The following is a 144,179-nucleotide window of genomic DNA, read 5'->3' as shown; positions in this document are numbered from 1 at the left end:
AGAAACGAAACAGAGATAGAGTTAGAGCTGACGATAATGACATTTTACTAGATTTTTGAAGGAGCATAGGGATTGAGCATTGCGAATAGATACAGGAAGAGAGTTCCATAGACGGATAGCTGAAACTGTGAAGGATTTCTTGTAGTAGGATGTTGAGTGGAATGGAGTAAGGAGAGCATGGTTTTCGGTGGAGCGAAGGGATCGGTCATGGGACAGATGGAGAAACTGAAATCGCTGCTTGAGGTATGGAGGAGAAGTCGGATTAAATAGTACACAATATAGAAGAGATAAAATGTGAGCATTACGGCGAAGGCGAATTGGGAGCCACTTGAGCTTAGCACGATATTCTGAAACATGATCATATTTACGTAACCCAAATATGAACTGTATACATAAATTTTGAAGACGCTCAAGCTTATTTAGTTGCTCCTCAGTAATGTCAGGATAGCACACATCGGCATAGTCAAGTATAGGTAAAAGTAGTGACTGCGCAAGCGTAATTTTAGTGGGAATAGGTAGCACATTTTTCAATCTACGAAGAGAGACCACTGCAGCAAAGAGCTTCTTGCTGACTTCAGTGATCTGTGGTGTCCACGAAAGATGCTTGCTATGACGATACCTAAATTTCTGACCACGTTACTGTAAGGGATGACGTTGTTATCCAGTGTTATTGGAGGTACCTGGTGCCAGTCGATTCTTGAAACCAAACGCGGACTCCCTATGATAATGGCCTGAGATTTAGCAGCATTTAATTTCAATCCATAGGTTTTACTCCAAATTGAAATACAAGTCAGGTCGGAGTTGGTGTTCTTAATGGCATTCTGCAAGTTACTTAGACTAGCATGGTTGTAAATCTGCAAATCGTCTGCATATAGATGGTAGAGAGAAGTTAGGTGAAGACTAATAGAATTAATGAAAATAGTAAAAAGGAGGGGTGACAACACGCCACCTTGAGGTACTCCGGCAGTTGTACTCGACCAATTGGAAAAATTGTCATCAATTTGAATACGCTGCCGGCGCCCAAATAAGTAACTACGAAACCAATCAATTGCCGTCGGAAATATATAGAGAGAACGCAAAACCCCCAAGAGGACGTCAAAATCAACAGTGTTAAAGGCATTGCTAAAATCCAGCAGCGTTAGTACTGTCAACTGTTGATTATCCATCCCCATGCGTATGTCGTCGGTTATTTTTAGCAATGCAGTAGCCGTACTATGTCCTTGACGGAAACCGAATTGCAAAGGATTTAAAAGAGCATGAGTGGCAAGGAAGGAGCTAAGCTGTTGATAGATGAGGCGCTCTAGGACTTTAGACAGGAAAGGAAGTATGGATATGGGTCTGAAATCGGTAAAGTCGGATGGGTTGGATTTTTTGGGTAAAGGAATAACATTGGCGTCTTTCCAAGAAGAAGGGAATGTGTTATTATGGATGGAACTATTTACCATGAAGGTAATAGTAGGAAGGAGTATGTCGAGGAGTGGGATGATCATTTTACAGCTAATGCAATCGCTACCGACCGCATTTGAGGAAATAGAGAGTATCGCCCTCTCCACATCACGATCCGAAAATTGACTAAAAGAAAATAAAGGAGAATTTGGATTGGGAAAGTGTGATAAGTGATTTAGAGTATGATCTTTTGTTTTGCTATCGATGCAAGAAGTGGCAGAAAAATGACGATTTAAATCGTTTAAGTCTAAATTATTTGGATGATAATTTTTAGGTTTTTTCCCAATTCCTAATGTTTTGAGAAATTTCCAGACCCTACTAGGGTCTTCATTTTGTACGGATTTGTGAATATGGCGTCGTTGTAAATCTCTGCACATCATATTGCAGCGATTTCTTGCGGATTTGTACCGATCAAGATTACCATCACTAGCATCTAACTTGTATTTCGATTTGGCAGTATTTTTTTTATTTATTAATGTCTTCACCTCGTCAGTAAGCCATGGAGCAGGTAGATGCCGAATACGAACATGACGAACAGGGGCGTGCAAGTCATACAGTTGTACAAGCAAAGAATTAAAGAGTGCCACCTGCTCGTCCACAGTACTTAAACGTTCTATCATACCCCAATCAGTATTTGCAGCGTCATGTCGGAGTTTAACTAGATCCATTCCACTAAAATTACGCTGAAGGAGGATCCTTGACTTAGCCTTGGGAGGTCGGATTTTGTATGACAAATAGAGGAGGTCATGGTATGAAAAACCCTCAGCCGCACACTGGCCATACTTTGCAACATGATCCAATGATGAAATGATCATTAAATCAAGGAGAGATGGTTCGCAATTAGGGAAGAAATGTGTTGCACTGAGAGGAAGTATATGTAGATTAGCAGCATCGACTAGGGACAGTAGTTTGTGAGATCTGACATCTTGCTTGAGTAAACAAGTATTAAAATCACCCATAATAATAGTGTGGTCGAAAAGTGGACATAAATCTTCAAGCAGTTTGTCTAGGCAGAAGAAATAGTCAACGCTAAGTGAGGGGCTATAAAAAGCACCGAGAAGTACCTTGACATTGGAAAGATGGACTTCCAAAAATAGATGTTCAGATTCGTTCCCAGAAGTGTCCTGCTGTGACTTACTTATGACTGAAAAAGGGATATGGGAACGAAGGTATATTGCAACTCCCCCACCGCCCCGAGCAGTGCGATCGTTGCGGATAAGATGAAATCCGGGGATAGAATAAGCTGTTGATGGAAGACAAGGCTTAAGCCATGACTCTGAAACCAGAATAGCATGAATATGTGTGCTATCAAATGTTGACAACAAGTCGGGGTAATGTGCTGGAATGCTCTGTGCATTTATATGGACAACATTAAAATTTTTCAGTACATCTGAGAAATAAGAATCTAGGGTTATATTTAAGGGAGGGATACTTTCAAAACTATCGTTACTACTTAATCCGTCAGAGGCAGAAGAAAAGGAAAGTGGACACTCATTGCTATCATCAAATAACATCAAACTCAAGAAAACAATAATAATTGAAAGCTATATATAACAATAAATTAAATATATACAAATCAGTTAAATAAATAAGGGTCAAATAGATATATATTTTATTTGAATAAATAAATAAATAACTTTCTTTAACTCCTACCCACCAGCACACCATAAAAGCAATACAAAATCAATGATTACTAATTATTAACATAAATTTTAAAATAAGACAGCCAGACAACATAAAACTACATTAAAATTAAACAGTTACTATAACAAAACACAAAATAAAATCAAATAAAACAAAAATTAAAATCACGATAGTTTGATATATAACACAAAGAAACTTCAGTTATCGTACAAATTTTGTGCTAGGCAACAGCGATCCAAATATGGGGCTAAAATACTGTTATCCAAAACAATAGTTTGACAGTTGTCAGTTTGACCGCTGTCATTATTCGTTTATAAATAAAGTATAAATTATAATATTGTTATTATTGTAAATACAGTGTTGACATGACATGAATTAAGAGGTATACTGTTAGTGATCAGGAAATGTTAAATATCATACTACCGCGCTCAAAGTAGTAAGTAAACAATGCAACTAAAGATCTACCAACATTACAAGAATACAAGAAAGTAAAAGGAGAAATAAAAGCACGAAGAAACAGAACAATGACAGAAGTTACGTGGTTATGTGAAAAAAAACAAAGAAAAATTAGCCAAAAGAATTGAGCCGAAAGAATTGAAGTATCGAATATAAGTCAGAACAAACTTTAGCCCGGCTTACTTATTTCTATGAAGACGTCTAGTGCGAGTACCTTCTCTGTTGTCTTCGGGCCTTGTCGTACTTGGAACAGTCTGCACAGAAGAGGATTGGGCCGGCACATTAGGAATAGCATCAAGTTCCGCCAGGCATTCCACCTGGTGGTGTGAGCCATCCGGAGCCAGCACATTGATGACACCATCACGGGTCCAGCAGTTGGTGACGGCGAATAATTGCCTAGCCCGCATGAAAATATTGTGACGGCTCTTCGTCAGGAATTCAGACTGTGTGACGCCGGTGCCTTTTAGTTTGGTTTTAGCGAACCAAACTTTATCCCTCACTGAGACCTCTCTGAACTTCACTAATAAGGGTCTGGGTTTATTCTCCCTGGGACGTCCCAGTCGGTGACACCGGTTAATGCTGTTCGAAGAAAAATCGGCGACCTTCAGCTTACTTGCTATAAGAGTGGTGATGGTGACACTTGTAGTTTCATTTTTCTCTTCCGGCACACCGTGGAAAAGCAACATCTTGCGCCTACTCCTCATGTCCAGGCGCTCCATTTGGCGTGCCACAAATTCAATCTGCTTTTGCACGGTGTTCAAAGCAGATAAAACAAAGTGACGGAATGCAGCAAAATCTGTTGCAAGTGCAGATGCAGTTGGTGTTGTAGAGCTCTGCTGCAGCTGCTTCTGGAATTCCTCCATCTTACTGGTGAAGAGTTCGGACATAGCAGTCAAAGAGCCTTGGAGTGAATCCATATTGCAGTTTTTCTGTTTTAGTTGATTTATATATTGAAACTTGTGTGGAATTAGTGCTGGTTGGTAGGTGGTTTATCATATATATCTAAGTATTAAAAAAATGCTGGACGAACTCGTACGCGTACATTATCTACATGTAGTGGGTTTAAAGTTTGCTAAAGCTTAGTAACTCGTACTTATTAGCGATTCAAATATGACTTAATATTAGTATAACAAGATGTTGTACCGACTAACACTGTTCCAACTCAACGAGCGATTAAACGTTTTACGTCAAAAACAAATTAAACAGCAACGTGAACGCGCCTTACTTTTTAATAATTCAGGGGGCCTTAAACCCTTATTCATTTTTCGCTTTCGCTTATCCATTGTATGAAACCAACTCAAATTGTCATATTTTGCTTAAAAATTTTAATTTCCTGCAAAAGTCGTGGTATGAAATTTCAATGTAGGTATGATTAAAATAATATTGTTTTAAGAAATGGTAGTAACCCCCCAACTTTTGTTTATGCTTATCATTTGTATGCAATTGTGGGACAGACGAAGCACTTTGCTGCGCCTCTGTACTTAAGATATTTTGTTTCGATGTTGATAACATTTTTCGTACCTTGTTTTTTTTTTACGAGGGGGAAACCTTTGTAGAGTGTAACCTACAAACCTCCTTATATCTCTGTATAGAAAACCTAATATTTTAGAGGAAAAATAAGAAAAGACAGTTAGGATGTCATGTCAATTGGTAGATACGAAAATTAATATTTTATGTTTAAATCTTTCATTATTGTTCGCTTACTTTCGTTTTCTCTTTTTACTTTATCATGCAAATCCTCTAATGTGCTTGTTAATATGTTTATGATTTGTGACAATGTCTTGCCAGTAGTGCTTATTATTCTCTTCTTTTCAATGTGTTCAAAGAAAGTGGCATCAAAGTGATGAGTCCTTGAACCACTAAAACATGGAACAGTGACTACCTGGTTATATACTCCTGATAGTAGACCTGACTGATTTGCGCATGACATTTTGGAGTAATATTTTACTTTAGGTAATGTAATTTTGGTCTCTCTAGATGCTGATCCTTGTTGTCTGAAACACTGTCCCATATCTTCCCGAGTGTACCACGTACCTACATCAGTAATCTGTCCTAAAATAGCTAGATCCTCTTTAAATGTTCCGAAGATGCCATGGAAGACTATCTGTGACCCCATCTCCTCCTGCATTTGTCCACCAATGGTGAAATTTTTGGACAATTCACTAGCTATTTTATAGGTATACCAGCCGCCAGCCCCAGTTGTGTTGAAAAATCTACAGAATTGAGTCTTGTCTCTGTGTACGTTCCATACAGCAGCAAAAATGGCAATTGGAAAGTACATCCTTGTTGCTTGTCTAGCTGTTGTCACTAGTAAGATCTCTGCTACTAATGTGGTTAATGTTGATATTTCAGAGGCCTGTTTTGTATTCTTAGTAAGCTCTATGATATCATCTATACAGGGTACGTGTGCCATAGCTCTTTTAACTGCAGCTGCGTATTTCCTTCTGTACATCCCCTCGCTTCTTATCATACATAACCATGCTGTCATAGGTCCAATGCTCTGTACTATTGAAGACCTACGCTCTGGTGGGAAAGAGGCTCCTTCCAATAACACATGATGTGCGCCTGAGAGGCCATATTTAGACACCGGGAAACTTTTGTGCACCCCGTCTACTTTCGTTATGGGCATGTTATTATGACCTAATCTGAGTTCATTCACCCTCAACGCGTAGGCTGAGAACATATCCAGATAGGGGCCCATGGTACCGTACCAATTCTCAGGATCTACAATTTCAAAATCCTTATATTGTAATCCATTTCTTGTCAGTGTGTCCCTCCATGTGATTCTTATTGCATCATTAGCCAATATGTAGTCTTTTCCTCTAAAATGTATTTTGAAAGATGTTCTTTCAGTTTTTTGGATCATATTAGTTTCATTCGTCTTGACAGCCTGTCTGCAAACATTATGTATAGTAAAAATGATACTTATTATGTGATTACCCACTGTTATGCTGTTAATCGCCTGTGAATACAATTCTGATGCATGTTCATCTACGTCCATGGCTTGCGTAGTTTGCTGATCAGGGTTGAATACTAATACTAAAATTTTGTCATACATTTCCGCTATTGAGGACAAGCACTTGAATTTTTTGTCCTCATTCAAATCTATTTTAGGCTTTTTGGCATCTTCTATGGATTTCAGTGTGTCTGGGTCTACTATCAGGTCTTCATTTTTCCGTTTCATCGGGTTTGTTGCTGAAGTAGTAGCCATGATGGATGGGGCTTTTTTATTGTATTAGTCAGATTGCTTTTAAACGCTTAAAGGATCTGTTCATACTGTCTCACCGTCATCGACAGGTTCACGCGATGGCCTGAGGCTATCCCGCTTCTTTTCAATGTGTTCAAAGAAAGTGGCATCAAAGTGATGAGTCCTTGAACCACTAAAACATGGAACAGTGACTACCTGGTTATATACTCCTGATAGTAGACCTGACTGATTTGCGCATGACATTTTGGAGTAATATTTTACTTTAGGTAATGTAATTTTGGTCTCTCTAGATGCTGATCCTTGTTGTCTGAAACACTGTCCCATATCTTCCCGAGTGTACCACGTACCTACATCAGTAATCTGTCCTAAAATAGCTAGATCCTCCTTAAATGTTCCGAAGATGCCATGGAAGACTATCTGTGACCCCATCTCCTCCTGCATTTGTCCACCAATGGTGAAATTTTTGGACAATTCACTAGCTATTTTATAGGTATACCAGCCGCCAGCCCCAGTTGTGTTGAAAAATCTACAGAATTGAGTCTTGTCTCTGTGTACGTTCCATACAGCAGCAAAAATGGCAATTGGAAAGTACATCCTTGTTGCTTGTCTAGCTGTTGTCACTAGTAAGATCTCTGCTACTAATGTGGTTAATGTTGATATTTCAGAGGCCTGTTTTGTATTCTTAGTAAGCTCGATGATATCATCTATACAGGGTACGTGTGCCATAGCTCTTTTAACTGCAGCTGCGTATTTCCTTCTGTACATCCCCTCGCTTCTTATCATACATAACCATGCTGTCATAGGTCCAATGCTCTGTACTATTGAAGACCTACGCTCTGGTGGGAAAGAGGCTCCTTCCAATAACACATGATGTGCGCCTGAGAGGCCATATTTAGACACCGGGAAACTTTTGTGCACCCCGTCTACTTTCGTTATGGGCATGTTATTATGACCTAATCTGAGTTCATTCACCCTCAACGCGTAGGCTGAGAACATATCCAGATAGGGGCCCATGGTACCGTACCAATTCTCAGGATCTACAATTTCAAAATCCTTATATTGTAATCCATTTCTTGTCAGTGTGTCCCTCCATGTGATTCTTATTGCATCATTAGCCAATATGTAGTCTTTTCCTCTAAAATGTATTTTGAAAGATGTTCTTTCAGTTTTTTGGATCATATTAGTTTCATTCGTCTCGACAGCCTGTCTGCAAACATTATGTATAGTAAAAATGATACTTATTATGTGATTACCCACTGTTATGCTGTTAATCGCCTCTGAATACAATTCTGATGCATGTTCATCTACGTCCATGGCTTGCGTAGTTTGCTGATCAGGGTTGAATACTAATACTAAAATTTTGTCATACATTTCCGCTATTGAGGACAAGCACTTGAATTTTTTGTCCTCATTCAAATTTATTTTAGGCTTTTTGGCATCTTCTATGGGTTTCAGTGTGTCTGGGTCTACTATCAGGTCTTCATTTTTACGTTTCATCGGGTTTGTTGCTGAAGTAGTAGCCATGATGGATGGGGCTTTTTTATTGTATTAGTCAGATTGCTTTTAAACGCTTAAAGGATCTGTTCATACTGTCTCACCGTCATCGACAGGTTCACGCGATGGCCTGAGGCTATCCCGCTCAAAAACATTACCGCTGAGACCTGCGCATCCGCCCTTGTGTCTGGTTGGTTTGCCCGATTTGGATGTCCACTAAAAATCACCACAGACAGAGGTCGACAGTTCAAGTCCCCTCTATTCAATGCACTTTCATCCATGGTTGGAGCTAAACATTTCAGAACGACCGCATATCATCCATCAGCCAATGGTATGATCGACCGTCTGCATCGCCAATTAAAAGCTGCGATTATGTGCCACAACTCTTCCAACTGGACTGAGGTTCTTCCCTTCGTGTTACTCGGCATACGAAGTGCATGGAAGGAAGACCTACAGACATCTTCAGCAGAGCTGGTTTATGGCGAACCTCTTCGCCTTCCAGGTCAGTTCATAGCTCCATCCAATGACCACACCACTGGAGACATCACTATTCTAGTAACTCGTCTGCGCACTAGCCTAGCCAATCTCACACCAAAACCAGCATCTTGGCACAGGAATAGTCCGTTCTACATCCCACGTGACTTGAAAGACTCATCACACGTCTTCCTGCGGCAGGACCATGTTCGAAGACCGCTGGAACCGCCTTACTCAGGTCCTCATGAAGTCGTCGAGCGCAACCCTAAATATTTCAAAATTGTTATGTCAGGAAAGACAGTCACAGTCTCGATTGATCGACTGAAACCAGCCTATCTGATGCGTGCAGCAGATGTACTGCCTGCTGAACCTGCTCAACCAGCTCCAGAAGTCAAGAGAACAAGAAGCGGAAGAAAAGTTACATTCCCAGACTATTATCGATCGCAGTAGCGATCTCGGTGGGGGAGTACTGTAGAGTGTAACCTACAAACCTCCTTATATCTCTGTATAGAAAACCTAATATTTTAGAGGAAAAATAAGAAAAGACAGTTAGGATGTCATGTCAATTGGTAGATACGAAAATTAATATTTTATGTTTAAATCTTTCATTATTGTTCGCTTACTTTCGTTTCTTAATTGTATATATATAAATCTATAATATATATGAGTCGTGTAAATAGCTTCGGAGTATCATTTCCAACAACACCACTACACATCCTATACCTTCAAAAGGTACTCTATGCCTTTTATTATGTGGGAGCGACACGGGGTTATGTGGGATTCTTGCCGCACTAATGCGCGCCGAGGATGGCCACCCCCGGTGGCCATCCTCGGCGCTGCGTAGGGGACTCCGAGATCTCCAAAGGAACGCAACCGGAGTCCTCTTAGCGCGTTGCCCCGTCGGGCTCCGCCCAGGTGAGAGTGCTGCTCGCCACTCAGTCTGATGTGCACGACGGTATGCGACCACACATACCGCCGTCCTTCCCGGGGTCGCTGGTCGAGCTCCCACTCTCGCCACCCGCAACCCCGGAAGCCCCTTTTAATCGCCTCTTACGACAAGCAGGGGATACCGTAGCCCTATTCTGCTCCCGCAACTACAGGGACAACTTATCTATATCTAGTAAATCAATTAACTCATAAGTGTCACCAACTATTCTCACAGTTAAGTCCTAAAAAAGTACCTTATAATAAATGAAAATTTGTTGGTACACAACCGTAGGTATATGATTTCGTAATTGGCCAATTAATTGGCTCAACCACAACGCAGCTAAAACCAGGTGCAACGATGCAGTTCACACGTGATTACATTTTGTCGTCATGTTCTGGTACGAATGACTAGAAATTACTAGGTTAATTATACATACGGTCTAGCGGACTAATTGGGGTTGCAGAAGATGCGATCCGCCCCGGGCCTCCGGTCCTGCGGAACTCCTAATCACAGTGGCTAACTGTTCAAGTTGCTAACTAAAAAGCAGTAGTTGAAATGCTGTTATACTCGTACTAGTAGAAGAAGTATGTGTACGTAATATGTTCTTAGCAAAAAAGTTCGTTAGAACCAAACAATCTGTGAAATTTGTGAAAATTAGTGAAAAAAAGATCGCAGGAATCGTATTGGTCGGCGAATAAGACAATGATACATTTGTATTTTGATTATGAAACTTTATGGGATTAGGTGGAACTGATTTCTGGATCACGTATTTTTAAATACTAGGAACAGGCATACCTATTCCCAAATTTACCTAGTACAACTCATCTCTAGTATTTTGTAAAATCAAATCAACTTTTTAGACTGGAGACCCCATTCAACTTTCCACCCCGGGCCTCCATTCAACTTTTCGTATCTTGCAATGTTTACTTTCTGACCCGGGCCTCATTCAACATTTTAGACCCGGGATCTCTGAAGACCTTAGTCCGCCACTGCATGTGTGTCGTCGTCTACCCATTATCGTCCCATTGCTGGACATGGGTTTCTTCTCAGAATGAAGCTATAGGTAGGTCCATCTAGTTTAGCAACATTAATTAAATTTACAACAAGATCGTTGAAGGAAGGTCACTTAAGAAAAGTAAAATGAAAAAACCATCACGAATTGCTCGGAGCCGGGGAGGCAGCACGCGGAACGGTCGACGTTCCGTTCATGTAAGCTAAAGGATCACGATTTGTGACATTGTAAATGAATTGTTTTGAAGTACTTAAAACTTCTTTACGCACGCTTGACTTGGGGAGTTTTACTAGTGTAGATCACACTAAGTACTGAACTAAAACTCGCACTAAAACACTCGTATTTAATTATTTTCAATTTTACTTTAATGACGTGTTGTAAGTTGTAGAATAGTTTATACGCAAGCTTTACGAGCTAATGTTTAACCGTAGCTGACCTTCAAATATTGTAAATTAATTTTAAACCAGTCAACGTCAACTGATTGAGCTGAATTTTTTATACAAGTTATTCTAAGTCCAATATAACCCAAAATTGGAGACCAATTATTTTTATGCACCTCCATTATAGGGGTATTAAATGAAAGGGTTAATGAGAAGGATTAGGCCATAGTCCACCGCGCTGGCCAAGTGCGTATTGGTGGACTTCACATACCTTTGAGATTTTTTTTATTTTATAAATCTCTTAGGTATGCAAGTTTCCTCACGAGGTTTTCCTCACCGTTTAAGCAAGTGATAATGCATTTTTTAATACGCACGTAATTTTTGAAAAATCATTAGTGGGTGCCTGGGAGTTGAACCTCGGACCCCTCGATCGAGAGGCCGAGTTTCTTCACCACTAAGCTATCACTGCTTATATTTGCTTATATCATCCGTATCAATCGAATGAAGTTGATGACAAAGAAGCAGTCCACCTGTCGGCAAATGGTCATTGCTGCCCATGGACATCTGTCACCAACTCCTTATAAAACAGAAGTTCCACACGAAGCCGACAGAAGATGTGATACCACTTCTGAGATCAAAGACTTATCATGTAGTCATGTAGTAAATCTATTTGCAAAATAGCATATAAATATTTTGGATATTGATTTGTGAGGTACATTAGATAATAAATTCAGAAGAATGTAGTCAGTCTGAAATGTAAACACAGACACATCTCGTATTTTACACTAAGTATTTCTTGAAATTCGTGCCCCCGGTTTTTAGATTGGTAGATACAATTTTCTTCTAAATCTTGTAAGCACTTGCTTTGTTACGTCAACAAAAGAACCCAGCGGTTCCTTAGTCTTGGGTCGAGGACTGCAATTGCAACGAATTTCGTTCCTTTTGAATTCATGGCAGTGTGGCGTAGGTAAGTGGGGACATTTAGTGATGTCGAGTGCTGTCGACACGGTGTCGAGTTGCCTGAGCTTCACGCTATAAACACTTGAATAAGCACTAGGTTTCTGTTCCGCGAAATGACGGTCTCGGTAACATGCAATAAAACTCTGAGGGTCCGTTCAATCGGCTCGTTTGTTTTATCGTTCCTCGACTGATAAATCTTACTGTTTACATTAAAATAACAATTGAACTGTCGGCCTGACCTAATGTGTACAAAACCCACACATATATCTTAGTGTGAACAACAACATGGTCTTGTTCAGCAAATAACAGCAATAGTAAATCCGTCTAAGCAGCCTACTGTGGAGTAGCCCTAACTAGACATTACGGTAGTTATCATTGTACTAAGTACTTATACTTAGGACTTACTTAATTCGCTCAAGACTCAAACTCACGGAAGCAGTATGATGAAGTATGCTCCATCTGCTTTTCATCTGCCATTCTGCTTTCGTGAGTATTGAGTATGAGGTATGCCCCAAGTTCCTTATATGTAGCTAAGAATAGTTTAACAGACGTTGAAAATTGAAGTCTCATTAATTTTACGCTAAGCTACAAAAATATCGGAGAAATGAAGTCATTGTTACTGCTAGCTCTCGGCGATCATGTCCGACAACTCGCGGCTATAAATTATCAGAATATCCGGACTATGCCACAAATAGAATGGATTAGAACTACGGGCCTCAGTATAAGAGGAAATTCATAGAACGACTGTCACACATATCTTGTGCAATCTACAAATAATCCTCTCACAAAGTAAACCTCAAATAAAGTTAACTTAATGTATTTCCATAATATCTATATTTAGACTTATCTTCGCATACTTAACTAAGATTGCTACCCACTATAAATAAAATAAGCCACCTTATACCATGTGAGACATGGTTCCCAAGACGCTGGCGACGATTTTTTGTTGCACGGCAGGACTTAATGGACATTTTGGCCACCGGAAGCAATGACAAGTTTAGTCAATTGTAGGTACTAGATATTGTAGAAAAATAATAAACTACGGAAAATACCGCCTATACTTTTATCGATAATTGAGATGTCATGGGGCACTTCCCTATAATCGCTTCACGGGCAGTGGCGTCTAATATTTTGTATTTCTAAAGGCCGGCGAAAAATAATTTTAGAGCAACAATTTTTCTGAGGACCCTTTTTGCGCTGGCGAAAAAACTACATTTGAGCAATTAAAAATAATTGTGATAAAGTAACAGCAATTATTGTAAGCATAAAGATAATTAGAGGCTCTCAAACTGAGTTTGTTAATTATATACTAACAACGTTAGGCAAATTTTGCAATAAGTTAAGAGAATGTCACATTTCCTCGATTATTACAAGCTAATAGCTATAGGATTCATGGATAATTTTATAGCATAAGAATACAAAAAAATGCCTCACCATAGGTTTTACTGTTAAATATGACTACTGCCCGCAGCTCGCTACAAAAGGGAAATCATGCGTGCAATATAGCGTAAGAACGCGTGCATTCAATACAAATAATTAGGTGCGATAAAACGAGCCTTAGTATAGGGTTTTCAAGATCCATAAACCATGAACCTATTCAATGTCACCTGTGCCAAAGGTATTAAGGTAAGGTAAAACAAAGGTATTAACTTTAACAGATTTATTTTTGGGGTTCCGTACCCAAAGGGTAAAAACGGAACCCTACTGCTAAACCTCCGCTGTCTGTCCGTCAGTCACAGGGATTTATCACTAGAACCGTAATAGATAGACACTTGACATTTTTTTAGGTATAATGAAGGCCGCTTTATCAGAAAATACTTAAAATAAAAAAATCTTCAAAATAAATAGGGGTCGCCATACATGAAGCCGCTATTTTTTGGCGTTTTTTGCTTTCACCTTTATGGCTGCTATGATATTAAAAATAAAAAAGAACAAGATAAACAGTACTCCACTGCGGGCCAACTTGTTTTAAGGCTTGAAGTAGTGTGCGACAATACAAATTTAACGTGCAGAAATTCGCAAGGACCCAATGTTCTTCGATAAATTAGAACTTTGAATTTTTAAACGGTGGCAAGCATAGGCTTCTGTAGGCCCTTGTATGTTCTGGCAATTTTATGATTAAACGTTACCGGAAATAAAAATATAGTTTAAAAACTTAATACCACGCTAAAATGGTATAAGAAAAATCCTGGTGAACCTGAGGAGAATGGGAGAAAGTTATTGAAATGGTGTATTGTCATCGATTCTTAATAATTGTTCAAAATGTTGAATTCATCTGCCCGTTGAAGTGGGTAAGAATGGAGTTCAAAGATTCCGTTACCTGCCCAGGTACATAGGTAGATACATACATATTCATAGATATATTCATACATAGGTCAAGTTAATAAGAGCATGATAAAAAAATTACTAGTCTAATCTACAAGTTGTTAAATGTTGCTATTATTTCTGTTCCTTTGCTAGCTTTACAACGTTTGCATGTTCTGGCCAAAATCTGTTGACCCAATTTTTTGTTTGGCAGACGGAGAGGCCGACCTTGGCCCAAAACCTGATGTGGTGACTTCAACCTCCACGTTACGAGTTGTTTTTGTTTCATTCGAGTTGAATTCGATGCACAAACTCCGTCGCATACAATAATAAATGTAAACATTGTGATTTAAGGGTATTTGAATGTGACGTGGCAAAAATGAAGATTTATGTTTAAATTGGTTTGATTAAATTTTTAATAGATTACTTAAGTTAGCTTATTCTTTAATTATTTTAGTCGATATAGGGACCTAAGTGGCAAAAATAGAGAATAGCCGATAGAGCTTAATGAAATAAAGAAAATCGTTAATTGTTTTTATGGTATAAATATTAGTAGGTAACAGAAGAAAGAATATGGTTCTCTCTTTAAGGTCGTGTAAATAATAACATTTTTTAAACGGAAAGTTCTTACATATTAGTTTTGCGCGAATAGAACTCCCTATAGGCGGGTTAATAGAGTCGTGCGACTCATGATAAAGTTATTTATTTCTATTCTTTACAGTTATTCAAAAAGAAAACAATGGTTGATTTATTTCTGTTCACCGACCGTTTAATCAGTTAACCAGTGAGAAGCAACCAATGTTTGCTAAATTAAGTACCTATATACTTGTAAGTAGATTGCTTGTTTCGGCTTTCTCGTTAACATTATAATAAAACGGTAGTAAAACACGTTGTGGCGGCCATACTTGTTTCTTATAATACCAATGTCATTAGTCGCTATTATAAGGAACAACTTCAACCTTGTCTGGAGCTCTTTACATGTAGAGAAGTTGCTATTAAGTTAACTGCATGCCCGTTTGCTACTTGAATTTTTGAACTATTTTCTTAAGAAAGTTTTGACAGTCCTATTTTTTCTATATTTATGATTTCGTAATACGTCCAGACAGCTTAATGTGTTGGACGACACAAGGTTTCTTTTGATTTTTGTAAGTAATCACCGTGGATTACACCGATAGGGTATACGTTTAGTACGGTGGTAGGTACCAGCTATAGAAGCCCGAAGGGGCGACGCGTTCAGAGGACTCCGGTTACGTTCCGTAGGAGATCCCGGAGTCCTCTTGGCAACGTAGAGGACGGCCACCGGGGGGGTTTTAGTGTGGTAAAACTCCCACATAACCCTGTGTCGCTCCCACGGCACCGGGTACCTTTTGAAGGTTCCCCGCTCGTAAACAAAAAAAAAAGGTACCAGCTAACATCCATTTTGCTGAAATGATCGGACTCATTTGTCATTATTTGTAGACTTTCTTGTTCTAATATAATTAACACTGACAAAATCGTGAAATTTATAAATGGGGTTTATCTAATGGGGTATACATTACATACCTATAGATCTTGTCCACCTAAGCCTAAAGATGATTTCACTGAGGATAATTTCTTGCCCAAGTGACACGAAACAATATTTATAATATAGAACTACCGGGCAACATTGATTCCAACGAAGAGCTAAGTTTTGCTGAAATGATATGAGTCATCTGTCATGATTTCTATAGTATCGACACAGCTAGTCACTACAGAGTAGCGCCCTAGCGAACAGCAGATGGCACTAAACCACCACTATTACACAGGGATTCTGTAGCTTTGATTCTTGTGGTACACACGGAAATCAACGAAGCTCGAAATCCCAAGTGTTCGTGTTCGCGGTAACATATCAGCATAGTTTTGAAATACCCACTTCACACTATAACCAGCAATTAACTTCAGCAAGCCTTCAAAATTGAGAGCATTTTGGTATGTTTTAATCAAAAATACTGTACATATTTTCTAAATCATTTTCTTGTGCATTTTTATTGCACAAATATTCCTGAAATTTTCTATTGAATTACAAAAATATGATTATCTTGAAAGTAACGTATTTCTAAGGTGGTAGATTCCTTCAAAGTTCATAGTTTTTGTCCGAGGACACGCCACGTGGCTTGTAACAGTGCCTGTAACAGTGTTAAGTGGTGCTGAGGTCTGGTATTAGAGTGGGAAGGGGCAAGCACCTATATTATGTGTTTCAATATAGTCTTCAGGTAGACAGGCAGGACAACCTTATTTGGGCTGATTCGATTACCCTCAAATGTCCGTGTGGGCGGCACAAACCATTTACCATTAGCTGGTCTGCATGCTCGTTTGCTACTTATGTACTATAAAAATATACTTTTAACAATATGTATATTTTTATAGGCGTAGGGCCAAAAAGAATTAACTTCATCGGCACTACTTTTAGACACCCATTCCCCCTTTCCCCGCTCCTCAAAACCTCAAAACAAAACTATAGCAACGTCTTAAATAGTATGTTATTATAAATTGTGTTGTAAGTGCCGTTCTGTAGCCGGTGACGGAATGCAGGCACGAGGGAGGGTTCCTATCGATAGGAACGCTGACAGCCTGCGGCTATTAGGGACATGCAAGATAATAAATAAATAAATAAACGCTTTCTACACTCACAGCCCCACACTACGATTCCCTGTGTCGTGGGTGCCATGGACACACACATAGACAAATACACAAACACCCAGACCCAGAAACAGAAATCTAAATTCATCATTTAGATATCTGTCTGGCCGGGGATCGAACCCAGGACCCTTTGCGCGTCAGACCGGTATGGTGGCCGCACCGCCACGCGGGTCGTCAATTTGTACGTTTACGCATTGCACAAGAAGTCATTTTGAGGCTTCTAAGCCTACTAAAATAATGACGTTTAACGTGTAATGACATACGTGTGAATCACTACGCCGCGAGACTAACTGGAGTCGACGTACACCAATTGGTGTATTTTGTTTGATTCAAGTTTTGCCCGCTAATAACTCATCTTTAGTTTATATTAATGCTTGTATATATTTTAGCGCGCTCAAACGAATGAGCGAAATTTGGCAGCGCCGCTAAATGTGGTTGCATGAGTTTGCTTACTCTTTAGACTTTTAGAGTAAGCTCACTCCGGCAGCTTGGGACGAGCTTGGGTGCATTTTGTAGGTTTTACCGTCCTCAAAGGCCCTCAGAATATGCTTGGAGCTCAACGTGGCCCCGGGTGGACGTCGACTACACATATCTTTATGTGTTGTAATTGCTTTACGAAAAGTATTTATTTTTAAAATTGTGTATTTATGCTTAAGGAATAATATTTTTACATCGCTTACAATGCTCTTGTATCAACTTCCAATTTAATTGAATATTCATCCGTCGTCGTTGTCGCTAACATTTTGTCATTTTCTTAACGATGTACAAATTTCTTCTATGTGTTGATCGACTCAAGTTTTTTGGCCTTTATCTACCTATCTATTTAGGATGGTACCTAAACGATGTTGTCCAAGACGTACCACGCTCGTCCAGAAAACAACCTTATCTATTGAATATTGTTTAAAAAATTCCAAGTTGTATTTTTCAAAATGTGTCCATTCATTTGAAAGTCTCGTAACTACCGTCTAATCTATGCGTGGCGACACCGACCTTATTTTTTAAGAGCTTCCAACCTTAGATTGTTTTTAAACTTTACGTCACTTTAAAGCTCCCACTTACCTTCACGTGAACATGAAAATTGCACGTTATTTATCAAAAGAGTTCTTTTCATTTGTAGGGCGCTAAAAATATAATCCTTATGGCCCGCCCGAAGAGCCAAAGAGGTTAAGTAGGACTCCTGCTGAATAAAACTCGGCATTTCTCTGTACGCTCTATGCCGGATCATGAGACGCGTCAAGAAGGTGGTAGGCCGTAGAACTCTTAGTGGTCTGACTCCAGAAGAACCATCGCTATACCTATTTCTGCCTAATAGGTAACGACAGTGTTAAGCGCTGCTGCATTCTGGTTTGATGGATGTGGAACCTAAGGGGCCTGCTTATCCGAGGCGTTTCAATTTAGTCCTCAGGCGTAGCAATGCGCTCTCTTGTAGGAATATAATTGTATCTTGAAGGTGTTTTGAAGGTGGTAGAACCCTTTGTGGTTCGACTCCGGCGGCACCACCGCCACACCTATTTCTACCTAATAACAGCAGTGTTAGGCGCTGCTGTGTTCCGGTTTGAAGGGTGTGGTAAGGGTGACAGACTTTTCCGAGGCATTCCAGCTTAGTCCTCAGGGGTAGCGGCGCATCTGTGGCCGACCATAGGTGGGAATATCTAATCCTATCTGGGGTTGATTAAAGATGTCCATGGGCGGCAGTAGCCACTTACCATCAGGTGGACTGTATGCTCGTCTGCTACTCCTATATTATAAAAAAAAATCTAGGTTTGATTACAGATGTCCATGGGCGGCAATGCCGGTAAAGTAACGTTTAAGTTAATATTCAATATTTATTAAATGAAAATAATTTTACATATTAGATAATAAAGTTAACAATAAAATAATTGAAGCACCTAAATTATATCCAGACCCCCAGAATTCACAGAACAATGAGAAATCAATTTTAAATAAAATTGTCCGCCCACTTGAAGAAAAAATATTAATTAAATTACGTACCGACCTACATAAATTAAAAACGTTAGGTACCTACTATTTCACGCGCTTAATGTAAAAACCCGTTGGCATAATCGAGAACAAGAAACCGAGAACGCTAAATCACTTCTAAAAACGTTTCGTTTGAACAAACACTTAACACGTGGCTCGACGGACTGTGCAGCTTTGTTTGTTTTCAAAAAACTTTGTATGAGGTCGTCAAATGAGAGCTTTACGAACGTATAGTCTACGCCAAACTGCTAGTCCGCTCGGAAGATATTGCGAGCAGGTGTAGATACAATTTGCTATGGCGATGCGATTCATTTCTATATTCAGAGCGGACTAGCAGTTTTACGCGGACTATACGAGGGGTTACCGACTGAACCACTGGTCGCGGTGGTCATCCCATAATAAAAGCTATATTGACGCCCGCGAAAATATGATGAGTGGCCTAACTTTACCTACGAGGATGCGTAAGTGCGTACCCTAGCTATGCGACGTTGCCACACCTCACACCCCCGGCCACGTTAACAAGTGACAGCGGCGTTGCCAAATCGTAGACTCTACCACTCTACCAAACTTTGTAAACATCGTGAGTGGCTAGATTTGGGATTTTGAGTTCGACAGGGGTTCTTTTTTACCTGCTCGCTGTTTTGATCCCCACGACGAACTAACAAATTGGGAAAGATTTTTTTATAATAGAATTGGAAAACTACGATTTGATAAACTACTAGATATTGATAATTGGGTAGGTATACGAAATAACTACAGAAAATAAATAAAATTACATTTTTATACTTAACATTAAGTTAGAAGTAGAAATGTAGAGACATTAAAAATAAGTACAATGAATATAGTAAGTAGGTAGGTACATACTTTTTTAAAAAGTTACAAAATTAAATCATTAGTACCTACATGAAATTAGGTCCCTTAGTAGGGACTGAATAAATTAATTGACTTGCTAATACATGGATCTCAGAACTTTTTACGGTAGAAATACTAAGTTGTCAGACTTGCACGTTTTTTATATCGAGTTATGTTTTTGATGGCATCATTTTTAGTATTGAGATAAATAGTCTTGTAGGGTTGTAATTTCGGTGACGCAGAATATTTTTTTACATAGTAAAAACTTAACTTTGAAATACATAGAGGCTTTAGATTCTAAATAAAAAATCCAATAGGTTTTAACTTACATAGTTCTCAGATAAAGACACATACTAAGGAGGCACGTTACAAATAATGTCTTTTTTATGTGTATTGCTACGTATATATTGTATGCCTCTTCAAAATCTAGACTACAATACATCTAACTAACTACTCATCCAGTTATCCACTACGTGCATAACATGTGGTACCTGCCGACATTGTACGGAAGGTATCCAGTCGGACAGTCATGTAGGCAACGTAGACATGCAAGCGTAGGGAACAAAGATTAAAGCCACCCAATATCCTGTTAATCACAGCCCGTGCGCTGGACAAAGGCTCCTTTGAAGTACACGGATTGAATAGCCGTAAACGTTGTTGGGGTGTCGAGCAAATATGTAGCTACATATTCTGTGATTTCTGTCATGATGCGTTGTGCAAAGCTTCTAGCGTAACGTTGTCCAATGCGGGTTTTGATCTCCGAATACTGTCAAACTCTATAAGATGGTCGCAATGATTTAGTAAAAATAAACTTTAAGAACATAATATTCTAATTGTCGATTTTAGTATAAAATAAAAAATGTAATCTGCAGGTTAACAAAATTCAACAAACTACCTAATTATGTATTTAAACTAATTAATGACAAATTACAGGAAAAAGCTAATTTTATTAAAAATACACATGCAATGGGTTCGTGACGTCAAAAGGTTGAAAAACACTGTAGTGGAATAGGGTGCTGTGTATTTTAAGGCAGGCATTAAAAATAGGTCTCAATGTATTGAGGGTTAGACCATATGCCAAATGTTGCCCATGTTTTGCAGTTTCAAAATCTCAAAATATTAAAGTTGCGGAAAGGTGCGGAAACGGAATTCCCCGAGATTTATTTTTATGGTATATCTAATACCCGAATAAAATTACACAGTTTAAAAAATTACACGGTAAATTAATGAACAAAATTACAATCAGTAATAGCCTAACAGTTGAAACTGGCCGTCTCAATCGAGGGGTCCGAGGTTCGAATCCCAGGAACCTGTGATTTAAAAAATAATATTCGTGTAAGAAATTAAATTTACCACTTCCTATAACAGTGAAAGTAAACATCAAAATATAACTGAAGTACACTTCTTAGAATTCTTAAAAAAACAAATTCTTAAAATTGGGTGTACTTGGTGTACCTAATCGCAGTTGGTCAGCGCTTTGGATTAAGATCTAAACACCATTTTAGGAAACCCGTGCCCAACTATGGTACAGTAATACATTGTCGACGGAATACAAACCCTGTCGCCTGCTCTGTTGTAAACACAAAATATCAATAAGACGACGTCTGAAGCTATAATTGTAATATTTGTTAAAAAATTAAGAAATACGTCGTAACAATAATTCGCCAATTAGCATAACTCGCACAGGACGAGGTTCCGTACTACCAAATTTTTATTTATCTTTACCACGTTTTATTAGCTTGATCTGTATGTATATATGTAACGGAATCTTTGAACTCGATTATTACTCACTTTGAACTGTCCGATTAATTTAAACTTGTGAACACTCATGAAGAACCGATGACAATACACGATTTTAATAATTTTATCCCATTCATGTCATTACGATCGTCAGGAATCAGGATTAACGATTTTCTTTGTGCGATTTTAGCATTATTTTTAGTTTTCAAACTACAATTATTTATTTTTAGTATTACAGCAGTCATAATTGTAAATGCATTGTTAAAATTTGAACGGTATATTTATTATGGTTCAATAGATAAACCGAAAAACGTCGAAAAATAGCGGTTTCTTGTATGACGACTACGATTTATTTTTAGGTTTTTTTTATTTTTAGAAGTGGTAGTATTGTAAAAATTTCAAGTATCTACTATTACGGTTTAAGAGATAGAACTTTGTGACAGGCACCCGGACAGCGGAGGCTTAGCAATCGTTTTCAGTCTTTGAGTACGGGACCCTAAAACCCTAAACCAAGACAATCTAAGACAGAAAGCTTATCAATGTTCAATTTACGAGGTGTATAAATATCAACAATATCCAACGTATTCCCTGGCGTATGAGTGTAGTGTGTACCTAAGCGGAACGCTGAACTCTTAACCATACCTAGCGACTGGCGGCCCGTGTGCCAACCACAAACAACGCTAAGGTTGCTATCGATTAATCTGGACCTCGAGTAATGTATCCTCCACTAGGGGTGGCGATTCTTTCCGAATAAGATCGATTCTTGAATCGATTCAAATCGAAGAGTAATAAATCGATTCATCAGTTCATCAGGATCAAACAAGCACTGAAATCGTATCCGTCAGCAAAAAATGTCCATAACATTATATTCAATATTCAACCGAATATTCAACCGACTTCGAAAAGGTCGACTTTCGATTTTCTAGGATGAAAGATCGATTCACTAAATCGATCCATTACTGAAGGTCGCTTAAAATAATCGATTGTTTGGCTCAAAAGATCGATTCTTCGATTAATCGATCTCAGATCGCCAGTTTCTCTCGCACGTCCTTTTCGGAACACCTGACAACGTTGATAATTCGTTATGTAGTTAATGCGTAAAAAATTAGCAAACGACAAGCTCACATTCGTATTTATAATATTAGTTAGTATGAACGGTAAACATACATATTGGATTTATCATAAGTATTTTTACTCGTCTGCGAAGGGTAATGTTCGATCATATGTATGTAGGTATGTCTCATTCTTTGGCACACCCTACAGCTCGAACGACTTGACGATTTTTTAACGTGTGAGGTGTGAACGTAGACTACATTACTTCCTTTTCCATTAATTATTTTAACAAATCAACATTTTTGTATTTATGAACAAACGAGTAGTGAATGCAGTGTATGAGTAAGTAGCAACGCTACCCATGGACGTTTGTAAAGAAAGACTATAGGATCGGAGTTTACGCTGAGATAGGCCACGAATGCGTAGCTACTCCTGAGTACTACGATGAAACGCCTTATAATTTCATGGTCTTTCCCTTGCCTATAGTATTTATATAAACATAACACACTTTTATTGTTAGCCGGAAATACATAGGAAGGCGTAGATGTATGTCATTGTCATTGTATTTTATTTTCAAAATATATTTCCACATTGAACGGAAGGTTTTTGTGAAGTTGTTTCGCAATTCAATTCTGTTTATTTGCAAGAACATAATGGTAGAGGTTAACATAATTATAATATTTACAATTAGCATTTATATAACAGCAATAGAAAGAAAATAACGGTATTTTTTGTACCTACGACTTGCGGGAGCACTACCGTGCCCCCAGACAATCAAAGTCCAATAACTACTATGTTGTACTCCTAGTCTTCAAAACAATAGTTTGGAGTTTGGCCAGTAACCATCCAGTAAGATAATAAGTTCAAAATGTCAAATAATCGATTAATTCTTAATCAAACAAGTATTAAATCAATCTTAGCGGTAATGTGTAAAATAAAAAAATAAAAATGTATAAACATTGTCGTTAAGATCGATTTCAGAAAAGATCAACTTTACGGTACGGTTGCCCTTGAACTAGCAAATGGTCCGTTGGAAGCAAGTCCCCTTACCCTTGTTGCACCCCTTGTACAAAATCGATGCGGATACGAAAATACGGACCGTTAAACTCTCTCAGAGCGGGAGTTGTTGAGATTATCGGACTTGTTTATTCGAAAAAGCAAATTTAGATTAAGTACCGTTTAAATTTAAAATAAGCAACATTTATATTTTCTTAACTCGTAATTACCTACTTAAGTTCGTTTATTTCTGCGAATACCATATATGTATGTTTTTTTTTAATTATTATATATGCAGATGAGCACGCAGTCCATCTGATGGTAGTAGCTACTCCAGTAGCTGGAGCAAAGCTGAGCCTATGGACATGATTATCCGATGGGATTGATTATCCCAGATATGACAGTCATATGTGATGTCGGCCACAGATGTGTTGCTATGCCAAGACATGTGCTTAGTACCTAATTATACTGACCTATTATTTCTGTTTTGTATTTATGTTTACAAAGTCTTGAGTTCTTGACATAATCGGTTCAGCCCTTTCCAAAGGTTTAGGTTGATCTTATAAAAACCTAGTACACATCAGTACGCAGCCTCTCGGGTTATCAGTACCTAAGTATAATAACGGCCAATTTTTAGAAAGAAAAACAAAATAATAAGATTTCTGCCTGACCGGAAATCGAATTTGGGACTCTGTGGTGTCGACCGGCTTCATCGTATTCTGTTACAGAGAAAATAAATAATTCCATATTACTCTCACAAATAATTACCGTTACTTTACAAGGCTTCGCTTTGTGATCAATGAATTAGGGAATCTCCTGTACAAGGTTGAACGGTGAGACGAACTTTCAAAGTCGAAGTTCGGTCAATGTCCCCTTACGTCATTTTACGATTGTAACATATTCGTCTACGTAATCCGAAGGGTGGGTAGTGTGTTCCGAAAATCAGTTTCATCTGGACAGTCCTGTTATCTTCAGTTCTAGAACCGTTCTATAAACAGCGTTCTATAACCGTTCTAAAACAGCGACACATAGGACACTTAGCATCTAATATAATTACATCTTGTCCCCAAGGGCGGGTATAAAATCCGAAATACGGTAAAAAAAACCTTCAATCCGAAAGAAATTAGCATTAGATGGAGCATGTGGCGGATCGTTTAGATCAGTAACTGGGGCCCAGTTACAATCCGGCTGGCGAGTATCCATCGAAAATAGTAAAAATCTAAAATATAAAAATATCTCAACAAACTATACATTTAGTATACCATATTTTCGTTTCCTTTGAAGCCCAGTAAGGTTGTTAAGAATTTGTAATGTACACTGTTCTTAATGTTATATTTTGTTCAATTATTGTTAAGTATTTATTGTTATTAATGTCTATAGGAACATTCCTTGTTCGTCATTGTTTATGGCAACCCATAGACCACTAGTTTTTTCATAACAACACAAGTCCCGTAAAGAATTTAACACTGAAAACGGCTCTCATTTCTAAATCCCGTATTCTACGTTTTTAGTAACACTATGAGTTAAATTAACATGCCTACGATTTGTACTCCAAAAGCATTTCTTAACACATTTTATTAGTGAACACAAAACTCGATGATTTTCTTCGTACGTTTACAAATACTATAATAACGAAGCAAAAAATCATAATAGAAACGGTACCCAAACGTAATTACATAATATTTATCTTCCACTGTTTGTTTATTATCTACTAGCTGACCCGGCAAACTTTGTTCCGCCTCAAAATCTATTTATCAAATTATTTATTTGATATAAAATATAGCCCATGTTACTCGTGGATAATGTAGCTTTCGAATGGTGAAAGAATTTTTAAAATCGGTCCAGTAGTTTTTGAGCCTATTCATTACAACCAAACAAACAAAGTTTTCCTCTTTGTAATATTTGTGTAGATTAAAATACGAATACAAAATGTTTATGCCCATAAATCATTGCCTACTACTGCCATCTCTTCCAAATATTGAGAACTATCAGCGTTGAGTCCTGTCCGTCGTACAATGGTCATATGGGTGCTCCTATTGGAATGGTGGGGTGAGTCGAGGGTGCATCAAGGGTGCCGCCCGTCGATCGATCCAGCTTCGGCCCGGCCGGCACTGAAGATCGCAGTAGAAGCGCGTATCTCGCTCCGGACGAATATTCGCAATCAAATTGATATTGTCTAAATAATTAGGAGTGATGATCAGTATCTATTGAGAGATAATGATGGAGTGTTGTGAGCTTATAACGGATTAATGCTGTTTGGAAAACAGGTATGTAATGCCTATAAATAAATCCCAGCACCTCCATTTCATTCTACATACCTAATAATAGTATAAATACTTACTAATGTTTTTGATGTAGGTACGTAATTTTGTATTAAATTCAACTAGATATTCAGAAAAACGTTAATGTAATTACAAGATTAAATTTTAATATTATTATGAACCATGATTATAAATACCTAATAACATTATTTATTTATATATTTATAGAAAGGAACACTGACAACCCTACTTTTGAATATAATAATCTAATTATAACAAAAATAAAGTCTAGTCTTAATAATATTTAAAATTTATAATATATTTTTACTCCTACTCTCTAGAAACATTTCCGTTCGCGTGTCCACAATGATGTGAATAAAACGATAACAGTTATTATAAAGAAATGATACACATTACGAGGACTCCTACATTACCATTCCTGCATTTAGCAACCAGGAATTCTCGGGTGCATTACCTAACGCGACATGTTTCCGACAATTTCGAAGTGGTTTACACTACCGCAAATAATGTACTAGTATTATACAATACTAGATGATAATTGATGTAGTACTTAAATATCATTGTACAATACTATAATCTGTTCCTACTACTTCTAGTATTTACTGGCGGTCCCTCGACCCGACGAGGCTTAGATCTAAATATTCCTGGTGTTGTTGTCATTTATTATTATTTGCTTTTGAAATGATTCCTTATGAATTTTCTCCTTATTTCCGAGAGCCTTTTAATTTTCTTAATTTAAGTTTTATACACAATTTGTTGTCATCCCTCGGTACAATAGTCACTTTGAAAAGGTTAAGCAAAACATGGAACCTTAGAACTCTTTTTTGTTCGTGTTTTTTACAATTCGCAGGATAGATAAAGTTCATTTAGATCAGAGGTTCCCAAACTTATTTCATATCGATGTACAATATAGTGGGTGATCCCACTAAAATCAATTATTTTCCAGCGCCCGCTAATAGTTGGCAAAAAATATCGTGACCGTCAGAATGGCCGGTCACTACCCATATTTTATATCGAAATAATTACTAAAAGTTGCTACTAGTTGCTATTAGTTGCTACTAATTGCTACCTTCGATTAAAAAAATTAAACTGCTTTTTAAGGTGACCGGCCATTCTGACATCAGGATGGCCGGTCACCTATCCAGTAAGAAAAAACTGAGCAAGTGAATAGAGTTTTTTTTTAATCAATAGTTGCTACCAAATTGCTACCTTCATATGCATCGTATTGGACTTCATAGCTTTTAAGGATAAAAAATATTACGGATTTAATATAAGAGATCTAACTGAATAGGTGACCGGCCATCCTGATGTCAGAATGGCCGGTCACATTAAAAAGCAGTTTATTTTTTTTTATCGAAGGTAGCAATTAGTAGCAACTAATATCAACTAGTAGCAACTAGATAGCAAGTTTTAGTAATTATTTCGTTATAAAATATGGGTAGTGACCGGCCATTCTGAGGGTCACAAAATATCTCAACCAACGAGAAGTACCTAATATTAAACGATAAGGCTACTTCAGCTAAAAAGTTTACTTCCTTTTTGCTTCGTTAATTTTCATTAAGAAATGAATGATGAACTGAATCATAATTGAATAATTTGGAAAGTATAAAGCAAAATAGTAGAGGAATCCACTACAGGACAACCTCCACCTTCACTTCAGTTGGTTAATGGATGAAGCGTTTTTATAACAAATTAAATATGTCAAAGAGTATATTGCAAATGGGTTAACTAAAAAACTTCGGTACAGAAAATGATTATTTTTTTTTTCTTAAACGTTGCACTTAAAAAAATTACATACTAATCGAAAGTATGAAGCCAATATAATATTCAATATGCTTCATCCCTTCGATTGGTTTGTAATTTGTCCATAAACCAGACCAGTGAAATGTTTAAGAAAAAAATTATTTAATTGTAAAAAAATCATATGCTGGACTGAATTTTTTTAGACAACCCCTTTGCAATATAATTATCGATATAGCCCACGACGGAACGGAGACGGTATATGCGTTTGGGGTGTGAGGATGTTTGTATAAATCTATGTTAGCATTCATCTCAAAATCCTATGTTAGCATCTCCAATATCGAGTTTTTAAATGATTTTACCTTTTCAATTCAATTTTTGTCGATCAAACTAAGTTTCAAGTTTAATTAACTGAGAAGCTTCGCAAACTGTTGCTATCTTGTCACAACGTATACTTGTGTAAAGATATAAGTATCTACTCATATTGAGCGGTTTCGAGACGCGCCGAGCTACTCGTACATTGATTGCGCGACTCCTCTTCAGAGCCGTTCTTATATTGATTTAGGAGTTATTACTGTTTTCTCAGAAGATATAGAAACAGGGTTGAAAAAAATATTTTTCAATAATTCATCACACATGCCTTTAGGTTTCGGTTGATTGGTTGTATAAGATTTTAACTCTACCAAAATACATGATATACCTAGATGTTATCAGCGAAATCTTTGCGTTTTCAAGATGTAGACGTCAACATTCAAATTCATTTTTTTTAATTTAGTTTGAGAATTCCAGTCGTAACGAGTTAAAATGGGGTTTGGTGAAAGTTTATGACTCCATTTTATAATTTATGCGTACGAAATCACGAGCACGTACCAATAGCCTGCAACTATACAGGGTGAATTTTTAAAACGGGCCTTCAGGGCCAAATCCGAAACTATAAGGATTAGCGAAAAATGCTGAAAGGAGTTACGAGGCCGATTTTGATAAAAACTAAAACTGCATAATTACTTTTTTAAAATATTTTTTTCCTTAGCCGGGAATCGAACGAGTTCATTTTGAAAAAAAATGCACCCTCTATATTATTCCACTATTTGATAGTGTTGCTTATAAGGATCAAAATCTGGGAAGTAATGATAAATGACAAACTAAAAGAAAAGCTTCAATTTTAAGAAAATACATACTTTTTCATATTAATTTGGCAGTTAAGTTCCCGCCATTCATCAATTTAAACATTTCGTGTATTAACATTTTTTTGGCTCAATGTTTCTAATCATTCGAAATGGACGTTTTGTTTCCCAATAATTTATATTTTTATGTCCGACTTAGCTAAAATTATTTTTAGGACCATTAAAATAGATTTACTTGCTATGGGCGGAGTATCGTTTAATACAGATGTAAAGTTGACAATTTGCGAGAATTACTTTTAGAGTCAAATCCGAGTGATTACTAAAAAAAGAGATATAGAAAATCATATTTAACGTTGAAACGAAGTTGTAATCAAGAAACAATAAGAATTTACAATTTAATCAGTTATCTATTTTCATTAAAAAAACAATCCTAAAAACGGCGGTAACTTATTTGCCAAACTATTATTTTCTCATACTAAGCCGTATGTCATAGTCATAACATCGAATAATTAGTTGATTAACCAACAAATTCTTCAATGGTATGACTTATGTCTGTTTCTAAAGAATTATACATAAATCATTTGTTATGTATAATCCTTAAGGATTAGTATGCCAATGTATGGAAAAATACGTATTTTCTTCAAAATTTTCCTTTTCCTTTAATTTGTCACATAACATTACTTCCCAGAATTTGATCCTTATAAGCGACACTATCAGATAATGGAATAATATAGAGGTGTCATTTTTTTTCAAAATGAACTCGTTCGATTCCCGGCTAAGGAAAAAAATATTTTAAAAAACTAATGATGCAGTTTTAGTTTTTATCAAAATCGGCCTCGTAACTCCTTTCAGCATTTTTCGCTAATCCTTATAGTTTCGGATTTGGCCCTGAAGGCCCGTTTTAAAAATTCACCCTGTATAGTCTGATTCATAATTAGGTGTCCAAAATGTAAACAAAGAAATGTCATTGTCAAAATACGATTACAGGTATTTCAAACCCTAACAAATTAACAAGAAGCGAAAACTTTCACAAACTCAACGAAAACAAAAACTTAATAACTGCACACAATTAAAAAAAACGTGCTATGAAAACTAGAAATTAGAGTTCGACCACGATCACGAAAATTAATAATATCAACTACGAAACTTAAAAATGGCGGCACAAAAATGTTTTGGATCCCGATTGTGTTACCATTATCACAATTTAATTTTCTACCATAAATCTTATTTTTACTATTATTACTGTATGAAATATTGCGTTAGTTTAATTATTAGAAAATGTGAATTGATTTAAATTTATTTAGATTATTATTTTATTATCGTTGTATTAATTTAATATCGTCAAAAATAAGAAACTACCATTTGAAACATATTTTCTTGATAGGTCAACACCTTTGTTAACATTTTGGACACCTAATTATGAATCACACTATAGATGTTGTGTCTTAGGAGACGTCCTTCCAAATAAATTAGATCCCAAAAACAATTCTATATACTTATTCCAAACCTACGATATCTTTCAATATAGACCACGTTACACATATATGTAATTTTTTATATGGTACTTATACGGATTTCTTATCTTTTATTTAATTATCAAAATTTCTAGAAGTTACAAAAATATTGTTGTAGGCTATTCCACCACCAAGTCCGTGCCCAGCGCCCTCAACCTCAATCTTACCCGAAATGCCAATAAACTCGCTTACATGAGATGAGACTAATTTCAAAATTGAAATGACGATCATTAATTAAAAATACAAACTCAAATTTAGTGACACAGTTTATTTATATCTTGTATGCCTAAGTGTCCCCATATCCCTTAGACAGTAGAAATGTAACTTATTATGCTATTTTCCTTACTATAATGTAAAACAAATATCATGTGGTAATTTCAACTTCTTGCCAAACGGTATTTTGGCATTACCCACGTGTATTGTATGCATTTACTTCTCTATGTTAAAATCTATTGTAAAAAGTACCTACCTAATTCAGTTTTAGCCAATTATTTAAGCATTAAAAACGTGGTTGAAAACATATAAGAGACTGTTGTCAAAGACCTCTACCAGTAATTTATAAATTATAACTCGACACTTGAAATCGCTGACCACGCTTTAAAGTTTGCAGAACCGAGGCCTATTTTTTGGTTTGATTCCCGGAACGACTGACCCGGCATTCCTGGAATTTTGGTACTCACAGCAATATTAGTATACAATTCATGTTGATAGGTCTATTTTTCTTATATAGAACTAAGAAACGAGGATGCACATCGCTGGTGAAAGGTCACTACAGTCGATTGACATCTCGCATCTCTTATCAACCACACATAGGATTAGAGTACGAACGTAAGCATTTGACAAATGCGTTATTCTTGAGGACGATTTGAATGTCTTGTCTCTCTCTCCAGGCACAATCTTGAGGGCGACGTGTAAGTGCCTCGTATAAGTCTCTATCCCTAGCCATACTATTCAAACTCGTAAATGACAACACCAGAGAAGTGCGGCGATTTTGCCTTCAAAATCGAGTTATATGAAACCAACTACGATAAATGTACGGCAAATGTACCGTTTTGGGCGATTATTATTATGTCATCTTACGACCCTACCTGCCGAGAAGGGGCCAATGAGAGAAAAAAGATATAGCTCCGCTGGACCCGAAACAAAAAAGCTATACCGTTGTACCGTGCTTTAGCCTCACAAAAACAAAACTTTATATTTTTTGTAAAACATTAGCTGGATCACACTTTATGAATATGTAACTAATGAAGATTGACATTTACGTAGGTGTTATGTTATTTTTACTGAAAAAGTAGGAGGTGCTGCGGAGGTGGTTCGACTGTAACTATGTAGGATTTTTATAAAACAAATGCTTCGTGATTTTTTTACAAAAGTAGTCGATAACCAAATATGGTTTGGTAAATACACATAGAGAAGTTTTAAAAGTGATTCAGGCGCATAGTTTGAAAAAGCTCCAGTAGGAAGTACTCAGGACGACTTAGATTTATAAAGATCGTTGCAACACTTATTTTTCAACAATTTTAGATATCCTCGTCTTGCTACTTATACCACAGCGGAATAGAACATTTAATTTGTATTGGAATTTTAAAGTATTATTATACTTTTAAAAAATCCAGATACATGATTGAAAATTTACAGATAAAAAATAATAACGTTAATTGATTTTAATCGCAATTAATTATTCACATTGAGGCTTAAATTATCAATAATGTATTTTATGTTTATTTAAAGTAAAATAATAATTGTTTTTTTTTTGTTTGCAGATTAATGGAGAGCATTGTGCACTTTAACGAATCAATCATAATACGAAACGAGCGTTGCGCGGCAACGTCGTCATTTGTTCGTGATTGATTACTTGTCGATGCAACACATTTGCGCTTTCGTTTAACGCACTTAACTACGTTTTACACGTACATAATTAGCGAGTAATTAAAAAATCCACGACTTCTGAATGTAAGTAATTATCTATTACATATTAAAAAAATACACGTAGGTAAATATTGGATGATAATATCTACCTACATGATGTTGTAATTAATCTATTAACATGTGTATTTTTTGTGTGTTGTGATGTTTTTGTCGCAAAAAACGGAAATCTAGCGTCTAGCAGTCCGACGTTTGGATGTAAGGATGTTGATACCCGTAATATATATAAGAGGCGACCAGCTTAGTATTCAGGGCTGACAACGCTCTCAGACATATGCGGAGCGCCAGTGGCCATCATACTAGCCGAACTCGCGGTGGGTACCGGACATTGCCGGATTCGAATCCCGACCAGGGAGCACGAAAATCTACACGATGCATTAAGATTTCAGTTTTATGTTGTGTCTGGATGTTTGTAATGAATTGTAATGTTAATCTTGTGTGTCCGTAACACCCACGACACATAAACAATTCTACTGTAGGGCTCTGAGAATAAAAAACATCAAGTGTTATTTATTAGATTGGCCTAAAATCACATAAAACGTCTCATATCTCATTAATTTCATCCCTCCTGAAGGACCTCTTCTGTTCGTCAATTATAGTGCATAGCTGATTCACTCCAGGATTATTTGCTTATTAAAAAAAAACTAGTAAAAAGTTATAAAAAAAGTTTTTAGGGAAATGGCTATTCTGACGTTTTAATTTTTAAGGAATATTGGTTTCTGTAGGGATGGAAAAAACACTTTTTGAGAGCACTTAAAACATGGATGTAATTCATTAAATATTTTCAATTTGTTATAGTTTTACTGGAATCTCTTCCAAGTTTTCAAATCCATTCTCCAATATTTGTTGTGTGATAGGCACTTAGTAACTTCTTTACTTTCATACTCTCTTAGCTTTATTATGCAAATAATTACTGCCCGATATTTAACCGTCCTCTACCCGTTTTTTTATGGTAATTAACTGGTTGTTGCTATTTTATCTGTTGAACAATCTTTAACCCTGTTTCGGCTATTGATACAAAGTGAGAGATGGTAAGAGGTAAGCTATGAAATTAAAGTAGCACCTGAGTCCATGTGATGGTAAGTGGTCACTGCTACAATTCGACAGTCCTTAGGTCCTCCTAATTTTTTCATAGATTTATAGCATGATAGCTAGATAAAATCAAAATACATGCATCACAAACATATTTATGTCCATTAACGTACTTAACCTACCACTTCATATTGACTGACATCATTTATTTAATTGATCTCTCATGATTGCTATAATTACCAAATACAAATCAATAAGATTATACTTGAACACTCAGTTTTATTATTTTATACGTAATTATAGCTATGTTCCATACAACAATTTATTCTTTGACGAAAACAGCTGTTATCGGGTTCACTGGCCGATGGGCTCACACCCACGCTGGAGAGAGCAGGAAAGATATACGATAACCACTGGAGGGACAGAGACAGAGGAATAATGGATGAAGGAAGAACAGAAAAAATCTCCTGTTTGGTGCGGAATAATAATGAAAAGTAACACGTCGACGACATTGTATCCACAATTTAAGGCACTGAACCAACCGCTAATGATTATGCAAATTTCCTTTTACAACCTAAACCACATAGGTGAAACATTTTTTTAACATTGAATAAAATATTGAAGTAAGATATTCTAATAAGCAATGAATGCGCCTACAAATACACAATGGCTTATCGATTGCATGAATGAAATATTTAACATTCACGTCAATTTTTGATAAGAGTAAGCCAAGCACTTAATAGTGGGTTCTAGTTTCTTGGAAAATATCAAATAACTATGGCACTTTATTTATGTAGGTACGTGGGGGGTAGACTTGTGGTGATGAATAAATTAGCACTGCTTTTGTAGGTCAATCAATAGGTTAATAATTACCTCATTTAAAACTTTCAATTCTCAAGAAAGGGATATAATTCTATTTTTTTAGCAAGATTTGACGTTGCCTATCCTTGTCAGTAGTAGATAAGTAAGGTCTTGATTACACAAGGCCGTCAAGCATATTCGCTAGCCCGCAGAGAGCACCAATCGGCTTCCCATCCGAAGACGACCAGCACATTACGATTTATACTTACTTCAAATGCACTCACATAATTTCGGTAGATCACATATCGACGTAGCTGCGTAGGCTGAAGTCTTTTGCCTTAGATGGCAATCTACTCTATGTAAACAATGCCCGAAATCAGCCACCTTCGGCATGACCCAATTGCTTGCTAAAGATGACAGTGGCAGCCTACCCGGTATAAACGAACCCTAATTTCGCAAGAAAACGTTGTTCATGTCGTACATTTAATCCCCTAGTTACCCTTTTAAAACATCGATAGGAAAAGAGATAGATGCTAATGTAAGCTGTCAGTACACGGCAATTGAATTCGTCATGATCGGCAAAATCCTTGAATATTGCAAAGTGTCATGAGTAGCTTTTGCCGTTATTTTATCATACTACTAGGTGTTACATTAAGTTCATCGACATGACTGTTTATAAATATGTTGGGGGTATCTCCAATGAAAGACTTGAATTCAGCTTGTTATTTTTAATTAATTCCATGACCTCCACAAACATCGTCCTTGACATCTGCCGTTTCCCGCCATAATCCACTTTTGTTTTTTTAAATCACGAATACAGCGTTACAGCCAATTTAAATATGTGGCCAGCATTATTTTTCGAGTGAAAGGTTTTAAACTTATTTTAATTTTATTTATTTTTATAATGTTAAACTAAGGCAATAAGGTATAATAATAAATGTGACCTTACAAATAATATAGCTGTAAATAGGTAGAACCCTATTCGGATATGCAACTATTATTCTTTGAATCAACTGTATACCGATGTATGAATTAAAACGAACAATACAGTTATGCAAGCACTTCATATTAGATTTCTTATTAAAAGTACGCTTGTACGAGCTCGTAAGTTGGTCGGTGCCAAAACTATGGTAAAAGATTACTTTACTTAATGATTAATTTAATGATTTATGATCACTTATATTCTTTGATCTTATCATGTTCTAGTATAACGCTGGCTACACAAGACCATTTTTATCTCTGGAAGTACTTAATTATTTGTTTAACGTCCACTAAATGTTCACAATTGGTAACATAACATAACAATTCTATACTACCGACATACTTGATTTTGTTTGTTGTGCCTTTGCCGAGTATAGAGTATAGAGGAAGAGTACCTTACCAGGTCAAATAGTTCCTACGAACACTCGAAAATCAGTAGAGGGAGCATATTCCTTTGGGTAAACTTAGGGTTCGAACGGCGGCTTTGGGGTCGTTGACCATTGGGCCAGTGTGTCTTCTGCAAAGCAAATTGTCTGCACGTGCACTGATTTATAAATTGTCTGAAGTAGGAACCTATATTAATAGGGACGAACGTTGTGTGGCTACTTCAGACAACCCTACACAATTGACCAAACGATAAATGGAACCTAAACGATCCCCCACCAGCTTGAACTTAGGTATAACATCTATAGCTCTTTAAGTACAGCTCAATATTGTCAATAAAAAATGTGAGTCGTCACGGGACGCCTGGCAGATGTGAAACATCGACATTATTTTGTAAAAGTAATATGCAGAAATGAACATATTGTGATAGGAACTAAATACTACTACTAAACACTAACTAAACACTACTGCATATAGACTGTATATATATACCATCGTATAGCGTGGCGATGCGTCGCCACGGCATGCGTCGCCACGCCAGAAATCGGTTTTACGTGCGGCTATAGATGTTTCACATCAAAATAAATTCAATGGCACTAAATATTGTAAGAAAATAGGGCGCTTTCCTTCATATCTTTAGTCGACCATAAAGCAATTGAAGTTGTCAATATTGTCTTAAAGCTTACAAGTGTAATTTAATCCCTTACTATGAGAGACACTTATGAGCATGCACAAGATGCATATTACACGTTTTTTTTATTAAGTAGCCAAGTCCTGGTCGCCATGATTTGTTCCATATTTTTATAAAAGTGGATCAAATGTCTTCTTCATCGACAATCCATTACTGTCCCATTGCAGGACATGATTCCTACTCTCTGAGTGAGTAGGGTTAAGACCAGTTAGTCTCCTAAATATTTTTCTTTAATTTTAATTTAGGTTTCCTTCACCGTTAAAGGATGTGAGAATCAATGTCTTATACCTTCCTATGCACAGCTTGCTATGCTATGCTATGCTTCCTATCCTGGGAACTTCGGAACCCTTAATTGAGAGATCTTGTTTCATACCAATAAGCTGTAACTGCCTTTACTCTCTCTCGATATTTTTTATGTAGAACTTGCTATCTTTGTTTTTCTATACCTATGCATTTGTCTTAACTTTATAAAACGCTTTCAGTAAAGTAGGCTATGAGTTAATAAGTTGAAAGCGGAGTTCCTTAAAAGATGGAAAGGGGCATCTCACCCAGGTTAATAAGGCAGAGGTGGCAACCATACCTTGTCTTAGAATTGATTTTACCGACTTCGAAAACTGATCGGATTCGGATCTGTTTTCACCTCTATGTATTTTTATCTAAATTTTAATCATTGAATAAGATCATGATGACGTCACGTTTGTTTGGATCCCCGCCTCCCTTCCTGATTGTGTAGGCCATTACTCTTCTTTTCCCCTCAATACACTTCATGGACCGCCCCCGTTAAATCAAATTTCATCAAGGTTTCAGATAAAATCGATTAAAGTTTTAAAAAAGAAAATATTACTTTTCGAATTTGTTATTTGGTTCAGGTACTTTCCTATCCACTGAGCGTTTATTTCTGATTACAGAATAATTTAACATTCATTGAGAGATATGGGTAGGTTGTTTTCAATGCATTACTGTTTTGCTGCTGGGCATGGGTCTTCTTTCAAATTTAGAGGGGCTTATTCGCTGCATGGTCTAAGGCGGTAGCCGAGTGTGGATTGCAGACCCTTCAGATTTTTTTAATAACTTTCGGCGCGTATACTTCCTCGTGATATTTTTCTCCACTAGTTTAGCTAGTGATATTTATATCCCATCATGCAGAAAACTTCAAAAATCTGAGGTTCGTGCCTGGAATTGGAACCACGGAAACTCAAGATTGAGAAGACTAGTTTCTAGCTACTAGGCTGTCATTGCTATTTCATAGGTAGGTATGTACAGTTGTACACTTTAAAATATCTTAATTGCCGAGTTTATTGTTATTGCCAAATTTGGTTAATGTCGCATCCCCGTTCAGAGCTTCGCAGGTCAGCTATTTTAATACACGACCTAGGGTAAAAATAAAACCAGTTGAAGTTACACAATCGATACGAGAGATGCTGGGGGGGACGTCAAAAAGCATAATGCAATCATGATGGACCCACCCTTCATATGCGACTGTCCGACCGATTATCTCAACCCTCAACCCTCCCTATTACCAGCGATCGATACCGCCTGTCCTGCGAGGTGTACAGCAGCGCGCCGGCCCTGCTTTATTCATGTTGCATTGTTGCAATAAGTAATTGGACCCACCTACCATTAAACAAATTGGAGCTAGGTAGTGATGTAGGTACGTTTGTTTTTCAAAGCTTTTTTGGGAGTGGAACGGAGCTGACAATTTATCAAGTTTGGGTACTTAAGTAGGTAGGAACACAGTGTAAACTGCACTTACCACCTAAACTTAACTTTTAATTAAAATGAATAGCAATTTGAATAATTTTGAAAAATAAATATTAATTTTGAAATTCTCATACTTCAAGGTTTGCAAAAACACTGTTCACAATTGGTCCTTTGTACAATTAGTGGCAAATAATGAAGTACAGCTTCATAAATTTAAATTGATTGTTAAGATTATCTTAGTTGTTATATTTTGTTCTCCTGGGGTTTTAATAGGTGCTTACCTAATTCGGAATTCCTCACTTTATCCAACAAAGAACACAGTGATTCAAATTATGTACTCTTGCTATGCGGTGCAAATTCCGTTGTTGCAGCCTAGAGATCTTCTACAAAGGATTCCTCTAACTTCCTGTATACAATCGATAATGCACCTAAATACAGGAAGGAAGTATTGGGTATAGGTACATGTTTATCACATTAGTTTCATACGTACGGAACTACAAAGATCTAGCATGGCGTTGATTTTTAAATATGAATTGAATGGTATCTATTTCAATAAGCCCCATTTCAGTTATATTAATTACACATGGTTCTTGTGTAGACTGACGTACCATGTTTTAAAGTTTAAGTTATTTAAACAATACAATCCAACATATCGTTTGCCCTGGTTTGTACGCTTTAGTAAATCGATTAATCAAAAAGTTCGTCGCTTAATCTGTAGATGGCGCAATTTATGATTCTTCTCGAGCCGTTAATAGATGGCGTTACCTTTACTGTCCTGGGTTTCATCCACAGGTTTCACTTCTCTTCATTTATTATAATTAAAATAATATGATTATGGTATATGATGATGTAATAAATGAAGTAATAAATAAATACAATTTATACACTTGGCGGTCTTATAGCTCTTTTAGGATACAACGGAATTACAGAAATAAAAAATCTAATACATTAAAGTATTAGATTTTTAAGACTTAGACTTTAGACTAAGTAGAACAGCTGCTAGAATGTGAAATTTACAATCATTAGCCATTTATATTTAATATCATTTGGTCTTTATTAATTTGAAATTATGAGAATATATTTTAACTGCACTAATGTAATACATATTATAAATATTGTTGTATGTTTGATTTCTACTTTTGTAGATATGTGGCGTGTCTAAATAAAATCTAGATAGTGATCCAAATTCATTAACGCTTTTATCGTTCGTAAATTATTATATAAATATTCCTTTCGAAAGTACGTTCGAACGTCTTTTCGAAGTAGTACCTACAGAAAAAAAACTGTATAAATAGATACCTATCTCGTCTATTATTTTCTATGATTCTGATCTCGAGGGTTCCACAGAAAGTTGAGTAATAATCTTGTGAGCTCCGATACTTTCTCATTTATTATTATCGAAATTCACTGAACAGTATTGGTTGTGTCGTTACACGAAGGAACAGTATATTTCCACGGATATATTATACAACAGTGTCGGTGCTATATCGCGAATGTCGCCGAATCATGCATAGCCGCATACCTGACACTGGTAACAAACGAAACACTAAAAGGAAGGGCCTATTTCTGTCTCCCTCTCTCTCTTTTTGTATCTCTCTCTTTCTCGTAATTAAAAAAGGGTTCTTAACAGTGAAATATGAACACCCATCTACCTACCTGCTTTGTAATTTAAGTAGGTACAATAGGTTTATGGTTGGTGTGGTGATGTGAAAAAAGTTAAAAATCTACTTTAAGTACTTACGTACTGCGTTTACTTTTTCCACTGCAGGTAAAAAATGCAGGTATATTTTTTTCGATAAACGGTGATTAAAAAGTAACTAACCTCTGATCATGAATCAGATGTTTACGTTACTATTATTATTAACTTGTTACTCTGGTAGTAAAGTCTCCACCGTGGGTCTCCTCTTAGAAAGTTAAGGATACAGAAATATTGCCAACATCACAACATTTTTACAAGCCTCTGCAAATTCTGTCTCTAGAAGACGTTCCCCAGCGATCAAACAAGTTATAATTAACTTCATTCAACTTCAAAAATCTGAATTTTGGAACAAAGAGCACTGAAGTAGTAGGTACCTATTATAAATGTTGCAACGCTTTGAATAGATAGGTAGTCATCTATAATGATTTTAAGTGCAATTTTTACTTTTTTATTTAAAGCTTAACCAATGCGCCCGTCAATTTCAAATGGATGTGAACTTTTGCTTTCCTTTAGGCAGGTAAATTTATTTGACTGGTAACTGTGACTAACGACGTGATTATTATAAAGGTAGGCACATATTTTGTTTTCAAAAAAGGCTAAAGGCATAAATTAATTATTATAATTATCTATACTTAAGTTATTTATAAATATACTAGTAGGTACTTGCTGATACACTTAGGTATTCTACCTATCTACATTATATATTAAGAAGACGAGCATAACTCATATTATTATTAATATTTATCGCATTTTTTATTTTTGGAATAAGTATTTTGATACTTTATTATTTTTTAAACTTATTTTTATTACATTGTCTATACCGGTATTATTATTTAAAATTAATAAGGACTAGGTTAGTTATGTACCTATGTCGAGATATAGTTACATTTGGAGTTCTGTTAGGGAAAGGGTAGCTGCCACCCCAATGCTTGTGGTGTCTACGGATTATTAGGGTGGGATAGCGAAGCCATTGGGGTTACAAATTGAAGCTCTCTAACTGTTTTCCGACATACGTCGTTCATACTTTTTGATGTTAAAAGTGAAAAGTATAGTTAAACAGGTAACTAAATAGGTTGTACGTATTTTTACAAGCTGCCTTTAACCCATTGGTATTTAATTTATGCAAGGGGCAAAGCACCTTTTATATAATGGATTTGTAAAACCGGTTGAATTTAACATAAGTAATTATTTTATAGCTTATCGAAATACCTTAACAGGTCAGCATGTTTTTATTCATTGGCCACAGTCATATTTCATTATTTAATGTTTGTTTGTAAAACTACATTACAATGCAAAAGGAACTAATTAATTATGAAAGGTGCTTAATTACGTCATGTTTAAAAAATATGTCAGCATTATAGTACCACAAGAGTGGTCAAGTCCAAAGAGAAAGAAAAGTCACGGAATGGAGCAACACGACAAACCGATATTTTAGGTGTGCTATTTCAATTTAAACTGAGCGGGAGTGAGACAGAATGAACAGTATAGTAATAATAAAGCAGAAACGCTAATTTCGTCCCTCGCGCCCTTTCGCGCCGTTCTTGGCAACCGGTTTTGTTTGTGGAACGGTCGTAAAATGAACCAACCAATGGCAGGCCTAGGATCGTTTCGGGCGTACCATTGGCGACGGCCGATAGAGAGCGTTATATTATGAGGGGCGAGGGGAATGGGTGCGGTGCGACCACGGTAGCGAGCGCACACTGTACAGTCGTGTTTCGCTTCTCGAAAAGAAGGTTATTGTTACAATGAGACGGGCACCGGACAGTCGATAAAGTGTGTTTGTATGTCGTTTTCGTCGATAATAAGTGTTGTGTTTACTTTCACCCGTGCGAATGTCTCGATCCTTACCTTTTTGTTTGTTTTTTCTTTTAATCATTGCCGCATGGGTCGGCGCTTACGTTTCAGTTAACCTTTTATTTTGAAACGATGGAACGTTGTTCTTATGGTTTTTACACCAAAAGGTATTTTATGTTATTTTTTACTTTACGGTTGCGAATTGGTGTGGTTGAGTGCGTCGCGTGTGGCTATACATAGTGGGCATTCAGTCGACATCACAATGGACCGTGCATGTCGACTCGTCACTGGCGAAGCCAAGTTAAACTTGACTGGCATAACATGTTTTGGAGAAAGGATGCATTAATAGGATTTGCAAATTGTTACTACTGCATGGTCTTGTGATATTCAGCAACTGCTTCTTTACATTCATCGTGTACAATACTCACGGCGGGGCTTTATTGTATATGTTTTGAGGGGGGTTAGTATTATTATTGTCATGCTTTAGGGAAAAGTCCACAATGTGAGGCCCTAACACCCGAGGGTCGGCAAGTGAGGGGAGGGAGGGCACCGTCTGTCTGCACACATGCAGAACCGGTTTGGTCTCCATCTCCCCTAGTGCGCTTAACAAATCTCTTTCTTACGCCACACGCGTCCGCATAAAGCCCTCTCGCTCGCACATTTTCATTATTTTTTGCTTCCCCTTGTGAAATAATGCCAGACGGACCTTTTTTATTTAGGTGTCTGTCCCAAATAGGCCTTATACATAGTGGTAAGTATAAGTTAGTCAAAGAAATGTGTGGCATGAACCCATTGTATCTAATACTAGTGTTTTGTGGGAGTTACCTAATACATTTTAAATTAACTAAGGTGTTTCGATATGCATGATATGACCGATACTGATGTGTATAAGAACAGTTATACATTGAGATTTTTAAAATAGTAATAGTTATATATTAATAAAGAATGATAACACTATCTACTACATTACAAGTCTTTGCTTATATTTAAATATAAAGTAGTACATATTTAGAGTATCAAAATATTTCATCTATAAAAAAATAATTTAAAATAGAATACGATAATAATTTGATTGCCAAGTATCAAAACGAAAAATCGAACTCACAGCTTACAATAGAGAATGATGTACTTTCTCTATATTATCTATTGACAGACTATTGACAGGTCCAAGTCAAGATTTTCTTGTGTTGCCCTATGTACTTTAAAATGAATAATAAAGAATATAAACAACACTATGAACAAAAATCAACTTATAGACGGTTTTAATATTACAATTGCTGGTTATTGATTGCAGATAGGGGGCGATGTATCGCGCTACAATTTAAAATAAGTATTCAAAAGACACAAATCTAGTTATTGTATTTTGTACTAAGCCTATAATGAAAGGAAAATCAAATATCAATCAGTACCACATAATTCGCACTATAATTAATACGCGGCATTAGTTTTTCCAAATATTTTTAACATATTGACGCCATTTCAACGATTTATTGGATTATAATTTTGATTTTTTCAAGAAAATCAAAATTATTGATCTGATCTGCTTTTAAAACTATTCTAAGAACATTATTGTAAACACCGCCGTCCCGACACGGGAAACAATACTTCTCTTTGGGTAGGTTCCCAACAGTTCACACAAATTCATTTCATATTCATATTCCTACGCTTTCTACTTATTTAATTATTTTATTAGACATATTTCAGTAACATTTTTTTCTATAGAAATACGGTAGTTACACTGGTTACGAATATCACCATCATTGTTAAGCGTATATAGTTGTAAAATAAATTCAAATTGCGCATCGGCCATCGTAGTGCTTAACATTATTTGTGTAAGTTTGCGCGCGCTTGTAGCCTACCTTTTGATTCTTTCAAATCAAGTTAAATATTCGTAGAGGAGTGGAGTTTGCAGGAAGTGCCAAACTTGCGGACGCATCTTAAGAGTAAAACACTTTTGATAGCCGCAGTTTATATAAAGTCTGCCGGACATTATTACCTTCTGCCGACTGACAGATGTTTATGTTCACACTAAGCAATACAAGCTCATTTTGTTAACGTTACATTAGACCGGCAGAAAGATTGTCGTTATAATGTGAACAGAATCTGTCAGTCGAACTGTAAAACTGTCGGGCCGACTAATGTGGAAGATTGTGAAGTGGCCCATAGTATGTGTACTACTTAAAGTTTGACTTTGACATTGACACACAATAACAGACTATATTGCGTCACTGGTCAGTGATCACTATTTCCGGCTCAGCTTGTTGATGTTGATATTCGTTGTTATTATCGTTAAAGATGAATATTGTTCAGCTTTCTCTTAGACAATAGTGATTTATACCTTAACATTTTCGTATCTATTTCCGCAGTAAAGTAGTAGTCAAATTGTGTTTGTTCATAATAAAACTAGAATTACTTCACTACTCGCATTCTAGGTTATTCTAATTAAATAATGGAAGATTTTTACAGGTATAATGTGTGTAAAACATATCTGTACGTGTGTGTACTAGTGACGGTGTGTATTTATGTGTTGCTTACGTAAATTGGTGTTCTCTTACAGATCTGAAATATTAGATAGTATACAAAAGAAGAAAGAGCAAGAGAAAGATTCACCGCAGAGTCCCGGCTTCCAGCAACAGCTCGCGAAGCCTGGAGACAAACAGTTACTGGGTAACGAAGTCCAGAATGCCAATGTGTCTGTGAGCCAGCATGTGCCCTCACAGCTCCTGTCCCCTCCGCACGGCGCCGGTTCACCCGTCCAAAAAGAAGACGCCAAGGACAAGGCATTAAAGGTTGCCAACTCAACTACAATCACACTAATTGAGAACGGGAACCTTAACGGAGAGAAGGACAAGGAGGCTTATCCAAAAAATTATTTCACTTTAGAGCCAAAAAATGACAAGAAAGATGAGGCTAATAAAAATAGTATTACTATAACCCGAACTGTCCAAAAGCAGTCGCCTAGCGGGGGGCAGATTGAAAAAACCAAGGGCCCACCCAAACTTGCAAAGAGGCCCTTGCAGTGCTTGGAGACCCTAGCCGAGAAGGCTGGCATAACATTTGAGGACAAGTACGAAGCAGCAAATACTCTATTGGCATTAGATAAACAGAACAATAGCTTCCGAAGGCCTGATTTAAAACAGGCAAAGTCTGAGTCAGAGAATCAGTCAGAAGAATACAGATATAGGAGTCAGAAAGAAGAAGATGATAAACTTCAGGTGAGTATTTGTATATTCTTTCATACATACATCATTATAGTTTAACAATAAGTAGAATTGATATTTAGGTAACTTTTAAACGAATAATAAGTACAAATAAAATTTTGACTGTAGAAGCACAACATTGATTTTGCTTGTGTATTTAAAAATGTTTTTCTTATTGAGTGTTGATCAAGGAATTTTAAAGCAAGCCAACATTGATTTGTAATTAAAGTCTAAATATCAATACAGGCCTTACAAGTAGCCCAAACAGAACAAAAACAACTTTATATCCAGACAGGAAATTAGTTTGTATATAATATTGTTAATAGTCAATACATATACAATTTTATATAATACAACATATATACAGTATACATATATTTTATATAATTCTTCTGCCATTTAATTAATATCTTGTTACAGAGATTAATGAAATTGACAAGTATTTCAAAACAATTTCATGATCATAATTAAACAAATTACACAAAATAGAACAATAGTATTGTCTTGTATTTGAGCATTTTAATGATTATAATCCTCAATTCAACAGATACAGCAGCAGATAATCCAACACCAGCAACAGCAGCAGTATCAGCAACTGCAGCAACAGCAACTGCAACAGCAGCTCCAGCAACAGCAACTCCAGCAGTTGCAGCAGCAAGCGTTGCAGCGGCAGCACCACGCACTACAGCAGCATATAAAAAATCAACAAGACCAGCAGGAATTGGTATGTGCAATGATAATAGTATATTTTATATTCATATTGATTTTGAAAGGTGGAGTGGTGGAGTGGAGCTAATGTTTAGGAAAGAATCAACCACTTCTATTTCTAGTATCAAGTAGCACTCGCATTCCACTGGGAGAGTGTGCATGACAGCTGCCTCACAAATAAGGTGACCACCTTAGTTCTTGAGAGTGGCAACATAGCTATGATTGCCTTCGGGTGGAATCCCTTTTCTTTACGGAGTTTGTTACAAATGATATTTTGCATGAGCGGAAACAATCACTTACCATACATACTTGCTACTTCAATCTTATTAAAAAAAATATTCTCTTAACACAAACCAGAGTATTAGTAAATTAAACCAATGTTACATAGATGTTCAGTAGAGTTTGATAATGCCAATTCTACAAGATTTTTTTACACCAAGCAGTACATATTTTGACCGTCTAGTAATGTATAAATAAGTCGGGGTCTGTCAAAATTAATTGTTAAAACTACATATTACGTAAAAGAGACATAGATTGTGTTTGTTAATAATATAAAGCCTTTAGTTGCAGAAACAGTATCAGCAACAGCAACAACAACAGCAACAACAACAGCAACAGCAGCAACAACAACAACAACAACAACAACAGCAGCAGCAACATCAACAGCAACAGCAGACTCAGCAGCAGCAACAAACGCAGCAGCAACAACAACTACAAAAACCTGAAATACAGCAGTTGCCTCAACAGCAGGAGATACCACAGAAATTTGTCCAAGTAATGACTTTGTTTAATCTCTAAAATAAAATAAAAAAATAGTTTTTGCTTTAAAATAATTACAACTTTTTTAGAAACATAGCCTCACAGTAGTCACAATAAGTTTCTCAGTTTCTAGGTGCCGTGACCTACGCGAAGACCGTTTCTTGTGTCATGTCATTGAATCCCTAGAATCCCATACAACAAATTTCTATACTAACATATTAGTGATCAAATTATTAAAGGAAAAGGTGAACGTCATCAAAACCAGGAAAGTTTCTTTACCACAAATTACAATCTTTTGTTATAAAAATGTTACATTTTCATGGTTTTTAAAATTGCAACCCTTTTTTACAAAATGGCAATTATAGATTGCCCTGAAGCTAGGCGAAAGTCAAAATAAATATGTTCGAATGTTAGCGCCCTATGAAGACAATTGCGTGCTCATAATTTTTTTTGTGATAAAAATTTTCATAGTTCAGTAAAAACAGGTAAAACAAGTAAGTACAATTTTAATTGTATTCCTGGATATGGATAAAAAATATAATTTATAAATTTAACTTAAGGTTGAAATTAATAGAAAGGAAAAGCGTTTAATAGAAACGGGAAAGAGGTTATTAGAACAAGTCTTTAGTAGGGTTATCACGTGGCTTAATTCTTGTTAAATGAAGGTACCTGCTTAAATAATAATTATTCCTTAAGTTGCATAATTAATTTTTTGGTTGTTGTAGGGAACCTTGTTGTATAAATCGGACCAAAGAGGTAAAATATACAAAAATATGATGAAACTATAATACAAAAAGCACTTGAAGAATAAAGAAAATCACAAAAGTCGTCATAGCTGTAAAAAGTCATGAAAAAGATTATAGCTGAAAAGTATAATATGGATGAATCAGTTTTGTGTAGACATTGTCCAAGCACAGTAAAAAAAAAAGGTAAAATAATATTGTTGACGGATGATGAACAAATACATATAATGAAATATGTAAATATATGCATAGAGTGGGGCTACCCTATAAATGCTGTAGAATTGAGATATTTGGTGAAAGGTTATTTAGATGGACAAGACAGGTCTATAGAAGGGTTTAAAGACAATCTCCCGCCACCGTCTTTTGGCATAAAATTTCTCGAAAGATTCAAAGACGTACTCTCATATAGAAATCGTTTTAATTCACATAATAGAATCAGGGTAACGCTCACAGTAGACAACATAAAAGCCTATTTTAAACGAATGGAGGTTGCATTGGCAAATATTGAGCCATGTAATATTCTTCATTATGATGAGACTAACTTTTCTGAACATTTGGAACACAAAACAACTCTTACTAAACGGAAAGCAAAGTACCCTGAGAGAATGAAAAAACCTTCATATGCCTTAACTTCAGTGATGTTAGCTGGTACTGGCGCAGGGGAATTGTTGCCGCCATATGTTGTGCACCAGGCTAAACATCTTTATGATACTTGGACTGACAATGGGCCCCCAGGAACACGATATAATCGTTCAGCTACTGGATGGTTTGATGCACAAGTTTTTAAAGATTGGATACTATCAATCGTGTTGCCTTATTTTAGTAACAAAAAAGGAATGAAGTGTCTCATAGGTGATAACCTGTCATCTCACCTATCAATAGACGTAATAAAACTGTGTCATGATGCGGATATTAGGTTTTTTTTTATACCTGCACATACGAAACTTCTGAATCAACCTCTAGACGTAGCATTAAACCGACCGTTGAAGATAGCGTGGCAATCCGTCTTCTACAGATGGCATGAATCACAAAAATGGTTAAAAAAAACTATTCCAAAGACGGAATTTCCCAAACTTTTAAAACTAGTTATGTCATACGTCAGCCGAAATGCCAAAGAAAACATATTAAGAGGGTTTAAAGATACAGGCATATGCCCCGTTAACATGAATGAAATTCTAAAAAGAATACCTAAAGGAATTCCATTGGCTCAACAAGCTGTCATTCAACCGGAGTCCGTACCGATGTGCGCGGAATTGAGATTCGCAACAATAAAAAAGACACGACCAAGAAAGAAAAGAAAAATAAAAATTCCTCCCGGAAGAAGTTTTTGTATTGATGACAAGATTGAGAATACAAATAAATTAGAAACAAATGAAATTGAGAAAAACAATACAGTATCAGAAGCAGCACTTACTACACTTACAGAAGAAGTCAATAACAGCAGACTAGATTACGTTACGGGTACTCTGGCACATAAAGAAATGGAAAGATTCCCCAGTGGGTTTAGAATTATAATTGATGATAGGGAGATTCCTGATTTAAAAGAAAATGAAAAAAAAATTGACGATTTACATCCGGCATTGATAGAAAATTCACCAAAAATTGACGACGTAAATCCGGCATTAATAGAAAATTCACAACACATTGACAAAATACATCCGGCATTAGAAGAGAATTTCCAACAAATTGACTATGCACATCCGGCCTCAATAGAAAATTTACACCAAATTGACGATGTACATCCGGCCTCAATAGAAAATGTACACCAAATTGACGATGTACATCCGGCATTAATAGAAAATGGTCAACAAACTGAAGATGTATATTTTAGCGATTTATCGGATGAGGATGTGACCATAATTGAAGACCATGTTGAAGATCAGGGAGAGAAGGTAAAAATTATTGCAGACGAAAAATAGTCGTATATACAGTATATAACTGCTTCTACACATCGTCGGGGATAGTGCAAATGCGCGTAGCTATTATTGGTTAATACCGCGTACTTGATAAACGTATCCAAATTGAGATTTCGCGCCACTGCAGTCCTGAAGCCCTATCGCATCCGCAGAATTTCAGATTTTTTCAAAATGACTATTAAGAACGAATACTTTTCACTTTTACATTTATTTTTCTAAAACTGCGTGTCCATTGGTCGTCGATTATTCACAAATTAATGCGTTATAATCAAATGAATGTTTATTTTTAAAAAATCTGAAAGAAAAGCAAATATTGAATGAGGTTGGAAGGATTAGAAAACGGGAACCTGATAATAAATAGTAAATATTTGACCAACTTCGGGTCGCACAAGGAGCGTTTCGTTTCAGCAAATTTACATTTATTTTTTTATTTTTAGTATTTATTATCATAACTGCCACACGAGTAAATGCATTGTGAAAATTTGCACTGTCTCCCTATTACGGCTTATTGATAAAGGGAAAATAGCGGTTTCTTGAAAGGCGGCCTACATTTATTCATTCACTACCGTTTATACATACTCTGTAAAAATGTGTCTAATAAAATTTAATCTATTCAGTTTAAGACACGCCCTAGTAGAGCCCTATGACAGACGGACAGACAGTGGAGGCTTAGTTATAGCGTTCCGATTTTACCTTTTGGCTACGGAGCTGTAAACACGAAACGTAATAGCATAGGAAAACGTAGATTTAAAAAAAAACACTACTTCAAGCCCATTAAGATATAAATCAGATATATGTTATTAATATTTATTCGAAAAAATATATATTTGACATATCCAAAATTATTGTAGAGTCTCTCAAATGTAGTAATATCAAAAAACGACCTGCACCGAAATCCTAGAGCAGAAGGTAGCCGCGAGAGCCAGAAGTAGTGGTGCAGTTATTCAAAAATGGCTATTAAAGCCAGCTGAAAAATTGTAAACTAATTGCGCTTCTGAGACATATGTATATGCTCTTTCCGAGAGTCCTCACTAATCTTATTGTAAGCAGACCCTTGTAGTCTTATACAAGACGTTGTAACTTCCCGAACAAAAAGGTAATTGCCTAATAAACTTCAATATTATGGCCTATATTCACATGCTTCGGTAGATTACGCAGAAGACGGAAGAATCCTATTTGCCCTTGTGTGATGCCATGTGGGGGTTATGACAAAGTTTTGGCCTGGACGGTGCTGTGTCTCTTCAGCGATAGAGCGAATATAGTTATATCGAGTTGTAGAAATATTTATTCACAATTTCACAATTCGATGCCATGTCGCCGAAACTATGTTTATTAATGTTAATCCCATTCATACGAAAGTTTCGATGAATGTTTGTTACTCCATCACGCCAGAATGTCTGAACGGATCTGAGTAAAATTTGGCACAAAGACAGATTATAGTCTGGAATAACAAATAATCTGCTCCTATCCTGAAAAAAAATCAGTTCCCGCGAGCTCGATTTGTTTTTGTTTTGTATGTTTAAACTTGTCATTTTTTTCAACGAGGACGAAGTCTGTTTCCCCCGTAGGTTTTATAACGAAGCTATCGAGGCTGTTTCATAATTATAATCGGACAAGTTTAAATTATTTTTATATTTTAAACATAGTAATAGTACATTACGTATTATTCCTATAATGTAATAAAAAAATATATTATTAATATAAGAACTAATATTTACTGAGTATAACTAAGCATTATTATTATGTACACATTACTAATCAGCCTATGCGAGTTCAGAGTAAAGTTGAGTTATATATATTTTTTATTTTAATTTCATTCTCTTTTGTTACAGATTTTATTGAGATTGTTTTTTTTTATTTCAAAACATTACTTTGTGTTTCATTTAGGTAAATAACGCATAGTTTTAATTCCACTTCCACTTTCAACAATGCCAAAAGTGCGTAAAATTCGTACAAAGAAAACAAATAATAGCCAAAACAATAAAAACCATAATTAATTGCATCCTATTTAAATTTGATATAATTTAAAGTAATAAATAATTGAAAGTAATATTTTAAAGTAATAATTTAAAGTAATACGACAAAGTTAGAAGATTCCGACCTTCTGCTCTAAAATTAGGTTTATTTTAGGTACAACCGTTTACACATGGTATAAACGCGGATTTGCACTCTCCCCGTTGAAATACTCATTTAACAGCACTAGGGGCTGGAGCTGAAAAACCAAGTGGTTTGAAATCTCACGTCCAATCAACAAGAGGCTGATACGAATATGAATAAACGGATTTGATCCCCTGTGTAATTCTTTACCCACACCTTTGAAACCGGAATACAGTTCTGTTTCAACATTGTGTGTATTAGGTTAGGTTAGGACCCTTATATCATATGTGTTGTGTGTTTAATTATAGTAACTATTATCTAAATATGATTTTATTGATATCCCGCATGTTTCCACAGGTGGTCAATAATCAACCAGTGCATACACAGTTTAACGTACCGGGGATCGGGGAGATAAACCTGAGCTTCTTGGCGTCACCACAGAGTAACGTCAACTTACTCTTCGACAAGAACCAGAAGAGTGGTATGAGCGGAGAGATTAAGTCGCAACAAGTAAGAAACAGAAACCTTCAACAGACTGTTAAAAGACTAGAATACACTGCAGCTGTAGTCGAATACTCATTTTTATAATATAGGAGTAGCAGATGAGCATGCAGTCCAGCTGATGGTAAGTGGCTACTGCCGCACATGGACATCTGTAAATAACCCCAGATAGGTTTAGATTCCTTCCTGAAGTCGATCACAGATGTGCCGCTATCCCCTGGAGGAACTAAGCTGGACTGGCCAGGAAAACTGTGTCTCAGAATACACAACATATAATTGTAAAACCTGAGGGTAATGCCTGGAACTCTCTTTGGACTCACTGAAGACTATCACTCCCAACTCAAGTTTCAGTTACTAAAACTTACTATAAAATATACATTATGTACAATATAAAGTATATGTTATATATTGTAGCAGATTGTCGACGGTCAAAGCCAGGTAGTTCAACAGCAGATTAACATGTCTCAACACGAACCCACGCAGCATCACCAGACTGTCACCGTGGTCTCCTCTATGCCCAGCAGCTTGACCCAGCATCAGGTAATTTATATTTGTTACGTTTTGACGCGCAGACGGTTCCGAGTTCGATCCCCGGCCAGACTCAGAAATCTAAATGGTCTAAAATAGTCTAAATGATCAATTGAGATTTCTGTTCTGGGTCTGGGTGTTTTTGGATCCATCTTTGTGTGGTAGAAAGTAGAGCTGTGAGTAGAAAGGAACTATCTATATAGGTATTTTTTATAAAAATCGTGTACTACAGATGGGAGATGTGCTCTATAATTATACATCATTGATACGAATATGTACGTATGTAAATATCCCCAAGAAACAGGAAGTATCTACACGTATATCGGAACAACAGGAAATTACTGGTCATTACGTTAAATCCTAATGTAATGAATCTATACATTAATACCATATAGAAACATTAATTTATTAAAAAAAAATGCACATTACACAATAAAAAACTCGAACACGTAATTTTGATTTATTCGGAAATCTTTGGGATTAAAATGATATTGATATCGAATTGATATTCGAAATTAAAACATAAAATTAATTTCTATACTATTATACATCATCATCATCATCATCAACCCATTACTGTCCCACTGCCGGGCACGGGTCTCCTCTCATAGGAGAAGGATTAGGCCATAGTCCACCGCGCTGGCCAAGTGCGTATTGGTAGACTTCACATACCTTTGTGATTTTTTTTCGGCCCCCTCGATCGTGAGGACGAGTTTCTTAACCACTAGGCTATCCCTGCCGTATACTGTACTATCGTGCTGATACTATTATACATTGTAACAAAAATTATACGTAAACAATGATGTTTGAATATATATGAATATACGCACATTATCTCTGCGGACTGCACAATGTCAATTAAAATTAATTAAATCCATTATTCCCTATACTTATTTATAATCGGAGCTGAATTATCTATCGGTCGCAAATTGAATTATGAACATTGTTGTTAATGTCCAAGTATCTACAAGTATTCATACAATAATACGAGCAGACGACAAGGCGTCATGACTTGACGTGACACCACGCCTAGAGAAATGGAAACATTTGTGTTGATCAGTTTACTAAATGTGCATAAATTGAACAAAATTTAACTTTCTCTTGAATTAATGCAAACATTTCGGCGGGAGTGAGTGTACATGTGCTGCAATTGAGTCGTACACGATGCATGTAGCCGTCAGAGTATGTATTATCAAATAACTATATACGCTGTACCTTACAAGAATTCAATTCGCAGTCAATACGAGATTTCCTTCTACAAAGCTTGCGATGCTCGCTATTCAAAATCTTCAAAGCAAACACTAAACGTGGCAGACGTCCAGCGATTTTTTCAAGGATGGAATATTAAGCATCGTCTGATATTGTTTGTGCAACTCTTATCACAGATACAGCGAGGTTAACGATATCGTGTTTCACGCGCGAATCGGGTGTAATTGCATAGTCAATAATGTTAACGTGCAATGTTTTTTATGGTGATATCTAGTGGGAGTTATGGGAATTGCGAAATCGTAGGGGGCCCCCGGTGTGGGGGATTAGAATTGTAAAGTTTAGTCGGGACAGTTATATATCGGCGTGGTTATTTCAGGTGCAACAGCAGGGGGCAGCGGGCGGGATCCAACAGCAGGCGGGCGCGGGCATCAGCACCATGCCCTCATTACAGACCTTGCCGCCGAACACACAACACCCGCCGCAAATCAGGTATGTTGCATTATTACTACTATTTTATATTTATTCATTTAGGTTAACAAGTAATTCAAAAATCGTGACAAGACCTTTAACAGTCCCTTAAACGTATAATTATATGTATATTAATGTAATTCTGCACCCACTAAGTAATTACTTCCGCTTATTAATGTCAGTGTTACCATTTTCATATTTTAAAAAATGACAAAACGCAAAATATCTCACTGTTTTTAGGTATATAATATGGGCATAATCAATTTTAAGTTAATTTCTAATTTGCTATGGACTAGGTACTTAGTAGCAGTTAATACACAATCAATATCCTGAAAGTTTTTATTATAAATCAAATGCTCCTGTGAAATCGTTTAGTTAGAACATTTTTATTGTGAAATTATAATAACTTCAAATAAGCAAATATTTTTCGTGTCCGTGTTTTTATCGTATATTATATGAACATACTCATCGTTTCATGAAAATTATATTGATTAATTAAACCCTAAAACGCTATGGCTGTCCTAACATAATTTTTTGGTCATGTCATTGTGCCCTTTTAGAGATTCTTTCGGGGAACGCATTTGTGTTTTTTACAGGGGTATTCCATATATGATTGCACAAAAAAATGGCTATAAACAGCTTATACTAAATATAGGATGCTGTAACTTTTAGCAAAACCCGTCAAAATTCGCAAACCGTTTCTGTTACAGCCTTTTCGAATATATATACGAAACATAAAACACATGTACCTATACGGCTAAACGTAAATAACGGAAGTTAAATTATAGAATTTACAGAGCATCATGTTAATTATATACATTACCAGCTGACCCGGCAAACGTTGTGTTGCCATATAAATAAAAAAATGTTAAGGATTAAACCCTTATCACTTAGGGGTATGAAAAACACATTCTATGTATTTTTCGATTCTCGGACCTTCTGAATATGCATATAAAATTTGGTGAAAATCGATAAAGGCGTTTGGAGGAGTACGGTAACTAATATTGTGACACGAGAATTTTATATATAAGATTACGTGACCAATGTTTTTTAATTATTGTTGTTTTCTATGCACATACACGAGTAAGATCAAATTATACCAAATATGCAAGGAAACATAATGTCCATGTGGTTGATTGTAGTAAACCACTTAGTTACATATAATAAAAGCTTAGAGCTTTAGCGACTTACGCCTGCTAATAATCAATCTTTCTAATGTTTTCACTACCGAACGTCGACATTTGTAAACTATCGACTTTCCAGACTTCGATTATAATCAAACAAGTAACTCAACATATTGGAGCAGCAACGGCTTAAACAACTGTTCAGTATATTAAGCGACTTGTTTTTTATAATACAGGCGTAACAGGTGAGCATGCAGTGCACCAGATGGAAAGTGGTTCCTGCGGCCTCGGACATTGTATTCAACCCTAGATAAGATTACATTCCTACCTGAGATCGCCAACAGATGCGTCGCTACCCTCGAAGACTAAGCTGACTAAGTTTAAAACAAGAATACAGTTGTGCTTAACATTGTTGTAATTAGGCAGAAATAGGTGTGGTGGTGATGCCGCCGGAGTCGAACCACAGAGGGTTCTACCAACTTCATAATATGGTAATTTTAGCATCTATCACCCCAGCAATGGGTGGACAGCCTATTTGCTGTGAAGTATATAAGGTTCCATGCTTAAAAAATGAATCATACACGTGGATGGGGCCACGTTGGGAAGGTCTTGCCAAATATGTCAAATCTTCCGTTATTTTTTCTTCTAAAACGATGACCATCACATTTGAATAAATCAGTCGTCTAGACGACTATCAATTGAAAATAATCTTTTTTTTTATTCTTAGTTTTTATTGAATTTTTAGGCATTTTATAAATACTTAAAATGTTTTAAATTAAAACCATATTTGTAAAATTCTTGAAGCAACATGGTGCTTCAAGAATTTTGAAGCCATGAAGAGGCAGTAAGTGTTAATAAGTTACTATAATAATTTTGAGCATTATTTAACATGACAGTTTTCGAATATTATCACTAAGGGGTGTGCGGAAAGGCCAATATGTTCGCTTACATCATCTACTATGTTATGTTCAGCATTTCTAAGTTAAAGTTCTTGAACTGTTACCTCCGAATGGGGCCCCATTTTCTTGTGCGCCCAGAGGCCCAGCCATATTCTAAGACGGCCCTGTCTATATGTATATGTCTAAATCTGTGTATGATATTTGCCTTTGACTGTCTCATTCATATGCACACATATGTTCACACACACACACACACACATATAAACGGCTGACAGAATTGTTTAAGCCATTTAATGGCTTCCTTCAATTTCAAGGCGGTGAGATATCTATACTTATCTATGCTTCTAATGAACAAATGACGTGATCGTGTGTAGCGCGGACTGGGGCCACAGCCGCGTGCAGGTGATCCAGCAGCCCTTGCAGAACAACACATACCTGCAGCAGCTGTACAACGCCCAGGGCCCGCTGCTCATGCCCGGCAACATCGCGCTGCACCCCGGCATCAACTCGCAGCCGATACAGGTTAGTTTTCTTTTTTTATAATATTGGAGTAGCAGACGAGCATGCAGTCCACCTGATGGTCAGTGGCTACTGCCCATGGACATCTGTAATCAACCCCAGATAGGATTAGATATTCCTACCTGAGGTCGGCACAGATGCGCCGCTACCCCTGAGGACTAAGCTGGAACGCCTCGGAAAAGTCTGTCTCCCTTACCACACCCTTCAAACCGGAACACAGCACTGCCTAACACTGCTGTTATTAGGTAGAAATAGGTGCGGTGGTGGTGCCGCCGGAGTCGAACCACAGAGGGTTAGTGCCGGATATCGATAATCTATTATAATTGAGGCTGTTAGAACCAGAGTAGCCTAACTACAAAAAACTTTACTATATGGAGAAAAGTAAAAATGTACAGTCCGCTCTGAAGTTGTTGGGAGGTGTAGTCATACAATTTTCCATGGCGACGCGATACATTTCTATGCACATATTATTTCACAGCGGACTAGCAGTTTTACGCGGACCATACATCAGATAGGTCATTAAAATGCAGTTAGGCCACTCTGGTTCTAGCAGCCTCAATTGGCCTAGGACGAATGGATGGCTTTTCATATGGATGGACGTGCAACCAAATTTTAGAAATAATCAAATATCTATCTATTATAGTTCATATAGAGCCACATGACAGACGGACAGACAATGGAGTAATGTTCCATTTTTATTTTTGGAAAAAGAATATAGTTATATATATAGTAATGTATAAAAATAGTGATAGTCTAAGGATTTATAACTTATGGACAAATCAAAAACAAACATGAGCCCTCTCATAGATTAAATCTCACCGTCTTAAATAATCAAAACCCCTTGACCACACAGTAGCACAACAAAATTATGAAAGAAGATTTAAACATATATACGTACCAAATACAGACAATGGAATGTACCAACTTTCTGATGATCCTGTAGTAATACGTGCCTATCTTGTTAGGTGATCGCTGCGAGCAAGCCCTTCCAAGGTAGCCAACTAGCGCCCCACATGCTCACCGCGCAAGGAAAGCAAGTGCTGCAGGGGCAAGCTGGTAAGTTTCAACCCCGATTATCATTTAAACTCGAACTTTATGACCGCTCTGAACATTTGGCCAATTTTTTATGACGATAATTATATAAAAATAAACTATATTGAGAAAGAATAAGAGATCACGGAGCGTTTTTCAGCCACTTCCGCACGAATTTGCGCAAAAGCTATTTGTTATGAGAATTCACGAGACCGCTGCTTTGCGCCGTTACGAAATCAACGAATACTCAGCGGAACAATATCGTAAGTCAGACAGAAAGAAATATAAGTTGTACGCGTTTGCCGCAGAAATAGCAGGCAACCGCACACGCCGAGGAAATAAATTGCGCTGTGACAATGACAACTATCTTTATATATATTTTTATATTCAACACTTTTCGCAGTTTCGCCTGCGCGCGGAAGGCGCTTGAAAAGCGCTCCACAAGTTACCATAAGCAGCCATCTTCGAGCGACCATGAAGTTTAGCAATACCTATACTTCACAGCAACACATTCAATCTTAAAAAAGCTGTTCTTCCAGAAAAAACATGAAAAATAATATGTTTGAATTTTTTTATTCCAAAGTTGGCTGAAAAATTTGGTTACAAATTTACATTACCATTGTAAATTTTGTCCCATGTTTGTCATCATACATATGAAAACTTTTTATAGGAATGTGAACAATGTTTTTTCTAACAATTGTGGTTTTGGAAATAATATACTATATTAAATTTTGCTTACACACTTTAAATATTAAAAAATAGTTATTCCACGACATATTTCGACACCATAAGTGCTTTTCAGTTGATTTAGTTAACGCACCTACCGCCATATTCCAATCATAAGACATGCTCTCATACTAACATACTTATGCTACTACCCACAAAAGTTTACCTATGCTGCTAATTGAAATAAGAACTTCTACACTATTCAGGTTTGTAGTGAATTTTACAGGTCTCTCGTATCCGGAACAAGGTTTACAAATTTTTACAAATGAATTAATTAATTATATATTTGTTGTTTCGAATTATTCGTGATTGGTTAATGATGAGAATGTTACATGTGTATTTATTTTAAATGGGACTATATATTATTTTCGTTTATTTTGTAATGTGAAGTGTAAATTGTTTAATTGGCGATACAATTAGGCTTATTCTCGGAGGCATTCATTAGAAGAATTAGTTAAAGCTGAACGCCGGATCGCTTGCTAACCTATAATTTATCACTTACGCAACAGCAGCTTTTTAATTTTAGCTTATCACGCAACTTTACCACATGTTTCACTGTTATTGTTAAGATTTTGGCGGCTTACAACAATAGTATTTCGATTTTAATGATAAATAAATGTTTTAATAATAACTTTTGAATGTTACGATTATATAATAATATTATATAAAAGTTCAGAAAAGAGTTTCAAAGAAAGTTAAGCAATCAACTCTATCTACAACTTGCACCACAGTACATCAGAAAGTTTTAGGAAACTTAAAATTACTCAATCAATATTTAATGTTAAATTACTAAACATATAGCATATTTACTATCGTGATTTCTAATCTCTTGTGCCTTTTAAAATAAGTACAGTTGCCTATCAAAATAACGGTGCAAGTATATATTATTTATATGTATATTATATACATTCTTAGTATAAATATTGTGGATACAAAGCATAACATAGCATTACCGAAGCTTTAACACTACATTACATGAACGAACAAAGTTATTTTATATTCACCACTCTTGTAGGTATTCATATTCCATTTAAATTTTGGAACTACCCTTAAAAGGTCAGAAGGGTCAACTGTTTATAAAATTAATGTGAAATTTTAAATATTTTAAACTTATATAACGAGCTTAACGTTAGTCAAGATTAATATCGATAATAATTTAAGTCTGAATAAATAACCGTTTTCTTTTGGGAAGTCGTTTAAAATTATTAGCTCATACGATGCCACAGTGTTGCCAAAATGCATCGAGTATAAATGGCATATTGTTGAAACAAAACAACTTTGTCACTTTATCAAATGTATAATGATTCATCGTAAGCAAATTCAACTTAGACTAGGTAGTAATTTCGCAGAGTGGACTAAACTATCGAATTTGATAACGTGCGTTAAGGATTGACATTACAGCATTTTTGCACCCCCCCACACACACACACACATCATATTCGCAACGCTTTCTGTTTGTATAAGGTATATATGGCTTACGCATTATATTGATGTGCGCGTATAAAATGGTTTGTATGTGTTAGATGAGTAGTTAGTGTAGTGTTGTATGTATGTATGTCAGTATAGGTGTTGCGGCGGTGTGTTTGAGCTCTGTTTGTGTGTGTAGCGCCGTTTCCTGGGTACACGACGATACCGGCGATCCCGACCACGCAGAACCAGACGTTCGTGTTCAGTCCGCTCGGGGTGATCAACTCGCAGCCGAACATCCTGCCCGCGCACTCGCAGCCAACCGTCTCAGCTATCAGCCAACAGCAGAAAGCACAGGAAATGCATAAGGTATGAATATATACTATAAATAATATATTACTGTCTATAATTGTGTTATTTTTGCAACTTTGCGTATATATAGTGTATAGTCATATTCTAATGGCATCTTCGTGACCTGAAAATGGAACTATGAGATTGACAGGACATAAGTGGGACTCTGCAGCGGTCTGTAACCAACCCTGGATAGCATTGGAGTCCTAATGGTAGGTCGGAGACAGACGTTACCCTTGAGGATTAAGTTAAAACACGTCGTGTGTGTCACCCTTCAAACCAGAGCGCAGCGCTTAACACTGCTGTTATGAGTTAGCAATAGATTTGGCGGTGGTGCCTCCGGAATCGAATCACGAAGGATTCTACCACCAATATCGCGCGGCATCGTATGTTAGCGCCTTCCTTCTTTTCTTGCGACTCTCAGACCCTGAGGATCTTGACGTTTCCCTATAATTTGTATCCAGGGACAGCGTTTGCTAGCTCTCGCAATATTGGATACATATTAATTAAGGGCGCAAGACAAAACACGATTTTCTTTTTATTTTTTGTTATTTTTTATTTTTATTATTTTTTGTTTTTCTTTTTGTTTTCTGGGCAAACTGTTACCGAGCTGTAACAGTTCAATAAGCCTAATTTTTCACAACGCGTACGGTCCACCGAGCACTTGCCCGTGGTCGCTGTGGAAGGGTGGCGTGTTAACACCGTTTTGGTCCAGGTGTTGACCGGCAAGGTGTCCGCGAGCAAGGTGGGCGGTGCGACGGTGCCCGTGCAAGCGCAGTGCGTGCAGGTCTCGCAGGTGTCGCAGCCGGTGCTCGGCCAGCAGCCGCAGGCGCAGATCATCAGCCCGCTGCAGGTTCGTCGCACGAGGTGGTGGCACTGGGCACTAACATTGTCCACCGCGCCGTCGCCGTGCCGATACCGAGATTATTTTGCTTTTGACGTGTCGTGACGGCGACACTTTGTCCATCGCGACCGATTTATTTTGTTCGGCGGTATTTTGCTCCTGCTGTCACTCGTGTGACGGCTTATGGACAAGTTCCAATGTGTTTTATATTGCCGGCACATCGGGCCGTCAAAATCTCGACGCCGATCTAGCGGTCACGCCGATCTACTCGAAATATCGGCGGCCGGTGACGGTGCTCGGGTGACGGCCGTGCGGTGGACAAGTGGCTGTAGTAAATGTATGTACGCTACTTCGGCGCCGTCATTACTTATCGGTATCGACTCGGTGACGGTGGTGGTGGACAAACAGCGTAACGCTATATACGCTTATAACAGCAGTGTTCAGCTCTGCTGCCTTACGCTTTGAAGGGTGTGCTATGGGACACGTAGGTCTTAGGGGTAACAGCACGTCTGTGGCCGATCTCAGATTGGAGTCTACAGATGCAGCGGCAGTAGCCACTCACCTGGTGGACTGCATACTAACTTACTACCTCTGTATTATATTATATATAATATGTATATATGCTCATACAACTGACTTGTATGTATAACTTGTTATGAAAGGAACTCACCCTATTTAATCTTATAAAAGACTACCCCATAATACAAAACTCGATTCTAAAATAAGGACTCACTTGTTAGACTTTTACGTCGTGTAAGTCGTTTAAGCCAAAATATAACAAATATAGGTACATGTACATCTTTTGCTGGTTCCGTACATAGTTTTGATGGCTTGTCTCGATTACAAATAATTTCTATTAAACATGTCAACGAGTCCGTTAGAGTTTTATAGGTCTTTTTAAAAAACAATTTAGTTTTAAGGTTAAGACTACGATTTAAGCTTGAGTCTCATAAGATTAAGTCGTGAATCGGCAAAAATGAGTAGTCTTTTCTGTAGACTTAAAGACTGACGCTCTCTCATCACTGTATGAGATATATTTTGTATGTACACGGTATAAAGGTGGACATGTCTAATGTATATATCGATACCTTAATTCGCAAATAAGGCAACTCCTGACTCCTGACAGACTTTTTTCAAAATGTTTCGTTTTATTTATTTTGATTTCATTGAACGCCATTTATTATGAAAATTAATAAAAAAACATTTTGACATAAAGTGGAGTTGGCTTATTTGCGTATTACGGTATCGGTATGCTATCTATTACTTACCTGCGGGTATGGTGATTATTTAACTTTATATTTTTAGTATTATATTTATGTATTATATTAGTATTAATTTACTAATACTAGTACTAATTTACGAAATTGTGGCTTTCTAACAGTCACACTCTAGATTAAGCAGTTAATATCGAATTTATTTTTGAAATATTAAATTATGTAAGGCTAATATTGTGGAAATGCTATAAAAATTAATGTGTGCCAATGTAGGTATGTTTATATGTGCAATGGTCTATACAAGTAATATTAACATATTAACGTATGAACCCATCACTATTCCACATGTGGGGTACAGGTCTCAGATCCAAAAATATTTAGGTTTTCTACAACACTGGCCAAGCAACACCTTCGAGAATTATATAGTACTTTTGATCATTTAATGTTTTCCTAAATACCTTATATGGAATTTTACTATGTTTTTTTTTTTTAATCCGAACTATTACTTAAAAAACCATAGTTACATTCCTGAGATACGAAAATTCAAATATGAATTCCATGAATGAGGGGCGAATCATCATACTTCTATGCTATTACTGCATTTCTATTCCGTTCGTCTATTTCAATATTCTTAGTAATCAGTGGGACAAACTTCTAGTAATATAATTCAGTCAACATTACTGAATGCCCGTTGAATTACTACCCGTGAAGTAAAATCAGTTATTCCATTGTTTATTTTGTTTATGAATCTTATGTTATTATACTTGTTAGCATAATCTTTTCTTCGTAACTTTAAAATTAGTTATCATCAATAAAGTACTCGTATTATTTAGAGTATATTCTGATATACTTTTAAGTACATAAAAAGTCATTACTCCTCAGGAGTACATCCGTTTTAACATATTTAAACACCGCCGATTTTACCCCTCTTGTAACTTAAGTGTTATTCCGCGAAGCCTGTCAAAATTATGTATAACGATGAAAGAGAAAGTTCTCTCCAACTCGGTTGAAGGTCAAACTGTGGCCGGATCCCACAAAGCTCCGTAGAGACCTTTCACCTTGAGCCACATTCGCATAATGAAATAATACTGGTTCGAACACGTGCCCACCTACGTTAATAAATTTTCCATTGATTTATATAATATACATTGTAATATATACATATACATTGTAATATATATATTATTAACAGCGTCATATGGAATCTAACACTATGTACAATATTGTTTATATTCAGCATTCTGAATGGAATCACTTTCCGTTCACTCAGCTTACATTTTTATTCGATACTCAAACTTTGCTTATATTATAATATGCATTACTAATAATATATGTACAGTGTACACATTTATACATGATTAAATGTGTGCATTAATTTTGAATTTTATTGACACATTTTAATTGTATACTAAACATTGTTTGAGACTTGCGAGAAATTTTACATCATTTAATGTGTGCTTATGCGAGTATATTAACATTATTAAAACAATTTTGCAAAGCTAGCATTGCGATTTCAAGCAGCTTAAACTTTCCATATTAAATTTTACTGTTTGTGAATGAATAAGCTGGTATAGTCCGCGTAAAACTTCTAGTCCGCTCTGAATATAGAAACGAATCATGTCGCCATAGCAAATTGTATGACTACAGCTGGTCGCAACAACTTCAGAGCGGCGTGGCAGTTTGGCGCGGACTATACAAAACATTGGCTGTTTGCGTCATTTTGAATTGATCCTTTTTAGTTGCAAATGTATCTGGTCTTTAGTTTTCCAAATTTTTTTTGGATATTCTTAGACATAAGTACGTCGTAGGAAGATAAAAAGTTACTTAGGTAACCGGAGAAGGGAATTACGTAATAACATTGAGTATAAAATAAAATAAAAATACTTGGTATCATAAACAAAATATTGGTAGTTACTTACAGAACATTTTAATAAAGAAACGTAGCAGACATTTGCATTTATAATTGATAAATTAATTACAAAGTTATTAATTACATAAAAAGTTTCATATGTTTATATAAATACAATTTTCTAAGACAATATTTTATAACATCTGAGCGATTCAACCTAAGTTTGTTCGCAATGTTTGAAGCCACAGGAAGTCTATTTGGAGACGTCAGCGTAATGCTAAGAATGTTTTGAGTTACGATAAATGTCACTTAAAGAGACAAGAGTCTTGTTTTGTTCTGAGAAAGGTAAGCGCTACTCCTTATCAAGTTGCATTATACCTATTCAGCTATCGGACTTAGAGGTCAATAACGAACCTTTGATAAGTATAACTTCTACTAATAATTAACTACCAAGAAATATAAAATAAGACAATACACAGTCTTACAGTTTTTATTTTATTTCAGTAAGTTTATAATGTAAGTTTTAATTCAAGATAAATTGATATAGAATATATACAAGAGACATTCGTCGTACTTGCAATAATTTTAGGCTTTTGTGTGTGTATGTCTGTTTGTGTGTGAGTGTGTGAAGCGTGGTGGTCCCCTCGTGGGTGCTACGGTACTACTTTACATTGCATGACGCGTATCGATCTAACGTGAATACAATTAAGTAATGTACAGTGCAGGGTATAAAGTTCCCTTTACATCTACAGACTTTAAACGTGTCAGACACGTGTCGTGACAGACTCAAAGATATTTTCCTATGCAATTTATATTAATGTTTGAGTAATAAAATTTTGTCTAATATAGACACATCTTATGTGCAATGTTTGCACATATGAATGAACCATAGCGCGACTTTTCCGTCATGCGTTTGCGCCCGCACGCGCGTCCCACATGGATACATGAATAACTTGAAACGAGAGGTTGCAAGAGGTACGAGTGCGGATGGAACGCGCGCGCGGACCTAAACACGCGCGTCATACATGGCGCCCTAAATGCGTGTGCTCAGTATTACAATACTGCGTAGTACACTAAAATAAAACACTGAGTCCACCAAAACTTGGTACACCACAACTTTGAGTCCGTCACACGCGCGTGTACACGTCACAACGTGTCAAACATTACACAGTACTAGCGTGTGTGTGTCGCCGCAGGCCGGCGGGCAGGCGATGCAGTTCGCGCCGTGGCAGATATCGGGCGCGCTGCCGCAGGTGTGGGCGGCGGGCGGGCTGCAGGCCGGCACCATCCCCGCGGGCGGGCTGCTGGCGCCGAACCCGATATTCATCCGCGGCAGCCAACCGGACGCGCCGCCCTCAATGTTCATACAACACTCGCCGCAGAACAACGTGCAACATGCCAGTCAGTATTGTTCTTTTCTGTTTTTTTTTGTATGTATGTTTGAGTGTGTGTGTGTATGTATGTATGTATGGCGGTGTGTGCCATTTGGTTGTACACATTTTGTATTTTATCAATTTATCAGGTTTTATGCCAATTACTGTGTATTTATTGGCTTTTACGGCGATATTTATATCAGTTGATGCTTGTGAGAACCGATGTTCTATGTTTTGATTTGTCTATGTTGATTTATATTTTCTTTGATTTTTGTATACTGTTATTTCAAAATGTGTTGCTATAGCGATATGCTGTGTCATTTAGCAATGTTCATTTACAGTTCAAAGCGACGGACGTTTAGCATAGCAGCTGAGTGAACATCTATTTTAATATATACATAACACATATATTTATGACATTTTAGTGCATTGCTATAACAAATGCACAACGTTTGTAACGTTAAGGTGTTTTGTTAGGTGTGAGCGTCGCGTGTGCCACCGCGACTACATCGAAGCCCCGGGCCTCCACAGACGGCCTGGCGAAGGCTCCCCGACCGCTGACCAACATCTTGCCTTCCACCAGCATAAGACCTGCTTCCTCGGTCTCCACGCAGACTAATGCTAATGCACAGGTAATAACACTTCAGTACTTCATTCATTCATTCGTTCACGGCAACTGCCATTCATTCATGTAAATTTGAGTGAGTTTGATATTGATCTTTCAAATTGTAATTCTAAAGTAATGTACCTAATTATAAGTAGCAACTGCCGCCCTTGGACTTCAATAAATAATCAACCCCACATAGAAAAAAAGCTCTATCTAAGGTCCACCACAGATGCATTACTAACCCTGAGGACTAAGTTTGAAGACCTCTTTTAAGTGTACCTCCCTTCAAACGAAAACACAACAGCGCTGAACACTAGACAAATCTATTCAAAATAAAATTTAATTTCTCCTTCAATAGTGCATACAGAGTGAAATGATAAAGAGCTCTAGGGAACTTTTAAACTAAGTTAAGATAACTAACTTAGTAAAGATTACTCACTCCTAACAAGAAAATGTAACCAGTTTTGAAAATTAAATTGTCACTATCATCTATTTTCGTGTTTGTAAAATATTATAAAGGGGCGTTTTTAGATCATTTACGAATGAAACGAGATTTCTCCGCACTTTTTCTTCGATTTCGTGTTTTTGCACCACTTAACTGCGCATGCAGGCATTGTTCCGCGTAAATTACACCATGACAGCCATTAAATGGCTCCCTTCAATTACAAGGCGGTGAGATATCTATACTTATCTATGACTAAAATGTATATATTTTTGTCAATACAGAAACAACGCGGCAAGCCGGGAGTGCGCTCGCCGGCGCCGACCACGAAGCAAGATGCGGCCAACCAGACCAATAAAGTGCAGTTGAACCAACCGAAACAGCAGTGAGTACATCACCACAACATTAAAGCCCGCTCCACATTCTCGCGAGAATCACGCGAGAACGCGAGAAAACCCCGATTCGTATTGGCTCCACATTCTTGTTTCTCGTGCTTTTCTCGCAATCTTGCGAGATTCTCGCGGAAATTTGGAGCGGGCTTAACACCTCTACACACGTACCATTCTAAAATCGAACGATGTTATGCTTTCAGACTCCTGGTGATGAACTCGAGCGGCCAGATGACCCAGATAACGAGTGTGCAAGACAAACAGCCGATCACGAAGAATATACAGCAACAATCGATCCTGCAACAACAGGCTTTACAGGTAATTGTTTGACGTTGTATGATTTTTAGGGTTTCGTACCTAAAGGATAAAAACGGAACCCTATTACTAAGACTTCGCTGTCTGTCCGTCTGTCCGCCTATCACAGGGCTCTATCTCTGGAACCGTAATAGATAGACACTTGAATTTTTTACAAAAGATGCATAACGTTGGCCGCTTTAACGACAAATACTAAAAATGTAAAAAAAAATGATTGCATACAACAAACTGCTATTCCATATTTTTCCAACTAACTTTTGAACCGTTATAGGTAGACAGTTCAAATTTTAACAATGTGTGTACTTTAATGGCTGCTATAATAATAAATACTAGAAATAAAAAAAAATGAAAATTAGTTGTACGGGACTCTCCAGGTCTGACTTCCACTTGGCTAATAATTTTGGGCGGCTTCTATTGCGTTTTGGACATCTGTAATCCACAAATAAGATTAGCGCTAAACAAAGTTGGGATGCTTCGACATACCTTACAACCTTCTCCGAATTATTATTATTGTTAATGACATACTTTCCTTTCTATACGAAATTCTATAAATATATATTATTACTAGCTGACCCGGCAAACGTTGTGTTGCCATATAAATAAAAAAAATGTTAAGGGTGAACAACCCTTATCACTTACGGGTTTGAAAAATAAATAGAATATTTAAAACTGCGATGGTAGCGAAGTCTGTCGAATCCAATGTGAAACATTCCAAAATCAACAACTACTTACGAATTAAAAATTAATTAAAAAAACCTTTTCCCACGGACTGAATTGTGAATCTAAACCATTCTCAAGTACCCTTGAACACACAGAAACAAATTTCATCAAAGTCAATCCAGTCGTTTAGGAGGAGTTCAGTGACATACACACGCACATAAGAAATATGTATATAAAGATTACCTTACAACCTTCCTCCAATTATTTTTAATGACATACTTTCCTTTGTATAAGAAATTCTATGGATTAATTAATTGACATTAATATTTCCAGTTTTCATTGAACTACTAAATATTAAACAGACACGTTATAAAAAAGACAAATATTAAAGAAGAATTCAATTTTAAAAAGATAAGAATATTTTCATTAATTTAGCTGGAAAGGAAATATATTTTTTTGCTGTCTAGTAGTATTGTATGTCAGTCTACTTGAATTACTTGACTTCGATTTCAAGTATTCATCGCATTCAGCTGGAATGACTCGAGCGTCACTGAATACATTGTGCTCAATACATGGGTAGCCATTTCAAATTTTACTTCCTTACATTGACTCTATATCTATAACAATATACATATATTATCTTTAAATTTTCATGCAGTTATTGAGGTCGATAATTGGTTATCGAGGATTTTGTAAGATTAGTTATAGTCGATGCTAGTCCGCTTTGAATATAGAATTCAATCGCGTCGCCATAGCAAATTGTACGACTACACCTGCTCGCAACAACTTCAGAGCGGACTAGCAGTTTGGCGCGGACTATACCACTGCTTAATAAATTGTTTGCAATAAAATATATTGATATTATTATATCGAATTGTTTTAACATTGTAGTGTCCTGTTGTCACTTGTTTCATCTGTTTTACGTTTTTTTATTAACAGCAACAGCAAGCGCAACAGCAGCAACAGCATCAACAACAACTGCTGCAGCAACAACAGACTCAACAGCTACTCAACCAGCACTATCAATCACAAGGTAGAGTTTCTCTTAGTTTTTTTTATTTCAACTAATAGTTTTTCTTAACTTTGAATGACTTATTTTACTAAACAATATATATATGTATTCACTAGTAAAAAGTCCCACATAATTGTCCCACTGCTGGGGACAGGTCTCATAGTCCATCTCGCTAGCCAAGTATTATTTGGTAGTCATCATACAACTATAAGATGTTTTAAACTCGCTGACGTGTAGTTGCCTCACTTTTCCTGTATGTTTTCCTTTACCATTATAACAACTTGTTTATTAATTTGCGACACACACATAATATTTTACCATATTTTGACTTAAAATTTCAATGTTCATTCAAAAACTAAAAGCTATTGTATTGAAATAAGTAAGTTTATAATGTTTTCGAGTTTGTGCAATTCTAATAATATCAATATGTGTAGGAATGACCCTGGGGATGCAACAGGGGTCGAGCATGCCGCAAATCTCGATGGTGCAGCAAATTCACCCGGTGAGTATCCACTTTTATACAATACACTGAAGTAATGAATTATATAATAATGGAAAGAGAGCCATCTGGCGGGGATTTATAGAACCACCGTCGTTGAGTACAGGTATCCTAGATTTAGATAGCAAGTCTATAGGTACCGCGGTCACTTTTATATAATTTATACATTATGTGAAGTTCAAATGTTATTAGAAGGTCTACATGCTTTTCGACCGTTTTGTAAAGTAAAGCTAAAACGTACAGAGTAAATTATTGAATTATTGTGTATTGTCTAAGACGAAGCGGTAGTACACTTGAAAATAATGAACATATGTTCATACGAAAAGAAATAATGCAGCGATGAACGTAATGAAAATAACGAATGAACTTGGAATTGAAAAGACGGTTGATCTTAAAAATTTTATAATATAAACTGTCATTGTTTGTGAACATAATATGTGAACTTAAATATTATAAATGTATTATATTTTTACTATAACTTCAATTTAAGTAAATGGAGATTTAAGAAAATAGCTGGTGTTCAATTGAATTGTTTAATTAATTTAAAATAATTAATAAATATTAAATAGTGTGGGGAAGTGTGCATGTAGACTTCTAATGCAATCCATGCTTTATGTCCCCAAACCTTCCAAAATTGTATCCCCTTTTATTAATTTGCGTTGTGTAGTAATAGTAAAACTTCCACTTTTTATATCTATTTCATGATTTAGCGTCAATACATTGATTCATCAATCACTCATTGGATAAAGTGTACTCATTTGTTGTACTTTATTATTATTCGTTAAATTTTACTTACCAACACACACAACACACTCTTCAGTTACACCTTTTAAATACGTATTTTGTTTGCTTTTTTGGTTGTTTATTTTAATTTTGTCCCGTTATCCCCACCCAAGACGCTGGTAGGCGGTAATCTAGTGCAGACCTCGGTGGCTATGGCCGTGCAACCACAGTCTTTGAACCACACCACCCAGATGCAAACGGTAAGTTCGTGTATTGACGACGCTCTCACCAAACTAAGCTGTGTGATAAATATTTTATTACGTACCAAGTTCTCTCTTCGAACTCTTTGCGGTGAGACCGGTGGCTTCACTGTCACACCGATGTCCTGTTAATGCTATTGTTGAACGCTGTTTTGGAGGATGTGGTAATGGCACAGAGATATAGTATATGCGGTCACGTAGCATCAGGTGGACTGCATATGTTCCACACCTTCTAAAAACTACTTATATCATTATTTTCTTGAAAAGTAAATCAAAATATTTATCACATGGCTTACTCAATATTAACCGATGGATACATGTATATAGGTATAGGCAACTAACGCTTAGGTACATTGGAACCGCTAGAGCGAACGTCAATGTCGTTTGTGAACTAGATGAATTGTAACAACTTAGTACTTAACATGTCACGTGACTAGCAGACACTACTAACATAATAAGGTTTGACAGCTTAGTGTTATGGATGAACTAACTTATAGGTTATATTTAGTTGACAATTTTGGCTTGGCTTTTTAATTTAAACTAATTATACATGTATGTGTAATTTTTTCAAAATTCAAAATTTTTCCCAATTTGTTTGTGTACATAACAAAATTGTAATGCTAGTTAACTATATAACCTTGTTTAGTTAGGTTTATAAAGATTAAGTGAAAATATGTAAATATTAGGTGTTATTTACTTAGTTTAGGTGCAAACATGCTAGTTTACATAGACCTTGTCATGTAACCCATACTTTCATGTTAAGTAGCAAATTGAAAAAGTGAAGATTGACATGCATAGACTAGTAACCCGTAAATGAGTTCCATTATTGTAAAAAAAAGAATTATGGTACAAATTAAAAGTACTTAGAAAAAAAAATTGTTTATGTAGAAAATATTACGTGAGTACATAAACATATAAAATGGATGTTTTACGTTTATATAAATTTTAGGTACTTAATACTTGTTTTGTTGGGACCATCCTAGAATAAATTCAAAGATTCAATAGGCATCCTTATAATCGTTATCCCTTATTTTGAACCATGTATCAGATTTTTTCTATTTACATGTCAAAAGTAGTATTGGTAGATTTTAATAGATGAATATAAATAATCTTGCTACTTCAAACTTATTGGATCCATACCATCCCATAGTAAGTATAGGTAGGTGTTATGTTAGTGTGGTATATTGAGTTAGGGCTCGTTTACACCGGGTAGTCTGCCTTAAGTCGCGTGTAAATTTCTAAATTATTCGAACTATTCCATTTTATTTGAATTAATCGTCGAATATCGAATAATTCGATAGTTCGAATTATTCGATTTGAAATTTGGATCCAATTTTAATATTCGGTTCAATTGGAACCATTATCGCGCACCCCTACCAGCGTGTGGTAGTGTATTCGGCCTCGTGTAACCGAGCTCTGTGTACTGTGTGGTAACGACATGCCGATCTGCAGACGGGACTCACGATCGATGGGACGTCGCTGCTGTCGGCGCCCCTCGTGCAGGTCTCGCCGGCTCTGTTGCACCAAGAGGTAGCCCCCACCCCGGCCCACGCTCGCGAAGTTGATACGAGTCGACCCTTTACTACACTTATACTGATCCGCTTTCGAGATGAATATCAAATCGACTTCATTCGAATCAAGGCAATACGCCTAAAGCCTTTAGGATTATAATGAAACAGTTTGTAGTGACTGCAATACATAAACACATTATACAGTACTGAAATATCGTATGCGATATTTACTCTCGTGTAATTACCGTAAATTCAGCTAGATGGAAGTAGTTTCAATTTTGGATTGGGAAACAGTTGAAGGCATCACTCCTTCAAATGCATTTGTCTTGAATATATGTATAGTAAATGTACATAGTACAAAATATTGAACAATATTCGTCAGTCACAAATGCATACTTACTATTAGAGGGTTAAGTCGGATTACCTAATGACTTTATTAAGCCTTTTACTTGAATCTGGCTATGCAATGGCTATCTATGCAAACAAATATAAGTCAGTCATCATCATACGTAGTAATTTAGGGATGCATGATTCATCTTTGAACATTAATTTAAACATATGCGTAACTTAAATATCTTTTAACTTGTTAAGACGTTAAACAAAGTTTTAACTTTGTTTTCCATTAATTTTAAGTTAAAAGAAATAGAAGAAACGTATTTGCATATCAAAATCATTTAGTGACTCGTATCAACTCAGCAGTGCAAATAGTTGCTGGTTGTGATCAGAAATGAATTAACTGAAGAATATTGTTTAGATAGGTACCTGTTATGTGAAATAACTTAGCAGAACTTCATCTTTAGCCTTGGTCTCTATGAGGCTCATTTACCTTATTATATATTATATTTATGTATACAAAAAACACAAGCCCTTTTCTACACATTATTATAGTATATACAATATACAATTATCTTTCTATTGGTCGTAAATAGGACTATTTATGTAAATGTTCTTTTAAATTGCCGTAGTTTCACTTTTTGCGCGGGTACATATTAACAAACACACTTCTATTATTTATGTATTTTATTTAATATGCCAAACTAGTATAGCTTCTGTCGTATATACATTTATTTAGTTCCATCCTTGTGCCGTCCAGACCCAGCCTAGTCCAGCAAGGCGCCGCGGCGTCGTATGATGTGTCACGTTTAGTAAGCGGCGTACGTCCCATACGTACTGTCGCGATAGATGTTTCCATCATACGTCCTTTTTTATTTCGACCTTTTTTGTATATCAGTTGTAACTCTCAGTGGTTTGACTCCAGCGTCATCACCGCCACCCCTGTTTCTGCCTAATAACAGCAGTGCTAATCGCTGCTGTGTTCTGGTTTTAACGGTGTGGTAAGGGCGACATACTTTTTCAAAGCATTCCAGCCTAGTCCTCTGAGGTAGCGGCGCATCTATGGTCCACCTCGAATGGGACTAATCTTATTTGGGGTTGGTTACAGATACAAATGGGCAGCAGTAGCCATCTAACATCAGGTGGACTGCATGCTGATCGGCTACTCAAATATTTAAAAAAAAAAACATAGTTTTCGTCATCGTTATCTCGTTTAATATATCAGTCACGAATCTGGATGGAAAGGTGATAGAGTGTGGAAATCGGAGGTTACCACCGCCACACTTATTTTAGCGTTTAGCACTTTACTGGAAGGGTGTAAACTTAGACACCGACTGACTTACTCATGAGGCAACCATCTTCCTCCTCAGGAGTGACAACATTTCAGTCGGCTTCAGATGAAGTGGAACTTATTTTCTATGAGGAGTTGGTTACGGATGTCCATGGCAATGACACCATCAGGTGGTCTGCTAGTTTGTTAGTTATCTTTATTTTTACGTGTAACCTTGTCCCTCCAGAAAGTCCTACGTACGTTCCCGTAGTTAGTACTTCTTCTTGTTATCTAACATAACTGTCGTGTATATATCTTTTACTTTCATTTTAACGTCTTCATTCTTATTTAGTTTACACCAATATATTTATTTATCGAACCAATGTTTATTCATAAATAAGTGTTGGCTAAGTCTACGTTCTTCTAAGACACGTCACTTTTTAAATATTATTAACATTTAATAAACAATATCAAATGTTAATACATATTTTTAAAACTTAAACACTTAAAGCGTTTCTGATCACAAGTTCGTTACAGCGATGCAACTTTTACGATGTCCCTTTTAGTCCTTTTACATGCGTTCATGGAGTTTGTGATGATTATGCCATTTGTCGACGGAGTATGGTATTATTCTGTTTTTATTTAAATTGCTATACTCATTTGCATGTAGAATTTGATTGTTCACGTAATTCTGATTTACTTATATGGCTTTGATAGAGAATAAGTAAACTTGATTCTGTATTTTTATGGAGCATGTTGTTTTTTCGTGTCGGTTGATCACCCTACGTATATTACCTAATCTAAGTATACCTAATTTTAATACCTGTATCAAAATTATATGTAAAACCAAAACTTACAATAAAGTTTAGGTAGATAAGAAAGAAAAAAATATGTAAGTGTTACAGTTTGTAGATTCCAAGTATTGTAATTACCCAAGACAGTATTCTGTAAGAATCTTATGAAGTTCTCATATATCTATATTCCATAAAAATTGTGTTTTCTTATTGACTTCGAAGATACTTGCAAAATTGACAATATCAATTTTATATTCAATACAATAATATTATTATTGTATTTCATACAAAGTACAAATTACACATTTCATGTATTTATTGTACATGCAATAAGTACTCATTAATAATGAACTGACTTATACATTATATCTTGTAAAAATCGCATTTTTTTGAGGATGACAATAAAACAATATTTTTTGTCTATCATTCACACTGGAAAGATACGAAGTAGCCTTAGAGTATGTTACAATATAAAATATATACCAGACTCCAGGCACAAGAGATATTGAAAGTTAATTTAAAGTGAAGTCAAGTGAAAACAAATTAATTTCTGTGGAATATAATATATGAACATATATAACAAGCATGATCGTCATTTTGAATAAAATGGGCATGGTTTCCGATGCATGGACAATGTTTGAGAATGCAATAGGTATAAGTTCAGACCTAACCTGTTTACCCGTATTTGAATTTAAAAAAATATTGTAAAGAGATTAATTATATTACAATAATATTTTTGAATTATTCCTTTAGAATCCTTTTCTACAATCCAACTTCAATTTGTTAATTATTGAAAAATTAAGTCATTGTTTTTTACTTTTTTACAATTTTTAAATTTTGTATCTCTGTTCTCTATCTAAAATTCTCTTCAAAGTCCCCTTCAGTCACTTAAAGTGTATAACTCACTGGATAGAATGGCGATCGCTTTTAAATCAATGCAAGGCTTTGCAGCTGCGAAAACGTATGAATGGCTATTGATCTACAAACAAACGGACATCGGATCTACACTAAAATCACAAAAAAAGAAAATCCAAGAAAAATAATTATAGTACACGTCAAAATATGTTGTTTTCAAGAAAAGAAAAAACGGAATATCTTGGTTATTATCGTAAATTATAAACTTTATGTTGAACATTTAGAAAAAATGTGAAAGGAAAATTTTATTTTCGCTTTTGCCGGTGTTATTTTTTGCATAATTTTATATACAAAACAGCATTAAAATACTAGTGCGTCAATGTTGCACTTCGTTCGTGTTGTAGCTCTTTTAGCTCGGATGTGTAGCGAGCCGGCGGTCCGTTTGTCGTTAGGTCGGTGCGAGCGCTCGTCATTTAACAAAGTGATTATAACATGTGTATGTGGACAGGTAACCGCGAACAGCTTAAACTCGCCCCAGTTGACGTTACAAACGCAGGGCGCCGTGGGTCTGCTCGCGGCGTCCGTGCCGGGCTCGATGCTGCCGCTCGCCGCGCAGACCGCGCTCGTTGCGCAACTCAAAGCTGACGAGGAGAAGCCGCAGCCGGCGGTCAGTGGCACACGCACACACACATAGACACACACATAGACACACACTCACACACACACACACACACATACATACATACACGTACACACAGACACGCGCGCACACACACACACACACACACAGAGAGAGAGAGAGAGAAAGAGAGAGACGTACACACAGGCGCGCGTGTACACAAGCACACGTGCAACGTTAGATACGTGAGCGCAAACGCACGCACATACGCCCGCATGAATACCCGCTCATGCAAACACACACAAATACGCGCAAATAAATTTACTCATAATGCAACACACATAAAATATCTATACAAAGCTACTATATAATTTTACTCCTAACTTAAGTTTCAGATTTTTTTGAAAATACAATTTGCGGGCTTGCATACAAAGAAAGTTAGTAAAAGAAAAACCATCAGCCAATATCTTCAATTGACGAGTATCCTTCTGCTTCTCAATATATTTAATATATAGGTGCATTATATATTGCCAACTTTTTAATAAAAGTAACCAAATTTAATAATCAAACAGTACACAGATATTCTAACATACTTCAAAAATATACAAATCGAACAATTCTTACAATATGTCAAAGTGTCTAGAATATAAATAACATTATTCATTATACAGACGATAACGGTGCAGCAACTGCCGTCGCTGGATCCCGAGGTTCTGACATGTCCGGAGAGTCCGCCGATGCCCGCCGTCATCACCACCGCCGACGCCGGAATCTCTACCACCACTGGCATGGGTTAGTGCACACTACTGGAGCTAGGGTACCCGGTCACCGGGATCCCGTATCCTATATGCGGGATCTCGCTAATCCTGTTACGACAGAACTTGTCATTTTACATCGTAGAGCATTTCGTGAGCCGTGTTCCAGGGTCATTTGGAAGCTAAGATTAAAATTTGATTTGCCTCAGTTATGTCTCTCGATTTTAAATGTTGAACTCATTCACAAATCACAATTTATTTCCGAACTCTACTAACCACTCAGGATCCGGTAAATAACTATATCCCGCGGAATTGAGAATGTATAATCAATTGTTTAAACGGTCGTGGAAAACATCGCATAATATTTTAATCCCGGACCCTCTGCGTATGAGGCAAAATATTTAAAGTGTAGACTATCACTGCTTGAAGTTAAGTTAAGAGTAAAGTTGGAAATAACCGAACCAGGACTACACAACTGACGGTATAAAATTTCCAGTTGTTTTCCCGTTAATTATGCAGTAATTACTAATTTTCTCCAACCAACCAATACACTGTATTTTGTAGTAAATAGTAGTTACATCTAATAATTATTTAACATAACATGGTACTTTGCGAAAACGTCTGTCACGTAATGTAATCGTTTTATTGCACGCCGATCAGACTCGCCGATTTTGATCGAGTCGTCGAAGTCGAGCCCGACGAGAATGGACAGCTCGACGAGCACGAGCGAGACGAGCGTGACGGTGAGCAGCGCGGTGAGCAGCGCGGCGAGCACCTCGACGAGCAGCGTGACGGTCAGCGCGGCCGCGCCGAGCCCGGTGCCCACAAGCTCGGTCACCGCCAGCTTCTCTCTCAGCTCGGTGACCGCCAGCGGCTCCGGCAGCCCTGGCGCCACCAGCTCGCCGTCCACAAGCAGTGCGACGACGACCAGCCCCGCCACGTCGCAGGTAAGCCACAACTAAATTTAACGGCTACTAATCACCTACCAACGTTGTGGCTAGGATCTTAAATGCTTCTGATAAGATAGGAACTTTTCCCCAATACTTTCCTAGAAAGACAATGTTACTAATTAATTCGCCAATACCCTAGAAAGATAATTTACCTAATTAATCGTTTCAAAATCTTTATGACCATTTTCGTCTTCACTGACGATTATTATTAGTACTAGCATTAACAGTGTATCTTAGTTGTTTGTGCGACGGACTTTTAATTCAACGACTCATTATATCCTAAATTATATCGTTTATTCTTCATGTGGGTCGGGTAAATGCGCCCCCGAAGGATGCGTCCCTCGCAACTGTCCGTCAGGCTAGCTCCTAGCTAGACGGTGCATAGCGAAATCGGTTTAGTAAACGCGATATTACATCGAAATCAGATATATAATACATAGAGTACTTTCGTTTCAAAAATCCGAATTCTCAGGTCTACTTTCTAACCTACATTTTTTACATTTATATTACGCCTAGTTACGCCTTTGGCTTTTTAGTGAAATTCTAAATAATAAATTAGTAACTGGGCGTATCGCTTACTTAAGTACGAAAGCAAAAGCTAAAGTCTAGTGATAGATTGTTTGCTGTAGAAAGTAAAGCAGATCCCTCAGTAATATAAAGAACTATGCAACTAAACTATTACCATGGTTGCTTTCCTCGTAGAATCCATCGTAATATGTAAACGTAGGAGTACAGTACAGTTGTATATTCTCATTGAACATAGGAGCCCAGATTTAGCGTAAATAGGTATCGCCTTGCGCATAGCTGCCGTCGCGCCGCTTGCCCCGCCCTCTACTGGTACCGTAAGTACAAAGCACGCAAACAGCTGTATCGAGCATGTAGTGCGTACAGCTTAGCGACTATAAATATAATAAGGACTCACTCGAAACATAAAAAAGACAAAAAATATATTATGTAGTATATTACGATCATTCCGCGTCCATGCAACGCACACGAGAACCATTTTTTCTAAATCTTTTTATGCAATTAGTTGGCGCCTGGCAAATACAAAGTCAAGTCAAAAAAGTCATCGAGACACAGACACAGCCGGGATTCCCGCGGTCGCGCAGTAAGTCATGGAAATGTAAATGTTGCTTAATTGTGCGTCCGATCGGCGCATGAACGAGCTTTGTGTACCTTTATTTGCTTAGATAGTGTATTCGATTATTTTTGTTTTGTCGTCCTATATACATTTTTATTTGCTTCAACACACGATGGCATTTAAAATCTTCGGGGATTACGCATTCTCTGTAATATCCATTATGCAAATTTCAGACTTCATCGTCATTACATAATAAGTCGTAATCATAATTATGTAACTGGAAATTTAAAATTAATAATGAATTACGTATTTTAATTTAGTTAAAAAGGCTAGAGAACTTCCGTGAAAAATAAAATGTTAAAAGTTTAATAACCATAAAATGTCTGAAAAATAAGTATAAGTATGGCAATGCACATACATATGCTTAATTTGACGTAAAAAATATCTGTAATAGGTCTTTACGGGATTATTTCTCAGGGTTGTCGATTTTTTTTATAAAACATCAGCGTTTAGGCTCCGCTCATTCCAAATGTCTTAATAGAAAAAATACATTTGCAGCAGTGTTTAGGTATCACTCAACACACGAAGAAAATAAATTATTGATTTTAAAGGGGAAACACGGGTCCCTATTTCTATGCCTCCGTAGTCTGTCCGCGATGGGCAGATGAAAAATTTACAGAGTATCTACATTGGTAGGAAGTATAACAAGAAATAAGAAAACTACAAAAAAAAAAAAACAAAAATTCGGCGGAACAAACCTCGAAAATTTGGTGGTACGGAACTCTTTTGCGATTTCGACTCGCACCTGACAAATGATTATGAAATTCAATCTATATCTTAAATATTTAGACAGAGACAATAACAAATTAAAACAAAATATTGATACATATTATATCATAATCGTATCTATAAATAGATATAAAATAAATATCTTGTCTATTAAATTGTAACAGCCCTTTTATTTTTATTATTTTGTAACAAAAAACGTGACGCCCATCTTACTTTCCCTCAAAGGGCTCGTTTCACGTAAAAAATACGAATACACACACTAACATACACATACACGATGTCTTCGTAGTTAGAGATCTGTGTACGCAATACTGATAATGAACTAGTTTTTTTAGTCTATGCATCTACTGTCCTATTTACTTTTTTATATTTGGCTTTGCTAAGACGAGTATTACGCTTTCTGTCTCGGTAGTTATTACATATTCAGTAGAGCCTAGGGATAGGATAAATCGCTTTGCGTGAAGTTTATTTCTACGATACCTAATAGTCTGGTTTATCAGACATGTTATATACAAAGAGTATTTTTAAAACGCTAAAAAATATAATGGAAAAAAGTAAGTAAATTACCGACTTTGATAAATTGTCAAACAATTTTGATATTCATACATTTGAAACCAAAACATTATCAAAATTTTTCAACCAAACTTTGATGCTAGCAAAATAGTATAAAATCTAATATCTAAACGTTTTGTCACATGATGCCTAGCCCGCCAGTGAATACTTATAAACTGTGTTTCTTATAATTTATGTCCTAGGTTTTTTTTGTATCTTCCCTGCAAACTGTATATCCTTTGTTTATTTTGAAACACATGTGTACGTCTCTCCGACGCATGGTTGTGCTTACGCGTTTCTGAATTAGAATCGAGTAAGGTACTTATGGAACTATGTCTATTAGAAATATGTATATGTAGAGAAAGTAACCAAATGCGTCAGATTGTGTAGCTTACACGATTTTGTATTGAATCACGCCTGTTGTTAATAATATATCTAATAAATTTTGCCAATCACAGATCGGAATTTCAGTGTCTCGTAGGCACAAAATGTTACATATCTTCGATGGGCAAGGCTTTATATATAGTCTGATTAGGTGTCCAAAATGTAAACAAAGAAATGTCATTGTCAAAATTCGATTACAGGTATTGCAAACCTTAACAAATTAACAAGAAACGAAAACTTTCACAAAATTCAACATAAAACAAAAACTTAATAACTGCACACAATTAAAAAAAACGCGCTAAGAAAACTAGAAAAAATTCGAGTTCGATCACGATCACGAAAATGAATAATATCAACTACGAAACTTAAAAATGGCGGCACATAAAATGTTTTGGATGCCGATTGTGTGACCATTATCACAATTTAATTTTCTCTCATAAATCTTGTTTTTTATTATTATTACTGTATGAAATGAAATTGAGTTAATATAAATATTGGAAAATGTGAATTGATTTTAATTTATTTAGATTATTATTTTATTATCGATGTATTAATTTAATATTGTCAAAAATAAGAAACTGCCATTTGACACATATTTTCTTGATAGGTCAACACCTTTGTTTACATTTTGGACACCTAATTATGAATCGGACTATAGATGGTTTATTAATAATAGGCGTAAACACATCTTACGTGTGATGAAATGCTACATACTTATTATTCATGTGTTGTGACTCACTTGTCTAAGTCAGCGCTGTATAGGTATACTCCGAGATCGTAAACTTATCCATAAAGAACTATAAAAAATACTTCATTATATTCAGTCCACTATATTACTTTACTTGCCAATGTTTACTTTAAATGTTTGTTTTTTTTTTTTGGATTTCTTGTATTTTTTGTTATTGTAAAATAACGTTCATGCGTCTTAACAATAACAGAAAGCGATACCACGTAAATAACACTAAGCATTTGTTTGTGGAATACGAACAATATAATCAATTATATAAATTTTACGTAATTTTACCTTGAATCGGTTTGGTAATCGATTTATTGCAATTTGAACATAACTAAATAATATAATGGACTGAGTTTACACTCCATGATTGGTTACTTGATCTATAGTATTAGGATATTTGTATCTTGTATAGTCCGCGTAAAACTGCTAGTCCGCTCTGAATATAGAAATGAATCGCGTCGCCATAGCAAATTTTATGACTACACCTGCCCGCGACAACTTCAGAGCGGACTAGCAGTTTGGCGCGGACTATACATGCACTGAGTTATTAAGCAAGTGTTACACGATCATGTGACGACAGGTGGTGACGACGGTGGCGTCGTCGACGTCGTCGTCGTCGACGATGACGTCAGCGATCACGGCGCCCGTGTCGTCGGGCAGCTCTATATTCAAGAGCAAGAGCAGCCACAGCCGCCGCGAGAGCCACAGCACACACGGACAAAGCTCGCATCGCTCCGAGCGACATATAAGCCAGGCCACACATGGTATGTATCACTTCACTTTTACTATGTGGTCGGTAGAAAATGGGGGGAACCGTTTCGACGGCAGCAAAGAACAAACGGCTATCTACAAAATCACTACTTGTAGATATCCGTTTTTTCTTTGCTGCCGTCTGTTTAACGTCCTCTACTCCGGTCAGATTGGTACATTTCGAAGTTATTATTAACAACGAATCTTTGCTATCGTTTCTCGCTAACGAATTGAATGAATGTTTATCCAGAAATAATGTGAATTCCATAATTATTATTAAAAAAAGGGTTAAAATGTTATTATTAGTGTACTATAAAAATTGGTAATAAAATTGTGTGTACCAGTTAGAAAGTAAGCAAAATACTAAAGGAATTATTGACTACAGATAAGGGATTGCCGAAAGCAATGGTGAAACCAAACATCCTTACACATGTCATAGAAGGATATGTCATTCAAGAGGCTGGCGAACCATTCGCTGTGAGTATCATCACCTATATTGCTTCAAAATTCTATTAAAACGCCATTAACCATAATTGACATTCGTAGCCATTAATAAATGTAAATGATTTTATGATGTACGTAAAGAAATGTTTCAAAAAGGTTAATCGCCCCCTCCGGGAGTGGGCGGCGCCCGACAAGGATCACGATAAGGAAAATAAGTTGCAGTCCGAAGAACCGCCTCGTAAGTCATTGACGATCCATTCTATCGAAGTCCACTTCATTGGGAAATAACTTCGAACTAACAAGTCATTCACTTCTGCTACTACTAATTATCATAGTCTATACAACGAGGTAAGGTAGAAAACGCATCGCATGATCGTAGATAAAATTCGTCCCCGGAATGCAAGCCAGAAAAGTGGATTAAAAATAAAAAGTCTTTTTAATTTTCTAATACACGTCCTTTTAATTTTCCGGGTAATCTTGTGTGAATAGACTACAAATTCTTCCTTCTTCGTCTTTCCACCGAGCGACGTGGCTTAGCCATCATTAATTCTGAGAGTTAGGGTGCCTTTCCATCAACGATGTGCGAGGTAGCTAAGCTATGGATGTGTGTCAAATATATGATAGAATTACTTGGTTCTGACTAAATGAAATTTTATTAGAATTATTTGGTTCTGACTGAATGAAAATTCATTAGAATCACTTGGTTCTGTCTGAATGAAATTTCATTAAATAATATTAACTATTTTATCGGTGGATTTGACAAACATTCATAGCTCACTTATTACGCATATCTCTGGTGGAAAGGCATCCTTAATCTGACTATTTTCACTTCAAACAATTACGTTGAACTCAATGGATTGAGTACAATTGTTGCATTTGTGTGGTATTGATTCAAATCAAGAGTGCATTTATTATTTTGATGTGTAGCGATTTTGTAAGCTATTTGACTTAAGTATCCAACTTCGATGCGCCGACATTGCTTCAATTTCACTATGAAACACTTTTTTTGGTGATGGGTTTTCACTTTTTAGAACAAATGAACATCTATGGTTAACTAACTCTGGTAAGCGCACTGTACATTCTATTAATATAATTCACATCTTTAGTTATACATAAACTATGATTTTTATTTTTCTTAAAACTTTGTTCATTGTGTCCCATGCCTCTGTAAGTATTTTGCGTTTACGCAATATCTAAATGAATGGTTGTTAATGAAACCAAGATATGATTGGGTATAAAAGGTGGAGTATATTGTATTAAATACATTTATCAAGTTAGGATTAAAACTACTTCCCAAAAAACCCGTTACTGCGAAATAGTTTTAATCCTAATTTAAAAGCATGGATTTCCGCAAAGTAAAAATACATTTAACTATTACATACATTTGTTAAAATGTATCGTTGATATCGTATCACTGTCAGTGTATTTTCATGAGAACGTATTAATACTTAGGTAAGAAGGCGATGTTGGAGATGGAGAGAACGAGTTCTCGAATATCGTCGTCTAACGAGAGCACGGCGTCCACGCCGCTGCCCATCGCCGAGTCTCCCGTCGAGATCATGGACATCGAGCCCGAAGAGCCCCAGCCTAAGATACCCAATGCCAACAAGTGGACCGTGAGTCACCTACTTTCCATAAGTACCACACCTATGTTAGAGTCCGCGCCAAACTACTAGTCCGCTCCGAATATAGAAACGTGTTGCGTCGCAAATTGTAGATATTAGCGGGACGAAGACAGCGCGGGGCCCTCTCGGCACCCTCCGCTGCCCGCTCTCGCCCGCGGGTTGAGCTGCGTTACGCTGTTTGTCCACCAACCACCGATACCGAGCCGATACCGATAATGACGGCGCCGAAGTAGCGTAAATACATTTGCTGTAGCAGCTTGTCCACCGAACGTCCGTCACCCGAACACCGTCATCCCGGCCGCCAATATTCCGGGTAGATCGGCGTGACCGCTAGATCGGCACGGAGTTTTTGACGGGCCGATGTGCCGGCAATGTAAAACACATTGGAACTTGTCCATACACAGCCGTCACACGAGTGACAGCTAGAACAAAATAAACCGCCGATATCGGTCGCAGTAGACAAACTATCGCCGTCACGACATAATTAAAATCGGCCCGAAATAATCTCGTTCTCGGTGTCGGCTCAGTGACGGTGCAGTGGACAAACAGCCTTAGTGTGCTCTTACGTTATGGAGTATATGCTAACTAAAACTGCGCGCAACAATTCCAAAGCGGACTAGAAGTACTACTCTTGTCCTTATGTTGCAAGAAATGATTCTGTAAATGGGAGAGAGGGAACAATATTTCTCACTTTTAATTGCTGTGCATACTATATGTATTTTGATATTTTCGGATTTAAAGAGCGTAAGCGTAAGACACTCATCGACAGTCCATTTTATTTTTCCACTATTGGGAAACTGTCTCCTCTAAGTGTGAGAGGGGTTGAGGCGAGTCCACTGCGCTGACGAATTGGTAGATTTCACACAACTAAAACTTTAAAACTCCCGTGAGCGGCATCCTCAACATATTTTTCTTCGTCTTTTAAGCGAGTGATAATTTCTAATAAACTTTATCAGTCCCTAAAACGGTCAATACCGAAACAACTTAACCCACCTGCACCATCTTGCAATCTCCAGGTGTCCGAAGTGTGCGAGTTCGTCCGCAACATCCCCGGGTGTTCGGGGTACGCGGACGAGTTCCTGCTGCAGGAGGTGGACGGGGAGGCGCTGCTGCTCATCAGGCCAGAGCACCTGGTGATGGCTCTGTCCATGAAGCTGGGCCCGGCGCTCAAGATCGTGGCCTGTATAGACTCCCTGCGTCCTGAAGGAGAGAACCCCACCGCGGAGGTGGACTGAGGTGAGCTGGATATTGGTGATAGTCCCACGGCTAGGCATCGACGGAGCGTGGAGGACTTACGCCATAGCTCAACACAGGCCACATGCAAATTGGTAGACTTCTTTTTTAAAATATAGAATGAATGGAAAATGGAACTTGATGGTAAGTGGCTACTGCCGCCCAGGGACATTTATGATCAACACCAGATCAGATTTCTAACTGAGGTGGACCACATATTGTTTTCCTTACTACAACTTTCAAACCAGAACACAGAATCACTATACTAAGTGCTTAACGTGATATTAAGCAGAATAAAGTGTGGCGGTGGTGCCGCTTGAGTCTGAGTCATAAAAATTCTACCAGCTACACTTGAAAAAATCATCACGTATATCGAATTCTATAAAAATACATGTATATTATACATACAATTATATTTTGAATTTACAATAGCCTAAATTGTTTTCATTGTTCTCAGGGCGGCTTTTGCTCTGTACGTGATGCGGAAAGGAGCACAGTTAGAAGTGATCACAATTATTGAATTTAAAGTTTAATAATTGGACTTCATGTACTTTACGTCTTTCTGTACTCCGTTAACATACATAGTATACTTACTGTAATGCCTGTTACGACGAACAGGCTACTATGTTATAATTACTAATAATTAATGTTATACTCGATGTAAATATAGTTAAACATGTACTATAGAATTAGATTTATCGAATACCGTTAGATTACATTACGGTTTACGTTAGGTTTATTATCACGTTTACTTTTATTAGCTTAAGGTATAATACGCCATATATATCTGTTATGGCGCAATGTAAACGAAATAGGTGATAAGGGCTAAGTTAACAGAGATGAATTGTTATGTTGTTAAGTTAAGCAACCATCTAAAGTACTCACTTCACAAGTTCCTGTAGGATGAAGCATATAGAAGAAGTACATACTAATACACTTATGTCGTAACATCTTTATAACAATAGGAACTGAAAAGCACCCAAACAGTTAGCGACTCGTGAAGTTAGTATTGCTAATAATTACATCATAACGTTCTTAGTGCAGGTGTAAATATTGTTGTTAGGTTAGTTGGGTTTATTTACATCTACAGACATAGAGCGTGTCAGACACGTGCCGTGCTAGACAAAAAATATTCTACTATACAATGTGAATAACGGATTTATATCTACCACAACAGCGTTGATACAAACCGTGTCTGTCAAATTATAGAAAAGTATGATTTTGTTTGCAACGGCCTGTGTCTGACACGTCTTGGCGTACCGACGCACTTGTCTGACACGTTCTATGTCTGTAGATAAAAATGGACATATAGTTAAGGAAATTTTTGATTAGGGTAATCGAAAGCGACCAATAGTCAGCTGTTAGGTTAAGGCGTTGAATGAAGTACTTGCACAACACTAAATTAGCTTAAGTACAAGATCGCGCCATAAGTCTATATATATTATGGGTTCGTGAAATAGGTGTTAGTTATAAAGTAAGACCTAACTCGATACCTCTCTTGCCTCCCATTCGTTCCTTCCCCATACGGAATATCAATTCATATTTATTCGTACCCGAATAGCTGAATTTGTAGGCAGAAGTCTGTCATCTATTGGCTGTACAATTAATTATGTATACTTAGTTATAACCAATTCCAGTCCGATTTCTTTAGGAACTATGTTTTAATAAGATACGTCCTTACTTATAGAAGTTATACTTCTTTTGGGGCGTTCGAAAAAAATATGAGTGAGTTAACAAAACCGACATAATAATCGACACCATAAAGTTGGCTTGTAAATATTGCAAACTTTTTAGAAAAAAATCTTTTTAGCTATGTGTTACACTCATCATACATAAGTACATATCTTTTTTATTTTTTTCGAGTAATCCATATTTTAATAATGGTTCATAATTACTTTCTATTATTAATTTTGCCAACCTTACTATTGAATGAATGCGACTTACTTCAGAGAGGTGCCGAGTTTGGGTAAATCAGTATAGTTAGTTGTTTTTAGGTTAAGAAAAGGTCGATTTTAATGATTCCCTTTAAGCAGTAAACGTTAGTTAACGTATAGAATCAGTTTTAGTTAAACAAAATTACTATTTTCACGCGTTAGTTCAACACACTTTGATCGAATTACTCTAACATTAAAATGTTTAAATGATATTTATCGTATCATCTCTTTCGTCATTCCGATTAAAAGCCATAACACAATTGACACTGCTTTTAAAATTCTTATTAAATAGTCATATATTTCGTAAATATATTTAACTTTTCTCTTTTGTTTAGTTACTTTTGTTTTGTTGTAATTTAATTGTAAATTGTCGTCGCCTAATTCACCTTGGAAATTATTATACTTGTCGCGGTTCTCATATGATTAGAACTAGATTCGTTGCAACTACGTAACTACTGGGATAGTAATGATAAGAAATCTTAAGTCTCAGCGAGTAGTCTGTAAACTGTATAGAGTATCTGTCATAACTACAGTACATTGATACTTCAATCTGTCAATAAACCTTATAGTCTTAACAACACAATAGCTATGCAAATGAACAGGCAGTTCAAAATTCTAATATGTTTTTAGTATCACAATTGATCGTAGAAAAGTTCCCTCTTTGAACAAAATCCAGGCGTTTATCTAAATTTAAACTGACATTCATGATTCGTATTCCAATAGGTAAATCCGTTAGTTGACAACAGTGAACAAATGTCAATTGTGTTAGTTAGTTGTCTGTGGCGACAGTGTACCTAGGACAAATGTCGATAGTTCCGCCTACTTAGTTTTAAGCGACATACCTATTTAATTTCGATTTAATTTCTTATTGTTTATTTTAAGGGTAACATTGCGTCTTTAGTTCTATGAGATTTTCTATTGTAGGTGCTCTAAGCCGGAATGTGGGCTTTGGAAGAAATAAACATTGTTGTTGTCGATGTGTATGTGTGAATATTTTTGTAAATTAATTTTAAGTTATATTTTGAAACATTTTCTAGGTAACTGTCTCTGAACCGAATTATATCCTTGTAACTTAAAATTCAAGTGTTATGTTTTAAATTGTATTTTGTATTTACATCGACCGGTTTATTTCTTTCAAGAACATTGGTGCCGCGGCTGGCGTACCGACGCACTTGCGCTTTGGGCTTCTGCACTTTAAAATCCTTTTTATATTAGTTATTTCATTTTTAATTTTACAATTACAACGACGTAAAATCGACATAGCACATCCCTGATAGGTGTGGGTCCCCTAACGATAATATATGTACATACATATTATAGTTTAGTAACGATGTAATATATTTCCATAACATTAGGTCATATACATATTATATTTGTATCCATTTGAAGGTGGATATCATCGCTAGTACTAAGTTTCATCATTCATATATTTTAATTAATTCATTAAACATAATATATACACGTCTAGTACACTTGAAATTATAGTGGATAGCCATAGGTTAAGTTAAGTGCGAAATATTTGTGATTTTAGCAATCGCAAAAATCTATTTTAACCTGTCATTGTTATTGTATGTTCAAGGATTTAATTTAAGGAATGATTTCGATGACGTATTTTGAGATGTCAGAGTTGCCGGGAAGAGCCCGGGGAGGCTGGCTTCAACAGCACAGTCTCCTCTCCCATGGAACTCAGACATACTTGCGAGTAGCCAACATAGAATTGTCACAAACCCCACTTTCCACTAACAATCTCTACGACCGTGATCTATTGCTCTCTTTTTTGTGTCTGTAGAAAATTTCTTTAAGACAACGGTCGTGCTGGCCATTTAGTTACTATATAAATGCATTCATTATTATGTGTCCTTTCCGACGCTGTCTATGTATTTTGAAATAGTAACCCATCCGAGACGTTTTTAAAGTCAGATATCTATATAAATGGATACATGAACAAGGATGACATCTTGTCTTACCTGACAATAACAGGCGTGCCGTATACAATCCATATGCCACTCTTACATCACCATGACGGGTATTCGTGTGGAATGAAGGTGGGTTGCACCAAGTAACGTTAACAAAAGCCTAACCAGCCGTCAAATCTACGGTTAACAATCCATGGGTTGCACCAATTTAGTTGCGGCAAACATGACGTCATACCTACCATTTAAGTTAACCGGTCGATTTCAGGCGGTTAAAGTTATTGTTTTATATAAAATCCGTGTTCGTCGTCACATTCCATCGCTATCATTAAAGTTATTATTATAATTAACTTTAATGCGTCAAGCGGTTCTACTGTGCAACCCACCCAAATCTATTTTTATCAAGACGTCTAGAATTAGACGTCTAACTGTAAATATGAAGTTTCAATATTTTATTATATAGATTGTAAGCGTAAGTGTATCCTTGCTATAAATTTATATATCTACAATGTATATTTACAAATTGAAAATCACTGTTCATTAATATAGTACTACTTAAATAATAGTGATAATAATGATATTAGTTGACGTATTTTTAGGTGAATTGTTACATTACGATGTTTACACTTTAGATGAAGCAGTGATTTAGATTGTAAACGAGTGCAATCTTATGTTTATTTTAATGGTCACAATATTGGCACGGATATATCTGGCAATTGTTCACATTTGAAGGTAATGAAACTCTGGTTCATACCTATTTGTTTTACTTAAAAATTAACGAAAACTTTATGGTGCTACTTTAGTTCTTTTTTGTCACTTAATTGTCTGCTTTATTGATTTAATTATATAATAAATTAACATATTATAATTATTAATTATATAGTTGTAATGAAGTAGAATGAAGCGGTACCAAACGTTCATAAAACGATATATAATGATAAATAAGTATAATACGATATTAGATAAACTTGATAAGTAACAGTTGCACGTGTATCGTGTCCCGTTTCCGTGCATCGCCTGTTCAGTGCACGGCGCAGTGTGCGTTGCATTGCTCGTAACATACCAAACACAGGTCAGTAATATATCATTCACTAAGTTTCGGGGATCTTAAAACTATTTCACTTAGATGTATGTAAATGTATTTGATGTATTTTTTGCATTTGCAAACGATACGTGTGTAACAAAAACAGTCACATGAAAATTGATGTTCACTAAAATGTTTTTGAATTTCTCGTGCGTACGGGGATCGTTCCTAGAGTCCCGTTGTTTAATAATATTGTTCACTGATGTCGCGTTCCCACGTCACACATTAGACAACTCCCAAATTCATCGGTCACATCGCATCAGATACGAATGTGATTACTTTACTTTTATAGTCGTAAGACGTAGAATAGATGTAGTAGAGTGTAATATTTAATTTAATATACAAGTTTAACATATGTTCGTAGAGATTACTTTATCATTGTACACTAAAAACTCTCACAACAGCTTGAGCACTGCCAGTGATCGCTGAGAGTCGGTGCCGCGAGGGGACGTGTACATTGGCGCGGCCCACAAAAGTTGCGATTAAGAATTGGTGTAAATAAAACTAGTTGAACTAAATGTTTTTGTTTTTAAGTGTAAGCTGTATCATTAAGCCCTTTCTTATTATTTAGACCGTACTGAACACATTGTCATGTTATTGGATCCCTATCATGTAGACAGTAGTTATATGTCCAATACACATTGCTCAATTTGTGAAAGAAGCTAATCATGATCACGAATGAATAAATAAAGCAAATGAGACTGAAATTTGTTTATTTTATTTCACTATAACCCTTGTATGTAATAAATAATGTTAGTATTACTGGTATTCAACCCTTCAAACAGTTATTTTTTGAAACAATACTAATACAATACTTTTACACAACCTTATAACATGAATTTAGAATGCATTGAAAATAAAAATGGGATAATTTATGAATAACATTTATTGGATTTACGCGTAACTGGGGAAGAAGGCGTCTCCGTGCGCGGTGTCCTCGTACCGGTAGGGGGCGCGGCCGAGCGTCGCCTCGTACGTACCCTTTGGCTCGCTCTTACGAATACCTTTCTTATCGCCTATCGGCCTTAATTTCGAAGTATCTATTTTCTGGAAATATAAATATATGAAAGATTTAAATATGATCACACAATTTTTTATTTAATTATTTTTTTGAACCAATGATTTCTGGTGACCGTCAGAATGGCCGGTCACTACCCATATTTTACATAGAAATAATTACTAAAAGTTGTTACCTCGTTGCTACCAGTTGCTTTGGCATTTCTAATTAATTATACAAGTATCAACAAGATATATGAAAAATGATACTATTTTTCAGGGTTCCGTGCCCAAAAATGGATCCCTGTTACTAAGACTTCGCGATCTGTGCGTCCGTCACAGGGCTCTATTTCTGGAACCGTAATACCTAGATAGACACTTGAAATTTTTACAGAGGATGCATAACTATGGCCGCTATAACAACAAATACTAAAGTAAAAATATTATAAAGTTGTATATTAAAGGGGGTCTCTATACAACAAACCGGTATTCTTTTTAAATGAGGAGTATTTTTTTTATTTTACCCTTGAGTTTTCAGAGAAGTCAACAGGCCTGCTCGCCGGGAGAGGCCTGAGCATCATGCGCGTCTTCGTGAGCGGCGTAGTGGGGCCCTTGAACGATATCCAGTAGATGGACTGGCCTTGCTGCTCCTCCGTGTTCATGGAGTACTTCCCATTCAGATTGCTAAATACAGAAACATGCTGAACTAGAAATGTCGCAAATATTACACTGTCTTATATTCGCGAGCAAGTACCTAGCTCTTCTATCCATAGTAATATACGGGTATTTTTAAGCTCTAAAAATATCTATAAATATGTAATTGTAATAAAATTATATCGTTATATTGACACACTAAAATATCTCATCAATCATAAGAAGCTGACTCGAGATGTGCTTAGTTTCTACGCCAGTGATTATTTATAGGAATTTTGATTTCCGGTTTCTCATTTCCCTACCCTCATACTGAAAACACTTGATAACTAAACTTATATTGTCATTTTAAAGTCTGATTTAAAACGGATTAGCAGTCGTATCTTTTACGTTTAAGCATAAATTAACGTTAGATAATAGAACATAGTCTATAAACGATTAGCCTCACGGACCTTTTGTCACACTCCTTATACCACCACGCGCCGCCATGCTCCGAGGCGCAAGATCCGTCCTTCCACTCGTCGTTGTCGAAGTCGTACGTCGAGAACTTCTGGCCGGCGTGGTACGACAGAGAGTCTCCTACACATACATTTATAATTTATGCAAGTAGGTACCTATTTATTATACATTATAGTAAATAAGTAAGTAATAACAGAGGCAATAACAATCTAAATGTTTGTTGTTGTTTTGCAAATATCAATGAGTGATATCGGTAGGTAGTGTAGATACTAAACTATTACCTATAGGTCGTTAAATATAAGCAATAAAAATTACACAATACTTTATAAAGTTATGTCATTTCTATTATTATTTATGTATACAAACATATTTGTTTGTAAATAAATAATTTAAATCTATGGTACCAACTACCAACCTAGTCCTCTCTGTGTACCTATACAACTATTGATATAGGTACCACTAGTAAAAAAACGTACACAACTGAATTCTGACCTGCTGATCCATGAAATGCCCCAAGGGTACTTATCCTGTAGCCTTCGTGCTCTGGTCCGATGGTAAACACAGAGTAAGCAGCGAAAGCCTCTTGCCCTAGTTGACTCTCCATTTCTATCCTCAATTCGTAAAGCTTTTGATTGGTGAGAAAGTTAAGTTTTTCCAAACCGAGCCAGAACTCCCCAGCTAAGTTGCCAAAGCCGTGTTTATACTCAGGCCAACTTTTGTAGAAATCTTGGGAACCATCAAAACGATTTTGAAAGACCTGCAAAATAATGTCGTTAATTATGAGTCATTAGATATCTTTACAACTGGGTGGAACCTTTACACACTTCACATGGTAGTACATGGTTACACGCGTCACATAGGTAATAATAACAGGAAACTGCTTAACGTGTCCTCCTAAGCGTAGAAGCGCGTATGTAATTTAGTCTCTAGCTAGCAGCGCTTAACTTTTTAGTTTTGTATAATATGCGCTTTAAATAATGCGTTTTATAAAATAGCTTTCAACAACACTTTCGGACAAACTTATCACCCTGACTCTTTCCCATCTGATTATTCTTTCCCAACTTATGATTCTGATTTTTTCGTATCTGTCCTGTACATTGACAACGGTCTCGTTTTTTTTTTTTTAATTTGTAATACGCCACGGTATTTCCTTTCATCTAATAACTTCGAACTATTGTGGAATGGGATTTATTCCAACCCGGGCAGGGTTGGAATAAATCAAACAAGAAAAAGGAGAAGTGATCTCACCGTCCAGCCTCCGCCAGCTGTGTTAAGGTCGCAGAGCACATAGAACGGCTCCATGTCATCCGGCTTAATTTTATAAATCCCAGACACATTAAATCCTTGTATTTGTATTTCATAACAATCCGTAGGATATCTTTCCACACGGTCCACTCTTCCGATCCTATTTAATTAAAAAACTCGTAATTTAATACATACTTAATACCCCAGTAATAACAACAGTGTTAATTAATAACGAATTATTATTAAGTTGATATTTGTGTAAATGTTTAATATTCTATTTTATATAGTAATTTTAGATGCTTCTACCCAATTGCCATGTAGGTAATTCAAGAGACAAGATACTTGATAGCTAGGCAATTGTATGTTATAATTAACATTGCACACTATAAAGCATATTAAACGTTGCTATCGCCGGTTTAACATCTATAAATTAAACAAATAGTAAACTACTTACTTGCAGTCACACTTTCGAGATTTCTGATCGTGTAGGGCTCTTCTAAATTCGCTGATTAAACTCACAGCATCAAAACTACTACCTTCAGTCCTGTTACAATGAAAATAGTTAGTAAATGCCTATTACATGTAAAATAGTTATAAAAACCCGACCAATATTTCTCAGTTACCTACTGTTCGTAATTAGTATACCGTAATAATTACTTACTTATTATAAAAAGATCTCAAAATAGAAGGGATTAAGTAGAAGTAATAAATAAAGGATGAATGAAGTGACTTAGCCATTTTGTTAAGTAACGATACTCACTTTTGTAAATTCCTGGAGGATTGTCTACTTTTCACCTCAGATATGACACTAGCGATAGAGTCCACTCCAGTGAGGATGGCCTTTACATGGTTTTCCAAAAACGACAGCCGGTTATCCAAGGTTGGATCTACCCGATATTGCGTACCTTCTACTGTAAACAGTTACAGATGAAAATTCAATCAAATTTTGTACAATATATTCAGACCTTTAGTCGTGGCTAAACATATAAGACAACGCGCAAGAAAACGCTCTGACAATTAATCTCTAATGATTAAAAAACACATTTTTAATCATTCGAATTTTTTCACACAAAAATACATGAATTACTTTGGGCAGGGTCGCTCCTGAGATGATAATGTATAATGATTAAACCATAAAATATCTAAATATGTATTTAAGATCATTTTCTTAAACATTTGCGCCCTGGATCAAAATTTAGGTATCCATAAACTTCTGAACGTACTTATACCTACTTAAAATACGTCCCTATCACATATCAATATTAAGCTTAAATATAACTTAAATTCGTTTTCGTTATTTAAAGTTTTCTTACGCCTATTCACACACATTCAAAAATCACCGTACCATAAGATGTACCATCTGCCCTAGGACTATGCTCAAGCATTCCCTTAATATGTCCTACGTCGTTTTTTATACTGTCTATTGCTGTGTCTATTTTGTCTTCATAGGGATGAGCTTCGATTGATTTTATAATTTCTGTCAATCGTTTTAATATAGCATTTGTTTTTTCATGAACCTCGATATCCAACCTGTTCAGTCTAAAATCTACACTGTCGACCTTTTTAAGATATTTTTCACTCGACGTAATCGAATCCATTAACTTCTCTATAACCATCTCGTTATCCGACATAGACGTAGATTGGGGAACTCTGGTAAAATTATCTTTTTTCTTGGAAGAGAGCATTGCATCCGTCAATTCGTCTTCGTATTCCTTTTTCCATAAAGATTTTTCCGGAGAATCGTTCTTACGTCTGCCTTTTCTGTCTCCACTCACTTCACCAGTTACAGCTGTGAGTGTTACAAGTACCATCTGAAATATTGTTACAATCCTGACCATTCTGGTCAACAGTCAACTCGGCGGAAACGGTGAGAAGCGAATGAAATCTTCTCCTCATTTTATGGACTCGCTGAAGTTTACAAACTTCGAGATGACTAAACAAAAACAAAGACTACGAAATGCCTTGCGAATGACTGCTGAGAATGGATGCTTGGCGCAAATTGTTCTGAGTAGTGTTTATATTTACGGTCATCAATAGTATTGATAGTAAATATTCAGGTGAAAACACAAATGAAGTAAATAAAAGCAAATAAATGTTGAATTCCAACTAGAAATATAATAATACGAAGGCTAATCATAGGTCAGGTATAGCATAGCTGCCTGTTTATATGTTATTGTAATATAATGAACAATATCTGCGTAGAGTAGTTCAATTTAGAATTATTATCACAGGCTGCATTATTACCACCCACCTACCCATTCCATTATATCCATTATAAAAGACCACGTCAATTTAACCACGGAGCATAGATGTGTATATTTTTAGTTAATAGTAAGTAAGTATAGCTCGTTAGGTTTATGCGACAGTAATTTGGGACATAATATCAATGCCGTAAATCAGCGTAGCGTAATGTCCAACTAAGCATGAACACATTCCATGGACATTTTCTAAATTGCTATGTAGAACTGCCACTGTATCATTCAGTGTTATTAGTTGCATCCATCATAGAATATAATGAGGTTTACTGTTACTTTTGACCTTAACGAACTTAAGTGGGCTAAATGTTAATTCGTTCTTTTTGAGGGATTAGGTAATTTTCCACCTCGAGAAGTACAAATAAATACAATTACACTATGTTGTATCTAATACGTTTAAACGAGCAATCCTTGTATATACTTTTTTATGATGTAGGAGTAGTAGACGAGTACGCAGTCCACCTGATGGTAAGTGGCTACTGCCGCCCATTGGCATCTGTAATCAACCCCAGATAGGATAAAATATTCCTACCTGAGGTCGGCCACAGATGCGCCGCTACCCCTGAGGACTAAACTGGAACGCCTCGGAAAAGTCTGTCTCCCTTACCACACCCTTCAAAACGGAACACAGCAACGGCTAACACTGCTGTTACTAGGCATAAATGGGTGTGGCGGTGGTGCCGCCGCAGACGAACCACAAAGGGTTCTACCACCTTGAGATGGATAGACTTATATATATAATATTAGACCTATATAGAGACTTAGATAGACCTATATATAATCTGAATCTTGGAAACGACTCCCAACGATTTTTATGAAACTATTACGCAGGAGGTTTCGGGGACAATAAATTGATCTAGCTAGGTTTCATTTTTAGAAATAGTCGTTTAAAAAAGAACATCGAGCAAAGCTCGGTCATCCAGGTACTGTTTACGTTATTAATCTGTGGTACTGTGTATATTAAATGTACAACAATGAAAATTACCTCGCAATATCGGCGCTCTGGTGTCATCTACACGATCCGACAAAGAGTACTTTAATTTTTCCAAATCTTTTTTAAGTAACACAAGTGCATTTTCCAGGCTTTCAGTTGGAGAAGCTTTCACAACACGAAGAATCTCAGAAAGGTACTTCAAAATGGTATTCGTTCTATCGTGAAATGTTGAGTCTAAATGGTTTATCTTTTTTTCTACGGAATCTATCATTTTCAAGTATTGTTCGCTGGCCATCAGGGTGTCCACAAACCGTTCAACGACGGCTTCTCCTTTAACAGTTCGGCGGGTGGTCGTGGGCAAGCGACTCATGTTGTATCTTTTGACGGTAGCCTTCACATCGTCTTCGTCAGTATCTTCCAGGATCTCCGTAGTCTTCTTGGTGTGTGTCAACGAAATCGACAAAGTAATTAAGAATATTAACTTCCACATCTCTCCCGTACCCTCCGGCAACACCGAGCACAATGAATATTAATGGTGTTGTATGTTTAAATAAACTCCCATATTATAAAAACATTAACCGCTCTCATATCTCATTACTATAAACTCATTGTACGCCTGTTCTTTGGGTGGGAACTCTCCCAACTATTGAGTCACCCACACGCGTTTATTATTAAACTTCCTTAGCTTTCATTCATGAGTTTCATGACAAACATACTAAGTGGGGCAATTTAAAATTATACAAAAGTATGTAACATATTTTGCAATTATTTATTAAACAATTAATTTCTCAAACCGATCTTTACGTGCCTTTATGCCTTACCATTCATAGTCACTATAATATTATAGCTCCTAAGATTGTCAAACTCTTCGTCACTTGCTAGTCTAAGCATAATCTTCAAAACCTGTAGCGCAAGGAGCACTACTGATACTAGGGAAAACTAACAGCAATAATATACTTAATAGTTACTAATTATGGTTTATGAAGGATGGCTTCGTGTAGCTTTGTTTAAATTTTGCGTACACGTGTAAAATAATCATATGCAAGATAGAATGCGTTTTATGGCATTCCAGGCACGCTGTATAATGCAGCTTTAAAAAGGCTTAGAATAGCTGTTCTTCAAAGCCGACAATGTATTGGAAATGCCTCTGGAGTTTCAAATATCTATACGCGACGTTAGCCATAGGTGGTCACTTATCTCACTGTAATGTAGGTAGGTAGTAAAATATTTGTCCCCGTAGTTCCGGGACCAGAATAGGGCTACGGTATCCCCTGCATGTCGTAAGAAGCAACTAGAGGGGGTTTTCGGGGTTACGGGCGGCAAGAGTGGGAACTCGAACCGCCCGGCTAGCGACTCCGGGAAGGACGGCGCTATGTGTGGTCGCATTTCGTCGTATACACATGACGGTGTGGTGATACAAACTCACCTGGGCGGAGCCCGACGGGTCAGTGCGCTGAGAGGACTCCGGGATCTCCAAAGGAATATATATATATATATATTATATGTGTATATATATATATATATATATATATATATATATATATATATATATATATATATATATTGCGTTTTAGCAGTTATGTTTTGAATCGCTCTTGTGGGCGACAGTGAAGTAAGTTTTATAGACGTTGTTATACTCTAATATGTCTCTTGCATTGGACCATCAAAATTCTGTTAGCTAGTTTAGTTTCCTTCTTAACGCATTTTTAAAAGGTAAGTAGGATACAACTTGGCTCCACCGCTACACTTGGTTTTTGTTTCACAACATAAGCGCTAAACTCTATTGTGTTATGCTTTGAAGGGCGCTGTAAGGAAAACATAAGGAAAACGAGGTGTTCCAACTTAGTCTTCAGAGGTAGGTTCAGACACGGGTTCAGAGTAGATATCTTATCTATAAGTTGATTACAAATATCCAGAGGTGATACATTCTCACATTAAAAGAGATTTTAGAAGAAGAATATACGGCATAAAATAATAATAGAATGTAAATATGAATGTAATAATTGTAGAAGTAGAATGGGAGAGTTTAACCCATTAACTTCCACGTTAACAGACTTTTAGAAATTTATTCAACGTTAAGGAATTTAATAAAGTTAGGAACCAACCTCGAATCTTAAATATATGGAACCATAATACCACTACCATAGTTTAGTAAAGATACTTCGCCGCCTTGAAATTGAATGAAGCCACAAACGGCTTATTAGTAAGTTCTTTTTTTGAATTCTTGACAAATAAAAACATTTTTAGAGAAAATTTACGAATAAATAACGAATACTACGTAATTTACATAATATATAAATAATTATTTAAAATATTTTAGGGACATTTTAGCACGGAGACGTAGCAAAACTCTTTTACGCAACTATTTCAATTCTCAAAACTGGGTACATTTTCTTGTTAGGAGTGAGTAATATTTACTAATCTATGCCTTAAATAATAACTTTATGTACATATAGTTATCAACACTAAACACGCTCCGTGACGTCATTCAAAGAGCGCCAAAAATATTGGCGTTCAAACGTGTCAAATTTTATCGATACTTTGAATAACTTTAAAAATAAAATTCACACACTAATAACATTGATTATATTTTTTTACTATTTTAAAACGACGTGATAAGTTATTTAAAATAATAGAATAAATATGTGCATATTCTCTATTGTAAAGAAAAACTATAACTATAATGTGCCGCCACTTTTAATGGACAGTTTGAGTTGACATTTATGACCAAAGAGTATATAGTAACCAGAGTGTCATCAATTCCTATACTAATATATAGGAATTGATGACACTCTGATTGTCCTTTCTGTCAGCTGTCACTAGTGACAGCCTAATTTATTATTTACTTAGCTTTGGCGGAAAATGATAATGAGGTGACGTTTGTTATCAGATAAAAGTTGTTAAACTTGTGCGTTACGATGATTATGTACTTTGTGTGTCCGTTCATTAAACAGCGGTCTGTTGCGTAATTAGTTTTAAACTTTATGAGTACTTTTACTTTTACACAAGTTATTAAAATACGTCTTCGAAACTCAATTTTTACGTTATAAAATGCTTAAGGTGAGTGTTTTTATTAAATATAAAAATAGATAACTAAATAATAGTAATTTCTTGATCTTGTTTACGGCTGGGTGTTACCCTCAATACTATTAACAATTATATGCTCTGCACCCAAGTGGAAAATATTTATTTAATAATAACTGTTTCAAAGAGCAATACTTAATTAGAGGATTTTAGTGATGAAATAAATTTCTAATACGCACGTTTAATGTCAAAAATCAGGCCAAAATTCAAATTAAGCGATTGCTATATAAGTATATGCTTACAGGGTATTGTGGGATTGGTTACCGGAGGGGCCTCTGGGTTAGGTCGGGCCACAGTTGAACAACTGTTGAAGCAGGGCGGCAGGGTCGTCATCTGTGACCTGCCGAACAGTTCCGGACAAGAGACAGCTAAACAACTTGGAGAAAATGCAGCTTTTGTGCCTGTTGACGTATGTTTTTGTATAGTCTAAATATATTGAATGTCCATTTTCGTGAATCATAACTTAGACTCTAGGTGGCGGTCACACTTTTGTTGTTTTATTTTACATTACTCTCAGTAAATAAATAAGAGTAGATAAGATAATTAAGAATAAATAAGAAGGATTTAACTAGTGGAAAGTGTCATGGTTGACTAAAGATCTCGTCACAACTCGAGTTACGATAACAGTATGAAAATGATTACATATTGTACCCTTAAGGTGCCTTTCCATCAGAGATATACAGACTAACTAACCTATGGATGTATGTCAAATATACCAATAAAATGATAGATTTTGATTGAACGAAACAATCGGTTGATTAGACTTACATTCATAGTCTTAGCTAACTCGCACATAATGTCAGTGTCAAGATAAAACAAAATTCATTTTATAATTTCATTTTATAATATGCTATCACCAGAATTTTTACCTTTTTTGTTTTTATGACTATTATCCAAACTAATATTTCTATGGGAATAATAGACATGTGCCTAAATATTATGGACTCTCCCTTTATTAGTATAGTCTGCGCATAGATTAGTAGTCCGCGTAAAACTGCTAGTCCGCTCTGAATATATAAATGAATCACATCACCATAGCAAATTGTATGACTACACCTGCTCGCAACAACTGCAGAGTTAACTAGCACTTTGGTGCGGGCTATACATAATGTTTTTGTCACAATATGACTGCAGGTAACTTCAGAGAAGGATGTGAAGAATGCTTTGCAAACAACATTAGACAAGTTTGGGCGGCTCGATGTCACTGTCAACTGTGCCGGAGTTGCTACTGCCTCCAGGATTTACAACTTCAAGAAGAACCAACCATTTGATCTGAATATGTTTCAAAAGACTATTGAAGTATGTTAATCTCTTGAAGTATATTCTCTACTTTTCAATTTCACTTACTGTTCCATACTTTCCAAAGGGATAACCCCTTTTATTTATATAGTTTTGAGGACATTCCGTTGATTGTAATTCTTTGTGTGTGTGATTTGGCAGCACAATTCAATGGAAGTCTTGTCATTATCTTGTCATATGTAAAAAATAACATTGAAATACTTATACATACTACAATTATAAATACATGTCAGTAACAAGTAATAGGGCCTTGTTTATTTTACAAATAACTAATTCATATGATGCAAACTAAATTTATTATGTTAATTCACAGGTAAACTTAATAGGTACATTCAATGTGATTCGCCTGGCCGCCGGTTTGATCGGCAAGAATGCTCCCGATGCTGATGGACAACGAGGGGTCATTATTAACACTGCTAGTGTGGCTGCATTCGATGGACAGGTGCTTAATACATATAATTTGGTTTAAAAAGAAGCAGTGATAGCGTAGAGCTAATTAGCGTAGAAACTTTGTCTGCTCAAAGGTTTAAATCCTACACATTTAATCTAACGCAATCATGATTTATCAAAATTATGACTGCATTAAAAATTGTCACATGTTTAAATAGAAATCATCTTGAGTAAACATGTGTCTGAGAGTTCTTAAAGTAAATTTGACATAAATCCCCTCCAATTGTGAGGAGAATGATGCCCATTTGTGGGACCGTAAGGGCTTGACAACAAAGACGACACAACTATAGTATTACTAATAAAAAAATATTCTACAGATCGGTCAAGCGGCGTATTCTGCGTCGAAGGCGGGGGTGGTCGGCATGACCCTGCCCATAGCAAGAGACTTGGCCAAGCAAGGGATTAGAGTTGTCACCATAGCTCCAGGTAAGCTCCAGGAAAATAATGAGTGAATTTTTATAACACACAAACCTAAAATCGTCACTAATTTTGACAAGCAAATTTCGCAAGTATGGCATAAATAGTTCTCCAATCTCGCGATCTATTTTTTAAGGATGATAACGATATGATTATAAGAATTTCATATAAAATGTAATCCGCATAATAATTCAAACGTTTCTGTTTTGAAACAACACAAGAAAAATATAAGATCAAAGCCATATATGTCACTATCATGACCTCGTTGTTTTGTTGCAGGTCTCTTCCGTACGCCGATGATGGAAATGTTGCCAGAACCGGCGATCAAAGAGTTGGAGGCATCAGTACCGTTCCCCAAGCGTCTGGGCCACCCGCAAGAGTATGCTTTACTCGTGCAAAGCATCATCCAGAACCCCATGCTCAACGGCGAAACCATCCGCATCGACGGCTCTCTTAGAATGCAATAGTAAAAAGATTGCCTCAATTCAACTTATAAAATACTCTTCGCTTTTCGCTTAGGCTAAGCTCAAAAATGTTTAAGTCAAATGCAACTGCTCATTGAGACTGATACAAGTCTGTCTATTACTCAATTATATTTTACGAGGCATTTATTTTAATATGTATAGGTAGTCACAGTGATTGATATAGTTACCTGCATTTTTTTATACACTTACTGTTTGTTACTTAGCTAAAAATATATGAACAGGTTTAAATAAAGACACAATTGTTTAAACGAAAATATTATTTATTTCTACAATAACGAGCGACGGCGACTGGGCCCGCCGCCGACGCGTACGTGCGTCTCACAATATTTATTATTCACCTTCAAATAAATACACGACGATGCCCACACCTCACACCGCCCATTTTACATGTATTCAAGTGGTCATTTAACAATAGATCATTGTTTACAGATTAAACTTAATGACATTTCGAAACAATTGCGAATATAAAAAATAATTTTAAAAGGTTTAGCGACAACAATAACTATTATTTTAAAATGAATAAAAGATGTGAGGTAATGAGACGGTAAAAATGTGGTTGCGGTACGTAAATCGGCTGCTCCGCATTTAACTGATCTACAAATTAAAATGCCGGGGCTTGACTGTCGTCTGTAACTAGTACGATCTATATCATATATCACTAGTTTCGTTAACAATGCAAAGCGAAATTATATCGCGGCGGGCGACAGTAAATCCACAATCTATTATAGTTAGTGTACAATCATTATATTTAGTGAGTGATGTCTGCAATGATGTCGAGATTCCTCTACATAGCAAGTCACAATAACTACTGTTTACTTTGAACATAGATCAATTAAAGACGAGAGATGTAAAATAAAGCCCTCATATATGATATACATGTGTACTTATGAATTACAATTTATAATAACATATAGCGGTCACTGGACCGAGATGCGAGGGATGTGTTCCGCTCGTGGCGAGAGGAGCCGCGGTCGCACGCGTCGGGGCCGACTGTCTCGGTGCACATCGAACAACACTCGACTTAAACATTAAAGCCATTTAAATAATATTATGAACAAATCGACGAGCACTAGAGACATGCACTCGACCCGTCGCCTCCGACCATTACAACAGTACAACTAGTCACATATGACTAAGTTTTTCAGAATTATTTCTTAGATGTATCCATAGAAAATGCAGTGTTGCATTGGTACTTGCTCCACATTCTGTTTCAACAATAACCATTTAAAATTGAATGAAAACATTGATTACCTCGCCCTAGCTATATGTACAATTAATAAAATAGAACTAACACGGTTCGCGAAATAAAGTTAGGTGCAACAGAAATAATCGCTTAGGTACTTAAGACTTACAACTAATATGAACCCTTCAGGCACAGACCTGTCGATTCGCTCAAATTCACGTCCTCACATAAACTTAAACCGAGAGAATACTATACACAGACTAAAGTAAACAACATCGACTGAGATTAAACCTAACTTATCGTTAATGAACAACAAAGTGGTTAACTTACAAGTTGTAACGCGCCGCGTAACGTCCGACGCGCGTCACCTAGCGTTACGATTAATGTTATTTTGGAATGTGTGTGACGCGTACAACCCCCCCCCCCCCGTACCGCCCCCGCACGCGTCGTAACTACCGTCGAATGAAGCATGTGATGATGAACACTACACGAGGCGCCGTGAGGTTACGTTACTCTGCGGTAAGAATCTGAGCGAAGTAACAGTGCCGAGAGCGAGCGGAGCCTCTGCGCAGCTCACTCGATGTCACTACTCGTCTTTATATCTAATTGAACTCAAAATGTACATTTACATACAACACATATCGTGTCCCTAAATATTTTAAAATACTTATCATTTTAATTCATAAATATAGATATTACTTACACAAACGCTAAAATACATTACGCGATATAGTACAACCTAGCCTTAGACGTTAATCGTAGGTTACGTTATAAGCATAGATAAAAAAGAAACACATTTAATTAAATAGATGTTTAAAATCGATGTCACTTGTAGAAGTGAAGGAGGGACGTTAAAATTACAGCAATCGAACCGAACGACGAATAATTATGTGAATGAACACTGGCACCTTTTTAACAATTATTGTCTAAGTGAGATGTTTCAACGAGACGCGAAAACAAAGTTAACATTTCGCTACATCGGTTAGGTGTAGGCGCCGCTACGAACCCTGTACGATCCCTTAACTAATGGCACGCGACGCCGCGACACATCAACACGGACATTATACAAACCGACATAACGCTATCGACCATATTTGTAGTTTTTATAATACACTATCTAATAATAATATTTAATATACTTTTAAGAAATAACAGAACAAAAGCTGGGTTACTTTGCCAATAAAAAATACCGACGAGTCTATGTACATTTATTTATTTATGTACATAAAATTGATTAATAAAAATATCTTTTTTTTCATTGCCGTATTATATTATAGTAGAAAAAGCGACATTAACACATTTGAAAATTTAATTAACAAATGATTAGCGATCTCTCAAAGAACTCAAATTAAAAATATCTACCATTCAAAATACATGCGCATCAATACTATATTTAGTTCGTTGAAAGTTACCCAGCTTATAGGTATGTAAACTTTGTCATAACTTTAAAATAATAATTATTGTTTTTCGCATTTATAAGAAAATATTCAATAAAATATACTAAAGCATAACTCATACAAAATACACACATAAAATATAATTTAATACTCATAATAATAATATTTTGTATAGGGATTGCAATAATTTATTGCTTCGAGGCACAATATCGATTCCTTGTATTAGGTATATAGTAGTAATAGACATAAAATAAAAAATAATACTGTAATAGATTCCTTTAAAGAAAACTGCAAACAAAGATATACAATACTGCAAAATGGTAACCTGTGTGTGGTATTATCCTGTATGTGCCTACATAACTAATAAAAGGAATCTGCTAACAAAATTAATAATAAATAAATAATAAAAAACGGTAGGTAAAAGATGTTATATTGTTCGAACACGATACGTAACAACGGAGTCCTACAAACAATGGAAACGTTACTAAATGAGTTTTATTTTAAAGCTGCAATGGACACGAAGGCGCTTGTTTCGAAATCTGTCGATCTGTCCCTGACAAGAACGAGTGAGAGCCACACAGCCTAATGTACCTAACTATGTCATACCATCACAGACTAGCTTTGCCTTCCATAAAGCGTTTAACGAGTGAAGCTGCTGCGAATTCATCCAATAAAGAAACGCGTACGATTGTGGTACACAAAAACAAGATTTATTAAAAAATAAGTGTAATGATAATTGGTGCAACAAGCGCTCCTGTTCTAAATGAAATGTACGCAGCTTCACATACTATATAGCATTATTATAAACCATTTAATATATACAAACTGAGACAACGACGATGAATATTGTGGCGTCACAAACTGAAACTACTCGTTTATTCGTTACTTACAAGAGGTCAGCAATCAAATGAAACTCGTTAAATTATAAAATGAAAACAGGAAATCACTTTTATAGTGAGAAGCTATTAAGTTATCTTAATCGTGTTGAATTAATTTCAATCCATATTTTAAACATTTAGAACTTTTACAAGAACTACATTTAAGGAACTTTGTTAGAGTCGATATAAGTTTACACAATATAACATTTTAATCCTAATAACAGGTACAAATTGAACTCAATTGACAAACCTTTCGGTTTAGCCACGAAAGGTGATGTAACCCACCGCGTTTCTTTCGAGCCAACGTCGGCAGCAGACAGGTATCGTATGATAGCGGTAAAGTACCAAGTCGACAGTTTCAAAGCCTGCATAACAACTAACGGAAGCAACGAATGGTTTCCATGTAAGAAGATGAAGTTATGTTCACTGGACGGTATTATAGACAAAACGTGGTGCCATAACGTTTACTTTACAAATATACAAGCCTAGGTAGGAGCCGCGAAGCCAAATCAACTGAAAATATTTACCGGTCAATCAATAATATCTAATATATACTCGTTGATGCGGCCTACTATTCGTTTGCACTTGGTGCAAATACACTACTATAATTAAAATTTAATAATATATAAACATTCACCTTTAAACACAAACCGTCAATCACATTTCCGATTAACTAAGATCATCCGTATCGTACGCAAGTGCGCAAGCGCGTGCAAGCGTGTAGCGGCCTCGCTGCCGGCCTCTGCGCTACCGGGTGCCGACCCGTGCTCGCATTATACAAAAACGTAAACGTTCTCAAATTAAATTTGTAACGCATATAGGCAGGTATCACAAGATGATGACGTCATTTCAATACAATATTCAAATAGATATCCACGATAAGAGTTGATCTTCACACTTGATTACGTACGCTACAACATTTAGAAAAATACGAAATCATGTACTTTCAGTTAACATATTATATATGTTAATAAAGAACAATATGTTTTATAAAAATACATCGCCTACCTCGGCCATCGGCCCGTAGACGCTAGTACCCATATTTTTTAAAAATCTATGATTTTTAAGGCTTCTTGCACGTATGTTGAGAAATATTTTACATAATTACATTTATATAAGTAGCATAAATCACTGTTATGTGCTATAATAATATTTACAAGAACTATAATTTTTGTACTGGTACGGCCGATAAAATTATTGATAAATTTAATACAACATTCAGATAAATATCTTTAAAAGGACAACTGTAACTTTTAACACGATTCAATGATTATAATAATTGTTCATCTTATTTAATAATGATATACATAGACAATTCTACTTTTCAAATATCAACTTTCGATAAAATTTAAAATATTAGCCGTAACTATATTACTTATTCGCAACTCGTAACATATGTAGAACAAACGAATCACATACATCGAACAAGATATGGATAAAGACAGTTGATACATTCGAACGCGTAGTGCTTTAGACCTAAAACAAGATGAATCGTATAGTAATATGAATAAGTAACGCGAACGGACGGCGCGCGCGTCGCCGCCTCCCGACCCCGCCACAACATACTTAGGTACTGCAATTAAACTAACAATTATACATAATTATGAACGTTTCAACTAATATTAAAACGGTTTTCATCAATTTTTTCGTTTTAAATCACAGACGCTTTCCTAAAATATGTATTGTAACATTTCTTTTTGCTACGCACCGGAGTTAAGACAAGCTTATTTAATGAAGGTAATATAATCTAATTAAATTTTGAAGTAACGATATAGACTGCTCCATAAATTAACCGTAGCTACACAAGACTGGGGTAAATATTTTTGTTTATTATGTTATAGAGATTAGGCAGATAAATATTTGTTTTATCTGTATTGGGACTAGGCGCGCGAGGCGCAATAACTTATTACATTTAATCACACACCAATATATAAACTAAACCTTATCAACATAAGTAATATTTTGTATTACAAGTATCTGATGTGGATTGGGGGCGTCCGGCGCCACCTCGGACCGCTCCCGCCCGTTCACTGGGTTCAGGATCTGGAAACAAGCAACGGACACACTTGTACTCACACACACCTACAACCACATACTATTTTAATACTAACATAATTATACTATACATACAACACCAATATTAGTAACAATTATGTGTGTATATTTATATTTGTATTTATTATTTACATATGTGTGGTACGAAACCCTATGCAGTATGAGCGTATTGAAACAAATCAAAATAAAAATACATTTAATGTAAAAATATAAAATAAGGAAAGACAGGACAATAAAATTATTAATTTACTTGACGCGCTTAATATGTGATCAATATGATCATTAATAACGATTACTATTCGTATTCTAATTAGAATAATTTAAATATATCCGAATAGATGTAGCCGAGAAACAAAATTACTTCCATAAATTTTAACATTTTTCACTATTATTTACCTAGCGTCGAACTTATTTATACACGTAACTGCAAATTGGAATTAAATTTTTACAAGAACTTTATGTAAAAGTTAAAGACCTCAATACATTCATTTATAATCAAAAATACTAAATCTTATTTTTTATAAATTTAGACATGTGTGCACGTGCCGAATAAATATACATAAAATATACATATTATACTAAAGTACTTCAATATCTGACTTGAAACGAGCAATAATTTGCATAATTTAAATTTAGGTTATTTACTTTTAGGCACCTTATTCAAATTTGAAAATAATTTTAGCATAGTTTAAATGTAAATTTCTTGTTTTACTCACGTTGTTACCAGGTGCGTTGTTTATATAAACAAGATTCGATTCTGCAAGCAAATAAACATTCGATAAAGTCACAAATTGTTTTTTGGAGCGACGTTATGATAATGTACCTCAGCCAATATTTTTTATCGTATATATTTGATTTCTCATTGTAATAATAACCTCATTTTGTCCCATATTCCATTAATTTAAAAGATAAGCAAACAGTATAAATAAATGTACCTATATACGATGTCTACTGATTTAAAAGGACATTTGTTACAACAATTAATTATTAATAATAAACTTTTGACCATTAATGGTAAAGTAAATTGAACTTATTTTGTTACCTAATTTTAATGCGAAATATTTTAATTTAAACTATACTAAAATGTATTTTGACTGGCCATTCATGTAATGTTTAGTAAGAAATTTAACTTATTTTAATAAGAATAATTTTTAGGGTTAATAGAAAATTCGAAAATGGATGAGTATGAAATATGATTAAGTGATATAGAGGTACAACGTATACATTATTTTGACTGTGTGCGTGCCTTTGAAGGTAAATGCTTAGTTATCGGGAACCATGAGGCAGGCGTGTCTCAAGCTTACATGGATAGTGTTAATAATATCCATTCAGCGTACGGGAGCAGATTTTCGAGCAGTACATATGAAATAAGTGTATTTCGATAATAAGCTATTATTGCCAATATTCAGCGAACTTTAAGACAATCAAGCCGCATTCTACGAGTACCATTATAATAAAAAGTGAACGATGAATATAAGTGAATTGTTATATTCATAAATTATCCTTTTATCAGCCGCGTGCATATATTGATACAGGTGCTAGTTGTGAGATTTCTGAACTATGTGTAGAACGGAAGTGCAAGAAAGGCTTCGAGTACAATATATTATAAATGCTTACGCAATCTAGATGGGCGAATGCGGCTCAATCGTGTCGCTCGGCAGGAATCCGCACCTGACACAAAGAGCACCTCTTGAAATATTATTTGATCGACTAATTAATATCTTACACGCTACACTTTTAAGGAGAAAACGCCACAGGCGTCGTCACTGCAAACGTTTTATCTTAGCCATCATCAAAGCTATTTGAATTACGTATGATTTTGATTACATTATATGTAGTTATGTATTTTTTTGCGTCGAATAAAATTTTAATTGTGTTTGGTAAGCAAATCTACCAAAACCACAATAGCTAGTTTTACAATACGGTATCCGTAACAGTACGCATTTGGCCATTAGAGGATTATTTTCTATAGGTTTTATACGTAACAATACCCGTGCAACCGCGTCATCACGTGTTATTACTATTACAGCGTCCAGTTATGTAACAGCTCAGCGGTGGGTAGCAATCAATAGAAGTAAACAAGTAATTATAAATAACTCGCCCGTAAAAAGTTATTATGCAAATGTGGCTATGCATCTTAAATTTTCCTTAAAAATCTTACTTAACGTGACGCCTAATAATTGATCGGTAGTTAAAACCAGATTATTGGGCTATTGCAATGTTTATACCATCTCGGCTTTATTTTTACAAATACGTACGTTATGTAATTATTATTTATAAATATTAATTAATAGTTTATAATAATCAATGTATTAGGGTCTCATAAAAATGGAGTAAGCAAATTTTCTTTCCGAGGTACTGGTTAAAGAATATGAAATGATATTTAAGTATTATAAGTTTTGGCGTGATCGTATGGTCGTTTCGGTTAATTATACATGCGCATTAATAAGTAACATTATAAAATTATTATATTTTTAATATAAGTTTCGTCGTAACACTAATACATTGTAAATTATCCAAACTTGACGTACAGAGGCAATACCTACTAGTAACATAGATTAGTAAAGATACTTCGCCGCCTTGAAATTGAATGAAGCCACAAATGGCTTATTATCGTAAGTTCTTTTTTTGAATTCTTGACAAATAAAAACATTTTTAGAGAAAATTTACGAATAAATAACTAATACTGCGTAATTTACATGAATTTACATAATAAATAAATAATTATTTCAAATATTTTAGGGATATTTTAGCACGGAGACGTGGCAAAACTTTTTTTACGCAAGTATTTCAATTCTCAAACCTGGGTGCATTCTCTAGTTAGGAGTGAGTAATCTTTACTAATCTATGACTAGTAATAACGAACGCACTACATGTTTTTGATTATTAGACTTTCGCAGTGGAATATTTAAGTTGCAAAATTATTCTCATAAACGATAAAATTTAAGACGAATAACAAATATACACGATAATACAGTGCTACGAATTATAATTATTGACATCGATATATAGACAATAACGATAAACGATATATAAACTTCTCAATAATTTGCGGTACAACTCTAATTACTCTGTCAAAAAAAATATCCGATTCTTAAAAAGGATTTAAGAGAAGGATCAAAATAGAAGTGCAAAGTTTAAATTCAAGCAAAATTTGAGAAGATATTTGTGACATCATTTTGTACAGATATAGCGATGTATGAGACCAACATTTATGTGTTATAATTAAACTTTCTTAGTATTTTCTAAATAAAAGCTCATGAATAATTGACGTTTTAAAATAATTTGATATAACTATGCCTAGTGAAATAAATTATAGTCAGCAATACTTGAACGTCAAAATCAATTTTGAAGATTCCATGTAATGGAGAGTTCTCCTAATTTCCCGCCTAATTTACGCACATTACTCTTCATATATTTCTGTCCAAACGTCTTATAAAATTGGTTTCTACGGTTTGCAATCATTGCATTGAATTAAATCAAATTAAAATAAATAACTGAATGAAGGTGATATAATAAAACGTATTGAATTAAAATATTTTGAATATTGTTTTTTAAATATAATATTCTATTCAATTTTAACGGAACATACCATTCGAAAATAATCGATAATAACTCAAAATAGCAGTCATGCAAAACGGTGTACTTTAATTATATTCGGGTGTTATCATTACATAATATCGAAGATATTAATATTCCTTGTGACACCACTACCACACCAGCAACGCATTTTAACGGCAGTTTAACATGTTAAACGCTATGTCGGTCAATGTGGGCGACATGGTACTATCCCCCCACATGCAAAGAAAATTACAAAAATGCCATTACTTCATAACATCGATTTTTTTATTTAGTATTATTCAAATAAACATCGAGCTAACAAAAAATAAATATAACCGCGAAATAAATAAAATGTTTATAAATAAAAAAAATCGGATGTGGACCAATTTCCATTATTTCTCGTGGGATTGACTGTCACCTTTGAATCTTTGACGGGCATCTTTGTCCCACAGCGCGAACAAAACACGATGTCGGCCGACATTGTCCAACATGAGTTCAATAAACGTTCCACTTTTTTGTTCTTAGAAACCGCTTCGTTCTTATCGGAAGGGTGTGGTAAGGCAGGGATAGGATAACTAATACGAGCGTTCCTAATCCTTAACGGCAACGCATCTGTGATATACTTCGAGACTGATTAGAACTCCAGTCTCATTCGGAAACGGGCACATCTATCCAAAGACGGCAATGACCACTTAGAGTCAAGTGAAATGCACGCTCGTTTGTTGCACATACTGTCTACAAAAAAATAACAATTTAAACTTTTTCTGGTTAATGTCAGATCAAATTACTAGTGAATAGCTAAATAATGAATACCGTGAACTTGCTACTACGGTTTAAATGTGTATTATTTACATGTTAAGGTTGTTATATATATTATGTTCACTCGAACATATTTTGCTAATTAATTCTGTAATCAACCAAATACTTTGAACTAATAATATCGTGGATAACAATGAAACAAATATTACATATCCAAAATGTTTTAGAATGATCACAAGCCCATCTGGAATTCAAGCGTCATTTAAAACATTACCGATTATGAATTTCATAGCAATCGAAACCAAACTACCTATATACTTGTTAAATGTAGGTATCGTAATATATAAAATGTCCTTAAACACATCACATAAATGAAATGAACGGATGTGTGTTGCAAATAAGGTTAGGATGTCCAAAAATGATAAAAATATACTAAACTAATTAAATCTCCAACAACGTTATAACAAAATGAAAAGCATGATAGTGTGGTAAGTGTAATAATATTGAAAGCGAGTGAAATGGCGAGTCTAGATTTGCCAAATTTATATAATTGTTTCGTCAAAGGCATATTGCAATTCGAAATGTCTGGCTGGATTGCAAAAATGAAGCGTATTGCAAACCTGAATGAAAAAACATTTCACTTTGTGGCGAGCAATAAAATCGACTTTATTGCCGGCCTGTGAACAACGCGTATTGATTTCAACGAAACAACTGGCAATTCTATTAAGCGGTGTGAGTTAATATATATAATGAATGTTACGTATGTAATCAGTAAATGAGATATATAGTGATATTTCATATAACAACGTACAATCTGTCTAGAGTCGATGTGTGCTCAGCATTCCGGTTAACCATTTCGCCTCCGTTCGGCCTAGAATAAGACACATTACTGCACTTTATCTGGTTATTGGCCTACAAAACAGGAATATAATAGCAATCGTTGCGGCTAAAACACCGCGCGACTTTCGTGTAGCAATTCTTTGCAACTACCAGTGACACATAACATCGGCATTGCTAACCAGATAGTTATATAAACGACATTTAAAATGATATACATTGTGAAAGGTGTATTCATATAAATATAAAATATAATTTATACATAATAATTAATTACAATACACAATAAAAATTTAAAAAGTAGGGCCCGCAATGGAGATACTTATCAATTCGTAGATAGTGGTGACGGCGAGTCGGCAGGTCGTATTCTATTCGAATATTTATTTCAGTCAATTACATATTGTTAGTCACTTTAGTGGGTCAATAGTTTGTGTGCCGCTCAGAAAGTTTATAAATTCATTTTCAACAGTTATCCTGTATTTGAACGGTTACTATAAAATAGTTAATGTGATATGTGACCATATAGTAGCAGTTAATTCTGCAATTTATTCTAATTCTTAAAGAGCGTTGTAAATCTTAGACATAACGAAGTGTAGACGCCTATTTAGGTTGCAACGCATCTGGAATCAACCTGGATACCTTCCTTTTAGGAATTAATCTTTTAACTTATATCCTCCTGCTAAACTGACCCCCTAAAAATCGATTTTGCAACTTTAACGACACTTTAGAAACAGTGAGTTGAGAGATTACTTAACATTAGCACCGCGTTTATCTACTCCGATAAAAACGACTATAATAACTGACCTAAAACAATTCCGTATCATAAAAAATATCAAAACTGTACGCTACTCCTACAAAACCAATTGTACAACAACACATTGACAAATGTGACATTTTAAATAGAACCCCATAGCATCCACGCAGGGTCCTCGACATAACCACTGACTTGCAATTAGCAAGAAATTTTTCGCCAAGAATATCTTCATAAGAAATTTCCGAGCAACCCGACAAAGTAGATCACGTGTTTACTAACTTGAGCTTACTGCGCAATATTTCCATAAAAATAGCAGTCCCCTAACAACCTTGGTCGTTCACCCGCCGTTGAACGTGACGACTAAAAACAGCATCCCCTCGTAACACCGTCTACACACCTAGCAACGGTAGACCACGTGACTACGGTAGTCACGTGGTCTACCGTTGCCAACTTAGCGAAAAGTTTAGACGGATAAAAAGTAACCGGGCGCCGCGGCCACGTGCCATCTTTCTGGCGTGCAGCATCTCAGTCTGAGGCAATCTCGTAATCTCGTAAAGATTTGTGAAAATTAAACCGTCTACTTATTATGGTGCAATATATGTATATCGCGAAAAACGTCGGAAAATAGCCGTTTATTGTATGTATGGTTGTTATAGTGGCCAACCTTATACCTACTCTATAAATCTATCTATTACGGTTCAGGAGGTAGAGCCCTGTGACAGACGAACAGACGGACAGTGGAGGCTTAGTAACAGGGTTCCGTTCTTAGCAAGCAACCGGGCAGGGTGCTCACGTGTCTAAAGTCTGGCGTGCAGAGCTTACTGTGAGGCAATTTCCTAGCAACCTTGCTTACCCACGTGACCGCCGACTCGCGTCTCAGTATTTTTTTTTATATAATATAGGAGTAGCAGACGAGCATGCAGTTCACCCGATGGTAAGTGGGTACTGCCGCCCATGGACATCCTTAATTAAACCTCAGATTAGATATTCCTACCCGAGGTCGGCCACAGTAGCGCCGCTACCCCTGAGGACTAAGCTGGAACGCCTCGGATAAGTATGTCATCCTTAAAACACCCTTCAAACCAGAACACAGCAGCGCTTAACGATGCTGTTGTGAGGTAGAAATAGGTGTGGCGATGTCCAACCACCTTCACGATGCCGTAATGTTAATGCCGATTAGGCAACGTTGCTCACGTGTGTACCGACTTGCGCTTAGCGTGCAGTATCTCCATGAGCAGCGTCTGCGTGGGCGCCTGGCCGGAGTCGAACCACAAAGGGTTCTACCTTCAAGATGTAATATTAATGCCGATCGGGCAACGTTGCTCACGTGTGTACTGACTTGCGCTTAGCGTGCAGCATCTCCATGAGCAGAGTTTGCGTGGGCGCCTGGCCGGCACAGTGCCGCTGGTAGAGGTGCTCCTCGCCGCGGGCCGCCAGCGCGTGGATCTCCGGCACCACCATCACCAGCTTGCCGAACTTGTCCTGGAATGACAACGTTGCAATTTTAGTGTTGTGGTAGATGGTAATACTGAAATGTGCGAGCAAAATTTCCATAGTCGGTATCTTGGGACTATAGTTGGAACTTTATTATAGAAATTAAAATAATTACAAAACAATAACTACTTTTTGCAAATTATATGTAACATACTTACATCATAGATTAGTAAAGATTACTCACTCCTAACAAGAAAATGTACCCAGTTTTGAGAATTGAAATAGTTGCGTAAAAAAGTTTTGCCACGTCTCCGTGCTAAAATGTCCCTAAAATATTTGAAATAATTATTTATTTATTATGTAAATTACGCAGTATTAGTTATTTATTCGTAAATTTTCTCTAAAAATGTTTTTATTTGTCAAGAATTCAAAAAAAGAACTTACTAAAATAAGCCGTTTGTGGCTTCATTCAATTTCAAGGCGGCGAAGTATCTTTACTAATCTATGACTTACATAATAACTATTTCAAAGTTTTATTTTGTCATGTCCGGGTTTTTTTTTAAATATTGACATTTATATGAAATGCGATTATGTTTTTTAATTTTTCGCTAATAATTAATATTTGGAACGATATTGTTGAATGTTACTCCGAATCGTCGTAAACAATAAAATGGACTAAACGTTACTTCCCGTAACATTTCAAATACTTAATTTCCGTAATTTGAGAATCCTAGTTCGAAAGATACTCACCTGTATCGAGGGATAACAGGTAAGCGTGTAGTCGAGTAGCGCGGCTTGCACCGTCTGGTAGCCCTCCCGGACGCACTTCACGTTAACGATGCCTCTCACCTCTGAAAATGCCAAACCAACTCTTCAAAACTAACCGGGACCACGTCCGCGCCGCACTATCGCACGTCACATTCCTTACCGTTCACATAAATATCATAAAGCGACATTACACATTTAACAGCTTGCAAACAAAAATACACGCAAAAATTATCATTCGCGTCAGGCTTTGTTTCGTAAGAGCAATATATGAACGTTGGCCAATATACTGACCCGGATTTAGCAGAAGCAAGAATTTCACGCAGATGTAATCGGGAACGTCGAATTTGAGCTCGGCGAGCTTGTTCTGGAGCTCGTTGAAGTGGTCCGCGAGGGAGGGCACGCCCAGGAGGCCGAGGCACAGCAGGTCGAACTTCTGTCCGTTGTGCAGCGTGGTCTCGTCGGGCAGCCCGTTGTGCATCCGCTGGTGTAGGTGGTCGAGCACCAGCATGTCCGACCAGGAGTTCTGCAGGAGCTTCATCTGGTCGTCCACCTGGAACAAGCGAAATCCGCATTGCAACGAGTGCAGAGCTGGCACAACCGTGTCGAGTGATGCCGGTGGGAGATAGCGACCGTCGTTAGACCGAAGTTGAGTAACGAAACAGTTTTTTTGGAGAGCGCTAAACCAGTATCAATCATTGCATTAGCGGGTATCAATTGCACATAATTCGCTGGCAATATCATATATATATATATATTTACAATTACATAAAGTACAAGTACAAGTACTATCTCGTTACTCTTTTCTACAAGCGTACTGGACTTTTCATTTAACTCTTTACTTTAGATTTCCACGACACTGACTGGTCTAACATACGGTCTGTCATATGATGGAGGATAAAATAAGGAGATGAATGTGTGATAGTAAAGGTGCGTCATGATCCGATGCGTCGACTTCTCGTGTGATAGGCTCGGGATCGGTAAAGCGCGGGATTGACATTAGTTTGTTGAAATATCCGCAAGAACGCTATGGAACAACAACTTAACGTATTATCTCGAACAGAACAGCTATCTGACAAGTCGCGGGCGACTCACGGCGTCGTTCCGTGACCCACATTCTATCGAGTTGCATTAGAATACACGGGGCGGTACGCGAGCGCGTTAAATTTGCCGTTTACGAAATGTTACAACTGAATTTTAGAGCTCAGAGTTATTGCCACACCGCACGCCGCTTGCACAACGACGGATCGAGATCGGACTGTCAAAATCCAACTACGTATCTAACCTATCAAAAGTAATCTCGATAACGTTTGATTAAATCAAAATTACATGGATATTAATAGGCACTCTGTATTTGAAGAACGAAATAGATTTATTGGACGTATTTAGCCGACACGGCATGGCGTCATTCTCGAGCGCACCTTAATGTGGCCGAAATAAAAGTTGTTCGCGTGAGTGTCGCAGATCTAAAAGTAACGGCCATTAATAGTAGAGCCGGTAGGACATCACATGTTTGATACGGGACAGTAGTTAGCATTCCCTTGGAGCGGCCATCTTGGCTCGACTTCTCATCTTGTCGGCACTCAGTTACGCTGTATCTAGGTCAAAGTCGTGTGCCAGATAACACACGATAACACGTCATATTAATATGGCGCGGCTAGATACAACGCTACTAGGAATCTTACGGTCGTCCTGTGGAATGGATATTAGCTGAGCGATAGAATTTCAGTTGACTGAATAACAGCAAAGACGAATATGTGAATAAATAATCATTATTATTTTCTATCTTTGATACCTTTTTCGTTACAGACGTTTATGAATGAAAAATGTATAAAAAAAAACTGTATCAGATTTTTTGTGACAATTCTGAGATTTTTTTTTTTGGATTCTAAATAAATAAAAATAGATATCTAAATAAACAAAAGAATTATGGGAACCACATTTTACTATTTAATGCGCTAGTAATTTCTCATAACAGTTTATCATGAATAACTTTAAAGAAGTAGTAAGTACTCAATTTCATGTTTATATTAAATAATTGTCCTAAAAGTTGTTATTAACGAATGCGTCGTTAGATAACTTTAAAATGTAGGCCGAACTGCGTAGCCGGTCAGGCCGAAATGTCGAATATGTACCGCGGTAAATTTACCTAACGACTTATTGTGATTATAAGTTCTTTCGAAACACGCCGTTAGCTAATATCTAGACCGGGAAAGGAGACAAGCAATAGACGAAATAGTTTACTGTTTATTTTTTTCCTTCAAGTCTGTCATACATTACAGTGCATTACCAATTTATTACTGGTGTAACAATAACATTTTGAAAGTCATGATTCGGGCACTGAGCTGTGATTGTTGAGTTGCGTTGCTCGAAAGCTCGTACGTAAGATTCAAAATAAATGAGATCGCTCTCTGTATTAAAATACTCTACGCCATAAAAGCTCCCTCGAAACTTCAATACGTTCGTTTATAAAGAGTCTTTCAATGCAGCCGTTTAATAAAGGCCTCGTATAATAAAAGCAGAAGCGTTAAAAATGGTCATCAAAAAATAAACACGTTAGTCGCTCCAAACAACGCGTACAATCATTGTAGCGTCATCGACCGTTCAAGTTCATCGTGTTGTTATGCGACTAATCGTAACTGGTAACACGTTATGTAAGAGAAAGCGAAGAAAGGCCGCACAACTAGTTGCGTCTCCGTTACCGGCGGTTACGCGCGCGGTAAAAAGTGCTTTCTCGCGGCAAGTCGGCCACGGGCACTGTGTCAAGTGCGCCGACGAAAGTGCAGCGTTGCCGCCCCGCACGCCATACCGTTACATCACATCCGTCTGGAGAAAGCGTAGGTCATCAACACCGCTCTCGGCGCTCTTCTCGCGCCATGCCTCCTCGGACGCGCACCCTTATCGTAATACGGATTCGAGCGGGCTCGAATGCAACGTCTGTTACGGGAAGCCGGACGCGGTAAGACGTACCGGACGCAGAATAGCCAATTTTTTGGGGGGCCGCTTCCGTAAACGTTCGCGCGTGCAGTCGAGATTCACGTATATTCGCGTACGTCCGCCGTCGTCCTATTTCAGAGAATGGGTCGTAAATAGGCCGCGTCATTAAACACAAATGAAAATTGCTAGAATGGAGTGTGTCTGCTGGAGTGAGACGAGGCTAAGTGCAATGAGCGGCAACGTCGCACAACCACGTGACTGGCTGCGGCTCTTGCGTAAGCGTACGACAACCAAGGTACGGTGGCCGCTGCCGCTGCACCGCTCGTATCCCTCGTCCCTCGGACTCCCTCCCGTCCACTTATCTCCCGCACGTCACGCATAAATCGCTATCGGTCACTGAGCTCGCGGGAAAACGTGTCACGGCTGACAAAAAAAATCCTGACCTGTTTAACAGTGCGCTTGCACATATCATCAACAAACGATTCGGATTCACGACACGAAACGCGCCTAACTGGTTCGTATACGAGCATCATTTATGTCTTGGATCGATGGATCGAGAGCATCAATTAGCTTACGTAACATGGCGTAGTGTGTATTAATGTAGTAAAGCACGTTTGTATACGATTGGAATAGAAACGCGACGGCAACGGCGAGCGGCACGCTTGTCGTGGGAACTTGACCCAATTGCTGAGGCGCGTCGAGGCGCGGGCGGCGCGGCGGATCGATCGCTTCATCCTATGCGTCACATGAGCCCCTACTCACACACACGCATCTCACTTCTATCCGCACGCACAAATTACACATAATAAACATTCGCAATGCTCAATTATGAGTGAACGCGTGAATATCGCAAGGCGATGCGAGCACATTCGCTAGCAAATTTGGTGTACACCGGATCGAGGTTTGGGATATGGGGATGGGAATGCATACTTATCTGAAAATTCACCTTTAGATACTTAAAGAACACGGTGTTTCGCGCCCAATCCACTTGAGAGAACAAGTTTTGGTCCAGCACTTTGCACATTAACTCGAAGAGATCGACCTCACACTGGTTGTAGGTTTGGCTCTGCAAGAGTCCGAATAGTGAATTCTGCCACTCTCGATCGTCTATGGTCTGAACGAACTCGCGGATCATGGGCGACACTCGGAGGGTCTCCGTGCTGGTGGGCTCGGCGGTGCTGGAGGGCGTGGCGGCGGCGGTGGCGGGCGCGTCGAAGGCGAACCCGTCCGGCGAGGCCGAGTGCGGCGAGTGCGTCTCCCACTTGTCGTGCGAGGGCGGCGGCGGCGGCTGCGGCGGCTGCGGCTGCGCGGCCAGCAGCGCTGGCCCCGGCGACGACTCCGGCGAGGACGTCAGCGACGACACCTGCGGGATCTGGATCTCCTGCTTCACGGGCACCGTGGCGTACGGCGAGCCGAAGCCGAGCACCAGCCCGCCGTCGCCGAGCGAGCCTCGCAGCGTTTGCACCGCAATTTGTCGCTGGCGCATCATCTGCAGCTTGCGGGCGCGGTCGCGCTTGTACATAGGCCCAAACTTATTGCGCCCGCCTCGCATGCGGTCCGCTCGTACGGCTGCAACAACATGCATCTATCATGCTATATCATTCCTATAAACTAGTCTAGAATCAGTTCCTACAATGTGAATAAAATTCGAACTTAAGAAATAACCTTTTCATAAATAGAATAGATTTGACAGTTAAATAAACGTTATGAAGAAAGAGCATGGTAGAGCAATAAACGATAAATATATTTTTCTTTTGTAAAGAAGATCTTATTATGTACTTTTAAGATTAAAACCCATTTAAATACTTTATTAGGGTTCGAAAATAAACTGTTTTCTACAACGAGAGAATAATAAAATTTATTTACACTAATCCTGAAAATAGGATTTTTAGGAGGATTTCCTTCAATCTCAATCTATTATGCGGATAAAACAACAAAACGTCTCAATTTGCTATTTTAAGACTCATTGCCCTAGAAAATTAGAAAAAAGTATACAATTTGGGATTACTTCTATACATTTTCCCATCTTGTTGAAATAATAATAAATTGTTGAATATGAATCTATGAATATTAGAAATAAATAAATAATGTGTTTTTTTTTTTGTTATAAAAAAGGAAAGTACCTAACTACATTTTTTGTGTATTAATTCAGAGCTAAGCCTGAGTGATTTTCTTATCTGTGAAGCACACGCGAGGAACAACAGTGCTGTAGGTGTAGGTAGGTGCGAGCATGAATCAAATAACGTAGATCATAGTTAAATACCAAGGGATAATAAATGTCATAATTTAGATAGTAATTGTTAATACCTACTTGAATACATGCCTCAATTTATGAGATGTATAAATTTATGTGATTTATTTGATATATTTTCGTAAAAAGTGCTGGTTGCTAGGCGATTAGCGGACAAATTGGTATTGTAAGATAACTTATTAATGAAGATTATGATAAACTCGTAACCCTTAGGATATTGAGAAGAGATATAGAATTGCTAAACATACAAAATTAATTACATAAGTATTGTGCACTTTACGGTTATATTTATATAATAGAATTATGTCGAGCTAGCACCAGATATGCGGATACATAAATACGAGTATTATGTACCGTTCATATAGTACAATGACTAGAGTTTGTCAGTCGTCACATACGTTAAGAAACAGTTGTCGAATGATCACTACAGCGAACCCTCAGCTCACGATACGGTTTTTAGGGTTCCGTACCCAAAGGGTAAAAACAGTACCCTATTACTAAGCCTCGGCTGTCAGTCCATCCGTTGGGTGGTCTAAGTTGTTGGTTGGTCTAAGTTGGAAAACCTAGGTTAAGTATGTCCCCTTACAATACTGCAATAATTATTGTCGTTAGTGGTGCCTCCGAAGTCGAACCACGAAGAGTTCAACCACCCTCAAGACCGACGCAGGACCTTTAATGGAAGGCAATCCAGCAATCGTATGCAGGAAAATATCCAATTTAAATGAACAGTTCAGGTATATCGAACAAAGGTTGGTTGTTCAGTAAATATTTTGACAGTGTACAACACACAAATCGACCTCACCCCTAAACCTACGATACGTAACGTTAAGAAAACGAGCACGTGTAATGAATAAAAAAGCACTCGAGTTCAGATTAACAGCCCGTGGATGTTGTGTTATTCAATAAATATTTAATATTGTAGCTTCGAAATTTAGGACACGAGGCTCATAACAACACACGCGGACTACACAGCTCTTTATGATTCTGGCTGAATTCCAAATTTCCAACAGCCGCTCCTCGCGATACCAGCAATTTATGTACGCCCCGATATCATGGAACTGTTTAATGGAACTACTGGGATCTGGTGGATTCTTCCACGAAAAGATAACGACAACGAGTAAGGAGTTTAGACATCAATTATCCCTGATTTAACGGTTAAGGAAAACATCATGAACACGCGTGGGGGTTAACTAACCCCCACGCGTAAATAAAGTTCTCAAAAGTGTGTGTAGACTACAAATTCGCACTTAGCCTAGCGTAGTGGACTCTATGACCTAAGCACTTGTCACCATCGAGATCTTTGCCCATCTGTGGACAATGGATAAGTAAGGGAACTACGCACAAATCGTAAATTGTGCACGAGTTTCCTCCTCATATCACCAAAGCTGAGTTGGAATTTGGAACACTTCTAATTAGAGCCCAAAATCAATTGTCCAATTAGAATCTTGTCTGAAGACTTATCCATTTATACGGACCAAAATAGCATTTTAAATTTCTTTGTCACTTTACACTCTACATCATACAGACTTGCTAGTTGCGTATGCTTTTATGTTCAGTGTGATTAAAAGTGTCTCTTGTTCAAGACTACCATCAACATTTCCTGAATCTGTTCTAGAATTAAGGTTCGAACCGGAATAATTTAAGTAAACAATTTACTCATAAATGCATACTCGAAAAATCTGCCAAGTGCGCGTCGACCTTGTACACGGAGACCATGGAGTATGTAAATACCACCATGATATATTCAACAGTATACTTTTTTTAAATAATGTTTTTAATATTTTTATCGTAGCAGTAGAATTAGTAGTAGAAAGCAATGTGTCAAAATAAGTGTTTACTTGTAACTGTTTAATAAACAAACGTAAGTCGAATAACACCCGTTCCTCGTATGAGGACTTTTCTTTATTTTTAACCGACTTCAAAAAAGGAGGGGGTTACTCAATTCGACCGTATATATGTTTTTTTTTAACTTTAATATTTTGGTATTAATGGATATAGCTGCCATAAATTATTATGGCTACACATATACAAGCACATTGGTCTATTTAGTACTGTTTAATGATACATAGAACCGTGTGACAGACGGTCAGACATCAGAGGCTTGGTTATAGGATACCGTTTTCACCCTTTGGGCACTATTGACATTTAAAATGGGTAGCCCGCGAAAAAAAATTCAACGCTTCCCTGATGTCCGAGTATTTTCGGCTCGAAATTTGTTTCCCATGCCAGGAATTAAGTTAATAGAAACCCTCCTCATTCTAATTGTTGCTGAATTATTTAGTTTGCAGATTTTCTTAAAAAAATAAGCTTTAATAAAAAGTGCTGTAATATTATTTAAATTCATAGAAAATAATTGAAACTCTATATTATTTTAAAGCAAAGACCGTTGCATTATTAAAACAATGCATTTGCATTGCAACTCTACAACGATCTACCACATGAAATGATTCCAAAACTTGTATGAAGTTAGTGTAACTAATTCTTTAATTTCTCCTGCTGTAGTAGGTAAATCAACACTGACAAATTTCATTCATTTATTTGTATACTTTATCTGTATGTCAACTTCCTTTACACACGAGTTATCATCGAATGTATATTCCGAATACCTACAAAGATTAAGTTAAAGTTCACTGCTTATTTATAGCTTAGCGAATAATGCTCGACGAAAAGATTTTCATTTCTCCCGATATAAATGATAAGCAATATTATTTATAGGAAAATACTCAAATTAGGGATAATCAGCGTATCTTTTTAATGGTTAAAATCTATTTTGGCAGCAGTGTTAGGCGCTGCTGTGTTCCGGTTTGAAGGGTGTGGTAAGGGAGACAGACTTTTCCGAGGCGTTCCAGCTTAGTCCTCAGGGGTAGCGGCGCATCTGTGGCCGACCTCAGGTAGGAATATCTAATCCTATCTGGGGTTGATTACAGATGTCCATGGGCGGCAGTAGCCACATCAGGTGGACTGCATGCTCGTCTGCTATTCTTATATTATAAAAAAAAAAAAAATTACTTAGATTTATTATAGGTTGGTTATATGGCTCTTATATATAGGTAGGTTGGTTGGGTAAAAAATCTTACTCAGACTGTGATTAATAAAAAAAATACTATGAACTACTAATTTGAATATTAGTCCGTTAAATTAATTCTTACAAGACAAATCAAATTAGCAAATAAAGTTTTATCTGCTAGCTAATAAGGTTACCTCTAACTGATCACAGCCTTTTGATTTTCCGTTCGCCTATATTTTTTTACGTTATTTATAGAATCACTTAAAATATTAGCAAACAACAATAAAGCCTTTAATAGTGACTTTAAGTCCAATAGTATTTTGTAGCACAGCAGAACCTTTGTGAAGGTAGCGCTATTAAACGCAATGAAACTTCATTTAATCTTTATAATTTATTTTTAAATAAGTGTTCGATAAACGAGAAATTCCTTAAAATGTTCAAAGTTAATTTTACTTTAAATGTGAACATACATAGTGCACAAAATAACATTATACATATTGATGAATTTTAGGAGTTAATTATGAATAGTATTAAATGTGGGCAAAACTTGTGCTAAAACTTGTTATAAACAAAAAGTATTCCACAATTATGTCTACTTAGGATTTTATTTATTTCCGGAGGTCCATAATTATGTCGGCCATGTGAAACATCGGCCTAATTTAGTGTGTAATGTATGGAAGTATATCACGGTAAGACCGAACAAAGGAAGTTGGTTTATTAAGCAGCCACATACACATTCAGTTAATATATATTTCGGGAAAACATTGTGAATGTGTTGTGAACGTGTGAACATGTGAAATAATTTTACGTGGACGCGTATCGTAGGAGATTTATCTAGAGTTTGATTATCAACTGTAAATAAATAACACTGAACCTGGAACGGAAGGGCTTTCAGTGTGTTGCCGGCTCGCCCACGAGTTAAAAATAACAACCAGTTTTTATTGTACCCAACGCGCTGCGGTGCGATAAGGATGCCGTCATAGTGCTTTGTCGGGCATCGGAGAGAGACGCCGAGCGTAACGGATTTGAGCATTGCTGTGTGCAATTCCACCAGTTTCGTATTGCAGTCTGCTTCATCAAACAATTTATACACCTAAACAGACCACTATATTTTAATAAATATCCTACTTTATGATACTTGCTACTCTGGACCGGTTTAATTTTGAAAATATTTTTGGTTTCGTACAGCTCTATACGTATTTTATCGTTACTGTTAATGAAATATGTAGCGCAAACAATGACTTTAAGTGATAGTTGAATTTGAATGTACTCGCAATGCTAACTTTAGAAAATAATTAAATAGTTGTACTCAATAACTGTATTTATAAACATACATACTAATATATAATAAATATATATTAGTATGTATGTTAGTCTGTAGTCTGTAGTCTAAGGTATATATGATATATGGACCTCTGTATTCAATTATACTTTTGTATCTTTGTCTATATTGTCTGAAATAAATGATTATTATTGTATTATAATAACAGCTCAAATAAAAAGAACATAATTATATAAAACCCCTAGGCTAATGAGAACAAGTGTACAGGGTCTTCCCTTTACACAATTTAATTAAACGAGCTCCTAGAAGGCCCAATATGGCCGTTACGTGATTAGTATTACGAAATCAATTTTTAATTTACTGAACTCTGTAACTAAAGGTTTTTTCAATAACGAATATTTATTCAAACATAATTAAATAACATTCCAAATATATGTATGAGACATTTGTAAGATCATCATTGGTGAATTAAATACACTTATAGTAGAAACAGATCCTCATGAGATTTGTTGGTATTTCTGCGACATTCAACTCCAGCTGTTATTCTAAACTTCACAATACCTTTGTAACCATAACCTTAAAGAAAACTAACATAGCAGCCGTAAGTATATCAAAACAAAATGAAAACATTTCCCAGTAACGTGAAAATGTTTATTTGAGGACTTGATTGTCAACGGAATCCCCAATTTAACGAGGTGGAGCTCATTACTCACGAGATACACGAGCGCGTTCAAATGATGTTGGATTTCGTTATAGGATACGAAATATGGAATTGTTGTGAAGTTTTCTTTTTTACGACAAATAACAAACATCAATACTATAAATAACATAACAATAAATAACAAACGACTATAACATTGTGAGAAATGAAAAAAACGTTACTAGTAAGACCAATTATAATTTACCATAAATAAATTACCGTGCAACTTTTCATACTGAACCTCGATGGTCGTACCACCATCGGTCCGTCTCAAGTGTCAAGGTAAAATTTAGGTAAAAGCGATTTTAAAGATTTAATATCTAGAAGTATGTATCTAGGTACTAACCTACCACTTGATTTTTTTTAACCGAAGCAAAGATGAGAGGACGAAAGATGTAGAGAGAACTTGAGTTGAGATACTTTTATAGAGCAGAAGCAGTGGAACTTTAAACCAACCATCGAGAGTATGTCCTGTATTTCTTCAGACTTTTGGCAGAAGATTGTTTTTATTATACGTGAGGGTAGTTCTTTGAAGCTAACATTTACGTCCATTATTAATTAATCTATCACGTCTCTACCTACTAGAGATTACAATTTGACAATATCTGGCATGCAAAAATTGTCAAATGTCGATGTTTGGTAAGCAAAACATGGAATGACGGGCGTTAGACAATCTTGTGTTTTTTAAAAAAGACCATGTTCAAGAGAGAAGTCGTAAGATGACAACAAAATCTGAGTGGTTCAACTATGAAGATTCACCACCACACCTGTTTATAGTGTGAAGTAAGTCTCACGTTTCGGTGGAAGGGTACATGTCAGTTGACCTGTACATAAGGTGACCAGTCTCATAGTTATCAAATGAAGCAAGACATGCGTGATCGGTTTGATTCCATCTTATTAGAAGATTCTTATCTATTAGGACTTCTAACTCCTCTCAATATTGCTGATGGGCAAGAATAACCACTCATCGTACAGTGGATTTCATGCTTGCTTGCTAATTCAATCTTACAAGAAACGTATAAAAATGTCCAAAAAATATGCAATACTTTTTTCTTTACTTTGTTATCTACATTGAACTTGTTCACGTAGGTCCCAAATGGCTAACATCTATTCGTAGATCCTTTCTGTCAACAATTTGGCTTTGTAGATCTCGTGTCACCTACACACATACACATAAATCACATTTGTACGTAACAAATCCATTACCAGCATTCGAACTAGCGAATACCTGCATTTTATAGATTGACAGCGCTTTTCCTGTCGCGCGTTTTGATGCTACTCGCACGCGCGTCACTTGTATACTATATTTTCAAATGCACACGCACACGTCATAAATAATCGGCAGCGAGTTTTTTTTATAATATAGGAGTAGCAGACGAGCATGGTATTCATCTTATGGTAAGTAGCTACTGCCACCCATGGACACCTGTAATCAACCCAGATAGGACAGGATTTGTTTCTGTTTGTTTTTGATCAGCCACAGACGCGTGGCTACCATTGACTCAGTTGAAATACCTCGGATAAGTATGTCTCCCTTATCACACCCTTCATGCCAAAAACACAGCAACGCTTAAAGTGTTAAGTTGATGTTGAGTAGGAATCGGTGTAGCGGTGGTCCGTCCAGAGTGGAACGACAGATGGTTCTACCGCTTCAGTTAATTCACGTGTGCTGGTACGTAGCTTACAAGACGCGGGCGTTACCATACGCGACTATAAAAGTGCCCTACCCACAGCAGTAGCTACGAACACGAAGTAAACAAACGGGAACAGTGGTCCTATGATTTAATAACAATCTTTAAAATCGTAGTTTTCTATATTTTCCCACATTTTTCAACCGAGAACACAAAACATATTTACACCTCAAATGAATTTTAACCAACGAATGCATCGTAATACTGATATTTGTATGAAATATGAAATATAAAGAATACAAACACAAATGAATCAACATGATCAATTATTGTATAAGAGAGACCTGAATAGCTAATATTCTTGTTTACTGCATTTTTGAATAGGAACCAATATGAGATGATTAGATAATCAGTGACTCTATTGATCTTCTCCATGGGTTAAAAGTTAATGCGTTCATGAAAATGTATTGAGTAAATTGAGGTTGGAAATTATACCTATCGGAAAATTGTTAGAGGCTTCTAAGAGCGACTCTTGGTCAGCTATAAACTAAAGTTGGGATGAAACCTTCGCGATTGGAAAAGAAAAGTAATCGAAACCATTTACAATCAGCGATTAATACGTAGTGACAGCTTAGTAGTTGTAAGTCGGCCTCTCGATCTAAGGGTTTTGAATTAGGCACGCACCTCTGATTTTTCAAAATAATTTAATTAGAAATTAATTATCACATGGTGAGGGAAAACATCGTGTGGAAACCTACATACTTAGAGAACTTTAAGTCCTGCAGGATTCCTCATTATGTTGTTATTCATTGGGCTCTTGAACGGAAGGAAAAATGGACTTTGCTTGGTAATAGAGATTTTTTAAATCGGAACACTGGAGATATTGTGCCAGCGGAAACCTGGAAGAGCACTAACTCTGCAGGTTTTGTGCATTATTACCGATCCACGACAGCAACGTCGGGGCAGTCTCTAGTAGTAATTTTTCGTGGCGGTTTCATGGTGCGGGGCCACGTTACGCCGTAGGTCCTGATTATTATTATTGGATAACTAAACTTTGCCAGAGGCCTTATGAAAACATAAGGTTTGATAACTTTAAACACGAGTCGGATCTTTATTTCTGTCAATCCGCATTTTAGTATTCCCCGTAGTAGGGAGATACCCGTGCCTAATAATGGGAAATAAAAATTCCGATGCACGAGCCCGATACGAACTTGGTCGGTTTTTGTGAGCTCATTTCTTTCAACACCTTTTAGATTATATCCGCCTCTTCAATGTCAAATATCAGTTTATATCGAGCGACGCTGCGGTTTTTCACATGTTAAAAGAGTGCGAATCAAAAAACACGGCCCCTCCAAGGTACGCGTGTGTGTAGTTCTTTGTACGATACATGTGCGGCGAGGTGGGAACAATAGAAATTACCAGTGGTACCTAGCACGACCGGTGGAAACCTAAAAAAGGTATTTATGTGGGCGAAAAGAAACCGTCATACGGTTTCCGCGTAGTGATACGTTTATGTATAGGTGTGCGTATCCATACGTTTATTGGCGATATCTCCAGGCCGCTTTCGGGTCAACGGTTTCGCTCCTATTACACCTATTGTGCTATAATGTGATACGCGCTTCATAACAGGTTGCATAATATGACCTCTAACGGATAATATGTACGAGCGTGGGGCATAACACCGGCGGTCGGTGGCAGAAACACACGACCCGACTTTTAAATCTGTGTCATTTACAATTCTTAGGCAATAAACGTTTTGCTGGTCTGAATCACAATCGTAAAAACGTTTATATTTTACAAGCTTTTAAGTTGTATTAGTTAAAAACCTCATTACATTTATTAGAGAAATACTACCTGAGTAAGTACACAGATAGGCACACGCTTAACAAGCCAATAAATTATGATTTTGTTACGAATGCCAACATTAGTATATTAACTGTTTTAGTTTACATATGCACAGGTTTGAGACATTTTGTAGCGTAGAGCCCTACAATTTTTAAATAAAATGTTTTATGTTCATCAAATAGGGTTGTATTAAATAAATGAAACGGTAAAAAATATCAATAGATATTACTTAATACTCAAGGTAATCTTCATAATTAAACAATCATCTAGGATATTTAAATCAATAATATTAAAATAGAATTCAAGAACGCTTCCAATGCATTTAATCATCTAATGTTATTATAATGAGCACGCGATAGTAGCCGATAATGCGGTAAACGAGGTCAGCCGTTTATTACACTACTGAACTAGATCAAGGTCAAGGTCATTTTTACAAATCAAAAACATATGTCTCTGTGACAAACAGCCGGTGTGCAGAAATAGACACGTACGTGTGAGTTCATCTCGCATTCTAATGCTATTTGTAGCGGTGGCCCACTTGCCGGAGATGGGTCAAGGTCGACCTTGCTCGGGAGATACGGGGAAACGGAAACCGTTGCATTTTCTTCGCGCGAGTGCCGTTCGGGGTTCCTGCATTTCAAAAAACGTTTTTCGGGCGATCCGAGTAGGATTCGACCTTGGCACACGCGCCGGGGCCATCGAATGAAGTAATCGTGTCAACGAGATAAAAAATAGTATGTTCCGAAAGGACGGGAAGAGGTGGGGATCGCTCGTTGTACCGACGAGCCAGTGAAACTTGGTCAAGGCTGTCGGCGCCCCCCGCCGCCCCTCTCCCGTCGGCCCGAGCGACTCCGGAGGCGGCCGAGCGCGACCGACCGCCCGCCCGCACGGACTCGATCGCGCGCCCAGATAGCGGCGGCGCGATCGTTACACAACACCGTTGCACCGTACAGATAAATCATCACCCGCGATCATCTATCGAACTGTGTCAAGATCTCATCCATGCGTCTACGCTGCCTACCGAAAACCGACGAGATTCCGATTACATTATATTCCGCTCGGTGCATATTTTATTCATAGATTCGCGGGAAACTTCGTTATTAATTTAAGCGCAAATTCTTCGTCACTAAAATATAACACGGTCTCGTGATCGCCGACGAGCGCAGTTTACTAGATTTTACGCACCGAAACCGGTTTCCGCGGCACGAGGGCCGAGCTGAAGCGCTCGCGCACCAAAATCCTTGCAAGATGGCGGCGCCCCTAGAACTGTCGTAATAATAAGACAGGTAATACCTAAAAAATAGAAAGGCCCGGTGTGCGAGGCCGTTCTGTCGAAACACTCGATTCGGGTCAAGGCAGCGCGCCGAAATAGTCGAGTGGCGCGCGCGTTTTTATTGTGATCTAACATCTGCGCCGCGCTCGCGCCGCCGCCGAGCCCGCTCCGCTGCCTCCTGACCCCTGCTCCGCTCCTAATAGATACACCTCTAATTACACGTCCCCGACCAACACTACTAGCTAACTAGCCAATAGATATTGTCAATCACAATTCATACTTTATTAGTATGAAATACCTCTTATAGCGATTCAATGCATTCCGGACACATTCATGACGCCTCTGATAAACTCATAAATGATTTGTCGTATGTTATTATAGTAACACATATGAAGCATATCAGGTACAATAGGACAAGTACAATAAGCACCATAAGAATAATCAACATCAAATATTACTCTAGTAAACCCTCGATATCTGTAATGAGTAATGCCTTTAAAATATTAGTACTAGTTTCTGGCGTATTAGATTCAAAAAGTCTATTTTACCATTGTTGTACTTCAGTTAGTCAACATGATCCATATCGTGGAAACCATACCCCATTGATCGTGGTTTCGCGTAGCAACGTCGTGTATAAGTAGAGTTGAGTCGTGTAATCTTGATCATTTTGTACAGTTGATCGTCAATGAGCTCACAAATGTATCAACAAAAACTTGTTACAGCAAAACCGCAAACTGTGTAACGACCCTGTCTCCTAAATATTCCCAGTGCAAGGGGACATTAAAAACGGCGTTCCTTCAAGGTCGGCAACCCCTTTGATATTGAAAATGTCCACGGGCGACATTGACCATTCACCGATAGGTGGCCCGTTAGTCTACCATTTTGCCGGCGTTTAATGTAATAAATAATGTATTTAAATAACTATTAAATCAATACAGCAATTATTGGATACAAACATACGAAATATTTAATTAAGCCATGCGTACGTAAGGTAGCGTGCACACTGCGAGCAGCGGCCCGCATAATCTTCGTTTGTCGATCTCTGCTGCGCCACGAGCTGTCCGCAGTGAACACGCAGAAAAACAAATCACTTGTATTACTGTTCTGATTTTGCACTAGACATCGACACGTGTAACTTTTGTGGAAACCTTTTACCAAGAGTTTTAGAATAGTACCTAATGTTTGACTGCTATCTGTTGTAGTACTCGTGCTAACGTAGCAAGCATTAGTAGAGCAGAAGCCATACGAAGTAATTAGGCAAGCGAGCGCTCAAATACGAGGGAAATTGCGAGAGGCTAGTAATACTTTTTGAAGGGAGCGGACGATGTATATGAAAATGTATGCAGAATGTAATCGGTTTCGAGATAGCTAAGACAACGTAGTAAATTCGGCACGCATACTTGTGGACATGTAATGTGATACGTGTTCATGTCACATTTGGGTAGTACGTTGCGACAGGTCGAGCGAGGCGTCTTGTGAAATGGCGCTTGCGCAGCTCACTCACCCCACCGTCGGCGACGGCCGATTGTGTCGAAAGGTACGACACAGTCGCCTGCGCACACCCGATTTGCAACAACAACCCTTGTATGAGCTACGAATTTGCTCGAAAAATATTTTAAAAGTGCACTCTAGCGTAGAGCACTACATTGGAATGCAATCTGCATATACATATATCAGCAGTGTTTTTCTATGAATTACTATTAGCGTAGGCGGTCGGATAAGGATCTATTGTATACCTATCAACTAATTACGTAATTCATAGATAGTTTCACGTAACCATGTCCTTGCAGTTGATAATTTAATCAGATTCAAATTTTAATTGGAACTCACTAGAGAATGATTAGAACGAACAAAAACTTTAAATCTTTTTTGAATTCCGCTTGTTACAATAAACCACAAAGGTAGATTGCCGCCACCTCAAACCCAGTAACTAAACAACACAACAAACAAAAATATGTAGAAATGAGTATTATCCACATTCATATACGAAAACATTCTGTACAAAAGTATACAAAAAGCAAATGGAATGTCAATAAGAAGCTAAATTCGCATTTTAGCTGCTTAAAAATTGAATACAGGAAATAGAGCAAACATTACAATAGAAGCCAGTAACATCAGTTCGCGATTTTAATATTATCCATGTTGAAAACACAATATAATGTCAAACAAACTGAAGTAATCCTAGGTAGACTGCAATTGGCTTATTCAATCAGACGATTTGCCAATGTTCGCTACGAAAAACCAATTGGACAAACGGGTGGAGTCGCGAGTGGAAAGCTTGTAGCAAATAAAACGGCGGCATTATTGGTAGAGTCCACCGGCGGCACCGCCGCGGTGGCTCGCTGGCTGGCGTTACACAAGGCTCGGCGCGGGTCGGGCCTCTCGCAACACCTATTCGGGTCAGCCAACGATTTGTGAGAATTGTGTCATCTGACGTAGGCTCTTACTACGCTATAATATACGCTACGGAGTACGATTCTCAGTATTGATCGCTCATAAAAACATAACTTGATATTTCAATATTGAATGAGTATATAAATATCCTATGTGGCATATAATTATGCGTTTTGGATTTAATTTTAAGTTATTTATTGTTACGATAAGAAAATAATTTAATATTCTGTTATGCTTTTATTTGTTTATATTATGTAAAGTTTACACTTTACTAGTGTACAATAGTACTATTAACTTTAATAAATTGCAAACTGAATAAATAAAACCGATATACTTGTTACGTACAAGGGATACCCGCTTTATACACATGAGCGTGTGAATTGTATCCATAATGCCCATTAACAATTCAAAAAAGACATTTTTTTTATTATAACGGTTTTTTTACCTTTGGTCTAAAACTCTAAATCCACGCTATGAAATATGTATACATTTTTTGTAATGTAGAGCCGATACCCAAATCTCACGCTCGAGAATACAGTGTTGGAGCTCTACGTGTAAATAAGTTCTCCAATATCCAGAATAATATTTATGAAATCGTTTAAATAACTTTATAAATTATGCTATGTATTAAATAACTCAGTGATTAACACAAATATTTCAAAACTTTTTGAGAATAAAACGGGATAGAACATAATTATATAGGTAGGTATATAAAGTTAATACTTTACTTCTACTAAAATTAGCAAATATAATATTCGCTAGTCAAAGCAATTTTAGGGTTCTTATCATTTAGTACACACAAAATTATATTTCCATCGTGATAATCAGCCTGCTATTGCGGTAGCATTTGCTCATTTCCGTTGTCTATACTCTATCTGTGGTCAAAATTATCACCAAAAAAGTTCCTTATTAGTCATAATGACAATAGACTAATGTAGTTTAAACTACTACGTAATTATTCTATTATACATTCGTGTGAGTAGCAAAAGGTCGTAAGGTCTATCCGATGGGAAGTGGCAGCTACCGTCAATGGGCATCTATAAATAGACCAAGATAGGATTAGAGTTCTATTTGAGGTCGGCTACAGACGTCTTGCCACAGGACTAAGTTGAAACATCGCATATATTTCTCTTATCACACCTTTAAAATCCAATTACAGCAGTGTAATATAGCACTGTTGTTATAACCAGACATAACAACATAATATTTTTATTTTCAAAACAATAAAGTTTTGTTATTCAACAGTTAGTGAGTGGAGCTTCTATTAAGCAAATAACGCTAATAATAAATTATACTAGGAAGGAAATTTTTAAAATAATTAAGATATACTCATTTTTATAGTTTCCACAAAATACGCTGTCGATATGGACCTCATGTTGAATATATTACAACACAATGTGAACAAAACGACCACTGTAATTTATAAAAAAACATTTCAGCCTTACACATCAAATTATAGAGTAACTTATTTGTTATTGTTGTTGTTGTTGCCGAATAAAAAGCTTAACAATAGTTTATTACAATTACAATCCATTATTATTGTCCCACTGAGCATGGGGAGGGGAACCGCCGAATGAGTGGCATTTATGCCATATTCCACCACGCTGGCCAAACGCGTATAATTGGTAGACCTTTGAAAACTTGTTTTTTGAATATCTATTGACAAACTGAAAAGGTATTTGTTTTGATATCCAAATTACACGTACATTCGTTAATTAGATTCAAATTAGAAACTATTTAGCGAGAAGGGAATGTTTCAACATGTAAATGGAAATAAAACCTTACTTAGCATTTATCATGCTATCGTCTTCATCAAGATTATCAGCCCATTAGGGTAACGGTGATACAGGCATCTACGAGTACAACACCTAAGACATTTTGTAGGGGAGCAATAATTTTAGTCAATCGATTTTCAAAAGTCTTGACAATCACAATCGAACTTGCTTTTATCGCCGACTCTTTGTGAATTATATCACAATCTTTTTGATTTGGATTGTCGGATGGTGGAACGTTGTGCGTCTGGCAGCCACTGGTTAAAGGAAGTCAGTATTCATGATGCAAACAAGGAAATGAACGCCTTAAATCCGATTGGAACTTGCGAAATTGTAGCGAAACATCGCTTCTCATTTATCATAGATACTTTAAATTTAAAATGATTATAATAAGTTTACTCACGATATTTGAAATTCTACTTTAAAAAAAAGTCTTATTAGATAAGACAAAATTGCAAGCAGATCTAATAGCTTGCTAGTTGCAAGAGGGTCGAAAGTAGTTCCAAAAAAGTCCATTTAATATTACACAGAACTCGTGCAGTGCGTATTCTTCGCCAAACTTGGCTGCACATTACCATGCGTCGATATTCTAATATTATAATGAATGCATGCGTTATAAGTTTGCATACTTATTTTTAAAACAAATTCCATTTTTATTTGTTTTAAAAGATTACATCTTATTTTATGACAGGAAATTACTTCCGATAGCTCTTAATCAAAACAAATGTTTCATTAAAAGTGTGATTTCAGACAACATTTATCAATTCTTATTAGAACACATGGAAAAGGGACGGATATTATAAAAACAGCATAATTTCGTTTTAATAACTATATGAAGATTCTAATTAGTGGGTTGCAGGGACATCATGTCATCATTTACAAGTACATACAATATGATTTCAAAGTACTTGTAAATTATTGACATCATGGTTTACTTATAGAGGTGGTAAGAACCACAGTTTGGTGCTTCGAAGGCACTGCCAACACTTTTTCTGCTTTATAACAGTAGTGATAAGCGTTGTAGGGTAAGGGGAGGTATAGTTATGCAAGGCGTTCCAACTTAGTCCTCAGAGATAACAACGTATCTGTGGCCAACCATAGGAAGAACTCTAGTCCTATCTGGAGTCCATAACAGATGTTCATGTGCGACAGTGGCCAATTACCATCAAGTGGACTACTTTTTGTTACTTTTGTATTATAAAAAATCTGGCTCAATTAGTTATCTCGGAAAGTATTGTCGCGTGTAGGTGGAACGTGCCCAAATAGAGGACTTGCACGGGGCATTCAAGTCTGTCTACTTTTTACTACTCTAGCTATAACTACTAACTCTAGCTATTTACTCTACTGACTCTAGTATCTAGGTTTTCTTCACAATATTTTAAGCCGATAAGAAGGTGTGAGTTCAGTGGAAATTAGTTCAGTGAGTTTAGTGGAAAACGATGAATTCTGACATAATACAAAATTCATTATTGTAAATAGGTTTTTCATTAAATCATTTTCCTTGTTTATATTTTTTTGTGAAAAAAAACTATGAAGTACAACTTATTTGGAAAGCTTTTTTATTAACTTCACTCGTATTACGTTGAACATTTTAAACAGTACCTTGTTATTCTAACGGATTTGGTTTATAATTAAATATGTAACGTGTGTTCCTCATACTAGATACTTCCATTTTAATGTTACTTTTTATTTCGCAAATGACGTGCGCGACAAGCAAACAAGTGTTGCCTAAGTAACTAAAAAAAATACTGACGTCACAGATTACGTTAAACTCTGACTACAGTTAAACGTCGCAAATGTTCCTGTGATCATTATCCCAAAACCCATAAGTGTCAATATACACTTATGGGTTTTATAATTATATGGGTGGGTATTCTGATTAACTTTTTTTTTCCGAAATACGTACTGAACGTAAATCTGATTAATGTACATAATATGTATTTTTAACAATTTAATGCGAAAATGGCGTTGGTGATTTCATTGCGTAGCAATGTCAAATATGTTCGTAGCACAAATTAGTACGAATTAAACGTAGCACATAATTCCGTATGAAAATATTATGTGAAAAAATAATTCAATATCCTCATAACCGTAATTCTATGAAGTGAAGGTCTTATCATGTAGCCGATTAACTGGAAACGGCATGTATTGAACAAATCATTTTAGCGATCACCGTAGACGGGACTTACAAGAATATCATACTATTTCTATAACAGATTATTCATTCAACATTTTTTAAACTTTGTAGGAATCTGGTTTACGTTACTGACAGCACATGGTAAATTGTTTGGATATATGTTACGTTAGCAAAATTGAAGACTATATTTTAGCAATTTGTTGTGGGACTGTTTATTCAGATTTGAGTATAGGTAATAGATGTTGCAAACATCGCAGCATCTGGCGAAACGCGTAATGGCGAGCGGTTTACGCACACAGCGGCAACCTCGCGTTGCGTACATGCACGCACAGGCGGACGGCGCGCGCGCCGCATCGCGGCCCCGCTCGCAAGTAGGTCAGGGCGCTCTGCGGCCGCGCGCGTTTTAAATTTAGAACGATCTGCGCTTCAAACTCCGCCCCACGCGATCGCCCATCTACAAGTTAAAGATTACCTTAAAATTTTCCACCTGCGACGATAGTCTCTTCTGCTTCCACTTCCCATTGCCCATCGGAAGACTCATCTATCCTCTCTATTTGTTAGGCCGATCGACACTGAAGAGATTTAGATGTTACCTCGAGAACACATTAAAGGGCACCTACAATGTATGTTGCTTATCTAAGAATTTATGTGAATTTTTTTAAAGTAATAGGCTATACTGAACTTTATACAACTTACAGAATATTCAATGGACCCAATGTGAAAAAGTGTTGAGCGTAGTATTTTTTTATAATTACGTTGCATTTTTTACGGTAAAAATTCACGTAAATAAATATTATCCAAATGCTAAGCATATCATCACGTTTGAGACGAACCTTTATTTAAAGTTCATAAAGTGCTCTACATTTTATTCAGAGTCGTATCGAAGCTTCTGATTTTATAAGAAAATAAATAATGAGTTGATATTTCAGAGCGAGCTTTCTTTTGTGTTCATAAGCTTCAAGGACAAATATAGGCAATCTATCTTTAGTACTGTATCTGTAGTAAGTAAATAATGTTAGTTAGTTCGTAATGTAAATATGATAATGTTTGTGACAAATGCTCGTTGTTTAACCTGATTTTTATAACCCTTCGGTAAAATATAAAATAAGTAACTAAAATATAAAAAATAAAGTCTGAAGTTTGATGACTTACAAGTTCAAAAATTTTATTTCAATAATATGGGTAGAGTCATAATTATGCGCTATTATCATTACTAATTTTGATGCTATTTTTTTCTTATTTAATGCAGTTTACCTCATATTAGACATTATTGCTTAAATCGTATAATTAATAAACGTTCTAAATTATAACAGTAATTACTGGAATCGTAATAAGTTAAAAAGTTATCTTTATCTTGAAACATTAGAAACTTCCCAGAGATAAAACGTAGTGAGTCACCCGGTGATTTTCATACATACATTATAAATAGATTTAATTGTTTATTGTGTACTAATAAATGTAATGTAAACAAGACAAGTGTAAAATGTTACTAGGATTGTTTGTTGCGACCTCTTTAACATATTTAGTTTTAATTCATCGAAAGAAACAATAGTTTCAAAACGTCTCAACTTTAGAACATATATACTTCGGTAAATACGGACTTTCCCAAAGGTTAGTTTTGTAAATTAATTTAAGTCACCAGTAACCACTAGCACCACGCAATGTTTAGTTACGTAATAGTTTTAAAAGTAAATTCTTTGTGAACATTACGCCACATCAGCTCAAAGCAGACGCAGTTAGCCCGAACGTCGCAAACTAGGTGAAGGTCGACTATGAAGCACAAACATTCTGTGCTCTATTGCTCGCACCTCACATCTAATGCCAATAACTTATATTATCTGTTGTACTAGACATTTTAATAATTTTTGTGCTTAATTTAAACTAATTTATATTCATATGTACCAGTTTATTATTTCTTAAGTGTCCGCTAAACGAACTGGTTATATTCTCTTTGGTGTCCGCTTCGACAAAACAGTAACTATGAAACTTTACATGCTCTTTCTTCAAATATTTTTTGTACAAACAAAAATATTTTTCTTCACCTTTACCATCTATTTTCTTTACAAAGTAACTATGTTAGGACTCACCTTCAAGTTTCATGCCGACGTCGAGACACTTTTGGAAGCGGCAGAAGGGGCATCGCTTCCGTTGCGTTTTGTCAATGTGGCAAGCTCGTTCAGCGACGCACGTATAGACCTTTTTATTCTGAACAGTCCGCTTGAAGAAGCCCTTGCAAGACTCGCAGGTGAGGAGGCCATAGTGGTAGCCGCTAACTTTGTCCCCGCAGACGGGGCACAGCTCCTCTATCACGTCCTTCGTGTCGGTCTGGTCGCACACGGTGCCAGCCGTGGGTAAGTAAGCTCCGGGCTCGCCTCCTGCACCTGTCGGGAACAAATATGAAGCATCCAGATTGGCGTATCCGAAAGGCTGCTGGTCTGGTGGGCACTGGTAGGCGGCCCCTTGGGGCACGTACTGCTGGGAGGCTCCGGACGGTCCTCCGCCGGACCCCGAGCCTTCCGGGCCCGGACTCAGATCGAACGGGGACATGTTAAGGGACATAAGGCCTGTCTGCTGGTCCATCGTCATGCTCGGCCGCACGGTGCGGCTGCTCGTTACGAATCCCTACGGCGGCGTTCGACCGCAACAACGTTCACACAGTCACCGAGTTCACTGGCGGTCTGACCGCAACACTATCTGCCGCTCGCGGGCTGCACCTGTTCGAGCACTATCGTAAGAGGCACATAAATCCAGCACATTTTGTCCCTTACGAACGAAGGAGGCAATCGGGCACCGAGCTCCGGGAACGACCCGCGAAGTCGCGGTGCGGCGATCGTCTGTAGAGTTTGTTGACGGCGCGTGTTGTTACGATCGCGACGAATGTTAGCGAGGAGGGCGGCACACGTGCCGCTCAAAGGACGTTCTGCGATCGACTGGCGGCCGGCCGGCGACAACGGCGCGCGTGCCGGCGCCTCCCGCATGCGCGCCCCGCCGCCACCCGCGAACCCCCGCCCGCTCGCACAATGGAAAACGATTAGGAGCCCATGTAATAAGTGAAAGTGAGTCGGTGACCCACTTTCCCGCGATCCAGGTCTATGTTAGTGCGCGTTCGCGCGGTTGCGCCACCGCGCGGGCGGGGGGAGGCGCGGGGGGCGGCCCACTGACCCAGTTGCGCGCGGTGCCGCAGCAGGGCAGGGTTGCCGCGAACAACGAGCTTATGTTTACATTCGCACACCAATGGTTGACGTGCGGTGAGCCTTCACGCAACCTAGTCACACACCGTATTCGTAACTGCGTTGGCGCAGCCTCCTTCTCCCGATCATGTAATTCTGACTAACTAAAAGTTCACAATCAATAATAAAGATTTTGTCTTGTCTTGATTGTGTTTGATTTTTGAAGAACTATGCTAAAATAATATCATAACTTCCCTATTATTTGAATATACTACAAATATGTACACAACTCTGGTAGCTCTACCTCTACATAACAGTTTATTTTTTCATAGATTTTTGAAGTTTAAAACTCTTGCAACTACATCAGTCAAACATCTATTTTATTGCCTGTATAAAATTTAGTTTATAATAAGTTTATTATTTATTCAATGAATCTTCGTTATTCGGCATATTTGCGTAAAAGTGCCAAGATTCCGAATGGTTGCACCACTTTTTACGATATTGTCTTTTTATATTTAATGGATTTTCCATCAGCCTTTGAGAAGTTGTAAAATAAAATACATCATCAACAAAGAAAATCATAGTAAATTAATTATTTTCCTGCGGTATTCCAATATTATGCTGATCTCTACTCCTTTAAATAGGTGTATCAGTCTGCTCATACAAGTATATACAACAAAAAAAATGTATTAAACTGCCACAAAGCTAGACGAATCGAAATATACATTTAAATGAAAACTATACAAGCTATGGGTTTCACTAGGTGCCCCACATTTGCCTATTTTCGCCAATGAACGAACAGGTGTCACACCCCTCAAGTCGGCAGCGATGTGGGTTTATTACCTCATAATTTTTAGTAAAAAAATCCACAAAAATGAATCATAGAAATAGAAGTACCTACTTAATTGAGTGTACCCAGTCACAAACATTAAAACATGAAACCTGGTCGGAAATCAAACCCTAACCCTTCGTATGCCAAAGCTGTATTCTACTACTATTCTACTAACTATGCATAAACATACGTACACAATACGCACACACATATGTCATACACAATGGCTGTAAGAACTTAGCAACATTTCGTCACGAATTCATATCGACCTCATAGAGACAAGACAATAGTAGCACTGCCAATGTATGCGTCGGAACGTAATTAGGCGGATTCGAGGCACAACAAACAAGAGGTATTCAATATTAAAAGAAAAATAAATTAAAGATCTTGACCTGGTTTCGGTTAAAATCAGTCAACGGGTCACGAACGAGTGACTGCCTGTGACAGCCTTGTGCTCGCCGTGTACCGCGACTCGACGTGTCCGAATGCACAAAACACATCAATCGTACACGTGAACAACATAGAAACATCTATTGATGAAGAAGGCATGACGTGAGTGTGCTCGCTCGCAAACATCAGTGTACACTTATTCCCATGGCGAGGACAACATTTAAAAGAAATAAACAAAAATTCGAGCGTACCAAGTATGTAGAGACTATTTAGAAACAGATCTTCTAGATAGGTACATACTAGTACTAAATACAAATACTACAGTAGTACAATCAATATGTGATCCATTTATTACCAACACTCATAACTGCTAATTTACTCGATAATCAGGAAGATTAATACTTCCGGCTATTATGTTGTATTATACTGTAGTTAGTACCTACGTCCATTAATCTTTATTTCCTAATCATCCTATTATATTTTTTACAAACTCAAACTGTGATACAAAAATTGTTTGGAAACTGCCCTACGAAATATCCTGTTACGTTACATCCAAATTTTGAAACATCAAGACAATCCACACACACGTGACTCGACTGAAAAGTACACATCGCTTATAATAAGCCACAATGACTCAATAAGTTTCGATTTCATAATCAAGACCTGAATACCGGATGAAAAAGCGACAGTAGAGGTACGTATACAAAGTGTGTCGTTTTTGCTATCGTGTAGACACCGCGGCCTCCTACGAAAGCAAGAGTGCTTGGCGGCAGCGTCGCACGCGCAACTTTGCTTTCTTCGCATGCGCACACCTGACGTCACACTTTCTCCGCGTCCGGTGACGCGCGTTGATGTAACGCATCGTAATTCGTAACCGTGCGGTAATAGACCAACCTCTTAGCAAGACTCCTATCGAGCGCTCGCTTCAGAATGCTAGCTGCACGCGTCGATAGTAACATTTGTTTGCCGTTAATAATTTTGTTACACACCCTGTTTAGTTTATCATCAATCTTAAGTTTTACAATATTCGAAAATCTTGTGAAATAATAAAGGAGGTCAGGAATGTCATGATACATTTATTGAACGGAGGCTTTGACGAACAGTTTTTAAACGTATGAAATATGATATTAAAGACTTTCATACATCATCGATTTTGATTATTTTACTATTGGAAACATGCAAAACAGGTGATTGATTGTATAAAATTAAAGTCCTACAAGCCTACGTACGTGTCATTTCTCTCACAACTTAAGGTTAATTTACTTCTACAGTCATAGAATGTGTGAGACGAGTGCCGTGTCAAGCAAAATAGTATTATCTTTAACAATGCGTTTCGACGTATTTATATCTACCGTAGGACTGTATACAAAAATAATGATTTTGTCTGCCGTGGCCCGTGCTTGGCACGTTCAATATATGTAGATATAACTGGACCTTTAATGCTGACAATACCAAATTAAGGTTCGTACAGCTGTGCTTGACCTATATTTAAAATTAAGGCTAGTGTCACAAGTGTAATCGATCAAACCAGCTACCTGCGTATGGGGTGGCTGGGCGAGTCCTAAGTCCGGCGCTGCGTGTGGGGGGCTACGGGGGGTGGCCCTCCCAGTAACCGAGCCAAGTGCATTGGGTCACTAGGTCAATGATAGGACTTTCGCGCTCTAAATGTCTTTCAACATAATTAACGTTAATATCCTATTGAACGCGGTGCTCTGATTATGATGGGTATTGTAATTTACGTTGACGCATTAGGTAATAAATAGACATGGTCTTGTACTAAATTCATGAAAAAATCACCGAAAAAAAACATACGCCAAAATACGCAGTTGTTAAGCAACGCGACCCTTGGATAATTTTCATTGGAATATGTCATAACCAAAGACTCAAACTATATACCTACTAGCTGACCCGGCAAACGTTGTGTTGCCATATAAATAAAAAAAAAACAATGTGAGCCGTCACGGGACGCCTGGCAGATGTGAAACATCGACATTATTTTGTAAAAGTAATATGCAGAAAAGAACATATTGTGATGGGAACTAAATATGTCATAGAGAGAATCGCACAGTCGATTGAGCATGGCGACGCGTCGCCACACCGTACACACTACTGCATATAGACTGTATATATATACCATTACACATACCACGGCATGCGTCGCCACGCCAGAAATCGGTTTTACGTGCGGCTATAGATGTTTCACATCAAAAACCACAAAGAAACGCATAGTAGGTATATACATAATTTTGAAATCCACTTTAGATCTGGTTTCGGATGTTTATGTGATTTATACAAACATGGCCAAAACCCATTAATCACACATGAGAAAGTGTTGTTGCTATGACACACGTCTCACCTACTTAAACAATGGTGGTGCCTTGATAACTTGCTCCAATATAGAGATGATTGGAATAACAAAGCAGCGCTTGCCCAACCCAATAGTTGCAAAGAAACAGGCGACCTGATTCCGAGACACGGCGATTTCACTCGCTCTCAAAATCAGTTTCTTAACCGATTAATAATACAGTTTGACAAACAGCTTTCAACGGTCGTATCGAATAAAGAACAGTAGTTTACGTGTGCCATTTTTGTTTTTCGAATAAGGATTTGGGTTTTCTGTGTACGGAATATATAATAAATAAAGAAAAAAAATCGGAGATTTATTAATGAGAACAATGACTTTAAGACCGTTGCATCTGTTTATAAAGCAGTTATGTAACCACAAAAAATGTACAAAAAACCAGCAACTCATGCTCGGAGGGTTAGTGGCTACTGCCGTCCATGGACGTGTGTAACCAACACCAGGTGACATTTGATTCCTACCCTGGGGTTGGTCACAGTTGTATTGCTACCCCTAAGAACTAAGTTGGAACGCCTCAGATAAGTATGTGACCCTCACCGCACTCTTGCTGTTATAGGACAGAAATAGGTGTGGCGGTGATGTCTCCGGAGTCGAACTACAGAGCTTTCTACCACGTCCCATAATCATCCTATTACGATAGTTCGTTCTAATAGTGCAAATAGATTTTATTAATAACTGAGTTTATTTTGCGCGTATCTTAGGTACAAATATACGCACAAATATAAAGAGGTACAAATAATAACGAAGTGATACTTGTATAATTTCCACATATGGAAAAATTCGTGTCCTAGAAAAGGATGAAAGGTCCGATTTATTCCCCCGACCCACTTTCCACTTTCGGACTGACCTACATGCAAGTGTCGTGTTATACCGCTTTTGCACTTATTTAGGGCAGACCTCGCTGCCTGTTATAAACTGAATTCACCCGATATTTCATAAAATTGGAAATATAAACCAATCTAACCTTTATTCGTTTCTATTTCCTATATTGACACTGGAATACTTTTAGGTCACTAGACTTCTGAAAATATTCTCAATACTATATATTTGTGGAAACA

At 36.8% G+C, this 144,179-nt stretch overlaps 4 protein-coding genes and 1 long non-coding RNA gene across 25 annotated transcripts; 3 read left to right on the top strand and 2 right to left on the bottom strand.

The window, feature by feature from the left end:
• The first annotated feature begins 3,428 nt into the window (after window positions 1-3,428).
• LOC140743559 (uncharacterized) lies at window positions 3,429-9,402 on the top strand. The gene is made up of 2 exons (XR_012102473.1): window positions 3,429-8,750; window positions 8,924-9,402. It is a non-coding gene; the product is annotated as an uncharacterized LOC140743559 (long non-coding RNA).
• Window positions 9,403-41,108: 31,706 nt separating this feature from the next.
• Window positions 41,109-89,947, top strand: PH (polyhomeotic). Of its 10 annotated transcripts, none has more exons than XM_073074944.1 (28): window positions 41,109-41,421; window positions 43,812-44,469; window positions 45,002-45,178; window positions 45,727-45,936; window positions 51,035-51,187; window positions 51,596-51,718; window positions 53,292-53,404; window positions 55,781-55,928; window positions 56,891-56,981; window positions 59,290-59,459; window positions 60,157-60,294; window positions 64,545-64,749; window positions 65,199-65,353; window positions 66,055-66,155; window positions 66,363-66,477; window positions 68,074-68,167; window positions 68,581-68,648; window positions 69,542-69,628; window positions 74,900-75,058; window positions 75,682-75,802; window positions 76,426-76,712; window positions 77,746-77,823; window positions 80,838-81,021; window positions 81,393-81,484; window positions 81,608-81,689; window positions 82,904-83,067; window positions 84,093-84,312; window positions 84,767-89,947. In XM_073074944.1, the coding sequence occupies exons 1-27, from the start codon at window positions 41,387-41,389 to the stop codon at window positions 84,309-84,311; spliced, it is 4,227 nt and encodes a 1,408-aa protein (XP_072931045.1). In that variant the 5' UTR covers window positions 41,109-41,386; the 3' UTR covers window position 84,312; window positions 84,767-89,947. The 10 variants fall into 10 exon arrangements, with proteins under 10 accessions (XP_072931045.1, XP_072931043.1, XP_072931041.1 ...); XM_073074942.1 differs by having other exon boundaries at window positions 81,593-81,689; XM_073074940.1 differs by having other exon boundaries at window positions 41,110-41,421; window positions 51,593-51,718; window positions 81,593-81,689.
• LOC140743561 (fibrinogen C domain-containing protein 1) lies at window positions 89,937-96,391 on the bottom strand. 4 transcript variants are annotated; one of them, XM_073074948.1, is made up of 8 exons: window positions 95,832-96,391; window positions 93,352-93,499; window positions 93,046-93,135; window positions 92,595-92,751; window positions 91,839-92,103; window positions 91,340-91,466; window positions 90,761-90,920; window positions 89,937-90,287 (listed from the first exon to the last, which is right to left on the bottom strand). In XM_073074948.1, the coding sequence occupies exons 1-8, from the start codon at window positions 96,268-96,270 to the stop codon at window positions 90,135-90,137; spliced, it is 1,539 nt and encodes a 512-aa protein (XP_072931049.1). In that variant the 5' UTR covers window positions 96,271-96,391; the 3' UTR covers window positions 89,937-90,134. The 4 variants fall into 4 exon arrangements, with proteins under 4 accessions (XP_072931049.1, XP_072931048.1, XP_072931047.1 ...); XM_073074947.1 differs by having other exon boundaries at window positions 93,352-93,502; window positions 95,832-96,388; XM_073074946.1 differs by lacking the exon at window positions 95,832-96,391 and adding an exon at window positions 93,937-94,489.
• A 2,183-nt stretch (window positions 96,392-98,574) lies between these two features.
• On the top strand, window positions 98,575-101,769 carry LOC140743557 (3-hydroxyacyl-CoA dehydrogenase type-2). Its single transcript, XM_073074931.1, has 6 exons — window positions 98,575-98,840; window positions 99,109-99,273; window positions 99,999-100,163; window positions 100,477-100,605; window positions 100,931-101,039; window positions 101,310-101,769. The coding sequence occupies exons 1-6, from the start codon at window positions 98,832-98,834 to the stop codon at window positions 101,495-101,497; spliced, it is 765 nt and encodes a 254-aa protein (XP_072931032.1). The 5' UTR covers window positions 98,575-98,831; the 3' UTR covers window positions 101,498-101,769.
• On the bottom strand, window positions 101,755-139,302 carry LOC140743555 (nuclear hormone receptor FTZ-F1). Of its 9 annotated transcripts, XM_073074923.1 has the most exons (9): window positions 138,455-139,302; window positions 119,022-119,644; window positions 115,433-115,691; window positions 115,124-115,224; window positions 114,267-114,421; window positions 112,160-112,219; window positions 108,646-108,699; window positions 107,745-107,785; window positions 106,920-107,016 (listed from the first exon to the last, which is right to left on the bottom strand). In XM_073074923.1, exons 1-7 carry the CDS (start codon window positions 138,951-138,953, stop codon window positions 108,651-108,653), a joined length of 1,746 nt encoding a protein of 581 aa, XP_072931024.1. In that variant the 5' UTR covers window positions 138,954-139,302; the 3' UTR covers window positions 106,920-107,016; window positions 107,745-107,785; window positions 108,646-108,650. The 9 variants fall into 9 exon arrangements, with proteins under 9 accessions (XP_072931023.1, XP_072931026.1, XP_072931025.1 ...); XM_073074922.1 differs by lacking the exon at window positions 107,745-107,785 and having other exon boundaries at window positions 101,755-107,016; XM_073074925.1 differs by lacking the exon at window positions 108,646-108,699 and having other exon boundaries at window positions 101,755-107,016.
• Between the last annotated feature and the right edge of the window lie 4,877 nt (window positions 139,303-144,179).

This window comes from Epargyreus clarus, unplaced genomic scaffold (genome assembly GCF_041222505.1).
Source record: "Epargyreus clarus isolate Ecla_fem2 unplaced genomic scaffold, WU_Ecla_fem_2.2 ptg000007l, whole genome shotgun sequence".
Lineage (NCBI taxonomy): Eukaryota > Metazoa > Arthropoda > Insecta > Lepidoptera > Hesperiidae > Epargyreus > Epargyreus clarus.
The sequence above is the reverse complement of the archived record's forward strand: the minus strand, read 5'-3'. Positions and strand labels throughout refer to the sequence as shown.

Coding starts and splice junctions, on each gene's coding strand:
- LOC140743555 (XM_073074922.1), bottom strand. CDS start 138,953: ATGACGATGGACCAGCAGACAGGCCTTATGTCCCTTAACATGTCCCCG. Junction 115,225..115,432: donor CTTGCTTCTGCTAAATCCGG/GTCAGTATATTG, acceptor TGGCATTTTCAG/AGGTGAGAGGCATCGTTAAC. Junction 112,220..114,266: donor AAGCGCAAGTCAGTACACAC/GTGAGCAACGTT, acceptor GTCTTATTCTAG/GCCGAACGGAGGCGAAATGG.
- LOC140743561 (XM_073074945.1), bottom strand. CDS start 94,429: ATGGTCAGGATTGTAACAATATTTCAGATGGTACTTGTAACACTCACA. Junction 93,503..93,936: donor GGCAGATGGTACATCTTATG/GTACGGTGATTT, acceptor AACTGTTTACAG/TAGAAGGTACGCAATATCGG. Junction 92,752..93,045: donor TCTCGAAAGTGTGACTGCAA/GTAAGTAGTTTA, acceptor TTAATTAAATAG/GATCGGAAGAGTGGACCGTG.
- PH (XM_073074934.1), top strand. CDS start 46,769: ATGAAAAAGATTATAGCTGAAAAGTATAATATGGATGAATCAGTTTTG. Junction 66,156..66,362: donor TTGAACCAACCGAAACAGCA/GTGAGTACATCA, acceptor TTATGCTTTCAG/ACTCCTGGTGATGAACTCGA. Junction 81,690..82,903: donor GCAGTCCGAAGAACCGCCTC/GTAAGTCATTGA, acceptor ATTAATACTTAG/GTAAGAAGGCGATGTTGGAG.
- LOC140743557 (XM_073074931.1), top strand. Junction 100,164..100,476: donor TGTTTCAAAAGACTATTGAA/GTATGTTAATCT, acceptor GTTAATTCACAG/GTAAACTTAATAGGTACATT. Junction 100,606..100,930: donor TGGCTGCATTCGATGGACAG/GTGCTTAATACA, acceptor AATATTCTACAG/ATCGGTCAAGCGGCGTATTC.